The sequence below is a fragment of the Bubalus bubalis genome, chromosome 8 (assembly GCF_019923935.1).
Source record: "Bubalus bubalis isolate 160015118507 breed Murrah chromosome 8, NDDB_SH_1, whole genome shotgun sequence".
Lineage (NCBI taxonomy): Eukaryota > Metazoa > Chordata > Mammalia > Artiodactyla > Bovidae > Bubalus > Bubalus bubalis.
In genome coordinates, this window is record NC_059164.1 from 39968407 (window position 1) to 40112585 (window position 144179).

At 37.3% G+C, this 144179-nt stretch overlaps 1 protein-coding gene across 11 annotated transcripts; it reads right to left on the reverse strand.

Annotated features, from left to right (window-relative positions):
• Positions 1-12353: 12353 nt before the first annotated feature.
• Positions 12354-106340, reverse strand: CD36 (CD36 molecule (thrombospondin receptor)). Of its 11 annotated transcripts, none has more exons than XM_006049682.4 (17): positions 75106-75230; positions 73545-73716; positions 58538-58674; positions 47690-47775; positions 46075-46282; positions 35207-35367; positions 30120-30267; positions 29115-29294; positions 27761-27852; positions 25751-25797; positions 21902-21971; positions 20666-20853; positions 19528-19646; positions 18565-18638; positions 17595-17649; positions 16483-16647; positions 12354-13280 (listed from the first exon to the last, which is right to left on the reverse strand). In XM_006049682.4, exons 5-16 carry the CDS (start codon positions 46192-46194, stop codon positions 16483-16485), a joined length of 1419 nt encoding a protein of 472 aa, XP_006049744.3. In that variant the 5' UTR covers positions 46195-46282; positions 47690-47775; positions 58538-58674; positions 73545-73716; positions 75106-75230; the 3' UTR covers positions 12354-13280.
• Positions 106341-144179: the final 37839 nt, after the last annotated feature.

The window sequence follows — 144179 nt, forward strand, 5'->3', positions numbered from 1 at the left end:
ATGGTTTTTTCCAGTGGTTATGTATGGATGTGAGAGTTGGACTATAAAGAAAGCTGAGCGCCGAAGAATTGATGCTTTTGAACTGTGGTGTTGGAGAAGACTCTTGAGAGTCCCTTGGACTGCCGGGGATCCAACCAATCCATCCTAAAGGAAATCAGTCCTGAATATTCATTGGAAGGACTGATGCTGAAGCTGAAACTCCAATACTTTGGCCACTTGATGCAAAGAACTGACTTATTGGAAAAGATTCTGATGCTGTGAAAGATTGAAAGTGGGAGGAGAAGGGGACGACAGAGGTTGGATGGCATCACCAACTCAATGGACATGAGTTTGAGTAAGCTCCGGGAGTTGGTGATAGACAGGGAAGCCTGGTGTGCTGCGGTCCATGGGGTCGCAAAGAGTCGGACATGACTGAGTGACTGAACTGAACTGAGAGATACTGGTTCTCCATAGCACTGCGGAGGGAGAATGTGCAATTGGCACCCGCTGGCTGGAGTGAGGCAGAGGGGGAGCATAGCATGGTGTCCAAGGTGGGGCAGGGGAGGTGGCTGCTGCTTGCTAGAACAAGGCAGAACAAGAGTGTGAAGATGGTGTTGCAACCCTCTCTCCCCAGCAGGTCTGTGTTTGTGTGAAATGAGATGCCTGCCACACAGTCTGACATTTTAAGGTTAGCACTTGAGCCTCTTACATATGCATTCTGGGCTTGTCTTGTTCTGCTGCTTTTGTACCTGGCCCTGGGGCAGGTGAATCTGCATGTGTGAGCCCTTTAAGAGTCATTTCTCAGTTTGTTATACCTTTGTGGGTCTTGTGGATGCAAGACCCATTGACTTAGAAAGCTGTATGTTCAGGGGGTTCATTGCTCAGCTGTAGATCTTAAAACTTAGGGTGCCCAAATGTAAAATCATATTCTTTGCTCCTTAGGAAGCAGCTGTGAGTTTTACATTTCTTCCTGAATGTTGATAGCTGTGCTAGGTGTTGGGTTTACGGGAAAATTATGTCTCAGCCTGTGCTACCTGCTTATTGTTGGATTTTTCTCATTTGCTCTATGTATCAGTTCAGTTCAGTCGCTCAGTCATTTCTGACTCTTTGTGAACCCATGGACTGCAGCACGCCAGGCTTCCATGCCCATCATCAACTCCCAGGGCTTTCTCAAACTCATGTTCATAGAGTGGATGATACCATCCACCCATCTCATTCTCTGCTGCCCCTTCTCCTCCTGCCTTCAATCTTTCCCAGCATCACAGTCTTTTCCAAGAAATCAGTTCTTCATATTAGGTGGCCAAACTACTGGAGCTTCAGCATCAATCTTTCCAATGAATATTCAGGATGGATTTCTTTAGGATTGACTGGTTTGATATCCTTGCAGTCCAAAGGACTCTCAAGAGGCTTATTCAACACCACAGTTCAAAAGCATCAGTTCTTCGGCACTCAGCTTTCTTTATGGTCCAACTCTCACATTCATATGTAACTCCTGGAAAAACCATAGCTTTGACTAGATGGACCTTTTCTATGCCTTTTAATATGCTGTCTAGGTTGATCATAGCTTTTCTTCCAAGGAGCAAACATCTTTTAAATTTCATGGCTGCAGTCACCATCTGAAGTGACTTTGGAGCCCCCCAAAAATAAAATCTCTCACTATTTCCATTGTTTCCCCATCTATTTGCCATGAAGTAATGGGACCAGATGCCATGATCTTCATGTTTTGAATGTTGAGTTTTAAGCCAGCTTTTTCACTCTCTTCTTTCACTTTCATCAAGAGGCTCTTTATTTCTTCTTGGTTTTCTGTCATAAGGGTGGTGTCATCTGCGTATCTGAGATTATTGATATTTCTCTCAGCAAACTTGATTCCAGCTTGTGCTTCATCCAGCTTGGCATTTCACATGATTTACTCTGCATATAAGTTAAATAAGCAGGGTGACAATATACACCCTTGACGTACTCCTTTCCCATTTTGGAACCAGTCTGTTGTTCCATGTCTAATAATTCTAACTGTTGCTTCTTGACTTGCATACAGATTTCACAGGAGGCAGGTAAGGTGAACTGGTATTCCCATCAATTGAAGAATTTTCCACAGCTTGTTGTGATCCTCACAGTCAAAACTTCAATGTAGTCAACAAATCAGAAGTAGATGTTTTTCTGGTATTCTCTTGCTTTTTCGATGATCCACTGGATGTTGGCAATTTGATCTCTGGTTCCTCTGCCGTTTCTAAATTCAACTTGAACATCTGGAAGTTCACGGTTCATGTACTGTTGAAGCCTGGCTTAGAGAATTTTGAGCATTACTTTACTAGCGTGTGAGATGAGTGCAACTGTACAGTAGTTTGAGCATTCTTTGGCATTGCCTTTCTTTGGGATTGGAATGAAAACTGACCTTTTCCAGGCCTGTGGCCACAACTGAGTTTTCCAAATTTGTGGGCATATTGAGTGCAACACTTTCACAGTGTCATCTTTAGGGTTTGAAATAGCTCACCTGGAAATTCCATCACCTCCACTAACTTTGTTTGTAGTCATGTTTCCTAAGACCCACTTGACTTCACATTCCAGGATGTCTGGGTCTAGTGCATGATCACACCATCGTGGTTATCTGGGTCATTAAGGTCTTTTTTTGTGTAGTTTTTCTGTGTATTCTTGCCACCTCTTCTTTATCTGTTCTACTTCTGTTAGGTCCATACCATTTCTGCTCTTTTTTGAGCCCATCTTTGCATGAAAATTTCCCTTGGTATTTCTAATTTTCTCTAAGGGATCTCTGATCTTTCCCTTTCTATTGTTTTCCTCTGTTTCTTTGCACTAATCCCTTAGGAAGTCTGCCTTATCTCTCTTGCTATTGTTTGGAATTCTGCAATCAAATGGGTATATCTATCTTTTTCTTCTTTGTCTTTAGTTTTTCTTTTCTCAGCTATTTGTAAGGCCTCCTTAGACAACCATTTTGCCTTTTTGCATTTCTTTTTCTTGGGTATGGTTTTGATCCCTGCCCCCTGTACAATGTCACGAACTCCATCCATAGTTCTTCAGCGACTCTATCAGATCCAATCCCTTGAATCTATTTGTCACTTCCACTGTATAATTGTAAGGGAATTGATTTAGGTCATACCTGAATGGTCTAGTGGTTTCCCCTTCTTTCTTGTATAAGTCTGAATTTTGCAATAAGAAATTTATGATCTGATCCATAGTCAGCTCCCCATCTTCTTTTTACTGACTGTATAGAGCTTCTCCATCTTTGGCTGCAAAGAATATAATCAATCTGATTTAAGTACTGGCCATCTGGTGATGTCCATGTGTAAAGTCTTCTCTTGTGTTGTTAGAAGAGTGTGTTTGCTATGACCGGTGCGTTCTCTTGGCATAACTGTTAGCCTTTGCCCCGCTTCATTTTGTACTCCAAGGCCTAACTTGTCTGTTACTCCAGGTATCTCTTGACTTCCTCTGTTTGCATTTCAGTCCCCTATGATGAAAAGGACATCTTTTTTGGGTGTTAGTTCTAGGAGGTCTTGTAGGTCTTCATAGAACTGTTGAACTTCAATTTCTTCAGCATCACTAGTTGGGATATAGACTTGAATTACTGAGATATTGAATAGCTTGCCTTGGTAATGAACAGAGATCATTCTGTCATTTTTGAGACTGCACCCAATTACTGCATATCAGACTGTTTTGTTGACTATGAGGGCTACTCCATTTCTTTAAGGGATTCTTGCCCGCAGTAGTAGGTATAATGGTTATCTGAATTAAATTTGCCTATTCCAGTCCATTTTAATTCTCTGATTCCTAAAATCTTGATGTTCACTCTTGTCATCTCTTGTTTGACCTCTTCCAGTTTGCCTTGATTCATGAACCTAACATTCCAGGTTCCTATGCAATATTGCTCTTTACAGCTTCGGACTTTACCTCCGTCACCAGTCACATCCACAACTGGGACTTGTTTTTGTTTTGTTCTGTCTCTTCATTCTTTCTGAAGTTATTTCTCCACTCTTCTCCAGTAGGATATTGGGCACCTACCAACATGGGAAGTTCATCTTTCCGTGTCCTATCTTTTTGCCTTTTCATACTGTTCATGGAATTCTCAAGGCATGAATACTGAAGTGGTTTGCCATTCCCTTTTCCAGTTGATCACATTTTGTTAGAACTCTCCAACATGACCTGTCTTGGGTGGCCCTGCACGTCATGGCTCATATTTTCATTAGTTAGACAAGGCTGTGGTCCATGTGATCAGTTTGATTAGTTTCCTGTGAAAAAGTCAGTCACTGTTTCCATTGCTCTATGTATAGGAACTCCATAGCTAGTTTTTAGGTGTTTTGTTTTAAGAGGAAATTCCTCTATATGTAGCTGTAGATATGGCATGTTGTGGAGAAAGTGATTTCAGAATGTTCCTATGTTGCCATCTTCACCTGGAACTGGAGATAAATATTATCAACACAGCAAATATAAATAATATAGCAAAATAACACATTTCAGCAAGAAATTATTTGTAGGAGAAATTTCTAAATCATAGTGACTCAGCTGTCTATCAGTTGGTTACTCCACTCATACCCCCTACTTATACTTAAGTAAGCATACTACCTGTATGATGGTTTCAGGGCTGCAGTGGGAAGACGATGAGGGAGGGACTATGCCAAAGCCTTTGACTGTGTGGATCACAATAGACTGTGGAAAATTCTGAAAGAGATGGGAATACCAGACCACCTGACCTGCCACTTGAGAAACCTATATGCAGGTCAGGAAGCAACAGTTAGAACTGGACATGGAACAACAGACTGGTTCCAAATAAGAAAAGGAGTATGTCAAGGCTGTGTATTGTCACCCTGCTTATTTAACTTCTATGCAGAGTACATCATGAGAAACGCTGGGCTGGAAGAAGCACAAGCTGGAATCAAGATTGCTGGGAGAAATATCAATCACCTCAGATATGCAGATGACACCACCCTTATGGCAGAAAGTAAAGAGGAACTCAAAAGCCTCTTGATGAAAATGAAAGAGGAGAGTGAAAAAGTTGGCTTAAAGCTCAACATTCAGAAAACGAAGATCATGGCATCTGGTCCCATCACTTCATGGGAAATAGATGGGAAACAGTGGAAACAGTGTCAGACTTTATTTTTTGGGCTCCAAAATCACGGCAGATGGTGATTGCAGCCATGAAATTAAAGCGCTAACTCTTTGGAAGGAAAGTTATGACCAACCTAGATAGCATATTCAAAAGCAGAGACATTACTTTGCCAACAAAGGTCCGTCTAGTCAAGGCTATGGTTTTTCCAGTGGTCACGTATGAATGTGAGATTTGGACTGTGAAGAAAGCTGAGCGCCGAAGAATGGATGCTTTTGAACTGTGGTATTGGAGAAGACTCTTGAGAGTCCCTTGGACTGCAAGGAGATCCAACCAGTTCATTCTAAAGGAGATCAGTCCTGGGTGTTCGTTGGAAAGACTGATGCTAAAGCTGAAACTCCAATACTTTGGCCACCTCATGTCAAGAGTTAACTCAGTGGAAAAGACTCTGATGCTGGGAGGGATTGGGGGCAGGAGGAGAAGGGGACGACAGAGAATGAGATGGCTGGATGGCATCACTGACTCGATGGACGTGGGTCTGGGTGAACTCCGGGATTTGGTGATGGACAAGGAGGCCTGGCGTGCTGCAATTCATGGGGTCCCAAAGAGTTGGACATGACTGAGCGACTGAGCTGAACTGAACTGAAAGGAAAAGTTGCTACTTAATAGTCAATACATATACCTCTCACATTCTTATCAGACCTTTAATTTTAAATGATTATTCAGATATCTTAATGGAAATATGCAACATTAATGTGTGTTGATACCTCAAACAAGTTCCAGAAAAGAGAAAATTTTTAGAATCTTGCTCTGTAATCTATATCAAAAGCTGCAGATACTTCACACTTTCTCATTAACCATACTTATTTTAAGATGCTTCCTTCAGTTCGTTTCAGTCATACAGTGGTGTCTCACTCTTTACAACCCCATGGAATGTAGCATGCCAGGTTTCCCTGTCAATCACCAACACCCAGAGCTTGCACAAAGTTATATCCATTGAATTGGTGATGCCATTCAACCAACTCCTCCTCTGTCATCCCCTTCTCCTCCTGCCTTCAATCTTTCCCAGTGTCAGGGTCTTTTCCAAGGAGTCAGTTCTTCACATCAGGTGGCCAATCTTATGGGAGCTTCAGCATTAGTCTTTCCAGTGAATATTCAGGACTGATTTCCTTTAGGATTGACTTATTTGATCTCCATGCAATCTAAGAGACTCTCAAGGGTCTTCTCCAACACCACAGTTCAAAAGCATTAATTCTTCAGCTCTCAGCTTTCTTTATGATCCAACTCTCACACCCATACATGACTACTGAAAAAACCATAGCTTTTACTAGATGGAACTTTGTGGGCAAAGTAATGACTCTGCTTTTTAATATGCTATCTAGGTTGGTCATAGCTTTTCAACCAAGGAGCAAGTGTCTTTTAATTTCATGGCTGCAGTCACCATCTGCATTGATTTTGAAACCCAAGGAAATAAAGTCTGTCACTGTCCCCATCTATTTGCAATGAAGTGATGGGACTGGATGCCATGAACTTAGTTTTATGGATGTTGAATTTTAAGCCTACTTTTTTCACTCTCCTCTTTCACTTTCATCAAAAGGCTCTTTAATTTGTCTTCAGTTTCTTCCATAAGGCAGGTGTTATCTGCATATCTGAGATTATTGATATTTCTCCCTGCAATCTAGACTCCAGCTTGTGCTTCATCCAGTCCGGCATTTCAAATGATGTACTCTACATATAAGTTAAATAAGCAGGGTGACAATATATAGCCTTGACATACTTCTTTCTGAATTTGGAATCAGTCGATTATTCATGTCCAGTTCTAACTGTTCCTTGTTGACTTGGATACACATTTCTCAGGAGGCTGGTAAGATGGTCTGGTATTCCCATCTGTTTATTATTCACAGCTTGTTGTGATCCATAGAGTCAAAGGCTTTGGTGTAGTCAATAAAGCAGAAGCAGATGTTTTTCTGGAATTGGCTTGCTTTTTCTGTGATCCAAAGGATGGTGGCAATTTGATCTCTGGTGCCTCTGCCTTTTATAAATCTAGCTTGAACATCTGCAAGTTCTCAGTTCACATGGTGTTGATGTCTAGTTTGAAGAATTTGAGCATTACCTTGCTAGAGTGTGAGATGAGTGCAATTGTGTGATAATTTGAACACTCTTTTGCATTGTCCTTCTTCGGGATTGGAATGAAAACTGACCTTTTCCAGTCCTGTGGCCACTGCTGAGTTTTCCAAATTTGTGGGCATATTGAGTGCAGCACTTTCACAGCATCATCTTTTAGGATTTGAAATGCCTCAGCTGGAAATCCATCTCTTCAACTAGCTTTGTTCATAGTGATGGTTCCTAAGGCCCACTTGACTTCACATTCCATGATATCTGACTCTAGATGAGTTATCACAGCATCATGGTTATCTGGGTCCTGAAAATCTTTTTTATATAGTTCTTCTGTATATTCTTTCCACCTCTTCTTAATATCTGATGCTTCTGTTAGGTCCATACAGTTTCTGTCCTTTATTGAACCCATCTTTGCATGAAATGTTCCCTTGGTCTCTCTGATTTTCTTGAAGAGATCTCTAGTCTTTCATACTCTGTTGTTTTCCTCTATTTCTTTGCATTGATCACTGAGGAAGGCTTTCTTATCTCTCATTGCTATTCTTTGGAGCTCTGCATTCAGATGGCTGTATCATTCCTTTTCTTCTTTGCCTTTCACTTCTTTTCTTTTCTCAGTTATTTGTAAGGCCTCCTCAGACAACCATTTTTGCCTTTTGCATTTCTTTTTTGGTGAATGATTTTGGTTACCACCTCCTGTACAATGTCATGAACCTCCATCCATAGTTCTTCAGGCGCTCTGTCTGTCAGGTCTAATCCTTTGAATCTGTTTGTCACTTCTACTGTATAATCATAAGGAATTTGATTTAGGTCATACCTGAATGTTCTAGTGGTTTCCCCTAGTTTCTTCAATTTAAGACTGAATTTTGTAATAAAGAGTTTATGATCGGAGCCACAGTCAGCTCCCAGTCTTGTCTTGCTCAATCTGATTATGGTATTGACCATCTGGTGATGTCCATATGTGGAGTCATGTCTTGTGTTGTTGGAAGAGTGTGTTTGCTATGACTAGTGCATATTCTTGGCAAAACCATCTGAAGATGTTTCCTTAGATGTCTCCAATAACTAAATTATCTTCTTTAATGCTTAGAAAGTGGGGTTTGTAAAACTATCTTCCACTAATTACCTATCCTGTCATATATAGTACCATCTTTCCATAACGACCATACTCCTCACCTGTGTAGACTGAATGTAGTGTTAGGCAGAACAGTAGCTGTAGCCTTGACTTCTGGACCCTAGGTCAGTCCAAGTTCACTTCTCTCCTCCACAATGGCCTTATTTATGCTTCTATTACTGTTTAGACACTCATTCTTTTCCAGAAATAAGCCCTTGTCTTTGTGTTCTCCTCCCTTGCTCCTGCTTATCCCTCTCAAGACATCCTCCAGGAGAGAAATCTTTACATGCAGTAAATATGAATATTTGTCATGAATACTGTCAAACAGATCAAAGAAATCCTTCCATAAGATTTAGAGAGTCAAGTTACTATTGCTTCACCCTCTACCCTGCCAAGCTGATTAGCTCTATGACCATCTGAAAATAGCATTTTCAGATTTCACAGAGCAAACAACAAAGCTAAGTGAAATGCTGCTGCTGCTGCTAAGTTGCTTCAGTCATGTCTGACTCTGTGTGAACCCATAGATGGCAGCCCACCAGGCTCCTTTGTCCCTGGGATTCTCCAGGCAAGAATACTGGAGTGGGTTGCCATGTCCTTCTCCAATGCATGCATGCATACTAAGTTGCTTTAGTCGTGTCCAACTCTGTGTGAGGCTACAGACAGCAGCCCACCAGGCTTCTCTGTCCACAGGATTCTCTAGGCAAGAATACTGGAGCGGGTTGTCATTTCCTTCTGCTAAGTGAAATATTTATAGTAGCAGATTGTCAAGCACGATGTCAAACTTTCCTCTCATAGCAGTATGCTTTTATAGCTTCACTCTCTTAAGTCATTCTGTAATAAATCTACCTAATACCAAGAACAAGACAAATAAAACTGTTACACAGGTAGTCTAATTTCACTGTGATTTAATGTGGGCATGTTTACTTCCTTGTGACTAGAAAACACTTTGGTATCCTACCAAACTACAGATTCTGATTCAGTAGGTCTAGGATAGAACCTGAGATTCTGCATTTTTAAGAAGTTCACAGGTGATGCTGAGGCACCTGACTCAGATTTCACACAATGAAATAAACAAGAGTTTAAACCGTTTGTCCTTAGCTATGTCACTCATGAAGCGCTAGTTCCTTCATGAGTGTATAGCCTGGAGCATTTCAGAAATATGTGCACATAAGCTTACTAGCATCTGAGAACAGTTGGGAAAAGAGAATAGGAGTTACTATGTAAAAGTGTCAGATAGGGTCAACAATAGCTAATATATAGTTATAGTAGTAGTAATATCAAATATCATTCAAATCATACACATTCAAAACTAAATAAATGAAAAGCAAATCATTTTTCTACTAAAGGAAGTTTTTATTTTCGCAAATATTTAATAATGCCACTACCTTTGAGCCAAGAAAGGAAAAAGCAGAGTATGCCTGTATTTTTTGATGCCAGTATTTGGCACTAATTCATCTTTAGTTCATCAACTCAACTAGCTGTAAATAACTCAGAAAAACAAATATAGGCAATTCTGTTAGTATATGCAGAAAATCATAATGAATAGTGATTAATTAAGTGGAGTGGTTATTTATCATTGTAGGTGACCATGAAGAGGCAGATAGAGAGAAAGCAGCCACAGTATCTCTAATACATTGAACTTCAACCAGAACACTGAACTGACAGAACACACCTGCAGCAAACTCCAGCTAGAAAGATCCTCTGTAATTCAGACCAGACATTGATAATAGGTTAATAAGATCAACAGCTTATCACACATGTAAAAATTTAACATACAGCTATGTTTCCCCTAAGATGACACCCCCTTTAACCTCTTTTTCTGAGTACTGAAAGATCTACATTTTCTTTTCTTCATGTGCTCGTCAGCAACAGTAAGCCTCAACCCACTTTAGGATGCTACAGATTCTCCAGTTTATGTTAACCCCTTTGCAGATGATACAGATTTTCAAACTTTAAGTTTTAAACACCTGGGTTTTTGGGGTGATTTAACAATGTTAAATAAAAATATGCCTCTTTAAAATATGGGGCAATTTTTCAATGAAAAAAAGCAGACTAATCCATCCATGTGTACAATTATACTTGCTCTGGGGCAATTAAGTCAACATGAAACATACTCCCCAAAGTGCCGAACTCCCGCCTCAGCACATGCATGTGGAAGCACACGTACACACATCCAAACTCATTGTCATGTAAAAATAACTGTCTCCCGGTTTTAAAACAAGGTATTATACTTTCTACTAGGTATTTTTAATGTATTTCGTTTGTCTTTATGTATGGATTGTTTTTCCTTTTGTATATTTAAAGAATTTAAAGAAAATATGGTAAGTAATGATAAAAATTAGAATATAGAGAGTACTATGAGCTCATAAGTCAAAACCTTTCTCTCCGCCTACCAATACAGAAGACATAAGAGGGGCAAGTTCCATCCCTGGGTCAGGAAGACCCTCTGGAGAAGGTTACCACTTGCATGGTAACCCACTGCAAGTATTCTTGCCTGGAGAATCCCATGGACAGAGGAGCCTGGCGAGCTACATACAGTCCATAGGGTTGCAGAGTCAGAAATGACTGAAATGACGTAGCACACAAATAATATGAGGTGCATTTCTTATTTTTTTTAATTTTTAAAAATTTCATATTTTTAAATATGAAGATTTAAAATCTGTGTCATTGATTGGTTATACAGTTCTATCTACCCTTAGGTGGGTATGTAATTTTTTTATTCAATTCTTCTGAACTATTTCTGCTTTACATCATTCAACCCTATTTAGTTTAAGACTTTAAGAAGTATCCTTTATATTCTTCCTAAATCAACATGTCCACAGATATCCTAATGTAGTGAAAGTAGACTCTGTATCGGAAGACAGATGGCTAGGATCTCACATGTTAACAGTTTTGCCAAAAGTTTTACTTTCCTTTAGGTTTGATGAATTCGTTAACAAAAGAAACCACTCCTTACTCACAAATAAACAATTTCTATTTTTATGGATAATTATTTGAGTTAATTTCAATATACAGTCATTTAAAAAAAGAAATATAAGCAATGAAGAAGTCACAGCTTATACATCACCAGATTGGGCCTATCTATATCCAGACTTGAGCAGCACTGAGAAGTCCCTCCTTAATCTGGAGCCCCAACAGGAAAAGGGTCCTGGAAAGTACATCCACCCCATGGGTGAGACTTCAGATTGAAGTTTTGGGGTCTCCCATTTATAATCCCAGGCCGGCCGCACGCAAACTGATAGCAAAATTGCAGTTTTGGTTTCTGACTTTTACAGTGCTGTTTGTTTCATCTCGTGACTCATCAACATTTCTTAGAAACCCTAGGGGGCTCGTAAGCCCTTCAGGGGTTTAGTAGATTCCAAGGTCCACTCTCTTTCCCATATAAAATATTGTCTGACTGGCGGGGCTCACAGGCAGGCACGGAATTCAGGCAGTGTCCAGGCAGGTCAGAAACCTGCTCTCCTGCTCCTGAAGCCTGAACTACACTTTGTTCATTTTAATTTCTCTAACACATCCCCATATTTTAGGAGGATACTTTTTCTATTCCCAGGAAATGAAAGGATATTACATCAGTATGTTTTGAATCTCTTCAAGATTTTTCCAAAGATCCTTCCAAACTGATGTTATCTCGGTTTGCAGTTATTGTTATTTATTTACCCTGGCAACTGACATGACAAGATTATTTCTGATTTTAGTATCTAAACAAACCAGTTACCAATAATTTATCCTATAAAACACAAGGCAGAATGTGGTCCATCGTCCCCTTCTGTGGGGAGCCGAGGACTCGTGGTCTCTGCCGTAAGTGAACTTCTGCTTAAGAAAGCAGGACTACCTAGCAATACATCTTCTGGTAAAAAGGAAAGGTCTTTCATAATCTAGAATTTAAGTTCTGTACCTTTAAAGTATGACCAACTATCTTTTTATTTCCTTATCCCCCAACTGGCTCAAAAATTAGTTAAGGAAAAAGTTGTAAAGATTGAATTTAGAAATAATATTTCAAAAGGAAATATTAGGTTCATACAGAAACAAAAATTCAGATAGAACAATTAGAAAACTAGAGTAAATGTTTTGTGACACAACAGGAACTAGACAAAGTACAAGATTTTAAGGAACATCTTTTAATGTTCAAAACCAGTCTTTCTGAGGTGACAATGAAAGCAAGAAATTTTACAACAAATCACTATGAATACACATTCTACAGCTAGTGATCTTCCACATAATAATTTCTGTATTATCATTTACATCTCTTAGTACTAGCACAGCATTCTGAAGGTGCCAAGCATAAGTTGTATGCAACTGAGTAGAAAGATGAAAATTTGCTCAGATTTCCAGAATAGCTGTAGAAGATGGAAGATAGCAAAGTTCTCAAACATGTCCAAATGCATAACCATTGACAAAAATATAAGCACATATTGTTATAAATACCATGGTTATAATGCCTTGCTGATGCTGTACAAAGGGTTCCGTAGAGGAAAAAAACCTTGAGAAATGTATAATAAATGGTTCATAGGCTAGTCATTTAGTTTACATTTTCAAATATCTTTCAAAATATTTGCTCTTCAGAGGCAATGTACTGACAGTACTGGGTCTGTGTTTTGCGGGGACACTGATGAGGGTAGTGATGTTTTCCTTTTGATGAGGAAGGCTAGTGTTCAGGGTCCAGGATTTGTGTAGAAATGACCATCTCTCTGCTGAATTTAGCATTGGGAATAAATCAGTGAATCAGTACCAAGTAAAAATAAGTGGGCCACATCTGTAGAAACTGAAGTCCATTCCATTGTGAACATGTTGAATTTTTAAAAGTGCTGGTTTTTTGTTCAAAGTGTGGAATTTAATGATGTCTTAATAATCCTTTTGAAATGTGCTGCTGCTTATGGGGGCAGGTGAGAGGGAGTGCCACCAGTTCTTGAACTGTAAGATAAGGTGTGTTTTGCAAAAATAAAGCATGAAAATCTTGACTTTTGTAAGGTGATATTAAGAAAGGTCCTGACATAGCTGGTGCATAAATGTAGAGACTCTTACTCCCTGGAAAGAAGAAAGATAAGGTACATATCAGAAATTCATGGGAAAATAGTTAAGACTCAAATTCTATATATTAAAGATGTTGTATTTTCTAGAAATCAGCCCAATTTCTCCAGCTGTAGAGAAAATTTCTCTGATGTGCTTCACGGATAAGGCAGTTATTTTCCCATTCCAGGGTTCATGGAAGGCTCCTTCCCAGCTCTCAAGAGCTGCACGCAGTCAGATAAGGAGGGTCACTCATTAAATCTGCTCTGCATGAGCATTTCCACTCCTTGCTGTCCCTTCAGACCATCCTCTGTTTAGTGGTGTATGTACTGCTTCTTTTGAAAAGACTATTGGCTTATTCTCTTCGTGATCCATTGAATAAATCCACACCTTCACTCTCCCATCTTTACTTTATTCCCTCTGCACAGCGTCTCCTTATTTTTCAGTTGTTTATAAATCTTCCCAAAGGCATAATTAATTACAATATTCAACATGAGGCCTGTTTAAGGAAATCTATATCTGTGATTCTTCTAAATCTAGTAAATCAAGTAATCAACCTAGAAATTTTTTCTTCTCTATTTGTAAAGATAAAAAGACATACTGTTGTATAAAGAGCAGTTACTTTCCTTGTAACAGTCAGAAGTTTAAGCCAAATCAATACACTTGTTGATAAAGACACTCTGGAAAGTTTTCAGTCTTTTACTTTCAGCTGCATAGCTCTGCTGAATTGCTCAGTTGTGTCCAACTCATTGTGACCACATAGACTCTAGCCCTCCAGGTTCCTCTATCCATGGGGATTCTCCAGGCAAGAATACTGAAGTGGATTGCCATGTCCTCCTCCAGGGGATCTTCCCGACGCAGGAATCAAACCAGGGTCTCCTGCATTGCAGGTGGATTCTTTACCTGCTGAGCTACCAGGGAAGCCCAAGCTACATAGAGACCCAAGATGTTGGACATTCAGGGCTCATTAAGCACTGATGAAATAGGTTATGTAATTTCAATAGAGAATAATACCAAAAAATTTACAACTACTATAGTTCATTTTGAAAAGCTTATCTTCCCACTAGAACAAGTTTTGTTTTAACTTGGCTTTTCAATGGATGATATTTTGGTCTATTATATAAATGGTCATATGCATTACTGTGTTTAAACATAACTTGTTACTGGATTGATGACATGTTTTAAAGGTGATGCCATATTTCCTTTATTATAACATGAATGTATTAGCATTTTGAATACATTCTGTCCAAATAGACCATAGGCAGAATTGTTCAGTGTCCTCTTAAGGAAATATATATAGGCAGAAAGCATCAGAATAAAAGATCGAGTTGCCTTCCTCAGTCTAAGCTTTCAATCTCACGAACACACACAAAAAAATTGGTCCAAAAAGTCCAGTTTGTTTTTTAAATCTTCAATTTAACTGATTCACGCTTTGAAAATAGTTTTATACTGTTAAAATGTACTTTTCTGTAATGTCTCCAAAAAACAGAAGGGATGCTGATAGATCCATGGCTACTGGAAAATCATAAATTTTTATTAGGGATTAGCTGTGAAATTCATGTAAAATAGCATGATTTGAGCACATTAAGGTCAATAATTGTCAGTGGCAGCTCCAGAATTTCTATACAGGGCAGCTTTCTGTCAGCAATCTGAAAGTGGAATAAGAAGACTTGTTTTAAAATTGTGATTGATTTTCTTCAGAGCAATTTGCTGCTGTTGTTGTTCACTTGATAAATTATGTCCAACTCTTTGCAACCCCATGAACTGGAGCATGCCAGGCTACCCTGTGCTTCACTATCTACCTGAGTTTGCTCAAACTCATGTCCATTGAATCAGTGATGCCATCTAGCTATCTCATCCTCTGTCACCCTCTTTTCTTCATTCCCTCAATCTTTTCCAGTGAGTTGGCTCTTTGTATCAGGTCGCCAAAATACTGGAGCTTCAGCATCAGTCCTTGCTTTAATTTAGATTCCATATATATATATATATATATATATATATATTTTTTTTTTTTTTTTTTCCTTGTTCTTCTTCTGGGCTTCCCTGGTAGCTTAGACGGTAAAGAATCTGCCTGCAATGCAGGAGACCTGGGTTCAATCCCTGGGTCAGGAAGGTCCTTTGGAGAAGGGAATGGCAACCCATTCCAGAATTCTGGCCTGGAGAATTCCATAGACACAGAAGCCTGGCGAGCTACAGTTCATGAGGTGGAAAGCCGTAGGATACTACCAAGTGACTTTCACTTCACTTCATTTTTTTTCTTTGATATCCCAGGGAAGGAATGGTGGATAGAACCTATGGGTCAGTGGCCTCCCCTCAGGCCGTACCAATGCCATGTATGATTATTAAAGAAAGGCTTCCATTTAGAGAAAATAGGGTCTGGTATACACTCCTCTGTGTACAAGGGGACACGGGTACTAATATTTAAAATACAGAGGCCTGAACCCCCTCTTCAGTTTTGCTAAAACTCATCCATCCATATTTATCTGATTTTTCCTTTAAACTCTAATTATTTGGTTTTAGTGAGTTCAACTTTATTCTATTTTCTTGTACTCATTTAATTTTAGTTCCTGAATTATAATCATTCATCAGGGCTTCCACATGGAACATCTAGGGTGCATGTCATGATTTTGGACAGCATGTCTATATGCAGCAGCTCTGTTTTTATATTAATATGCTATTTGCATTTAAAAATAGCATATTTTTATCTGATTTTATCTCTACCATTTAGTGACTCTTTAATTCTCATTATTTTATAGCTTATCTAATTTTACTTTTTATTTTCTTTTCCCTTATAAATTTCAGTCTCCCCAAATAGCTGCCATTTTCAGTTTCACATAACGTTTCCTAGTCAGATATATTAAATTATTTGTGATTTTTAAAATAACTATCTAGAAATAATTAAATAAAAATTGAGTACATGTATAGCTTTTGTGCAGCATTCTAACTTTTCAAAGGTAACACCTTCACAGTTTAGCCCATTTCCTCCCAAAATAAAGATGAAATATAGTGATCTGTTTAATATTGATAAGCCTAAATACTCATTCAGTCTTCATTTTAACTTGCATTAAGTGTCTCAAAGTTTCAAGGATATATTAAAAATGATAGTTGACTAGACATGTTCATTAATGTTTGCAGCCTAGTTTATAACTGTTTTGATAAAATGAAAACAAGTAATATTTAATGTTACTGAAGTCATATATGGTTTCTGTTATATACTTACTTAATTTACTCCCTTTGATCTGCATGCACAATATGAAACCATGAAAGCAATAAACATCACCACACCAACACTGAGCAAGACGATTTCTACCAGGCCAAGGAGGTTTATTTTCCCAGTCACTTGATTTCTGAACATTTCCGCCTTCTCATCACCAATGGTACCAGTCTGTAATCAAGTTAATAAATAGTGTTATTTGAGTAGATTTGAGAGCAGAATACTCAAACTCTCCACTTATGTGTATCACTTTTATCGAAACAACACATGAATGTCAGTCATCTTTATCTGCAAGACAAACCTGTTGGAATTCTCTTTGCATGTCAAAGAACACAGTAAATGCCCAGGTAGAATATTTAGAGAGAGAGAGAGAGATTATTCCTTCCTTCCTTTATTTATTTATTTATTTTTGATCTTTGTCAACAGTACTTTATTTTTTTAAAGCAGGTGATGATTCCTCTGTGTTCCGCATCTTGATTCACTTCCTGCTATTCCTTCCTTTAAACATGTTATTTAGTGTTATTGAATATACTGATTTCATTGATCAGTATAGCAGTCTTACTGAAATATTCTCCAGTTTCCCAGAGGTTGCTTCTTAGTGACAGAGGAAATGGCAAAGCTCAACTGTATCTATCTCTAAAGGCTTATGCAATGCCTTTCCTAATTCTGTGGTTTATCGGTTCCATGATTTATATTAAAAATATCTTGTCAGGCACTAGATAGACTGCCTACATCTACTCTTAATTTGCCCATTATAAGCTTGGGTGGTTTTGTTAGCACTACAAGGCTCATATTGAGTTATTTGGAGTTTAATATTTTCATGACTCTTTCGTAACACGTGTACTATGACAAGAAAAATTATCTAATAAATGCATTATGAAGTATTTTTATTTTCATAAAAGTTAGACTTAAGTCTAACATAATCCTGATACTTCTATATGACTTGTTTTAAAAAATAATTAATTATATAATTAATAATATATAAACTCACCCATAGATACAATGGAAAGACAAGTTCAAATACTGTGTGTGTGTGTGTATTTAATTTTCAAACATCAAAACCTTTTTCTGTATATTAAGCTTACTGTTCTTAGTGACTAATAGATAAAAATACTAACCTCATTAAGCCAAAGAATAGGGACAATATAGTTTTGCGTCAGATTCTTTAGTGCTCTGTAATAAACATTGAAAATAAGTATGAAAATATATACTAATATGCTATACACATATGACAGATATTAGTAATTACTAGTGAAAATAAATGTTCAGAAATTAGTTGCTTTTACAACCTGGTTAAGTTACGTGCTTTGTTTCCCCTGTAATGAAGCATTTAAATTTTAATATTGCTGTTTCTCAGACATCTTTCCTACATACACATCTTTTTAATACATTGATTGTATATTTATTTATTTGTGGCTGCACTGGGTCTTCGTTGCCATACGTGGGCCTTTTCTAGTTGCGGCCAGCAGGGGCTACTCTATAGTTGCTGTGCATGGGCTTCTCATTGGAGTGGTTTCTTTTGTTGTGGAGCATAGGCTCCAGGAGCGCAGGCTTCAGTAGCTGCTGCATATAGGCTCAGTAGTTACGACTCAAGAGCTCCAGAGCACAGGCTCTGTTGTGGTGCATGGGGTTAGTTTCCCAGAGGCCTGTGGGATCGTCCTGTATCAGGTATCAAACCAGTGTCCCTTGCAGTGCAAGGTGGACTCTTAAGCACTGAACCATAGGAAAGCCATCTAACACAGGTTTTTTAATTAGAATGACCTTTTCTAAGTATGTATTTTTCCTTTAAACAAATTATACCCAGGAAACTAAAATATGAATGCTGAAACTATTGTCATAAAAATATTTGGACAGTTAGCAAAGAGAGAAATACCAGAAATACTCATTCCAAAATATGGCTAAGTACCATTTCACTACACATTAGGTGTCATTCTAAATTACAAATGACAGTTATAAGCATTTGATAATTATTTAATGACATTAAGCCAAACAGAAGTTGAAACTTTATTTCCATCTCCTTTGATAGATATATCCACATCTTACAAGAAAATTTGAAAAATCAAAATAAAACTTGTTTAAGAAACTCACTCAATTTTTTTTGCTGGCTTGACCAGCATGTTGATCTGCAGCCGTTTTGCAAACCGTAAAGTAAATCCAGTTATCTAAAAAGAGAACAAACTAATTACCAACTTATTTTAAAAACATTCTTTTATAATATCCAGACCTTATTTTTGTTATGTAGAGCCTAAGGTGAAAGTGTACTACTTGAACCTGTGAAATTTGTTATTTATTAATAGGACTTAATCAGACATATTGACTATTACTATGAGTATATGCATATGTGTATACACATATATCCTTGCCCAACCTAATGTCAAGGTTTAGTTAGATTTGTGATGTTTACTTGAATTGCTTTTGGGGAATTAGTAATGACATCAACAGTAGTGAAATCTAAAACTCATTTGACAAATATATCCTGGAATTTAAATACATACTCAGTCAGAATCCATGTATCATCAGTATAATTATAATGTTACTTCTGTCATCATTTAAACTAAAATATGACTACTAAAGTCCTGACATTTCATTTAGCTGTTGAAAAGGGGAATATTAATATAAATGAAAAATTGAAACTGTTAAACTATAGGGACTTAATAGATTTTTCTTGACAGTAAGAAATATATTTGATCTTGCCTCAAGTGCATGTACACCCATAAAAAATTTTAATCCTTCATGATCTACAGGGTCCCTTCATATAAGCAATATTTGCAGTTAAGTATAAAGTACATTTGAAAGAGTAACATAAAATCATTTTAATCCAAATAGAATGATTTTCATTATTCCTGACCTTTACTGAAAAACTAAAATTATCTTGACATTTCATAAGCAACAACAGGAAGAAATCACTGTAATTTTCCTTGAAGTAAAAATAAGTAATTTATTAAGAATGTAGTACAATAACTGTGACTAAATGTGATTGATAGAAAGGAGATAATTTAATTTTTTCTTCATTTTTATAAAATAAATCCGATCAATAAAGTATTTGCTTACAGGTTCAACATCTAAGTACGTGCTGTGTTCTTCTTCATTTGGACTTAAGCCTTCAATAGGTTCTGCAAGATCAGGACTTCCATGTAGAAAATGAGGAAGTGAAATGTACACAGGTTTTCCTGAAAGCAAGTTTTAAGAGACAGTTGGGATAAATCATTTTCCTCATTTCATATACCACCTAGGAAAGATTTCCTTGAAAACAAAGCTTTATAATTTAAAAAAAGAAATGCAGATTTGGCTTTGAAATCTAATCAGGGGATGAGAGTGAGGGAAAATTATAGTCTCTGATCACTTTTGAACAAAAATAAAATGTAAACTTCTACATCATCCTACTGACTATTAATGTCTGTTGTTCATCCCTTAGGTGTTTATTTTCACCTTAGGTGTTTTCAATATGTAAAGCTTAGCTACTGAACACAAAGTTACAACCATATACCCTCATGTTTCAGGCTGTAAAATGTCTTTGGACTGAGAATTTATTTAAAGAGGCTTTTCTTTCTTTCTTCTCACCCACTCTAACATGAAGAAGGTAAGCAAAATAAGATAGACTCCAGATGCCATGTTTGAATCAATTTTTGTTTCAGAGACATCCTAAAACATACTTATTTTATTTACAGATTCTAGGTTAGAATAAGAAAAATGTCAGATGGACCAGTTGGGATGCTCAAAGTATTCTGCAAACTGTTTTCATTTTACGCTACATCTAAAAGGAGCACAGCCATTCTGCGCAGCAAAAGAAATGGTCAGAAATGAAATGGGTGGGAGAAAATACTCCCAAAACACGTATCCCGTAAGTGATTAACATCCAAAATATACAAGAATTACGCAACTCAAAAAAATAAATAAACCAATTTAAAAATGAGCAAAAGACCTCAAGAGACATTTTCCAAGTAGCACGGGAAGTATCGATAAGCATGATTATACCTAATAAAAACTAAGTTTTGGAACACGAAAATAACTGAGACCCTGAAAGCAATACAAACATCAAAACAAAAATATCCTACCATCACTCTTACTTTCTGCCCTTATTGCTTTCTCACTTTATATTTCTGGAGGAAAGGAATCCTGGGTGAAGTTTACATTTTAAAGGATAATGCAAATTATGCCATGGATTGTGACACTGAGAACTTGTACTCACCTTCTTTGCATTTGCTAATGTCTAGCACACCATATAAGGTACAATTTTTTGAGATGATTTTTTCTGTGCAGAAACAGTGGTTGTCTGGATTTTGAAGTGGAGATGCAAAAGCATAGGATGGAAGAATAAATCTATACACAGGGATTCCTTTCAGATTCATTTCAGCTCCAAACACAGCATAGATAGACCTGAATACAGATAAGAAAGAGCTTCATTCTGGGAATCTAAACTTCGTTGTGCAGATTTGTTTTTTCTTATATTTAAATTAATACTATTGCTGCCTTAAATTAGAAAAATTAGATATAATCTTATTAGAATCCTTACCTTTTAGGAAAAAAAAAAACTTGCAAAATTTTAAGACACACTGGAACTTAATACTTGAGTATGAGCTATTCTTATCGTTGTTTTCAAACGCTTCTGAGAATAATTTTTGCTTATGAATTACCATGGAGTATTTACAATTAAGGCATTCCTCACAGTTAGTTTCCTTTATAGATTAAATATTTTCTAATCCCCAGATGACTGTTTGAAGAAATGCTGTTCTCTTCAATTTTACAGATAAGGAAAAAGATTTAGAGATATTATGCTTGCTTTACCAAACAGTGTTAAGAAACCAGGTGAGCATCAAGGATAGACGCCAATGCTTGTGTGATAGCTACTGGGCCCCCATCAATTTGAAAAGATGCTGTATTGTCAGTGGGGTGCATGAACATAGTTTTGTGTTTGTGGTATCCTCTTCTTTACAAAGACTGGGCATGCCTTTCTAGACTTGACTGTTATCACTCTTATTGCTAATTTAGAAAAAGAATGAAAAAAGTAGTCCTTACTTAAAAATAACAAAAAGAAACTGATTTGCATTATACACAACATCCTTCTACATAAAATTTTAAAGACTCATAAATACATTGTGTGTGTGTGTGTGTATGTATGTATGTATTGGTGGCTCAATTGTGTCCAACTCTTTGCAACCCCCTGGGCTGTAGCCCACCATGGTCCTCTGTCCATAGGATTCTCTGGGCAAGAATACTGGAGTGGTTTGCCATTACGTTCTGCAGGGCATAAATACATCATGAATTTCACATTGTATGTATTCTTAATAGATCAGGAGAAACATCCCTAAAAGTATTTTATTTTTCTCAAATAACATGATTAATAAGCATGAGTTTCTTGGTCTGTGTTTTATCACTTAGAGAAAGAATTCTGACTTGGAAAAATACATCATTGTCTCTCTCTTACCTGCAAATATCAGAGGAGAAAAATTGCAATACCCTTGTCCTCTCAACAAAAGGTGGAAATGAGGCTGCATCTGTTTAAAAACCAAACCAGTGGCAAGGGATTAGATGGAAAGAGTGTGTCTTAGACAAATCTAGAAATTTTGATTCCAAGCATGGTTTAGAGAAATATAATGCAAACTGTATATATAAAATTAAAATTCTCCAGTAACTGCATTTTAAAGATGAAAAAAAAAATGTATCAAGTATATGTTGTTTAACCCCATATATCAAAAATACCATCATTTTAACATATAAAAATTAACAAATTTCTGAAAATCCAGTGTTTATACTTACCGTATTTCAGTTTGTACTAGCTGTGTTTCAAGTGCTGCTGAATTGTGACCTGTAGCTGCTGCTGCTGCTGCTGCTGCCGCCAAGTTGCTTCAGTCGTGTCCGACTCTGCGCAACCCCATAGATGGCAGCCCACCAGGCACCCCCGTCCCTGGGATTCTCCAGGCAAGAACACTGGAGTGGGTTGCCATTTCCTTCTCCAATGCATGAAAGTGAAAAGTGAAAGTGAAGTCGCTCAGTTGTTTCCGACTCTTAGCGACCCCATGGACTGCAGCCAGCAGGCTCCTCCATCCATGGGATTTTCCAGGCAAGAGTACTGGAGTGGGGTGCCATTGCCTTCTCCAATGTAGCTAGCAGCTACTATATCTAATAAGACTGTATACTATACGTAGTCATTGGTATTCTGTTTCCTATTAAATTTTCCCATTCCATAAATACAGATGAAAGTTTTTAAAAATGTCAAAATTACGTTGTTAAAACTGCAATTTTATGTTTTTAAATCTTCCATCTATCAGTAGAATAGCAATTTTTGAATCTTGAGATTCCTTTAAAACTCATTTTTGTAAATGTTGTTTGTACTTTTAATAGCGATCCATTCACTTACCCTTATGGCTGATCAATATTTTTTAAATCACTAAACAATTTCACACAAATGGTTGGAAAATGTACACATCAAACTAAAAAGGGCATTTTTTGAGCTTAGTAAATCTTTACTATGGTTGTGCTCCATAGTACACACTGGATGTAAGAAAAAATAGCTAGATAATTCCTCCATTTGCTCCACAAATGAATATCACCAAACATGAGCCACAACTGAATGTGTCTGTTCAAAACAGTAAGACCTATCCTTCAGTTATGAATACCATACTCTTTTTCTGGTAACGGCTCTGACCTTGTGATTTTATTACATTTCTTACATTTTTGTGATAGGTGAAATATAACAGAGGATCTCAGTGAACCTGATAGAGACACTGAGAGAATGGAATACTGAAGGTTAAATTCCCCAAATAGGTCCCTGAATGGGCCTTGCCTACAACTGCTGTCCCAACACCTTAGCCATTAATGGAAAAGAGTACATTGAAAATCTTCAAAAACCATTGGAAATATCATCGAAGATTATGTTGTAATGACACCAGTAACTACCAAGAGCCATGACCATAACATAGCTGATACTAGCAGGGCTCTCTTTTTTTAAAATACATTCAAATATAAATAAATATTTTCATTTTATGTCTTTAAACTTAATGAAGAAGATAGAGGAAGTACTTCTAAATCATGATTTAAAAATCAACTTGGATCCATTTACATTTCATTAGTCTTTTTCTCAGAGAAGGCAATGGCACCCCACTCCAGTACTCTTGCCTGGAAAAAATCCCATGGACGGAGAAACCTGGTGGGCTGCAGTCCATGGGGTCGCTAAGAGCCGGACACGCCTGAGCAACTTCACTTTCACTTTTCACTTTCATGCATTGGAGAAGGAAATGGCAACCCACTCCAGTGTTCTTGCCTGAAGAATCCCAGGGACGGGGGTGCCTGGTGGGCTGCCATCTATGGGGTCGCACAGAGTCAGACACGACTGAAGCGACTTAGCAGCAGCAGCAGCAGCAGTCTCTTTTTCTAGTACTGTGACCAAGAATCTCCCATCAGAGTCCCTGGTCTACCTGGTCAATCTTTGCTCCTAGTTTGTTTTACTGTTATTTTCTTCTTAGATACTTTTAATTTCATGCTTGATTCTATGTATATGTTACTGTCATTAATGGATCCTCTTAATACTGTTTTAAAACTGCTCTATTTTTTGTTTTAGACTAAGATTTAAATATATTTTAAGCCCATAAGCAATAGTTTACTATTTAGGAGAAGCACACTACATTTCTCTCTTAAGGACTGAAGTGTATGCTTATGAAATTAAAGTTAGTGGTATTGGGACAGTTGACTATTTGCAGAAATGAGCTACTTGGAAAGGATTTCTTCACCCATCACCATGACTCTAAAGTGTTGCGAAGCAAATTCAGCGGTGGTTTTACTGGTGGGTTTTTTTTTTGTTTTTTGTTTGTTTGTTTGTTTTTTAGCAGAGTGTAAACAAAATTAAATAAACCTGTGAAACTCAGCAATACCTTTGTGAAAATGAACATTCTCTATGTTTCCTTCTTATTTTCTATCTTTTATGTACTTTATGTATAATATTTTTTCTTCATTGTGTTACATTCTTCTAAAGTGTTACCTTATCAACTTTACACGCACAATATTCTGCTTCCGCTTCTTAGTAGCTGGAAGATCACCTTTGATTTTAAATACCTAATAGTATTTTATTCCCATTACTTTTTAAAATTTTAATACTTAAACTAATAGGCATATGTGTACTTTGCTTTTCCTTAAGGAGAATAATAAACTGGATCTATCACACTCTGAATCTAAAGTCCTAGTACCTTCTTTCTTCCCAGCTCCAATTCACAATGTTATTTTTGCATACATTTCTCATGGTTAGTACAGATGCAACTGTGTTTTATTGTTGTTGTTTTCTTTCTCATTTTAATCATCTCATTCAAAATCTGTGTTCAGCCTTGAACATCTCTGATTCTGCCTCATATCGAAACCTGCACTTGGACACAAGTTTTACTTTTGTATTTATCTTGATTTTTTAATTCTTTAAGTTTTAAACTATTCAGTTCAGTTTTGTCCGACTCTTGGTGATCCCATGGGCTGCAGCATGCCAGACTTCCCTGTCTATCACCAACTCCCAGAGCTTGCTCAAACTTGTGTCCATTAAGTTGGTGATACCATCCAACCATCTCATCCTCAGCCGTCCGCTTCTCCTCCTGCCTTCAAACTTTCTCATCATCAGAATCTTTTCTAAGGAGTCAGTTCTTTGCATCAGGTGGTCAAAGTATTGGAGTTTCATCTTCAGCATCAGTCCTTCCAATGAATATTCAGGACTGATTTCCTTTAGGATTGACTGGTTTGATCTCCTTGCAGTCCTTGGGACTCTCAAAAAGAGTCTACTCCGACACCACAGTTCAAAAGTATCAGTTCTGCACTCAGCTTTCTTTATGGTCCAACTCTCACACTCATACATGACTAATGGAAAAACCATAGGTTTGACTAGATGGACCTTTGTCGGCAAAGTAATGTCTCTGCTTTTGAATATGCTGTCTTGGTTTGTCATAGCTTATATAGTATTTCCAAAACATGCAAACAGTAACTACTACTCTAAAATATATTACCCCCTTACTTCTGTGGCCAGGAAGGAAGTTCACTTAAGTAAAGCTTTTACGAAGCAAACATTTCCCAAGGAATGCAGTAAAGGCTTATCTTCAATGGTTAATATTCAGAAATCCCATCACATTAGACTGATGTTTAATAAGCCTATATATAAGTATAGAGACTCTGAATTATGTTGTAGGGATACAAAGATAAGTAAATGCATATCCTCAACCCCCAGAACATTGTATATATGATGGAGGGTTTGTGGGAGAAAGAAGGTGGTTTCATTGTGATATTACCACAAAACAGATGTCTTTACCTGTACCATTAATCAGGTCACAATAACTTGACCAATAGGAGAGATTCCTTAAGAATTAAAAAAAGAAAAAGAAAATGATTAGTCTCATTTCAGGAGCACCTTCTCATATTACATTGTCTATTATGAGTCAGTATTTCTGCAGAAATAATAACAATTAATTAGACTAGATGTGACAGGTGCTAAGTTTAAGAAATGTTCTAAGTCATTTGGTCTATGTATTGTTTGAAGCCGGCATCTTGTTGAGATAAAGGAAGTGCTTGATAACACTAAGTAGCTAGATTATAAAATAAAAGCTGCCAAAATTTGGTAGTTAGGAACAACTTGGAAAAGATAAAGTTCTGCAAAAAGAAAATTTAAAAACACATATCAGACATTTAGATGTCTCCTTCAAGAAAGTTTTTTATTGTTGCCTCGGTGGGAGAAATGGAGTATTTCATATTATGTTGAAGTGTCCAGCTGAGTAGGAGGAAGATACTAAATGGTTAACTGATATAAACTCATTATGAGAGAAGAGAGTAGAATGTGGAAGAGGAAAGAGATGTTTGATTAATAGAGATTTAGAAACATGTAGAAAATCAATATATACTTTTCCTCTCAACTCTTGCATGAGCTGGCATTAAAGCAGGATGAAGTTTATTAATTTATATTCTGGTATCTACATAAAATATTCATGTGTGTGTATATTTATATATGGAAATAATAAAAACAACAGTAGTTATAGTTTCTCTGTATGCTCAGCTACTTTTTGGTGATGGAAGAATGGTTTTGTGACTCTAACATACCATCCAGTAAGATGTCAAGGCAAGCTATTGCTTCTTTTTTAAACAGAATAAGCTGTCAGTCATGTTCAGTCGGTTAAGTTAACCTTATCATAATCTTAAATGAAATTCTTACTCCAATTTGGAGCATTTAGTAACTCTCCTTAAAAACTGGTAATATTGAAATGCAAGAAATTCTCACTTTCCTCAATATACAGAGATGTAATTTCCCTAAAATGAACATTTAGAAGTGTTTGTTTTCCTCCATTAGAATTTTCAAAATGATAAAAGACTGTGAACTCTGTAGATGAAAAGTCTACATGAGTGAGTATTTAACTGTTTTAGGCAATTTTTAGGGACACACTCAGTGTGAAGTAATGGTTACTTAATCATAAAAATATTTCACCTCTTTTGATTTTGATCACTTTATTCTTTGTCAGGAATTACTAATCTTAAAACTCTAATTTCAACTTTGAGAAGAAAAGCTTTTCCCCATTGATATTTATTGGGCTTCTTTGTATTTTAGCTATATGACAGATTAGGTGTACTGCACATAAACAAGCAGGAACTTGGGAGAAGTAGGAAATCATGGGTATGTGAACATATCTCATTCTACTACTTCATAGGAAGTGTACACTTTATTTTCAGGTTTAATATGTCAGTTTTGGAACAGGAAATAATAATTCCATTTTTTGCATTGACAATGGTTTAAAAAGCTGAATTATCAATATAGAAAATTATTTCAGGAAAATTTTTAAGGGACAAGTCATGAAAATGTTCACATGGATTCATTGATCGTTCATCTTTATGGGTACATTTAATCATCTCCCTGGAATGAATGATGTTTTTTGACATTTTCAGTTAAAAAAGAAACAGTAAGATGTCTGTATTCTGACTTGCTAGATGATGAGTTGATATATTGATTTTCCTCATTTTCATTTATGTCATTGTTGCATGTATGATAATACCGGTTATGCAGCAGAGATGAAAGTAGTCCCTTTAGATTTCTTTATGTAAGAGAACTTGTTCATAAAGGTGAACCCTCCAGTGGGGCTGATAATCAGCAAAAATGCACTAGTGTGACCAGTCATCACAACTAAAGGATTAATGCCTGGTAGACCTAGGGAGTTTCTAGGGCCGAGATACAAACAGCTCTGTCCCACAGGTTGTGCCTGTGCTTTACCAGCTGGTAAATAAATTTCTTGCCTGCCTTAGAGTATCCTAGTGACACACACTTTGCCTGGATACTTACTTTCTGCCTTTGTATGTGTCAATTATAGCAACTTTGCTTATGTCGTCCTTTCCATTGAAAACTTTGTAAATTCCATCTGCAGTATTATTGTACTGAAGAGATACAAGAAAAAATTACTTCTACAACAAACCATACTTTCCAAGTCATTAAATATGTAATTAACTCACATTTCTCAGTGGTTGTTCATAATTATTTTATACGATTTTAAATATACATGCAATAGTTTCAAAATTATTGGTCTTTAATATTTTAAAAAGACAGAATACAAAAGGTGACTAAAAATAAGTGCTAGATGCCGAGACAAAGTAAGATAACAAATGCCAAAGCTGTCATCATCAAATTCTAGCACTCTTTGATTTATTTAATCCAGAAAGGCCATTTTGATCACTACTCCTGATATATTGAGGTGAGGGGAGAGTGAACAAAACCTATGAGAAAAATGACCAATTTCTAGACATTGTCCAATGTTATGATCTCTAAGTAGTTACTAAGACAAAGTGCACAAAAGTAAAAACAGAATTAGCCAAGGAAAGAAATAAGAATATGTGAGTGAAATAATAGTAACTGAATTTATCTCCCTTAAGGCTTTCTGTATTCATATTTGATTGATATATGAACTTGCAACCCTAAAAACCATCTAAAGTAAAATAACAATGAACTGCAAAATATAATTAATATCTCGTATAGTGCCAAATGGAATCACAGTAAAATTTTCCATGCAATAGTCACCTTGTCCTATTTGTAATTCAGAACATTCTGCCATAACTAAGTACATCACCAAATTCACTTTTTATCTCCAAAGTGCCATTTCATGAGTTTGTAGATAGAAGTTCTTATCAGCTCTGAGCACTGCACTCAGTCACAGAAGTTCTTACCAACTAAATCCGAGAGAATACAACATGCTGATGTATCAATCTTGTGTACAATTTAAGGTGACTTTTAAATTTACACTGAAACAATTTTTAAAGAATGATATGATGAATACAATTAACAAAAATAAAATACAGCTTAAACTTGTTTTTTTTTTAGACAGGAAACCAAAACCAAAAACAGTATTCAAACTCTTAGCACCTTATAACCTAATTTTAGACAATTGCATATTTATATAGGAGTGGAAACTTGATTAAATGGCCACTTCTTAATCTTATCTGAATTTAACAATTAAGTTTAAGTAAATTTTCCCAACTAGGAAAGCTAAATCCATGTGAGGTAGAGATTTTTAAAAACTTATGGTATGTATTCTGAGATCTGAAATAGGGTTTAACACACTGAATGATAAACTTATGAATTGCCAATGTGATTATATTTATCCAGTTAAAGTCTAACAGTATCAACATTTATAATTGTTACTCACAGGATAAAACACACCAATTGTAGTATTAACAGGATATGGAACCAAATTCAAGAATGGATCCGTATAGCCCCACAATAGTTCTTTCAAAGTTCTGTTTTGAAACATAGAAGATTTGGACTTTTTGATAAGTGAATTGAGTATTCCTTGCATAAATGTATTTGGATACAGCTGTGGTGCAGCCTGCAAAAAAAAAAAAAAAATCATGGTTTAAGACACCAACTGCAGTATCACTTTCTTAACAAATAAATATAAATATAAGAATTAAACTGAATATAACAATTTCCAGCTATCTTTAAAATGACTGCCAAATCTAGCCAGGACTAAAGTATATTATTTCTTCATCTCTTAATGATTACATTTCTCTGTGGTTGTGTGGGCCACAGGAAGAGGAGTTTCAAAGTTAAGTCCTACTTTTTGACAAATTTTACTTATTTCATTAGTGATTTATTTTGGCTGTGCTGAGTCTTCATTGCTGTGCACGCTTCTCTCTAGTTGCCTTGAGCAGGGCCAGTCTCTAGATGTGGTGCACGGGCTTCTCATTGTGGTGGCTTCTCCTGGTGCAGAGCATGGGCTCTCAGGTGTGCAGACTTCAGTAGCTGAGGCATGTGGGCTCAGTGGTTGCGGCTCCCCAGCTCTAGAACATGTGCTCAATGGTTGCGGTGCGCAGGCTTAGCTGCTCTGAGGCATGTGGGATCTTCCTGGACCAGGGATTGAACTCATGTCTCCTGCATTATCAGGCGGATTCTTTATCACTGAGCCACCAGGGAAGCCCCATAAATCCTTTTTAAAATGATACACTCTAAGTGGTCTTCTAATCAGTCTTCAGTTGTTTATTCTATCATCTTGTCATCTTTCCAAATGATCGTAATTCAAAATAATAACATAAGAAAGCATTTTTATAAAAATAAAAAAAAAAGATAACTAATTGTAGTTTTAATCATGAGATTATTTACAGTTGGGTTCTAGAGGATTTCAAAATCAGTAATTTTGCTGTTGTCTACTCACTGCTACAGCCAGGTTGAGAATGGTGAACGTGTCATCCTCAGTTCCAACTGATAGTGAGGGTTCAAAGATGGCGCCATTGGGCTGCAGGAAAGAGACCGTGTGGGTCTCAGGGTCCTGGGTTACATTTTCCTTGGCTAGATAACGAACTCTGAAAAACAGGAGGAACTAAAACTCAAAAGCGTTGTTTCAAATGAATGTCATTCATTCTTGCAACAAATAATTTTAAGTACATAGACTAGACTGTGTCAGAAATTATGCTAAACAAGTAGACCAAAAGGATAAGCAAGCTGATGGTGAGACTCTAGCAAATTAGAGAAGGAAGGTCTTAAATGTACATACCAGGGGAGAAGGAATACATGTTATTATAGGAGGTTACACAGATTCTGTGAGAAGACAGAATAGGTACAAACCCAGGCTTGGGATGGTTATGGTGGGATAATGGACAGGATACAATTCCATATAAGTGGTTTGAGTGAAAGATAGAACTTTAACTTGGTAAAATATGGTAGAACATATAGGATAAGTAAGAACATGGTGTACTTTTAGAAATAACAAGTTTCAACATGGTTGGTTTACAGCGTCTGAGGAAGGGGAGTGGTAGAAAACAAAGCCACTGAAATGAGCAATATTTCAAAGACTAAAGGGTTGCATTCTACATTCAGATGTTCACCTTTTATCTTGAGGGTGAGGGGAAAATACAGAAGTTGAAGCAGGGGAATATTATGAGCCCATTTTCTTATATTAGAAGGACTGTTCAAAGTAAATAGCCTTTCTATCACTGGCTTGGCTATAATTTTCATTATTTTAATGAAAGTTAAAGATGGCAATGGCACCCCACTCCAGCACTCTTGCCTGGAAAATCCCACGGACGGAGGATCCTGGTGGGCCGCAGTCCATGGGGTCACTTAGAGTCGGACAAGACTCAGCGACTTCGCTTTCACTTTTCACTTTCATGCATTGGAGAAGGAAATGGCAACCCACTCCAGTGTTCTTGCCTGGAGAATCCCAGGGACGGGGGAGCTTGGTGGGCTGCCGTCTATGGGGTCGCAAAGAGTCGGACACGACTGAAGCGACTTAGCAGTAGCAGCAGCAAAGATGACTAACAATATATTTCCACATCACAGATCAATTCCTCTCCAACCCTACCCCATGTATGGAATAGTTACTAGTTCTGAGCTCCTGGCTCTAATCTCTAGGCAGAGTACCAACTACTTTTTAGGAATGTGGTGAAGGGTGATATCATGGGAAAAAAATATTTTGTACATACAAGATATTTACTGTGATGAAATAAGGTGTACATTATTCACTGCTCTATCATATATCCAAATGTCTCTATCATGTGATCTAATAGTTATCTGTTGTTATCTAAGATAAAAATTGAAAAAACATGGGACTGAAATGGAAAAAACAAAACCAACCAGAAAAACCTGACCTGATTTCAATCAAGTATAATAAAAATGTAGGTTCCTATGCCATAGGTATTATGAGTATTTTGTATCCCCAAGCAGTGTCTGGTACATGGATAAGTTCTTGGTAAATAGTTTTGAATGAAGAAATTATTTTTTACATTCTTTAAAAAGAGAATTCACAAAAATATGGAAATATATATTATTTCTAATACAATTTCATCAAGCTTTTTATTGTTTATTCTCCTTGGAGTAGTGTAGACATACAAAGAATATAAATATCTGAGACATCATCCTGGAGAATCTATTACTAATCAGTTACTCTTTTATATTAGATAGTTATATGTTAAAATTATATTACATATTCATATTTAAAATTAAAATACTTTAATTTTCAGCAATATTTATATTTATATAATTGAAATAATAGCAATATAAGTAAGTGTAAGTAACTGAAAGTCACTCATTGGTGTCTGACTCTTTGCGACCCCATGGACTATACAGTCCATGGAATTCTCCAGGCCAGAATACTGGAGTGGGTAGCCTTTCCCTTCTCCAGGGTATCTTCCCAGCCCAGGGATTGAACCCAGGTCTCCCGCATTGCAGGTGGCTTCTTTACCAGCTGAGCCATAATTGTGACCCAAATTGTAGTTTACTTAGTTGTACTTACATTACACCAGCAGATGGCACTCACTAACAGAAAAAAATCCTTCAAACTGAGGTCTGTGTTTACAATGTGCTTTAAAAAGAGATTATAAGTACTCGTTTTTGTTTAAAAATTAGAATGTATACAGGTTTTACAGAGGGTTGGTTAATAAGGTCAAAGGGAGGAAATTGCTTCATATTTTGTTTTCCATGTACTCCTGGCAAAGCAAAGTAATTAAGAAATTTATGTTCGATCTGAGAATATTCTGAAGGAGTTACCAGGTCTTCATAGAGATGGTATACATAACTAACATCTCAATCCAGGAAGTTTCATGCTTTGACTCATGTCACACCCTGTCAAAGTTTCATCAAGCTCACTTCAGCAGCTAAAAGGCAAATAAGCCTGTGTGGTTCTGTTGAGGAGGGACATCCTCTTCCACTTCCAATTTCAACTGAATTCAGGGTGTAATTGATAGGAAGTAAATTCACCTCAACACATGGAAGACTCTCAAACTATTAACTTTTTCTGAAAGGTAACCATTGTTTTTCCCATTATTTAGGGCATCTAGGTAGACAGTAAGGATTCCTTTGTCAACATCATAAGACATCATGAGATTCCTTTAGAATTGTTATATAAATTTGAGTTTGTTTACATACTTTAGCTGATAATCCGACTTCTCCAACCCTCACCTCATTGCTTCTCCAAGTAAATGAATTATATCTAATCCACTCTATTTTTATCATGAAGGTTTTAGCCTCCAAGAATAAGATATGTATCTTATTACCTATCCAGAGCAGGACTGGGACAGGATTCTATATTATGTTTGTTTTTTACATTCCACAATGAATACCCTTAAAAGTAAAAACATACCCCCCCTCCCAAACAAGCAAAAAAATTAAGCAAAACCTGTGATGATACAGATCTCAAATACCACCTATTTTCTCTTATCACATGTATTCAGTTCTCTCAGGGTATGATTTTTAATCAGTTATGGTTTGGTGGCTTAGTCGCTAAGTCATGTCTGGCTCTTGAGACCTCATGGACTCTAGCCTGCCAGGCTCCTCTGTCCATGGGGTTTCCCAGGCAAGAATACTAGAGTGGGTTGCTATTTCCTTCTCCAGGGGATCTTTCCAACTCAGGAATCGAACTCAAGTCTCCTGCACTGCAGGCGGATTCTTTAACAACTGAGCTATGACGAAAGTTTAGTCAGTTATACTTAGATTGTATTAGGTCATACGTGAGTTCTAGATTTTCAGAGTACACATTTTTTTGGAATAAGATAGTCAGATATCTTATTATATCAGCTTTTGATAGTGATATAAGAAGTATAAGACTCTGAAAAAAATTTTTTTTAATATTTCTGAAAGTAAGATTATTTTCTGTAACAATGAAAATCAAGACTTCTTTGACCGAGTTGTGAACAGTCATAGACATATGTCTGAAGACAGGAGATGCAGGAGATGGGGATAATTATTAGGATGGAATAGTACCATGGCACCCTACAGCTTATATATTATGTTACAGCAGCAGGCATCACCCTCCCAACTGTTGTTACTTCATTATATTTGAGCATGAGTTGCTGATATAGAAATAAATTAATGCATGGAGAGGAAAGAAATTATATAATTATAGACTACCTAAAACAAGTAAGAAAGTAAAACTATGAATTAGAAATCTTTACAAATATGAAGTTTTGTGATAATACTTGATTACTGTCTATGCTGCTGCTGCTGCTAAGTCGCGTCAGTCGTGTCTGACTCTGTGCGGCCCCATAGACGGCAGCCTAACAGGCTCCTCTGTCCCTGGGATTCTCCAGGCAAGAACACTGGAGTGGGTTGCCATTTCCTTCTCCAGTGCATGAAAGTGAAAAGTCAAAGTGAAGTCGCTCAGTCGTGTCCGACTCTTCGCAACCCCATGGACTGTAGCCTACCAGACTCCTCCGTCCATGGGATTCTCCAGGCAAGAGTACTGGAGTGGGGTGCCATTGCCTTCTCCGATTATTGTCTATAAGTAGTTGTAATTATCCTTGAAAAATCATATTTATATAACAAATGATAGAACCGGACTTAATTCTGTTCCCATATGGGGTCTATAAATGTCCTAATACATGGCTAAGGTTAGTGTTTTTAGCACTTCAATCTATAATTTTGATAGGGGGAAAATGTACGCAAATATCTAGGAGTTACCAGTTTCCAGGATTTTGTCATCAAGGACAAACCATTTCACTTACCTGGCGTCAGTCTGATTTTTAAATTTACAAAATGAAAAGTTCTAGCTAATTATTTCCCCCTACATCTGACGGATCTTAGATTCTATTCAAAATGTGTTAAACTGTTAAGGCATGTAGATAAAGGTATTTTTTATTCAGTCTTTGTACTGGAGAAAATATAAGAATGAAACTACTACATAAACACACTCTTAAGACCTGGAAAACAGTTTGAATAGAAATCCTAAGCAGGTATTTTACTTACATAGAAGTTTAATGCTGTGGTTAGCAAAACTAACTATGTACTGCAATCACCCAGAGTATTTGTAAAACTCATTACCAGGCTCAAACCAAGGGTCTCTGATTCACTTGGTCTAAGGTGGGGCCTGAGAATTTGCATTTCTGCCTAGTTCCCAGGTGATGCTGATATTGCTGGTCCAAGAGCCATACTTTGACAACTACTCGTGTACCTACACTTTTCAATTTTAAGATTTTAAAATACTCATTTTTAAAATTTTTGATAGATTTTTTCTATTTAGATGCATATTTCAGAGTTTTTGAAACATATATGCCAGAAGTGTAAAACACGTGTGACTTGTTACATGTAGGGTAGTTAACTGGTGCTGGTAAATTCATAATAAAACCTGTTTTTTAATTACCATTAAATCCTTAGATTAGGATTTTATGTAGGCAGAAACAAAATATTTCCATATATATTAATGGTAAGAAAATAATAAGTACATTTCAATACAATGACATTTGTCAAGTGGAAGCTTTTTCAGAAATACCTGTGTTCAAGGAAAGAGTGCCACGTATTTTGGGGACTCACCTATATGTGTAAGGACCTCTTTGCTTAACTTTAATTTTGCTGCTATTAACTGTCACTTCATCTGGATTCTGCACATCAAATATCCAAAACTGTCTGTAAACATCTGTGCCTGTTTTAACCCAATTTTTAAAAGCAATTGTGCCTTCTTCAAGGACAACTTCCTATGAAAAAGAAAATGTTTGGGTTATTTTTTTGTAGCCAATATGGGTACCTGTTGGGAGTTTAAATTTTTTCGTTAGTCAGTGAAAGACCAAGCTCAAGTATCCTGCTCATGAAAACCTTTGCAACCTGCCACATGCTTGCAACAGAAATGTTTTCAACACATTATGGTAGCAATCTCTTTCAGTCAGCCTTTCACAAGGAAAATCAGTGTGTAATATTGCAAACATGTCTGGTGATTGTAAGGCCAAGCATTGGCAAGCTTTAGAGTGACCCTATTTCAATATTGCAACAATTTGAAACAATTTATTAAGCAAGATTAATTAAAGCATTTCAAAAAAGTTCTTATCAGGTTGAATATAAATTTCTAATGTACCCTCAATGATTCAGACTGAAGAGGCAAAACGGAAAAACAGAAAAATCTAGTGGAATTAGAAGTTTTCTCATTTTCTTCAGAATTTGGATACTTCAGGGGGAAATCAGTTAACATTTGTTAAGAAAAACACAGCTTTGATTTCTCCCATTCAAAACCCTGATCAATGAGGCTTTCCTCAGTACATTTGCAGAAACCTATTAGTACATGTTTCCAAGATTACAGTAGTCTAATTCATTATTATTAGGTTAATACTTTAAAAGATGAAATACAGAAGTTTTCTTTTCTTTTTTTGTGAAATCAGAAAATCCAACATTAGAAGTATCTACTAGTTTAGGTATCTATTAGTATGGATACATAAGTATCTATTAATAGTTTAGGAGCTGAGACAGAATAGAGAGTCACCAAACCCTTTAAGGTCAATTTTATTATCTGTAAAGTGAGGGAGTTACCATAGGTGCTCTCCCAGGTTCCTTCCTAGGCTTTTACTCTCTGAGCAAGAAGCCTATGGTGCTCTAGTAGCTAATGGAGACAAAGGTGACTTTGTGGCAGGCAGTGTTTCCAATTAACTACCTTGGAAGGAACACATATTCAGGTGTAAAGCTCCAGCTTACCCTTTTACTGCTAGAGGAAGAGGAAGGAAAGCATTTCACAGAAAATAAGCCTTAAAAAACCCATAAGAACAATCTCACCTGTTTGTTTAGTTCACCAGGAAGCATCAATTCATAGAATGATGGATCAGAAAAGGACAGTGAACATTAGCACATTTCTAGGAGAGCATGCCAACACTCTGAGAAACCAGGTATCTGGCCCAAGGGCCACTGAGGCAAATGCCTAGTGGCAGAATCACCATGAAGATCCTAATCTTGACCCTTAGGCTAGTCCTCTTTTACACCGAGTTACTATTTTTTGTTCCTGTCACCTCTGCACTTAGTTGGTAGAAGTCAAAGTGAATTAGCAATCTTCAGGATACTTGACTTATTGCTTAATGGAGAGAAAGAGAGAATTCCTTAGAGAAGAACAGGGCATCGACTAAAATGTCAGTACAAACTCCTGTGCTGTCATAATCCGTTTACACTGGGTACATTGCGACTGTTAAAGCAGTGTAGACCTTAGTACTTTTAACAAGCAATTGTCCTTGAAGATTGTTTTATTACTCCTAAAAAGTCTTAATTCCATAGCAAACCCAAATCAAGACAAAATTATGTATAGATAAGTATTATGGCTATTCTCAATGTAAAGGTGTGTACTGTAAATGAGCAGGCTTTTGAAGCTAAAATCTACACGGAAGCTGCAAGCTATTTTCATTTACCCGTTTCAAGAGACATTATGAGAGGAGAACACACATGAACATATACACATGCACATTATTGCTTTCGCACTGTAGAATCTTAAAAACTAGTATAATATCAATTGTTTATCATTACTTCTCAAGACACATATTTTATTTCAATAATGTACTTGCTGCTGCTGCTGCAAAGTCACACAGAGTCATATCCGACTCTGTGCGACCCCAGACATGGCAGCCCACCAGGCTCCCCCGTCCCTGGGATTCTCCAGGCAAGAACACTGGAGTGGGTTGCCATTTCCTTCTCCAATGCTTGAAAGTGAAATGTGAAAGGGAAGTCGCTCAGTCGTGCCCGACTCTTAGCGACCCCATGGACTGCAGCCCAACAGAGCGGCTCCTCCATCCATGGGATTTTCCAGGCAAGAGTACTGGAGTGGGATGCCAATGCCTTTTCCAAATAATGTACTTGGTGGGACAGAAATCTCCCTAATGCTTGTTCATTTTATATAAAGAAACATTGTAACTGTATCATGTCTTTCTTCTAAGGGCCATGAGTTACTTTGTCTTATTTGTCAATCTGGAGATAACTTTTTTAAATGGGGAAGTTGAAACACAAAGAGTTTAAATGAGTGTGTTGAATTTCTAGCTTTAGAGTTAGGGTCATCAGTGTCAGACTTTATTTTTCTGGGCTCCAAAATCACTACAAATGGTGACTGCAGCCATGAAATTAAAAGACGCTTACTCCTTGGAAGGAAAGTAATGACCAACCTAGATAGAATATTCAAAAGCAGAGACATTACTTTGCCAACAAAGGTTCGTCTAGTCAAGGCTATGGTTTTTCCTGTGGTCATGTATGGATGTGAGAGTTGGACTGTGAAGAAGGCTGAGCACTGAAGAATTGATGTTTTTGAAATGTGGTGTTGGAGAAGACTCTTGAGAGTCCCTTGGACTGCAAGGAGATCCAACCAGTCCATTCTGAAGGAGATCAGCCCTGGGATTTCTTTGGAAGGAATGATGCTAAAGCTGAAACTCCAGTCCTTTGGCCACCTCATGCGAAGAGTTGACTCATTGGAAAAGACTCTGATGCTGGGAGGGATTGGGGGCAAGAGGAGAAGGGGACGACAGAGGATGAGATGGCTGGATGGCATCACTGACTCGATGGACGTGAGTCTGAGTGAACTCCGGGAGTTGGTGATGGACAGGGAGGCCTGGCGTGCTGTGATTCATGGGGTCGCAAAGAGTCAGACATGACTGAGCGACTGATCTGATCTGATCTGAACACCATCCATTTTTTTTTTAGTAGTGGAAGTGGGTCCTAGAAAAACAGATGTCTGATTCAATAATTTGGTAGTAAATAATGGTGAATCTGGCATTTCACGCCAATCTTGTTTGGTTTTTATAAACCACAATTTGTACAGAGAAAAATATTAAATCAGTCAGAATAGGAATGAATTTCTTCTGATCCTAAGACTACATAGGTACTAGAAATTTGTATAGACCTCTTTGACTATCAAGACTAAATATATCATAAGGTCCTCTTAAAAAGGAGCTTAAGTTCTTTGTGACTTTAAAAGGCCTTGATTTTAAATTGACTGGACTGTCTGGCCTATTTTGTGGATCTTTCAGTAAATTTGAAATACAAACGTGAAATTATATGTACAAAAAAAAGTAATATAATTGAAGATCCTCTCCCTTGGCTGATACATACATCAGTATCTATCCCTGACTTTAAGTGTTCAGACTATTTAGCCCTGGATTTAAGCTTGATGACTCTAGTGTGGCATGGTCTTCAGCTGAGTTGAAAGCCATTTACTTTGAAAGTTCTGTTTTGCTACATTAATTTGAAGGCAGATGTCTGGGACTGTAATACCCTCTACCTAGTCCTGTGGTCACTTGGGAAAGCAGTACTCATCCACATGATGGGCAACTTTAGTCTAACTATGTTCCTGTGAATGAACTATATAGAATACATATGCAGAAAATAATATTGTCCCATTATTCAAGGTTCTTATAGAGTACTGAAAGATGGAATCATATAAAGCAGATTTTAATCTATGAATAGATTTCCTTACCCTACTACCAACCTGACTAAGTATATTGGCTTCTTTACTCAAAGCCTAGAGTGAAAAGTGAAAGTGTTAATTGCTCAGTCGTGTCCGACTCTTTGTGACTGGATGGATTGTGGCCCATCAGTATCTTTTGTCCATGGAATTCTCCAGGGAAGAATGTAAGAGTGGGTTGCTGTTCCCTTCTCCAGGGGATTTTCCTGATCCAGGGGTCGAACCTGGGTCTCACGCATTGCAGGCAGATTCTTTACTGTTTGAGCCTCCTGGGAAGCCCAGAGTGAAGTGGTTAACAATGAAATAGATGCTATGAGTTTGATTCCCAGTTTGATCATATGCTAACCATTTAAACTTAGGCAGGTTATTTGATTTCTTGTACCTCAGCTTCCTTATGTATATAATAGGGATAATAATAATATTGGAAATAATATGAGGTTGAACTATATGAAATTAATATTTCTGAAAGTCAATATAGGTGGAATATGGTATAATTGTATTATTTATTTCATTCATAGCATTCCTGTCTGAACCAGTCATGTGGCAATAACTCATGTAAAATCCTGTGACACTTCTGCCATTTAATCATTTGTATATTTATTCTCCATCCAGTGAAATCAAAACGTCCCTAAAGCAGAAACATACTGAAAAGAGTCTTTATCATCTTCACTCACTAACACAATTTGTTCTGTTTAGAACCAGTTACAAGCAGTCTTCCTATGATCAAAACATTTTCTCCTATGTGTATACATGCTGAGAGAAAGAGAAAGCGAGGATTAGAATATTAGAGCCAGTTGTGCTAACAGTCAAAAAGTGGTTTTGGTCTCAGGTTATTATCAAGTCACCACTTAAGCCTCCGACTAACAACTGGTGGAATTGATTAGATATAATATGTTTCTGAAACTCAGGAAATCAGCCCCCAAGTGTTTATGTAAGAACCTAAAATGGGAGAGTTTTTATGTGGCATGAAAAGTATACTATGTTGATATTAAATTGGGCTGGAGGAAGAAAATTACACATGCTGACTTGCTGTTTCTTAAAACATTTTTAAGTGATTTTATTACTGGAGTTAATATGCAAATACATGTTAATCCATGTTTTACAATTTAAATTTAGAATTTATTTTATATTATTTCATGTTCTCATATATTAATATTAAATTTAGAGCAAATTCTACTATCTTTAGCAACCTATATATGTCTGGCACTTTTTTGAGCTTTTAGATACTGTAATAAGGTAAAAATTATTTTATCATATCTAGAAATAGTCTAAGCATACATCATGAAATTAATATATATGTGTATAAAGTTTACTATAAAATATTGACTATTGCTTTGAAATTATAGTCATTTTAATAAGTCAAAATTATAATCATTTATGTTTATTTTATCTGGAAGCATGTTTTGGCTATGAGAAGATCATTTGTTTCAAGAATAGGGAAAGGAAATGGTGTAATTAAATGATGGTATGATTGAACATTAGTCTTTTAATTGAAAAAGATATCTTGATTTTCTATCTTGATGTTCCACAGTTAATATAATAGGTGAATTCAAACTATTTAAAATTGCCTGTTATATAATATTCAGCAATATTAATCAAGTGATATTTTATGGTGTCAGGTGATAAATTATCCTTTGTGAGTGATGCCAGAACTTTGACCTTTTTCTGAAGTCCTTTGAGAATTTCTGCTTTCCACATTTGTGGCAGCTCATGCCATTGATGTTTAGTCTATCTAGCAAGATTGCATAAATCTGCTGGTCCCACTCAATTCTACTAGGAATCATGATCTGAAACACTGGTATAAAAGCATTCAGCTATAATGCATAAAACCCTACATAATGCATAATTATCTATGATGCATAAAAACCCTACAAAATTTCCTTTGGAAATAGTGAATAAAGAAATATTATGGTAAAATGTATCGACTATTTTATGCCATTTCAGATATTGGTATCAGGTGTCATCTTTGAGAACCAGAAAGTATCAGAGTCCCAACTCTAGAGAACAAGATGAGATGGTTTTCTTATCTTTTTAAATTAAGCACTTTAATTTTTTTATGGTGCTTATATATAGGTAATAACTTTGCCAATTTGCTGTTAGTCCATTAAATAATCCAAGTTACATGCAATGAGTTTTAATTGTAGAGAAAAACTGACTGGTAATATAACATATATATATATGTATATATGCATGCTGCCGCTACTGCTGCTGCTGCTAACTTGCCTCAATCGTGTCCGACTCTGTGCGACCCCATAGATGGCAGCCCACCAGGCTCCCCCATCCCTGGGATTCTCCAGGCAAGAACACTGGAGTGGGTTGCCATTTCCTTCTCCAATGCGTGAAAGTGAAAAGTGAAAGTGAAGTCACTCAGTTGTGTCCAACTCTTAGCGACCCCATGGACTGCAGTCTACCAGGCTCCTTCATCCATGGGATTTTCCAGGCAAGAGTACTGGAGTGGGGTTCCATTGCCTTCTAGATATATATATGTGTATTTGTAAAATAGCAGCATTAACCTAAGTGCTCTTGAGGCAGGGCAAGACACTTGGCTCTTTGTGCTTACACATAATTCAAAGATCTGACCTCTACACGTATGCCAAACAGATACATATGCTAATCTCATATTTAAAATAATTTTGTAAACTAAATTTTAAAGAAACAGTTGTATTTAAATGAAGAAAAAGTCCCAACATCTTTACATAATTAAAATAAGCAAGGTCAACACTGCTATATGATAATCTGAGAGCAAAAGCAGGCTGTCTTAACTATACTACACAGCTCCTGACCATTGAAGGGCTTCTGATGATGTCTTGAAAAGTGAAAGTGAAGTCATTTAGTCGTGTCCAACTCTTTGCGACCCATGGACTGTAACCTATCAAGTTCCTCTGACCATGGGATTTTCCAGGCAAGAGTACTGGAGTGGGTTGCCATTTCCTTCTCCAGGGGATCTTCCTGACCCAGGGATTGAACCCAGCTCTCCTGCATTGCAGGCAGATGCTTTACCATCTGAGCCACTTAATCTTAACCAAAAGGCCAAGAGGTGATGTCTTCGAGATGATGTCTTAGTCTGTGAATATTGAGCTGGGTTACAGTGTGACCCAAAGATTGCAGGTAAGCCTCATTTCAAAAATAAGAAGGGAAAGCACTCTATTTCTTTATTTTATCCCACTTTATTACTCGGCACTACTGAAAATATAATTTTAAAGTTATTAGTGACTGTGTTCTAACTACTGTTTCCTTAATTTTCATCTGCCTGAAATAATTTTACTTTTTCCTTAAAAATTGGCTTCAAAATAACTTCTAAAAAAATTAGTCTATTATTTTGATTGCTTCATATAAAATAATTTTTCTGTTTTCTGTTGTCTTCCTACTTACCTCTGAATGCACAAATACAGTAATAATTTCTCTGCTCTTTTGTCTCTATATTCAAACTCTCTTTAAACATATCTATTGTTTAGTTTTATCTGTATTCTCTATAATAATGCACAAATCTCTGAACCTTCCCTTTGAAATATACACTGATGTTCTTTTCAAATCACTTATAAAACCTCTGTGCTTTATTCTTCTAAGGTATGCATGGGTCTATCAAGAACACAACTGGACATCTTGTAGTTTGAAATTTTTACTCCTCTCTTCCCTATTTATTTAGTTCCTCTATCCATTGCATTCCATCACACATCAGTTCTACATACTCCATCACACTAGACTAGAGAGCCTTTTGTTATGTGCAAACTGTGCAAAGATCTGTTTAAAAGTGAATGTTAAATTCTCCTTGAAAGTGGTCATGTCCTACATAACATTTCCTGTTTTTGGTCTCACTTTCCAACACTTTCTGTTGTAGAATTAGAGAGTGCAAAACGTATAAATCATCTCATCTCTGCCTTCAGATTGCCTAGGTTTAGAAACTAACTCATATTCCTTTTGGCTGGGTGAGTTGTCAGGTTGATTTAAGGTCTTGTGATGGGAGTACCTTCTCATTGATATTTGTGAAGATTAAATGAATTAGTATATATGAAGCTCTTAGTAGGATTAAAAAATGCTTTATTTAGTATATAGTATAATATATTAGTATGTGTCACATATAACTTACTAGTATATAGTATTGCCGTTTCCTTTTTCAGTATATTTGATACCCGTCTCTAAGTGCAGATTTTGTTATATCTAACAACTACAGGTAAATATACACTACTATTGCCTGTCATGGTATTAATGAGTCTTCTGCCTGATGCTCAAAAGTTTCCTAAATTTTACCCCATGTTAGTATCTTTCCAATCATCTTTGCTGTTATTTCTTTGTTTTGACACATTTTTAAAAATATTTTTCCTTCTATCGTCACAATATTTAGTTGCATTTCCACAACTTTTTTCCATGGCATTAAGCAGTCCCTTGACACTTTTATTGGAACTCTCTTTGGACTTTCAAAATTTTATACTTCAAAATCCAATTCAAGTCTCACCTTCTTCCTGAAGTTACTGAATACTCTGTGAAAGTTCTCTTTCTAAATAGTGTATGCTTTAGAATTCAAGTACAGAGTTTCACAAGTCTCTGTAGTTTTTTTTACAATATGCTTTTTCCCAGTTAAAATGTATATTTCTTTTTTTTTTTTTTAATTTTATTTTATTTTTAAACTTTACATAACTGTATTAGTTTTGCCAAATATCAAAATGAATCCGCCACAGGCATACATGTGTTCCCCATCCTGAACCCTCCTCCCTCCTCCCTCCCCATTCCATCCCTCTGGGCCGTCCCAGTGCACCAGCCCCGAGCATCCAGCATCATGCGTCGAACCTGGACTGGCAACTCATTTCATACATGATATTTTACATGTTTCAATGCCATTCTCCCAAATCTTCCCACCCTCTCCCTCTCCCACAGAGTCCATAAGACTGTTCTATACATCAGTGTCTCTTTTGCTGTCTCGTACACAGGGTTTCTTGAGATAAATATGTATTCTCTCTTAGCCTCTATACAAATTTTTGATGTCTCAAAATTCTTATTTCCTCAAGATTAGGCATATGAACTTAGAGATAAATTTTAAACAATTAAAATAGATGTTAGTGCCTCTCATGACATCTAACAGAGACTCTGTATGTATAATATTGTTGAATAATAAGAAGAAACAATAGATGATCAGTGTTCACTACTGATTATCAAGTATGAATAGAAAAAAATCTTAGTCTAAGATGCTATAACCGGAAGATTATTATGGCTATTCTCTTCTGAAGATTAAATAAAAAATTATAGTCTGTGTGTCAAAATTTATCCTGTTCTCACTCCACAGATACAGAAGGGAAATGAGTTTATAGAGTAGAAAGGATATAGGACAGTAGCAGTTCTCTCTAACACGTTAGACACTCCATACCTCACCATCTCCTGTCTGTCTATTGAGCTATATTAATATCAAGAAAACTGGGAATTCCAAGGAAGGAGATGGTATTTAATGTATAATATTTCCAGTTAAATCCATGAGGTTACAATTTTTGCTGTTAGTTAGCAAGAGAAAAGATAGAAATGCCTGTGTGGTTATTAAGCAAATATAGCATACAAGTATAGAAACTGTACCAAAAATGTCCTATTTCTTAATCTGTTGTACTAAGACAATAGCTATAATAGTACAGTCAGAAAATTTTTTAAATTTATAGACTAAGCATTTAGCTGAACAAAAACAAACCAAAAAAGCTTTGGAAAATAATAACTTCTTGTCCTGGATAACTAGATTTGAAATTAAATCTTCATATTGAGTCAGGCAGTGCTTTAGTGAAAAATAATTGTAATTATTTAAACTACTAGTAAGAGTAGGATGTCAAACATGGGTGAATGGATGAGACAGATAAAGGTCTTGACAGGAACAGAAACTCCAGTATGAGTTGGTAGTCTAGCCCATTTTATGATTCAGGTCTTGTTGATCTCCTCTGTACATTGTGCTTACTGACATCTAGACCACTGGCATCTGAACCAGGATGACAGCTGAGGCTAGCACTCAGATAAGTTTATTTGACCAGCATTATATTTTAAAAATAAACATACATGCCTCTGAGCAGGGCACACACTTTTAACTTCACAGTGGTCATTGTCTTGTTTTTATATTGTCCTTGGTAGCTTTTTTAAAGGCTTGTCTCCAAACCCTCAAGTTATTTGAATTTGCTATCCCTGGTTTAGGACTTCAGCAGATGTACATCTCCTTATTCTAGTCTTCCTTTACTTTATCAATTAAAGTTGGTGAGTATAAAGCTGGATTAGAAGGAACTAGGATGAGAGACAGATTCTAGTTTGTTGTACAAAGCCTATGTATTGTCACTTTATTTTTAGTTAAATCTATAGTGAACTTGTTTGTATACATATATATATATATATATATGCACACACACACATATATATACACACATATACATACATATATATACTGGATATGTTCTGCATAACATTCCTGAAAATATTTTCTAAAAGTCCCTTATCAACCTTCATCAGTAGAAAATGTTTATAAGAATCATATTAATATTATACACATACAGAACAGTTTACCAAACAAAAATAAAATTTACCAGTTTTACCAAATATGCCTAAGTCAATTTTAAACACAGTTTTAAGTTATGTACAATTTTACTTTAATCAACTGTAACCAAAGGGCAACTACTTTTATAAATGTACCCTCACAAAATAACACTCATTTCTCATTCAAAAGCATATGAAAAGCATATCAGCATACTCTTTGGACATAATTTAATGGAATTACTTCTACTTATCTGCATACCTATAATAGGTTTTATCAGAAATTAAATATTTAGACTTAAGATGACAGTGCATTCATATACAGTATACATCATACTTTGATTACTTCTCTATCATGTAGAGTTTCAGTTGTTGAAAATCACCTTTGTGTTAGACACAAAATTGCTGGTTATAATGAAATATAAAACAGGAACCCTAAGCCAAACACAAATCAAGGTAGACTGAATCAGGATGAAAAGAAATATTCTGATACCACTTGTACCTTTTTAATCGTCTTCTCAATAAGCATGTCTCCAACTGGCATTAGAATCCCTCCAAACACAGCCAGGACTGCACCAATGGCAGCACCAGCAATGAGCCCACAGCTTCGACTGCACCCCATTTCTCTTGTTCAAGGAAAAACTGAGGTTTAGCACCTGCTTCTTTCCAACTCCCGGGTCTGATGAAAGTGGTTGCCAAGAGGTCTGGTTCTGTCATTAAAAGGAGATCATAAAACAGAAGCATAAATATCAGTACAAAAAGATCAAAGTACAAGGAAAACGCAACTGAAACAAATCATTTTGCCAGGTATAAACAGATTTTTTTTTTTTAGAAAAATTTCTAGATCTTTTTTTTTTTTTAACTAAACCTACCTACCAGTGGTAGAAACAATAGATATCATCACATAGAGCATTTCTTCAAAATTCTCCTCTTTAATTTTTTTCTGTGGATGATTAACGTACTGAAATCTTATCTATGGAGAATATGCTTATGTACTCTTGCCCTATGCCTACCTTCTGTCAGCCTGGGGCACTCATGGATATTTTTGCCCTCTATCTGGCTTTTCCACCTAAACACAGCCATTTGCACAGCACTACATAGGGAACAACAGACTGGTTCCAAATAGGAAAAGGAGTTCGTCAAGGCTGTCTATCATCACCCTGCTTATTTAACTTACATGCAGAGTACATCATGAGAAATGCTGGGCTGGAGGAAGCACAAGCTGGAATCAAGATTGCCAGAAGAAATATCAATAACCTCAGATATGCAGATGACACCAGCTTTATGGCAGAAAGTGAAGAAGAACTAAAAAGCCTCTTGATGAAAGTGAAAGAGGAGAGTGAAAAAGTTGGCTTAAAGCTCAACATTCAGAAAATGAAGATCATGGCATCTGGTCCCATCACTTCATGGGAAATAGATGTGGAAACAGTGACTGACTTTATTTTTTGGGGCTCCAACATCACTGCAGATGGTGATTGCAGCCATGAAATTAAAAGACACTTACTCCTTGGAAAGAAAGTTATGACCAAACTAGACAGCATATTAAAAAGCAGAGACATTACTTTGCCAACAAAGGTCTGTCTAGTCAAGGCTATGGTTTTTCCAGTGGTTATGTATGGATGTGAGAGTTGGATTATAAAGAAAGCTGAGTGCCAAAGAATTGATGCTTTTGAACTGTGGTGTTGGAGAAGACTCTTGAGAGTCCCTTGGACTGCAAGGAGATCCAACCAGTCCATCCTAACGGAGATCAGTCCTGGGTGTTCAGTGGAAGGACTGATTCTGAAGCTGAAACTCCAATACTTTGGCCAATTGATGTGAAGAGCTGACTCATTTGAAAAGATTCTGATGCTGGGAAAGATTGAGGGCAGGAGGAGGAGAGGATGACAGAGGATGAGATGGTTGGATGGCATCACTGATTCAATGGACATGAGTTTGGGTAGACTCCAGGAGTTTGTGATGGATAGGGAGACCTGTCTTGCTGTGGTCCATGGGGTCACAAAAAGTTGGATGAAACTGAACTGAACTGAACCTGGTATTCTCCTGCAAATTGAACGTGGGTCGACTGGAGTCTATTCCATCTAAATGCTAAACAAGAACGGTAAAAATTTTCTCTTTACCTTTTTCACAATTAGAAAGATACAGTTTTTACAGGAAATGATCTGATGAGTCTTAGAAGGAGTCAGTTCTTCTAATCAGTGGTAACCTATCAGTTAAAACAAAAAAACACGAGTAAATTAGGGAAATACATTGTCAGAAAATTAATACTACACTACTTTCTAATATCACCAAAATTATAATCACTGTTAAAAGAAAATTCCATTCTCATGGATATTGATTTCATGCTTGAATTCTTTCTTATCAATTGTGTTGAAAATGTTGAAATATTTTACATAATATTTTTCACTTCTTTTTAATAACTGATTTTTATATCTTCTAAAGGTGAACAGAACTTGAAGAAAATATGTAAAGTAGAGTATATCTAGATTCTGTAATAGGTATTGCTTTCTTACTAGCCTGAAATACATATATTTTAACATATTCAAGAGCAATAGTGTTCCTTTTGTTGTAGAGAGCTGATTCATAGGGCTTCCCTGGTGACTCAGTGGTAAAGAATCTGGCTGCCAATGCAGGAGATGTGGGTTGAGTCCCTGGGTTGGGACAATCCCCTGGAGAAGCAAGTGGCAATCCACTCCAGTATTTTTGCCTGGAAATTCCATGGACAGAGGAGCCTGGTGGGCTACAGTTAATGAGGGTGCCAAAGAATCAGACATGCTTAGAGACTAAACAACAACAATAAACTAATTCATAACAATTCTGTTAAAATCAACTAGATGTGTCAGTATGTATTTCACTTAGTCTTATCTTTGGAAAAAAATTCTTAGCGTAATAAGTAGATCCTATGGTAACAAGACTTTATTATTCAAATACCTAAAACATACTACTTGAGCAGTTTGATTGCAGTAGGAAACCTATACTAGGGTTGACCTGACATTGATAAACAGAATGTGCTTTGTAGCTTGTAAACAAATACTCCTTACTTCAGAATGCCCTTGCCCAAGGAAGACAAAAATTGCAACAGATTGGAGGGACACACAATATTTTTGTCAGTCTTGTAAGGATAATAGTAAAAATCATACTTTGTTATGGTTTCAGATTTTTCCCTCCATGGCTTGGTTGTGGTTACAGTACCATTCTGATGGTTTTATTAGTATTTCTTTCCACTTGAGTAAGCATTTAATTTTTTAAAAGTATTAATTGCATAGCTAAGAAAATGTTAAGAATAATGTTAAGAAAATAAAGGAGTAAGACTTTCCCTCAAAATGGAAAAAGGTGAATCTTACAAACTTTTTTCATTCTTCAGGATTTCCACTCACTTATACCAAATACCTAGGATGATCCACTGTAAATCAGGATGAACAAACCGATTCACACTGAGGTCCTGGTGGCTAAGAAGTTTGAATAGTCATTAATGTCACATGTTTTTTCCCAATGTAAACAAAACACACAAGTGATTTACTTTTCCTGTGGAATTTTATGTCTCTGAGCAAGTTGAGTTGTTGTTGTTTAGTTGCTAAGTCATTAGCAACTCTTAGCAACTCATGGGCTGCAGCACGCCAGGCTCCACTGTCCTCCACTATCTCCTGGAGTTTGCTCAAATTCATATCCATTGAGTCCATGATGCTATCCAACTATCTCATCCTCTGCTACCCCTTTCTCCTATTGCCTTCAGTCTTTCCCAGCATCAGAGTCTTTTCTAATTAGTCAGCTCTTCACATCAGGTGGCCAAAGTATTGGAACTTCAACCCATCCTTCCAATGAATATTCAGGGTTGATTTCCTTTGGGATTGACTGGTTTGATCTCCTTGTAGTCCAAGGGACTCTCAAGAGTCTTCTCCAGCCCCCTAGTTTGGAAGCATCAATGTGTTGGCATTTGGCCTTCTTTATGGTTCGACTGTCTCATCTGTACATGACGACTGTAAAAACCATAGCTTTGGCTATATGGACCTTTGTAGGAAAAGCGATATCTTTGCTTTTCAGTACACTAAGTTTGGCATAGCTTTCCTTCCTTTATTAATTGCTTGGGGGTAGAACCCGCCTGCCAGTGCAGGAGATGTAAGAGACACAGGTTAGTTCCCTGGGTCAGGAAGATCCCCTAGAAAAGGGAATGGCCACCCACTCCAGTATTCTAGACTAGAGAATTCCATGGACAGAGGAGCCTGGCGGGCTACAGTCCATAGGGTCACATTGGTCATGACTGAAATGATTTAACACAGAGAATGAAGAATAACATGCTCCCTCCTATGGCTTTGGCTAGGATTGTCATAATACAGTGGAATAAATTATTTAAACTTGATAATAATGACTAGATATTCTCAAGTAGAATCTCTTTTCTCCTTGTGAATATCATTCAAGTGTGCTGTACTGTATGTAAGTGACCATATTCAGGGGAGCTTATCAAGCACTATTTTACTGAATGCCCATCTTATAGACCATTCCCCAGTTCTCATCTGTAAGTTATATTTGAGGTAGACATCAAAATACAGGGTTCCAAACTGCTGTAATTAAGGGTGGGAGACTCAAGATGAAACCAAAGTGTGATTGTCCATTTTCTTGCCAGATGACCATGGGCAAGCTATTTAATTGCTCTGTTCCTCAATTTCTTCATGTGTAAAGTAAGATTATAAGATGAGACTCCCATTTTTTCATTTAAGCAGCTGAACTGGTTCTTCACTCAAATCCTTACATGGAAAACCAAGCCAAGTGACTTAGATTACAGCATATGTGGGACCACCAAGACCCTGATTCCTAACTAGGTCTCCTGCATCCCACCTAGCACTATCTTGTCCCACGTTTAGGATGCTTGAGGAGCATCTCTGTAGAAACCTGTGGATTGCAATTCATTAAAAAATTGGACAGGAAATCCTGAGGGTCAAATTCTAGTTTTGTTTATATAACATCAGGAATACAACTCAAATCATCTCTTTTGGAAAGATATTTTCTACATAAATACCACAAAATTATTCAATATTAATGTCCTTTGCAGTTCTGTCAGATGGAATATAAAATGATTTTAAAATTACAAATCTTTTATTTCTGAAATGGATATAGGTGTGTGTTATTTGTCCGTTCCCAGATTCTGTGCCATCACCTAGTTGAGACTCTATCTGACCTTTCCCAGAATCATTATCCTTTCTTTAAGCAGTCCCATGGACTATAGGGAAGAGTCCCAAGGGGCAAAAAGTCCCCCCAAATCTGCTGGATGACCCAATGTGTTCTTTAGCGCCTTCCTCTCTAACTACTAAGTCACTTCAGTCATGTCCGACTCTGTGTGACCCCACGGACGGCAGCCCACCAGGCTCCCCCGTCCCTGGGATTCTCCAGGCAAGAATACTGGAGTGGGTTACCATTTCCTTCTCCAATACATGAAAGTGAAAGTGAAGTCGCTCATGAAAGCTCATTATTATGCCATCCAAGGACCCTGCGCCCAGAGATGTCAAGTTATCGGCAGACCTGGGTACTGCCTAGACTCTGCTTTGAACTTAAAACTGAAGTGAGACAGTGCACACAGCCCAGTGCTGTTGAGTCAAGTTCATCAGTAAACAGAAGCGTCAATGATTTATTCTGCTAAATTGCACGCTTAGACAGTTACTAGTCTAACACTGGGCTGGATGATATCTAAGCAAAGATAGTAATGTGACTCACATTCCTGCATACATATACTGATATTTTTGACAGAAAGAGATTGACTTTATAAACTTTTTGGCCAGCTTATTTCGTTATCTTGATGCAAGTGTTTGTTTGTTTTTTTTCCCTCTAAAAATAGGCAAGATATTTTATATAAATGTAATCCTTCTTTATCAATGGCTTTGCTTTCCATGGTTTCACTTATCCACAGTCAAAAGCGGTCAACTGAAGCTAACTGAATCCGAGAAAGTAAAATCTTGGATTTTACTACTTAGGGTTTGGTGCTATCTCTAGGTTCAGGCACCCACTGAGGGTCTTGGGTTTATCACACTTCAGTGCCTTGTCACCATGAGTAAGTATTGTTATTATAATCATACTTCAAGCTTATGCTTCATACTGCTGCTGCTGCTAAGTCGCTTCAGTCGTGTCCGACTCTGTGTGACCCCATAGACGGCAGCCCACCAGGCTCCGCCGCCCCTGGGATTCTCCAGGCAAGAACACTGGAGTGGGTTGCCATTTCCTTCTCCAATGCATGAAAGTGAAAAGTGAAAGGGAAGTCGCTCAGTCGTGTCCGACTCTTAGCGACCCCATGGACTGCAGCCTACCAGGCTCCCCCGTCCCTGGGATTTTCCAGGCAAGAGTACTGGAGTGGGGTGCCATTGCCTTCTCACTACAAAATTACAAATACAAGTTGACCCTTGAACAACGCAGAGGGGTTATGGACAATGCAGGCAGTGGAAAATCCACATATAACTATACTATCAGCTTACCTGTGGTATCCAACCAACTGCATATATTGGATCGGGTTGTACTGTAGTATTTATTGAAAAGATAGTCCATAAAAGTGGACTGACAAAGTTCAAACCTGTTGTGTCCAAGGGTCAGCTGTAATTTGTGCTTCCCCAGGAGGCTCAGTAGTAGAGAATCTGCCTGCCAATGCAGAAGGTGTGGATTTAATCCCAGGGTCATGAAAATCCCATGGAGAAGGAAATGGCAACCTACTCCAATATTCTTGCCTGAAAAATCCCATTGGACAGAGGAGCCTAGCGGGCTACAGTACATGGGGTTGTTGCAAAGAGTCAGACAGGACTTAGTGACTGAGCATACATGCTACTATAGTTTTATTCACCTGAAGCAAAGGGGACATGCACTGAATACATGAGAAAAGTTCAGGTTACTCAGCATGCTGCACTCAATAACAGCTTTATAGAGTGTAGTTTGTCTCCACTATTCTCTCAGATGTAGCTATTTAGAGCAGATAAAATTTGCATTTTGCACACTTGGTTTTCTTAGTCATACAGATTCTTTCATAATAAAATTTATTTTACTTGCTAATTTTAGGTTAAATTTTATTCTTTACCCTTATTTCTTCATTAGAAATAATAATTTACTGCTTGCTTCAGTCCAGTTCAGTTCAGTCGCTCAGTCATGTCTGACTCTTTGCGACCCCATGAATCGCAGCACACCAGGCCGCCCTGTCCATCACCAACTCCCAGAGTTCACCCAAACCCATGTCCATCGAGTCGGTGATGCCATCCAGCCATCTCATCCTCTGTCGTCCCCTTTTCCTCCTGTCCCCAATCCCTCCCAGCATCAGAGTCTTTTCCAATGAGTCAACTCTTTGCATGAGGTGGCCAAACTATTGGAGTTTCAGCTTTAGTATCAGTCCTTCCAATGAACACCCAGGACTGATCTCCTTTAGAATGGACTGGTTGGATCTCCTTGCAGTCCAAGGGACTCTTAAGAGTCTTCTCCAACACCACAGTTCAAAAGCATCAATTCTTCGGTGCTCAGCTTTCTTCACAGTCCAACTCTCGCATCCATACATGATCACTGGAAAAACCATAGCCTTGACTAGACGGACCCATGTTGGCAAAGTAATGTCTCTGCTTTTGAATATGCTATCTAGGTTGGTCATAACTTTCCTTCCAAGGAGTAAGCTGCTTGCTTAAAGCACTTCAGTTTAGAAAACAAAAAATTCACATATACAGGAAAGAAAACTTATTTTTGAGACTTACAAGAAGAAAGATGAGAAAATAAGGACATTGTAAGATCCCACTAATCCCATACCTTTCTTGTCCGTGTCCTGTCAGTTCACAGACCATACATCCTACTCTTTTTGTAGAGTTTGTGAACATAACTGCATGTGGGCTGTTTATTTTCTTGCTGTCAAGTCAGCAGTGTGTTTCTAGATGAACTTACGAGTGTTATGCCTTTCCATTATGTTGGAAACCTGGTGGTCGGAACTGAGACTGAGCTTTAAGTGTCCCCGCAAGTAGGTCAGAATAATAGAGAAACTTCCCAGAGAATTTGTGATTATTTTCATCTGTGTATAGAGCTGTGTTTCCTTGGAAACTCCACCCAGAAAATGGCATGGCCAAGAGGTATGGCTTCCTGGGAGTGAACTATGAAACTTTAAAACGGTTTCATATTACATACTTGTGCTATGAATGAATGCCAGGACCTGGATGACATTTTCTAACTCATGAGTGAAATTCTCAAATTTCCTATTCTATCCATAAGCCTTCCTTCTGCTTTTCATCAGAATAGGAAACCAGATCACATCTTTGTTTTCTACTGGACACACAAGTAATTCTTTTAATACACAGCCTTTTCCTCACCGAATACAGTATTTGCCCACAAAACCCAGGTTTGGAGTTTGGGGGCGATTAATTCAATGACGGAATGAGGTTCGTGACATTGTACAGGAGACAGGGATCAAGACCATTCCCATAGAAAAGAATGCAAAAGAGCAAAATGGCTGTCTGGGGAGGCCTTACAAATAGCTGTGAAAAGAAGAGAAGTGAAAAGCAAAGGAGAAAAGGAAAGATATAAACATCTGAATGCAGAGTTCCAAAGAATAGCAAGAAGAGATAAGAAAGCCTTCTTCAGCGATCAATGCAAAGAAATAGAGAAAAACAACAGAATGGGAAAGACTAGGGATCTCTTCAAGAAAATCAGAGATACCAAAGGAACATTTCATGCAAAGATGAGCTCGATAAAGGACAGAAATGGTATGGACCTAACAGAAGCAGAAGATATTAAGAAGAGATGGCAAGAATACACAGAAGAACTGTACAAAAAAGATCTTCACGACCCAGATAATCACAATGGTGTGATCACTGACCTAGAGCCAGACATCCTGGAATGTGAAGTCAAGTGGACCTTAGAAAGCATCACTACAAACAAAGCTAGTGGAGGTGATGGAATTCCAGTTGAACTATTCCAAATCCTGAAAGATGATGCTGTGAAAGTGCTGCACTCAATATGCCAGCAAATTTGGAAAACTCAGCAGTGGCCACAGGACTGGAAAAGGTCAGTTTTCATTCCAATCCCAAAGAAAGGCAATGCCAAAGAATGCTCAAACTACTGCACAATTGCACTCATCTCACACACTAGTAAAGTAATGCTCAAAATTCTCCAAGCCAGGCTTCAGCAATATGTGAACCGTGAACTTCCTGATGTTCAAGCTGGTTTTCGAAAAGGCAGAGGAACCAGAGATCAAATTGCCAACATCCACTGGATCATAGAAAAAGCAAGAGAGTTCCAGAAAAACATCTATTTCTGCTTTCTTGACTATGCCAAAGCCTTTGACTGTGTGGATCACAAGAAACTGTGGAAAATTCTGAAAGAGATGGGAATACCAGACCACCTGACCTGCCTCTTGAGAAATTTGTATGCAGGTCAGGAAGCAACAGTTAGAACTGGACATGGAACAACAGACTGGTTCCAAATAGGAAAAGGAGTTCGTCAAGGCTGTATATTGTCACCCTGTTTATTTAGCTTCTATGCAGAGTAAATCATGAGAAACGCTGGACTGGAAGAAACACAAGCTGGAATCAAGATTGCCGGGAGAAATATCAATAACCTCAGATATGCAGATGACACCACCCTTATGGCAGAAAGTGAAGAGGAACTCAAAAGCCTCTTGATGAAAGTGAAAGTGGAGACTGAAAAAGTTGGCTTAAAGCTCAACATTCAGAAAACGAAGATCATGGCATCCGGTCCCACCACTTCATGGGACATAGATGGGGAAACAGTGGAAACAGTGTCAGACTTTATTTTTCTGGGCTCCAAAATCACTACAGATGGTGACCGCAGCCATGAAATTAAAAGACGCTTACTCCTTGGAAGGAAGGTTATGACCAACCTAGATAGCATATTGAAAAGCAGAGACATTACTTTGCCAACAAAGGTTCGTCTAGTCAAGGCCATGGTTTTTCCTGCGGTAAGGTATGGATGTGAGAGTTGGACTGTGTACAAGGCTGAGCACCGAAGAATTGACGCTTTTGAACTGTGGTGTTGGAGAAGACTCTTGAGAGTCCCTTGGACTGCAAGGAGATCCAACCAGTCCATTCTGAAGGAGATCAGCCCTGGGATTTCTTGGGAGGGAATGATACTAAAGCTGAAACTCCAGTAGTTTGGCCACCTCATGCAAAGAGTTGACTCATTGGAAAAGAAGTCTCTGATGCTGGGAGCGATTGGGGGCAGGAGGAGAAGGGGACGACAGAGGATGAGATGGCTGGATGGCATCACTGACTCAATGGATGTGAGTCTGGGTGAACTTTGGGAGTTGGTGATGGACAGGGAGGCCTGGCGTACTGCAATTCATGGGGTCACAAAGAGTCAGACAGGACTGAGCTACTGATCTGATCTGAATTCAACGACAGGTTGAATATGAAAATTAGCTTTCCAAATTAAGTTCCTTTTCACACTCTTACTTTACACGATGTCTAGGTGTGTTTTCAAAGCCATGATTCCCTAGACATGAGTAAGATGCAGAGTCATATCAAGCTGGTTAAATCAGTTATTTAGATCTGGTTGTGTTTCATCAAGTGAATACAGAAGGTCACTAGATTAGTACTTATTTTACATGCAATCCCAGCATATGAAGGTAGTTAAAAGAATAACTATTCTGATCAAAGTGGGCAGGAACTGTGGCCCTTTCCCTTTCTAGTCACATCTCAGTTGGGCTCTGAGTCATCCCCACAGAACCCTAGGGCTCTGTGGAAAATGTTTAAATAACTACATTCGGAAATCTTCATCATCTTCTCTTATTGAAGTTACCATAATCTTTTTAATGTATATGGGTATTTCCATCCTATCAGAATATATGGAGGTAAATATATATAATAGAAAATATATAGGTATCATAATATAATACACTTCACTAAATTTTACCTTTCAAATATAACAACTTTTATTTTTGTGGTAACCTTAAAATAATTAAAACAGTAATTACATTGACTTCATTATCACATTAAATGTTCTTCTAGAAACACACCAGTCTTTTGGAGTAAGTTTTAGAGTACTTTATTATAGAGATTACTGTAGATTTGAAATGATTCTCTTAGAGTCTTATCAGTTTAAATAGAATTATCTAGAACCATTCTTGATTTTTGAATCCTGATAGAAACGCTATTGTTTCTTTTTCCCCAACCCAACTCTTACTATGAACAGGAAGATAGTATAAGATTTTCAATAGTTATTATTCTGGGCTTTAAATTCAAGTAATTTAGGTTTGCTTCTCAGGCTAACATTATAGTTTCTCTGTGGCTCAGTTTTCTCTAAAATGGGTATATATACATCATATATGGTTATAAATGTCAAGTAAAATTCAGTGAGAATGAATAAAATGTCCTATCATAGCACCTGTTATATTATTTGAAATATATGAAATATATTGAACTATAACATAACAGTAAAATATTATTGTGAATTGGCCAAGTATTTTTAAAAATTCTACTAAATGTGTCTTTTTCATAAATAATAAATGATCATTTCCAAAACTCTTAGAATACAATAAAATCTGCTGAGATGGCTTATTCTTAAGTATACAGGGGTTTAGAATATTATGCTAATGAAAAATCAACTCCTAGGTTAGAATAATTCCTCAAAACTTTCAGCCATGACTTGGGCCACTGAATTAAAAAATACCTTGTGATTATAATCAGAAAATAGTTATAGAATCAATTTTTTCAGGAAGAAAGAATCCACAAGATTTTTTGCCTATAGTGTAGCAACTATAACTCCCAAGATAAATTCCAAAATTTTCAGTGCATTCTGTCAAGTACCTCTCTAATTATATTTTATTCCTCTCAGTTTAACTTCTATCTGATGTTTGTGTATTTAATTTATTATTCTGGTCTTGTAATGATTCTGGTAAATGAAACAAATTAATGTGTATTTTTTTCTCTCATGAAATCCAGTGGACCACTGGACTCTCTATATAACAAAATTTTTGAAAAATATTATTTTGGTTATTTTTTGATTGAATATTAAGAGCACTGTTTTTTTTTTAACTAATTTAAAACTACACACTAAAGAACTGAAAAGTGCATGCAAAGATTTTATAAACATTTTTCAATATGTTACTTGACAATTCTAGAAACTGTTTGAAATTTACTTTAGAGAATTTATGCCATTTACAGTTATATATGAGTTCACTTACTATAATTAATTTATAACATTTCTCCAGAATGATTTGTAATTTATTATTATCATTCGAGAAAATAATTTGCTGGTATTTGTAATACGTTTCCTAAAAACACAAAAACTTCAATTAAAAAAATTCTATTACCAAATTTTATATAATTTATACAGTTATATAAATAAAAATCATTTGGAATTAATATAATTTACCATTCCCAGCAGCAAGTAAAATTCAGTGAGAATGAATTTTTTAAAAATGCTGAAGAGGAATATACCCAAAATATACACTGCTGTTAACCATGTAGACAAAGTCAGGTTCACCAAAAAATTGTGACATTAAAAAATAGAAGATTGAATAAACCAAAGGCTCTCTAAAATAATAAGTACTGAAGAAATGCATATTAGAAAGCATGTTGGCATAAGAGTGTCAAGTGACTTTTAAGAACTAATCTTACTAAACTTGATTTTTATTTATCTTGCTTTTCATTCATAATTTAAATTAAAAACCATGCATAAATACCCTGAGTAGACAATAAAAGTTCTGAAGTAACAAAATTGGATAGTACATCATTTTAACAAAAGCTGTTTATGCATAAACATAAGGTTTTAAACATCAAGAAGCAACATGACACTGATCATTGGACAAAGTTTTAATATTTCTTAAACATAAAAGGTAAGGTTGATAACTTTGGAAACAGCACAAACCTAGCTTTTACGAAAAGCCTAATGATGTCAAAAAACAGTTCCTGCTTACTGCTGCTGTTCTAGAACTTTAAGGGTTGTATATAGTAGTGTCATCTCCTGTCATTTAGGAGACAGAAATTTAAAAAAAAATCAGTATGACTTACCTTTAAAAGACTAAGAAGTATTTTCCAATCAAATGTTCCAACATTTGAACAGTCAGTTCTTAGTAGGACCAAATGGTATCCTGCAGAAAACCCTACACCGAAATCCTCATTATAAAAAGTGTGTGAGTTTAAATATGCTTTAAGAAAAAAAAAGAGAGAAAGGCAACGTCAGTGAGATCCCAGTGAGTGGTTTGTTCCAAAAGGAGTTTAAAAAAAAAAAAAAAAAGGAAACAGCACACTTCCCACTTAGAGTGTGTGCGAGGGGTGTGACAGGTCTTAAGGGTCTGTTTTTATATTGTAGTGTGGACCTAGTACCTATATCTGAGATCCTCTGCTGTCTTTTTTTTTTTTTTTCTTTTGGCCATTTTCCCATCCAAGTAAGTCAGAGGCCAGAGAGACAAAAGGAGCTAACTTGCTGAGCAGCCTTTCTTATACTCTTTTATTATATTAATACAGTCATTATTCCAGATGATAAACCGGGCTCGGGGGTGGAAAATGTAAATTGGGAAGAATTACTGGACTCACTTTCCTGCTTGAAACACCTATTTCATGAAGTTTGAATAAAATACACTTTCTATGCATCATTTATCCAAAGTGTGTCAAGCCTAATGATTTTGAAAACAGTTGAACTTTGTCAATCAACAGGGACGACAAACAGACTTTAAAAAAGGAAATAGCCTACTGTTCTAACTGGAGGGTCTTCACTATTTATTATTTTCTGTTAGTCTTACAGAAATTTCATGAGCAGAGCAAAATCCTTCTATGAAAACCAAGAAGTTGTATTTCTCTTAGATCTCTTTAGATAAAAAGATAATTTTAAATAATATTTAAATAAAATTTCATATTAAAAGCCATCCTAAATAGTAAAAGTATATAATGAAGTTACTTTTAAAAGAAAGGCATTATTTTAAAATTTCATCAAAAAAGAAGGCCTTAAACTTTTGGGGAGAAAAGACCCGCATGTTAAAATCCCATTCTTAGAAAGAAATTCTCAGAATCCTACAGGGAAAATAAAAATCTTCAGGTTAAACTGTTATCTGTCAGACAGACCAGATGAATAAATGCCTCTAACTCAGCCTTGAAAGACAGCAGCATAACAATAACAGGCAGAAATGCATTTACTGCATTAGATCATGTTTAAGCCAGTGCCCACTGGGCTGTTTGTGCTGTTGCGTCTAGGCGTGTGTTGTATTCTCTCATTTGCTAGCGGTACAATACAACTGGAAAGGAACCCAAAGCAATGTTTTACCTTGAGCATTGCTTTCTTTTTCCGGGATATTTTTATAGACAAATTTATTTAAAAATTAATAAGTTATAGAAGTCTTTCATTATATTGGGATTTTGTTTTTCCAAGTATCACTTAATTAGGATAAAGTAGAAATGGCCTTGTATAATCTCATTATGATTTATGCTTTTCATTTAAAAAGAATAAAGATTTTAGATAATTTAAAAAGATGATTCCCTTTTCACTGTGACATTTTATCTTTGTTATACTACGAAAAAGGTAATATAAAGGCTAGTTTAATAATTATTTTGATTATGAATATCTATTTTATTGTATTTAAGCTGCTTTGATAACATTTCCTTCTCAGCCTTAATTCTCACAAATATACACAAGTACACATGTACACAAATACCCTCCAATGTGACAATTCAGAAATAGCCCACCAACACAGAAGCTCAGATGCTATTTTAAACAGCCTATCTTAAATGCACTGAAAGGATAATTAAATTATATAAAAAATGAACATTGTTAGAGTAAGATATTTCAGAAAAAATTGTACCTGTAAAATTGATACCTAAGCTGACACTGAATTTACTTGGATTACTATTTAATCAGTAGTCTAATGACATCTAAATTCTTTGTCTTTGGAGAGGAAAATGTCACACTTTCCCATGAGCAGCCCAAAGGATCAAATTTGCATTCCCAGAGGCAGCTGTCAACTGTTTTAATACTGTGCACAACAGTTCCTGATACAGGAAAACACAGGAAAGCCAGAGCCAAGTAAAATCTGCAATCATATGTCTGTATTTTGAGCAAAATATTCACCTTGAACAACAAGGCAGAAAACTGCTACACCCATTTCTCAGTCATGTATGGTGGGGTTTTCATTTTTAAAAGATTATGTATATGCAATATTTTAAGGGGTATTTTTATATGAGTGTATACCTTACCTTCTGTAAGTCCACTAGAACACTAGACAGATGTAGCAGAATGAAAGCTCCAACTGTCAGTATGTTGTCAGCTTAGGCACAGTGCTTTGCAAACTTTTTACCTGGAAGATCACTTAGAATTTGGAATCAGACAGACTCCAGTGACTTGCAATGTACTACCACTAGCTATATTGACTGGGGATTAGGAGTTAACTAACAATTTATTCTTACTTTCTTAATCAAAAAATGGAGAAAACTAAGAGATCATAATCAGGACTAACTGAGGTGGATTGTGTGCAGCACTTGACAGTGGCCTGACTGTGAGGCAACGAAGTGCTTCCCTTCCCCTCAAGTCATTGTCCCTTTCTCCCTTCTGCTCTGATTACTGGAGATCACACAGCACCATCAGACAAGCATTTGACTTTTTTTTTTTGGTCCTTTCTCTGCATTTGCTAGAATGTTGATTCCATGGAATAAGAGACCCTCGTCTGTTTATTGCACTGCTGAAGCCCCAGGAGCACAGAGCAGGCTCATAGCTGGTAATCAGTTGAATGACTAGATGCACATGATTGTCATAACCACAATAATATTTTTGAAAGAAATGAGAATGGCCAGAAATAAGAGGTTATTATATGTTTGTTCATACCACAGATATACAATGCTTTGAGATGAAGGGCATGTGCTATGGAAGTAAATGGACCTAAGTCAGAATTTGGAATTGATCCCTTCCTACAGTGTGTGACTTGTTGCTACTACTTTACCTAAGTCATAGTGGAAATATCTCCCTCTCAGAATTGTTGCAAAGGTGAGAGTAGTAATGTGACGAACTCAGTGCAGTTCTTAACGTATATAGTAGTTGTTTAATAAATAATTGGTATGGTGATCATTTTCTATTAAGCAAATTTTTATTTTAGGGAATTCATTAAGGTAATATGGACAAGTAAAAAATATTGAATATTATAAAAAGGTATAAAATGAGAAGTCTCATTCAAACATCAATTATATTCCTCAGAAGTGACCAATGTTAGGTATGTCACTACCACCTAGGAATTTTATAAATTTTAAACTTATATATATATATATATATATATACACACACACACACACACTTATATGTATACACTTCTGTATGTTATAAACTTATAAGTATAAACACACAGCATACAGTCATCATTTTACTGATTTCCTAAGTATAAACTTAAAAGTTTATAACACACACACACACATATGGACTAAACCATATACTGAATGACACTTTCTACAATTTGTCTCTTTAATATCAAGGGACTTGGAGATCTTTTCATATCATTGATAGTGTAAACTCTCTTTTTTCTTTCTCAATTATTGAAAAAATAGTCCTAAAAATGTACCATTGTCTTTTAAATGACCAATATCATATGTAATAGAACTTTTGATTTTTCTTTTTCCATTCTGTTACACCTTTCTTCCCTGGTGGCTCAGAGTAAAGAATCTGCCTGCCAATGTAGGAGACATAGGAGACATGGATTCAATCCCTGTGTCAGGAAGGTCCCCTGGAGGAAGAAATAGCAACCCAATCCAGTGTTCTTGCATGGAGAATCCCATGGACAGAAGCGCCTGGCAGGCTACAGTCCATGGGGTCGCAAAGAGTTGGACATGACTGAACTTACACACATGATGGAAAAACCTGAACAAACTTTTTGGCTAACCAAATTGTTCTTTGATCTTACAAAAGCAATGCTAAAAATTTATGTACATATATAATTTTTTTTACTGTGCTAGGACACTAGTAAATGGCAGAAAGTGAAATTTCTGGGTGAGAAGTATGTACTTGTTTTGACAAGGGGAGTTTTACCAAATTTCTGTTCATACATGTATACAACAATATGTGAAAAGGCCCATCTTCATACATCGGTCACACTGCTGCTACTGCTAAGTCACTTCAGTCGTGTCCGACTCTGTGCGACCCCATAGACGGCAGCCCACCAGGCTCCCCCGTCCCTGGGATTCTCCAGGCAAGAACACTGAAATGGGTTGCCATTTCCTTCTCCAATGCATGAAAGTAAAAAGTGAAAGTGAAGTCGCTCAGTCATGTCCGACTCTTAGCAACCCCATAGACTGTGGCCTACCAGGCTCCTCCGTCTATGGGATTTTCCAGGCAAGAGTACTGGAGTGGGGTGCCATTGCCTTCTCCGTTGGTCACACTGGCTCATAGTAAACTTTCTTTATAATAAGTACTTATTTTATTGCTAAATATTTGAGTGAAGTTTCACCAATTGTCTAAAGCATATTAGCATTTATATTTTTAAACATTTGTGATAGCTTTTCCTTATTAGCTAGTAAGGAAATAACCAGTCTTCTGACATTTGACAATTTTTTAAAAAAGTTTTTTGACTAAACTTTATTGAATTTTTAAATTACTGAAAATTTCCATTTTTATGCCATTAACTTTCACAGTAATTCCCTTTTAAGTATTATGTCATGCTTTGAAATGCTTTCTCCAAAAGTAGGAAAAATAATGAACTTTATTCTATCATTTCTATGGTTTAAAAAATCCTTTAGAACATATTTCTAGATTAGCTGATTCATGGCATGTAACACTTGTGAAGTAAAAGAGGAAGAGTGAAGTACACTGAGTAACTATAAATATTGCAACATATCTGAGAAGCATACAATGGATGCATAGTAGAAGAGGAATTGCATGGCGTGGCCCAAGTTCTGACCACAGCCCTGTTAATAATAACAATAATAGGTTTTGTGAATGAGCAGCCCACAGTCATATTTCTCATTTCCTTTCTTGTCAAAGAGAGTAACTACAGAACCTATCTACAGCCTCAAGCAGACAAGTCATATGGCAGATTTGTAAAGCTTTATATAGATTCTATGTAGTAGATAATAACTTTTAATTGACCCTCTTTTTTTTTTTTTAACAGTTCAGCAAATGAAAAGAATTTTAGTATCATGTGCATTACAATTCTAGATTGTATGGTTAAGCAAAGACCTATAAATTATGATGATATGCAATAACAGAGTTAACATGTATTGAGGGCTTATCTGCCAGTTGTTGAAATAAGTGTCTCATATAGGTTATCTTATTGACCTATCATACAACCTTTCTATTTTTTTAGACAACTAGTTGAGGTCACACAGCTACTATATGCCATAATAATTAAAACCCATATAGACTGACTAAAGAGCCTATAGTCTTTTCTGAAAGAAAAATGTGTGTGTGTGTGTATGTGTGTGTGTGTGTGTGTGTATATATATATATATATGAGTTCTTGATCAATACCTAATTTGCATATTCTTTTCAGCACATTTGTTCAAGCTGAATAACAATTTTAAATAGCCTAATATAAGAAAATGATATCTAAGTACAGTAAATAAGGAGTGAACAGTGAAAGTATTCTGTAATTAACAGTTAACAGAATTATTTTGAAATTAACTCAAAAAATAAAATTCATTCTGAAGACCTGGAACACATAATACTGCACAGATACACTGTAAAGTATCTTAAAACTTTAGTTACCAGTGTAAAACCATAAGGCAAAATTTGATTTATCACTTTAATCCTTGGGATAACTAACCATGGAGATTTACACACACATATTTATGTACATGTATAGCACACATGATTATGTGTACTACATAAATAGATATCTATTTTGCCAATTGCTGCCCTGGTCATTATGGAAGTATTAAACCAATGACAGGTTCTATCTGTTTTATATGATGAGGTGGGGCTTCACATACAGGAATGAAATACATATGTACATAATTTAAAGAGACTATTACATGCATAAGACATAGACATGATAATGCCAGTGAAAGCTTCAGAGATTAAAATGGAAGTTTTTAATATCACTTTTAAAGGAAAATTTCAAAGCACAACATTAAGGATAATGCGGAATATCTGGGTCATTAAAGTTTAGACTTAAGCTACATCATCTAATGAATCAAAGCACAGGATCAAAGTATTGACAAACCTACTGCATTCATGATGTAAACTTTCCCCTATGTTTCCTAGAAGCCATGGTAGGAGCCATGTATAAAGAAAACACCTCTCTATATCTGGATAGTTCTCATATGGGCAGAGCCATATAAATATGTAAATTCCACAGACCTAAAAATGTTGGCAGATCTAATCTTTATTTGAACTGTTTGCAAAGCTGACTTAACTCTCTGAGGAGGTGGAGAAATGTCAACATTTAAACAATACTAAGAAACTTAAGAAAGTGTTAAGATTTGCATAGTTGTCAGTACAATTTGTGTTCATACAGTGGAAGGGAAATAATTAGGAGGGAACAACAGAAATCTTCAAGTAAGAGGATAGCTTGGCCTCAAAGCTTGGTGTTATGAAATAGTAGGGGGGAAAATCAATAATCAATAACAAAATATAGGATTTAGTTAAACAGTGTCAAAAAAGATTGAAAAAATTATATGAGCAATTAATTTTTAATTTCAAGTGGCAGAAATACTAAATTCTTTGAATTAAGGGTACAACAAAGTTTTCTTTTGAGAAATGTCTTCTACGTTATAAAATAGTCCCTGTAGGATCTTAAAAAGGAAATACAATAATTTTAAGAAGAGTTAGAGAATCAATTTCACATTGGCTGATAGCTTGATCAAAATGATATGCTTTAAAATGCTAAAGGGTTTTTTTCACTCTTTTTAACTACCAGCAGAAAAAAAAAGTTGAGCCATGATGAATGTTTAAAACCAGGAAAGAAATTAGATGGATAATGAGAACAGTAATTTTGTTCCATTTATTAAAAACGAGACAACCATACTCTAGTCCGTCTTTGATGTCTGTGCCAACTGATAATCTGTTAAATTTGGAGATATACAACACTTGGGTGTCAGATTCCTGAAAGAGTTAAACTCATATACATGCATACACACGTGCACACACATGCACACACACATTTTCCAGGGACAGGGAAGCATAATCAAATTCCTTTTTAAAGCTGAGAAAATACTTTCTAAGAAGCATGTCATATAATAATAATTTTAGAAATCACCACATAGAAAATAGTACATTCCTAATGCCTTTGTTTTTCTGTTTGCTTGAAATGGAAAAGTTTGACCCTTCTGCCCTGACATTTCTAAAAAACATTTGGTAGAAACCTTGCATTCAAGTGGCACAGCAGTATTAAACAGTCTATCAAACCCTAAAGTGAAAGTGTTAGTTACTCAGTCATGTCTAACTCTTTGTGACCCCTAGACTGTAGCCTGCCAGACTCCTCCACCATGGGATACTCCAGGCAAGAATACTGAAGTGGGTGGCCATTCCCTTCTCCAGGAGATTTTCCCAACCCAGGTCTCCAGAATTGCAGGCAGATTCTTTACCATTTGAGCCATCAGGGAAGCCCATCATAGTCAAATCAAATCATCATTTTCCCAGATTTGTTCTCAGAGACTTAAGGAGAAGATCTGCTTGTGGTAAAGCCTGAGTTTTCTGTCTTTCAAGAGACCAAAGAGTGTGGATTAGAGTGCTATTTTTCAAATAAACTTCTTCGGAGAACTTGAAATGTATTAAGATTTCGAAGAATCCATAAGTATTCAAAGTTGGAACATCTTACTCTAATTGTATTTTTCATTTTGAACAAAGTTTTGTATAATAGTTTGTAAAAACAAACCAATTCTTGTAACATACATGCACACCCAAATATAGAGTGTATATCTATCTAATATATGTAATAAAACTTCTGGAAGCAAATATTTTCCTGGAAATGTTATAAATCATTTAAAATTATTTCTATATATTTTCTTTTCATGACTGTATTCTGTAAATCATAAACATGAAAACCTAAACATAATAAAAATGGAAGACTAGTACTGTTTAATGCATAAGGTAGATTTCATAAAAATCCAGAATTCTAAATTAGCAGAACCCTGCAATTGTCCTGCATGTTTCTCTGTGACACATTTGATTAGCTGCTTAAATGAAGCAAATGACAACTAGTCAGGGATAAGTAACACTTTCCCCTTAGTATCTGCACAAAATTTAATAAATTTTAAGTAAAAGAGAAGTTCAACTTACCTATTAAACTTCATTTTAGCACTCATGTGTTAGTAACCACATTAAAGTTTGCTTCACATTAGGGGGCATTGACAATGGCTTGGATAAAGGAATTTACCTTAGGTTAAGTAGAAACTAATCTTCCAGTTCTTAAGTAGGTTTAAGTAACGTCAGCCTTGTCTTTATGAAAGTGTCTGTCATCCTCAGTGTTCAAAAGGCAACCAAGGACTCAAATCGTGCATCCTCTTAACAGATTCCCGAACGTCACTTTGTTAGGAGGTTGTGATTTAAGTAAACAGCAAGTTACGGAATCTGATTTGCTGTGGAATGTCACCCTCAGATGACTCTACTGGCCCTGCTAGTTCTGCACTGCCTGGTACATGTAGCCTCAGAGATTGTTTTAACAACTCTTTTCCTGACTTTCAGGGCATTCAGTCGTGGTATTTAGTAAGCAAACTCTGCTACTCCACAATGCCTCCTGTTCATGGATTAAAGATAAAAATGTGAATTGAGATCCTATCCCAGTGTGTTTCATTGTATTCTGTAATATTCCTTTTGTTAATGGCACACACAAAAATTCCTGTTCAGAGTGAATACACTGGGATTATCATTGTTTTCCAATCTGTGTATACAAGTTTGGAGCACCATCCTTCAAGTAGTCTAAGGACTAAAAACATTTTCTGGACAGGTTCCAAGACTGCTGCAGGCCTGTTTTTCCTCTCATTTTCTGCAACCCCTCAGGGAAAACTGGATAATCACAGTAGGTTGTAGAAAAGAGGACTACATTAAAAGTAATATTTGGAGGTGAAATAAGCCCATGGAAACCATACCATTTCATGCAACTCAAAATTAAAAACCACTAAATATTTCCCATGTTATAAAGAAGCCTGTCCCCAAATACTATTTTTAGAAGTTTCAGGATAGACTTCTCTCCTCTGCAAGCTTCCCAGTTTTCATTGTTTTCCTTTTTTTCTTCCTTGGTTACCTATCCTAGTTGATTTTTATTTGACATCTCATTTTTTATCTAATAGTTTTTCAAAATTCAGTGGGGTTTTAGGTATATAAATTTGGAATTGCATGCAAATTAACTTACTACAATTATAAAATCACAGCTATTCCTAAATTACCAGAAACCATAAATTCATTTGGCCCTTCACACCTTTTATTAATATGTTCACATTGCCCACTTAACTGGTAGTTTTGTTGTGAAAAACATCCTCCCTCCAGTGGTAGTTCAGTGTGTATACACAATCACAGATTTCCATATATTACCAAAAACATTTTGGTTATAACTGAACCATATTCTGCCATTTATTTTTTAAATCTCATATTACCATCCTGTTGGAGTAGGAAATGGCCACCCACTCCAGTTTTCCTGCCTGGGAAATTCCATGGACAGAGAAGCCTGGTGGGCTACAGTCCATGGTGTCGCAAAGACACAATTGTGCACACACGCCTTACCATCCTGTATAGTAGAAAACATTTAAATTCTTTAAGCTAGGAAACTAAAACAAAATAAAGATTGAACTAAATTTGTGCTATTTACTGAAATTTCTCTGGCTCATTTACCATGTCACGTAGGTTAGGGAAAAAAAATACTGTAGTGATTTTCTTTTTAAGTCTTTTGGTGCAAACGAATTACAGGGAAGCCTTTTCTTTTTGTGATAAACTATTCCACCATTGAAAATGTCATCCTTTCAGACAATCTTCATCTAATATTAGGTGACTAAAATTAAAATTGAAAATAGACAACACAGTTTTTTTAAAATTCCAATGCATATGTGTTGAGATATGTTTCAGGGAACTGGCTTCAGTTTTTAAAGATGAAACATAATGAATAAATATAACTAAGTTCAGCCTTTTTGATTAAATCATAACCTTTAAGGGACATTTCCACATGTTTAAGAATTTCCCAGAGGAAAGGAAGATCATAATACTTCTTCAAGAACTTAGCCTAGCCTAACAGATCATTAGTATATCCTATGTAGTTAGAAGTAACTTGTGTTGCAGAAACCATGAGCAACTGACTGCGCTTTCAGAGATGACTCACAACACTGAGTACAGAAGAAAAGATTCAAAAGTTTATATCATGGTACTAACATGATATTTCCATGGAGTCGCTAAGAGTTGGACATGACTGAGTGACTGAACTGAACATGATATTGCCTCTAAAAATGTCAATGTTCTATTTAGTATTTTTTTATTAAATCCCTATTTAATTGTTGTAAGTTAAAGTGTTATAAGAACTTCAGTGTTATAAAAACATACATCTCCTCAGGACTCACAAAAGCTTTGTCCTTTTGTTCAGTATGGGTGGGAATGATCTTTTCACTATTATCTCTCCCCATCTTCATATTTATTTGTAATAAGGAAACATGTACGAATGCTGCCAGGAACCATCTTAGAACTTCAAGGAAAGTAGGGTGAAAGCCAACACCCAAATAAGAGGCAAGAGCAGATAAGTTCAGAAGAACAAACAGTTTGATCTAACTGTGCCTACAGAGTGCTAACTCTGAGGTTTTTCAGCTTAACTGAACCCCAGATCCCTGAATTGATACAATGGTTTGAGTTGAAAACACTCAAACTCATATCCTGAGATTCTATGTAAAATGTGAACTGTAGATCACACACATTTTAAATAACTAAACATCTAACCAAATTTCTCACTCATTAACTATCATCAAGAAATGTGATTTAATCAATAGGTCCCTAAAAAAAAGGGAAATAAACAGTCCCTACAACATGGTTTTGTATACCATGTGCAACACGCAGAGGTCTTAATATTAAGCACATACAAAAAGCCACGTGACTCTATTTATTCATCTTTATATCTCCAGAATGCTTTAGTGTCCTACTCATACAAAGTATAACAAAAAAGCTCAGTTCATGATATACTCATTTATGACTTCCAAGGGAGAAGGTCACAGTGGAACTCTCCATAATATATTCACTGAGAACTGTGTCGGGAACATTTACTTTCATATGCCAGATTTTAAAATAGTTCCTGACACATAATAGGCATTCAGATATTCATCAAATAAATGCCGAAAAACCTATACTACATCACAACATACATTAAAGAGACATGGGTATGTTAAATACTTTGGCAGAAGAATGTATTTACTTTTCCAAGCTATCCAACATAGAATTTAAAAGGACTGGTTATCTGAATTATTAAACAGTCTGGTTCCTCCACACTGAGAAATATTTATTCTCAAGGAGGGCTTACTTCTATTGTTCCACAGATATGTACTGAGTAGCTGCGGTACAAGGACAAATGACTTACCACTACACGATAAGCTTTTCCCAAATATTATAAATGGTCAGCCGTACCAATTATGTTTATATCTTCATTTGCAGGAATAGACATATTGATTAAAGATTTCAAAACTTTATGAAAATAATTCAATCATAGGCCAAAAATAATGATTAAATATAGATCATTCCTTGTATTGGGTTTTTTGCCCATCAAAAATTCTAAGTCTCCTGAATATTATACTCTACCATCTAATTTTACATGCCAATCTACTATCTCTTTATAAGCTAACGTGTGATCCCTTGCTAATAGTTTGATCCCTTTGGGTTATTTAGTGCATTTGTACTGGACTGCTCACTTATTTTGTTAAAAAATAGACCTTTATCCAATTGCACAAATGTACCTCTGTTGAAGGTGCCATGGTAGCCCAGTCATTGGACCCTTAAACAAGGACCCCTGAGAATTGGCTTTTCTGTTCTGATGGCAATTAATTTAATGAAAATAGCCCACTTTTTGTCTTCCTGCTTGTTTCCATCTGTGAGATGAGATATATCATCATTAACATGGGCACTACCCAGTTAAACTGACATACTAGAGGGGTCAAAAATTTTATCAGTTGCACAATTCTGTAGAAATGAAGTGTAAAGAAAAATTGAAAGTAGCAGCCAATGCATCCTTATCCCATAAAAACCTAAGTCACACTGACTGTTTCATTCTCAAGAGAATTTTTAATATGACAAACTCTTATTAAATATCAAAACAAAATGCATAAATGCCAAAACCCAGGAGAAAAGGACAGTAACTAAAACCTTAAAGAACTCTAGTCTCAGGAAAGGCTGCTGGGTCCACCTGTGCTATTGGCTGTGATAAATATGAGAGTCGAAATCAATAAGGAGATAAGATAAATACAGTTCCTACATATGAAGAGGTACAGAGAAGATTGCTGTTGTTGAACAACAATGTAAAAAACTGATAAACTGAAAGATACTATTAAAATCTCAAAACATGCCTTAAATCAAAGGGGGAAAATAGTTGAAAATATACTACAAAGAGCAAATACTTAGACTGACGATGAGATTACATTCCCCAGTCTTTTCCATTATTGGAAAAATGTGCTTTTCAAATAAATTAATTTTCTAATAGATTTGGGTATACAAATTACAAATATAAGATTTTAAAGAGAAATAATGTGGTAAATAATTTTAAAGAAATATATTTATATGTGAAAAGGGGGGTTATAATGTAAAATAAGATATCATTGAAATACACTACATATACATGTATGGATAAATTTATGGATTTATAAATATTAATAGAAGTCATTTATAGAGCCTTTTTATTATCACATAGATGATACACTGTACTAGCCCAACTTCCCATGCTTCTAATTTAGTGCAAATCTTAACGTATGTATAATCAAATTTAGGCAATGGGATAATAACCAGGTGACATAACAAATTTCAAGTACCTAAAATTACATAGTGAGCTTAAGCTTAATTTTCTTGTATTTGCTAACTATTATAAGTTATTCTTTTCAAAATTTGGTAAACTGTAGTATTATTTAGCTTGATTGTGTGAATAATAAACAGTCATGTGATGGAAGAGCTCATCGGAATATTCATACTGGAAAAATATGGAGATTTGGAAAAATGCCAGGTAAGTTAGTTTTGCATTCACTGATAAGTTGGGTTGCTATAGCAAGCCCATAGTCACCAGGTTGCTAAGCAACCTAAGACTCCACAGACGAGATACTTAGGAGTCCACTGATCTTTCATCATCCTTAAGGGAAAAATCTGAGAAACTGTGGTACCAATCTCAGTGGAAGTTTCCCCAGTTATCCAGTAGAGCAGTGACCCTTATACAACATCCCCTGTATTGATAGATTGAATTTATTAAATAATGATGTTCATACTAGAGAATTAATTGATTACCCAAAGTGTTAAGTGGATGAAATTAGGAATGGGAAATGATCAATACCTAGTTTGTTGTGGGAAAACAAATGTGTGTTGAATGAATAAACAAGATTCAACACATAATCCAACTCTCCAAAGTGATTTACATAATGCTGGCATTCATAAAGTCCTTAACTTTATATATATATATAAATATATCTGTTTAGTAGCATTACTATAAGGCATGCCTCTCAGTTTTTTTGTTTTGTTATCATTTACATTTAGGTAACATACATAATTGTAAGTCTGCAATTATTTGTGAGTTTAATTCAAAATATTTATGGATTGTCTGGAATACTTATGTAACAATATTAACTACCAAAATGTCAATTAGAATTGTATCTAAGATGCAAGCAAAGTTGTGAATTGTCCCTTGAATAAGCTTTTATTAACATTTCCTGTACTTTTCTATGTTAAACACTTTCTTTAGTCTGCTGTCTTGACATAGTACTCCCTGAGGCAAACCACTGCATCTAATTTTAATTTACAGTTTCCAGCTATTTAAGATAATCAAAATGAAATAAAATTAAGGTAAGCCTTACAAAACACTGTATAATAATATAGGCTGAAATAAATGTCATTAATAGAAATGATTATATGTGACCAATAAAATGATTAAGTGTGGAATCTGTAAAATTTTACATAATTCTTATACCTGGTTTTCTCTGCCTCCCATTGTTATTTTATGTAGCTTGTTCTTGCCATGAAAAACCTCGTGACAATGATTTGCAAAGAGAAAACTGGCTTTAATTTAATGGCAAATTTTATAATGTTACTGCTTGTATCCTGCTAGCTATTGCATTAAAGATTCAGTAGCCCAAGTCAGGTGTACAGCGTGATGACTGAGTTTCCCTAACTTGAGGATAAAATAAAGTTCCAAAGTCACCTGTCTAGCAAGTCACAGTAACCCCTAATGGACTAGATCCATTCCAGGAATGTCCCAGTACAAAGTGCCTGTGACCTCTACTGGTTGGTGCTGTTCAGTGGCCAAGTCGTGTCCGACTCTTTGCTAAATGGACTGCAGCACACCAGACTTCCCTGTCCATGGAGGAGGATAGATTCTTCTTGCTCCAAGACTGGAAAGAACAACTGCTCTGCCTTACAATCTTAATATGAGAGTCCCAAACATATACAATAACACTCATTATAATTGCTTCTTCAGGTAAAAGTGGCTGTCTGTAATTTAAGTCTTCCTGAGCATGTATTTTCTTTAGAATAAAAGATAGTTTTTGATCTTTTAATATATTGCTCTACTAAGATATTCCTCCATTGTAGCATGTATACAAGCACAGGTGTGTTGGAAGGTTTAGACAATTTCAAATATTTTTGAATGTCCTCTTATCATCTAATATTTAGTTATTACTGACAACATCATAGCAAAATTACAAAACCTGACCAACTTCTTCTGTTTCCTTTTAGACACAATTTCTTATCTAAAAGCTTGGGACAGGCTTTCTTAATGTCTATACTATCTCATATACTCTATTCATTAGGAGAAGAGAAAAAATGCACATACAACTTAAACTGGACAAGAACAATGCAAAAATCAGATCAAAGTAAGAGACTTTAGTATTACAGGCACTGGTTTTGAGTCCTACTTTGTTAGGTTAGATAACTTCACAGTGATAATATAGGTGTAATTACCAGTTGGAAGTCCGATGAAAAAGTGCAAGGCCACAAGTGTCAACGCACTTTCAGAATGCTGGTTGGAGGACAACGAAATTAACACTGATGACTCTTGTTGTGTCTGCCTCAAGTGCTGGGTCAAATCACCGCTGTACATCAGTCAGCCCCACCTCCGAGTATCCAAGAATGGCTGTGGAATTTTGATTGACACTCCAGTGAGGCAGTGGGATTCCTAAACCAAAGTAAACCCTGCAGCTTGTGTTTGCCAAGCTCTCTAGCTTGAAAAGGAGCTTCTCCTCTCCTGGTTCTTTCCTTAAAAAAGAAACAATTACTCTGTGATGCTTAAAGGAACACAGAAGCAACTCCCTCTCCAGAGATATCCCTACTTATTTTCTTATAGCAATTCCCTTGACTGTTTTCATCCTTTGTCTTTGTGTAGGACTTTATAGTCTTCCTAGGAACCACAGAACATTGCACACTGGCCTTCAGGATAAGAAACAAGGCATCAGTGAATATTCTAGTTTGCGGAAAGCTGGAGATGATAGCAGCATTGGGCAGGGCTTTGCAAAATGGACAAGCTCAAGTTTACGCTAGTTATGACATTCTTTTGCCATGTAAGATTAGCAATGTTTGGTGACTATGCTATTATATATGCAACTCATAAGAAGAAACTAAGATAAATATATTCTAAAAGCAAATCAAGCCATTACAGTATATGCTAAATTAGACAAAAATATATGATTTTCCTGATAGTACTTAAGGCATTAATTCTCTAAGGATTAATGTTGATGACATGTAGCCTCATACACACACCCACACACATACTTAATGAAAATCTGTTATGTGTCCACTGTGTTCTTAGAATCCTGTCATCAAGAAGAAGAAAGCCTGATCCTTCCAGTGAGATTTTCTGGAATGTACTTCAAAACCTTGAAAATAAAATGCAGTGATGGAGTATTGAACACTTTTAATCTAAGTGGACAGCTAACCTAGTTGAGATTATTCATTCTAGAACTGTTTACTTAGCATGTAATCAAAATATGTATTTTAGTTGCCTTTTCTCCTAAACTCTGGAAATTTTCACAATAAATATAACAGAGAGGTTTTCACTGGTGAAATTAATGGTTTCAAAGATTTATGAACTGACCAGAAAAATTACTGGCTAACTCTCTATCCTTATATCACAGACTATATTAAGAACCCACCAAGTTTATTGTCTAGCTCTTGATTTCAGGGCATTCCTGGCTGCCTGAGTGGGATTGGATAGTTAGCTGAATTCTATAGTTAGCATGTTGTGTGTGCCCCTGATGAAACTTCCAGGCAAGAACTATTGGGACACTTAGAAGGACAGAGAGTGGGTACTTCACAATCCCATGGAGCAGGCTGGGGAACCTCGCTATTTAACTGCTACTTTACTGCTTCTGTTAGAAGCCAGTACTGAGAGGGCTTTCTTTGTACCTGTTTTGAGAAAGATCTGTAGCTCTCCCCACTGTTATTTATTGAAAGCTACAAACATTTACCAAGATAACCCAGTAACAATGTGTGCCCAAATTGGCTTGGATAGTTTAGCAACACTTACCTTAAGGAGCTCATCTTCTAGAGATGTAGCTTAGACACAGAGGACAGTTACACATAAAGATTCTAGAGTAGACAACCACAAGGCTCTGGGCTCACGGGATATCCACATTTACTCAGTTATAAATAGCTGTGACTCTTAGTTCAAAGACCTTTCACCCACTTCCATGTATGACACATTTTTTCTCTCTTGCTCGTGACTTTTTATTACAAAATGTGAAGAAATTTTAAGAATCATCTAATCTTGATCATTTAACAGATAAAGTTTCAGGGATCTGAGGAAATGCTCATCTTACATTGCCCTAAGAGCAGTTAAAAAAACAAAGCCCCTCAGCTAAAATATTGCTCTCTTTTTCTCCTAATGTTTCTTTTTGTTTATTTTTATTTTGTGTATTTCACCTCTTTTCACATATCTTCTCCCAGGATCTGGCCTGATATTTGCTAGTGTATTACTTTAATATTTTTTGCATGTCATTATACTTTCAGAAGTGCTAGTCAATTTAATATTAATTTCCTGGGTAACTGGAATAGTTTACACCTCTTTGATTCCCATATACTGTACCCTGTTACTAGAGTGAGGTTAGTTTTTTCTAAATTATTCTGGTTCCAGTGCTTTTGCCTTTTTAAATTTTATTTTATTTTAAATATGCTTTTAAAATTATCTAAATTAAATTATTAAATATAAAAACAGAATACTATCTATTCCCCCTTATAAGGACAACTTGAAAAGTTCTATGAAAGAATAAGGGGGAGGACAAGTATTTGTTGACATATTATTATGGATCAGTTGTCAGGCTAAATACTTCCATGTTATTATTTAAATCTATAGAAAATTCTGTAATTAGGTATGGTTAGTCTACATTCCTATAGAGGAGACAACTGACAGAGAAAATTAAAAAAATTAGATAAATGCTAAGATTTCCAGCATTTGCATGAAATGCATCACCTTAGGTTTATGCATCCAGGTGGCAAGTAATAGCAAAGATTAGTCAGAAGACATAAGGATGCATGATCATGAAAGGCAGTTTTTGCCCTTATCTAAATCCTTACCTTGTGTCAGTATAAATCTCTCAGCAGGTGCATTGTGCTATGCTACTTTGATGTTTCAAAATTATTTATTATTTTCATATACAAATTATAGTTAAAAACTCATTGGTTCACAGAATTACTTAATTTAAGAAACTATTCCTCCTTGGCACCAGATATTCCTGGGTCCAGAAATTATAAAACTCTAGCTTCATGGAATGGCAGACACATAGAAAAATTATTATGAAATCATACAATAGATGGTCTAATGGAAGGTTTATGGTACTGTGGGAAACCTACAGAGAGGGTAGCTTTCAGAAGGGAAGCTTCATAGAGAACCTAACATCATAGCTTCTTCCTCAAGCATGAGTCAGAGACCAGTTACCAAGTACTGACTAACACAAAGAACACGTTGTCTAACATAAAGGCAGAGAATATTTCTCCATCCTTCGTAAGATATGGCAGTTTCTGCCAGAAGATAGTGACTTCAAGGAAGAAAATATGAAAAGCTTCTGTGGCAACAAACATATAAGATTAAAGAAATTAATTTCAAATTAATTGAGTGTCCACTTTTTCTAGGCATTGTTAGGGAACAATATGTATATTCACCTTAGAATTTAAAATAAATTTTTATTTAAACTGCCAAAAGTTACAACTTCTATTGCACAAGAACTAAAAATTCTGCTTCAAAGCACAAAAATTTTTACTTAATATTGAGAAAAGAAAACCATACTGGATGCCTTTTACCAGTATTTTGTTATGTTACTATTTGGTGCCTGTATAGCTTTTAGAAAGCTCATTTAAATTTATTTAAGTTTATAAGTTTATATATATATATATATTTGGAAGGATTTCAATGATTTTTTAAACGAATATTAGACTAAGTATCAAGGGGCAAGTATTTAAGATACAGATTTCTTGCTGCATAAGGAATATAAATTTTAAAAAATATATTGGTATATTTCTGTGTCTCTTACCAGATCCAAGGGAACATTTCATGAACAGATGGGCACAATAAGGGATAGAAACAGCAAGGACCTAACAGAAGCAGAAGAGATTAAAAAGAGGTGGCAAGAATACACAGAAGAACTGTACAAAAACGTTTCTAATGACCTGAATAATCACAATGGTGTGGTCACTCACCTAGAGCCAGACATCCTAGAGTGCGAAGTTGAGTGGGCCTTAAAAAGAATCACTACAAACAAAGCTAGAGAAGGTGATAGCATTCCAGCTGAACTATTTCAAATCCTAAGGGATGATGGTATTAAAGTGCTGCACTCAATATACCAGCAAATCTGCAGAACTCAGCAGTGGCCACAGGACTGGAAAAGTTGTTTTTATTCCAGTTCCAAAGAAAGGCAATGCCAAAGAATGTTCAAATTACCGTATAATTGCATTATGCTCAAAATCCTTCAAGCTAGGCTTCAGCAGTACATCAATCAAGAACTTCCAGATGTACGAGCTGGGTTTAGAAGAGGCAGAGGAACCAGAGATCAAATTGCCAACATCTGCTGAATCACAGAAAAAGTAAGGGAATTCCAAAAAAAACCATCTGCTTCATTGTGACTAAAGTCTTTGGGTGGACAACAACAAAGTGTGGAAAATTCTTAAAGGGATGGGAATACCTGACCGCCTTACCTGCCTCCTGAGAAATCTATATGCAGGACAAGAAACAGCAGTTAGTACTGGACATGGAACAATGAACTGGTTCAAAATTGGGAAAGGAGTACATCAAGGCTGTATATTGTCATCCTGCTTAGTTAACACATATGCACAGTACATCATGAGAAATGCTGGGCTGGATAAATCACAAGCTGGAATCAAGACTGCCAGGAGAATATCAACAACCTCAGATATGCAGATGATACCACTCTAATGGCAGAAAGTGAATAGGAACTAAAGAGCCTCTTGATGAAGGTGAAAAAGGTGAGTGAAAAAGCTGGCTTAAAACTCAACTTTTTAAAAACTAAGATCATGGCATTTGGTCACATCACATCAAATCAATGAAGAAAAAGTGGAAACAGTGATAGATTTTATTTTCTTGGACTCCAAAATCACTCCAGATGGTGACTGCAGCCATGAAATTAAAAGATGCTTGCTCCTTGGATTAAAAACCTGTGACAAACCTAGACAGTGTATTAAAACACAGGAATATCGCTTTACCAACATGGGTCTGTGTAGTCAAAGCTATGGTTTTTTCAATAGTTAGGTATGGAGGTGAGAGTTGGACCATAAAGAAGGCTGAGTGCCAACAAATTGATGCTTTCAAACTGTGGTGTTAGAGAAGACTCTTGAGAGTCCCTTGGACTGCAAAGAGATCAACCCGCTGCTGCTGCTAAGTCGCTTCAGTTGTGTCCGACTCTGTGAGACCCCATAGATGGCAGCCCACCAGGCTTCCCTATCCCTGGGATTCTCCAGGCAAGAACACTGGAGTGGGTTGCCATTTCCTTCTCCAATGCATGAAAGTGAAAAGTGAAAGGGAAGTCGCTCAGTCGTGTCCGACTCTTAGCAACCCCATGGACTACAGCCTACCAGGCTCCTGCGGAGATCAACCTAGTCAATCCTAAAGGGTATCAACCCTGAATATTAATTGGAAGGACTGATGCTAAAGCTGAAGCTCCAGTACTTTGGCCACCTGAAACGAAGAGCCAATTCACTGGAAAAACCCCTGATTCTGGGAAGGATTAAGGGCAGGAGGAGAAGGGGATGACAGAGGATAAGACGGTTGGATGGCATCACTGATTCAATGGACATGAGTTTGGGCAAACTCAGGTAGATCGTGAAGGACAGGAAAGCCCAGCATGCTGCAGTTCATGGGGTCGCAGAGTCAGACACAACTTAGCAACTGAACAACAACAAATATCTCTTACTACAGGTAAAGCATATCATCTTACTGGGAATGTTAGGGGTTAGAGAAAGCAAACATTTATATTCAAGGCTAAGGAAATAAGAAACCTGAGGTTGTATAAATGCTAACTCATAATAAGACAGAAACAATAATGCAATTGTATTTTTAAAAAGTAATAAACATGGGGAGAATTTATTTCCATTTGAAAGCACAGAGGAAAAATATTTTGAATTAAAACTTTGTCGGTTCAATAATTTTTACCATAAAACATTCTTACAATATGAATAGTCTATATTGTAGTACTATGTCATAGAAGTTGACTTTTTAGAAATATGGATTTTCCTCTAATCTCTTTTGTTCCTCTCACTTTAAAAGTTTTTTCATACTCCAATACAAACAAAACAAAACTGAGCCTAGTATATAAGAGGACCCAGAATATTTAAATTAAAAGTCATATTCAACAGTTTCCTTACTTCATGATTTCTCAGTCTTACTATTCTCATAACACAGCTCCAAGAGAAGGTCCTGGTATGCCTTATTTCCCAAACTTATTTGACCATGTGTCCCCCTAGGATATCTTTATTAACATCTACTGGAACAGTGTTTCATAAAGACAGTTGGGGAAGTGCTGAATTAAATTAGAAGGACAATTAAAATTTTCTAAGAAAAGGCAAAAGGGAGTATATAGGTGGTATATCTGACTTGAAAGGTTAAGTCTACAAATTATCTTACAATATTTGGTAGGGCTTCCCAAGTGGCACTGGGGGTAAAGAACCTGCCTGCCAATGCAGGAGACGTAAGAGACAGGGGTTCAATTCCTGGGTCGGAAAGATTCCCTGAGTAGGAAATGGCAACCCACTCCAGTATTCTTGCCTGGAGAACCCCACGGACAGAGGAGCCTGGCGGGCTACAGTTCATGGGGCCGCACAGAGTCAGACACTAGTGAAGCGACTTAGCACACACACATAACCTTTTGTGACCTGTATTTTTTATCTTTGTAAACAGGAAGAATGAAGAAGAGAGGACAGGAAAGACAGAGAGACAGAGAGACTTGAGATGGGGAAAGGGGCAGTCCTTTGGGCTGCAGGAAAAAAGGGAATTCAGACTGCTCTGGGTCTGGCAAGCAAATAAGTTGGTAACTATCAACTTCTTGTGAAGCCCAAATATAGCAATTGTCCACAAAGGGAGTTTATCTTGTAAAAGCTTGCTTGGCTTGATGTCTATTGATCAATTGCCTCTGGTCACACAGGACAGGATTCTTGATGGTTGGTTGGGTCTTTTCTTTTTTCATGTGCTCTGGGACACACATTGATAGCCTGGGTTCTACAGAGGAACTTTGGGACAGAGAGTGAGTGGGTAAGATTGCAGATTGTGGAGACAAGTTGTTGGGTTGATAGTGAGTATCCCAAATGGTCTTGGACCTGTTGCTTGACGTCTCTGTGTTTAAGTTTCCTCCTCTAAAAGATGAGGATGATAACAATATTTATCTCATAATACCATGGAGATCAAGTAAGATGAAATATATGCATTTATTAAAACAACTAGTTGCAATTACTGGTATCATTGATAATGGTAATAAAGATGCTATCTCTGTGAAAAAAGTTTTTCTTCTTCACAATCTCAGGTCATTCATTTTAAGATCTACTGGTGCCAGCCAGTTATAATGCTTTCTGATCATATTCAATTCTAAGCTGTACTAACCTTACCAAACCCAGAGGCAGTATGAGGGCAGCATGTTCCTTCTGTGTGTAACCCTCCCTCTGGCCTCTGGCCGGCAGTGTGTCCTGGACTCCTTCCCTCTTCTCTGTTGCTCAACTGAATTTAGGTAATAAGAAGCAGAGTCTTCACAGACTTAGAAAATGAGCTCGTGGTTGCTGGGGGGAAGGGATAGCTAAGGACTTTGGGAAAGTCATGTACACACTGCTGTATTTAAAATGGATAACCAACAAAAACCTATTGCATACACATGAAACTCGTGCTCAATGTTATGTGCTAGCCTGGATGGGAGTGGGGTTTGGGGGAGAATGGATGTGCTCAGTCACTCGGTCATGTCTAACTCTTTGTGACCCCCATGGACTGTAGCCTGCCAGGCTCCTCTATCCATGGGATTCTCCAGGCAAAAACACTGGAGTGGGTTGCCATTTCCTTCTCCAGGGAGAATGGATACATGTATATATATGGCCGAGTCCCTTCACTGCTCACCTGAAATTTCACAACATTGTTAATTGGCTATACCCCATTACAAAATGTTTTTGGTGTTGAAAAAATAAAATTAAAAAAAAAAAAAAAGCAGAGTCTTGCTCTCCTCTATCCAATAGGTAACTCTCAAAGTCCTTGGAGACAGGGACTGGACTCTTCTTGCCCTGAAATTCACAGAGCTTCCATGTTTAAAACCACAAATAAACATTCAGGTATATGGGAAACCTTGTAGGATGAGATTACAGGCCAAATAATTATTTAGGTCTAATTGAAAATACCACCTAAATGGTGTCTAATGTCCTGTCCTCCTTTAGACTATATATAACCAAAGCTATTTCTGATAAGTACTTTTATATTTTTTAAATATTGAGCTTATTTGAGCAAAAATCATTTTGAATCTGGCAGCATCCAATCCAGCAGATAGAAAGGAGTTCCAAATATTATGTATAGAATAGTAAGTAATGAGACCCTGGGTGTTCATTGGAAGGACTGATGCTGAAGCTGAAACTCCAGTACTTTGGCCACCTCATGTGAAGAAGTGACTCATTGGAAAAGACTTTAATTCTTGGAGGGATTGGGGGCAGGAGGAGAAGGGGACGACAGAAGATGAGATGCCTGGATGGCATCACTGACTCGATGGACGTGAGTCTGAGTGAACTCCGGGAGTTGGTGATGGACAGGGAGGCCTGGCGTGCTGCAATTCATGGGGTCGCAAAGAGTCGGACACGACTGAGCGACTGAACTGAACTATGCAGCACAGGGAACTCTATACTCAGTTTTGTGTGGTGACCTAAATGGGAAGGGTATCAAAAAAAAGAGGGGATATATGTATACATATGGAGAGTGCTTTTAAAAGTCACTGAACTTCTCTCTAGAATCTTATTGGAGGGCAGCAGACAAATTCTTGTTGTGTGTTGACTGACTTCTAAAATAATCACATCACCATTTTTTATTCCTTGGAAAACCACTTGGTGTTTAATGTGTGAAATGATAAAACTTATCAGAAGCACAATTTTTAAAAGCCCAAAGTGTGTCATGTAATACAAATGGCTGACATCGAGGGCACTTACTGCAGGCAAACACCTTTCTAAGGACTCTATATGGATTATCTAAATTAATCTTCATAACCATAATTTGAAGAAAGAATTGTTGGTTTCCTTAATTTACTAATAGTAGAAGTACCATGCAGTCCATGGGGTCTCAAAGAGTCGGACACGACTGAGTGACTGAACTGAACTGCAAAGTACCAAAGTACTGAGAGGCAAAAGGACTGAGAGGTCAAGTAAACCGCTCAAGGTCAAAGAATGCCAAGCTATGGTTGTATCACTTAGGACACTTGTCTGCAAATAAGAGAATGCTCCAACAAAAGTAGATCAGAATATGGGGGGAACTTTACTTGTCAAATAATAAATATTAGGAAATAACTATCAGCTTCCAAAATTCTAACTCTTCTCTAAAGCAGCCATTTTTAAATATTGGGCTGTCATACCATCTTGATAATACAATTATTTGCTTAAATTGCATATGCTATGCTAAGTCGCTTCAGTCGTGTCCGACTCTGTGCAACCCCACAGACGGCAGCCCACCAGGCTCCGTCGTCCCTGGGATTCTCCAGGCAAGAATACTGGAGTGGGTTGCCATTTCCTTCTCCAGTGCATGAAAAGAGAAGTGAAACTGAAGTCGCTCAAATCAAAATCAAGACCATCTCCTGTCTCCTGCTGCTGCTGCTAAGTCACTTCAGTCGTGTCCGGCTCTGTGCGACCCCATAGACGGCAGCCCACCAGGCTCCCCCGTCCCTGGGATTCTCCAGGCAAGAATACTGGAGTGGGTTAAGGAGAAAATATTACATGTTAAGTTTTCAAAAATCAAAGTTCAAAATAAAAATTAATTCCAAGTTTCTATCACTATGGGAAACAAAACTGTTTAACCTGACAAAGGGAATGTGAAATATAAAATTAATCTAAAACAAAGAAAAATAATCATGGTTACCTGGAAAAGGTTTTCTTTTTTGTTTGTTTTTTTGTGAGAAAGAAACTTTGGGAATGGCTGCATACTGTATATTACTGAAATGGAAATGAGTTTTACAATTACAGACTCAATGTGCAAAACCAAAATTTTGTTGCACTAAATTTCATTTTATCTCAAACCTCCATTCTGTCTGATACAGCATATGTAGTCACTTTTAAGAAATTTCGTTTTTGCTGTTCGTTAGTCATTTCAAGTTTAAAACTCTTGTTACATTTTTCTCAGTACAGGCTATTTTCAGAGAAGGAGATGAGAACACAGAGCATGCCCTCTAAAAATTTGCGGCTATGACTTTCCCTGGTTCTGGCCTTGAGCACTTTGCAGGTGGTGCCTTTCTTTTTCTCAGCTAACTTGCATAACCTTCAGGGGCCTTGAGCTCAGTGTTAGGGTCCAAGGGACTCCATGAATCTGCTTCTAAACAGCGACCTACATACCACACACAGCCCCGGATACTTCACTGCCGTAGTCTCTGAGGCAGTGTTTTCTGAGGTTTGTTCTCTCTGATAACACTTGTGTTCTGAGGTCCTGCCACTTGAGAGTTGAAAGGGAGAAGAAAACTTGCCTTTAGGAGTGAGTTGGCTGAGAACGGATCACAACAGCTCTTTGGGATTCATTCATGTCTAAAGTCTGTGTTTCCACTTTTATCCATGCTTCAGTTCTGTTCAGTTCAGTTGCTCAGTCGTGTCCGACTCTTTGTGACCCCATGAATCGCAGCACGCCAGGCCTCCCTGTCCATCACCAACTCCCAGAGTTCACTCAAACTCATGTCCACAGCCATCTCATCCTCTGTCGTCCCCTTCTCCTCCTGCCCCCAACACCTCCCAGCATCAGAGTTTTTTCCAATGAGTCAACTCTTCGCATCAGGTAGCCAAAGTATTGGAGTTTCAGCTTCAGCATCATTCCTTCAAATGAACACCCAGGACTGATCTCCTTTAGGATGGACTGGTTGGATCTCCTTGCAGTCCAAGGGACTCTCAAGAGTCTTCTCCAACACCACAGTTCAAAAGCATCAATTCTTTGGCACTCAGCTTTCTTCACAGTCTAACTCTCACATCCATACATGACCACTGGAAAAACCATAGCCTTGACTAGACGGACCTTTGTTGGCAAAGTAATGTCTCTGCTTTTTAATATACTATCTAGGTTGGTCATAACTTTCCTTCTAAGAATTAAGCGTCTTTTAATTTCATGGCTGCAGTCACCATCTGCAGTGATTTTGGAGCCCAAAAAAATAAAGTCTGACACTGTTTCCACTGTTTCCCCATCTATTTGCCACGAAGTGATGGGACCAGATGCCATAATCTTCATTTTCTGAATGTTGAGCTTTAAGCCAACTTTCTCACTCTCCTCTTTCACTTTCATTGATCAAGAGACTTTTTAGTTTCTCTTCACTTTCTGCCATAAGGGTGGTGTCATCTGCGTATCTGAGGTTATTGCTATTTCTCCCAGCAATCTTGATTCCAGCTTGCACTTCTTCCAGCCCAGCCTTTCTCATGATGTACTCTGCATATAAGTTAAATAAGCAGGGTGACAATATACAGCCTTGATGTACTCCTTTTCCTATTTGGAAGGTGGTCTGGTATGCCCATCTCTTTCAGAATTCTCCACAGTTTATTGTGATCCACACAGTCAAAGGCTTTGGCATAGTCAAGAAAGCAGAAATAGATGTTTTTCTGGAACTCTCTTGCTTTTTCCATGATCCAGCAGATGTTGGCAATTTGATCTCTGGTTCTTCTGCCTTTTCTAAAACCAGCTTGAACATCTGGAAGTTCATGGTTCATGTACTGCTGAAGCCTGGCTTGGAGAATTTTGAGCAGTACTTTACTAACATGTGAGATGAATTCATGCTTAGGGCACAACTATTTTCCTAGTCTTTAATAAGACTGAATAGTAACCAAATGTCAGTTCCTTAGGTCCACTAAAAGTTCTCCCTCAATATGCAGCTTCATATCTTGCAGTTAGAAAAGAGAATGAAGTGGGCAGAATAAAACCATGTGGATTAATACCTCACAGTATAATTTATCATAGTATAAAAAACTATAAATTGTGGGAAACACACACATGATAGAAGTTTAGCTAAGAAAGAGATCAATGGGGACTGAATTCCTAAGAATATGTTCATAGAACTCTTACATCCTTAATCTTCCCTAGAAGATGAGTTAAATGTAAAAAAGTAGAAGAAAGTGGGATTTGTGGGAAATAAAATTAGATAAATCACGTAAATCATTTAGAAATGTAATTGGTATGGTTGGAAAAAGGCATGTGCACAAGCTAAGCCTGGCTTGCCATAAGGTTCCTATCTACAGAGAGATGGACATATTAGAGGAGTTTATAGGAGACTCAAGTACCTGAACATAATCTGACAGAATAGATAGAAGGGAATAACAAGATATTAAGATTTAAAATTATGACCTCTGGTTAAATGTGGCAGCTGGAATACATTTTCACTTGCATCTGAAATCTCATTAAAATGAAAGTTGTAGGTAGAATTTATAAAAATAGGAACACACATGTTCAGCTCAAAGATTTAGATTAGTGAAGACAAGAAATCAGTCAACATACAGAAAGCATAATGGACTAATGGTAATTGCTCAAACATCCTACATGTAAGATTCTAAACATGTAGAATCTACTCTATAAGCAAAAAGAATCTACTCTATAAGTCCACATAGGACCATGGGGTGCACGGAAAGCAGAGTCTTAACTTGATTGAATATCTCAGAAAGTCCTAAACCTAAATCTTCTCTCCATATACTTTACACAGCCTGCTCTCTCCTTCCTCCTCATCTGTCAGAAGATGGGGTGTTTCCTCTTTTGAAACATGGAGTAAGAGATTTCTGGACCTAAGACAAGGAAGCCCAGCTAGGGATATGAGGGAGATCCATGTCGAAATAAGTTTAAGCCCTCACACTGATTTCTCTTCCACTGCCAATTCCAGAACTCTATCAAGCAAAACATTACAGGATTCCTTTCTAAGGAAACTGGCACAAGATAAAACACTTGACACTATTTATTAGCTGAAGTGGAGAGGAGGTCAGGGAGCACAGTGAAATGGTCAGGACCTTCTGCTCAATCCAGAGTAGTACTGTCTGGGGCAAGTATGATACAAGCCTCATGCTAAATATCCCTTTAAAATATCCAGTAGCCACATTGAAAATGTAAGTAACTAGGTAATATTACTTTTAATATTATATATTGCTTACTACAACATCATAAATACTATCATTTAAATAAACATAAATTATTAATGAGATTTTTTTGCAGGGGCACAAAGTGTTAAAAGTCTGGTTTTTACTTTACTCTTAGAACACATTTCAATCTGGGTTAACTATGTTTCAAGTTCTCAATAGTCACTTGGGGCTGCTGCTGCTACTGCTAAGTTGCTTCAGTCATGTCCGACTCTGTGCGACCCCAGAGACGGCAGCCCACCAGGCTCCCCCATCCCTGGGATTCTCCAGGCAAGAACACTGGAGTGGGTTGCCATTTCCTTCTCCAATGCATGAAAGTGAAAAGTGAAAGTGAAGTCGCTCAGTCGTGTCTGACCCTCAGTGACCCCATGGACTGCAGCCTTCCAGGGATTCCAGCCATCTGTCCATGGGATTTTCCAGGTAAGAGTACCGGTGTGGGGTGCCATGGCTACCATATTGGACAGTGCAACTCTAGAATGAAATCTGTATTCATTTTGCCACAATCTTAAATATAAATGGACAACCACCAGACATTTGAGGAATACTTCTGACTTGCATGAAAAAAGTCAAATACAAATAAACAATAAGGTTGAATACAAGAAAAGGGAATAAAAAACAAAATATTTTTGTGATTACTATCATCAGACAACTAAGAGATAATTTTGTATCATGAAACTAGTAAAAAACCATGGGGCTTTCCTGGTGGCTCAGTGGTAAAGAATCCACCAGCCAACGCAGTCCCTGGTCCAGGAAGATAATTACATGCCGTGGAGCAACTAAGCCTGTGCATCACAACTACCGAACTTGTGCTCTAGAGCCTGGGAGCCCTAACCACTGAACCCCATGCACCTACAGCCTATGTACCGCAACAAAAGAAGACACCACAAAGAGATAGTAGTCCCCACTCACCACAACTAGAGAAAAGCCTGCGCAGAAATGAAGACCCAGCACAGCCAAAAATTTAAAAATTAATATAAAAATTCTAATCATAATTTTAAAAAATAAATAGGAAAGAATCACTTTAAAAAGAAAACCATGAAGTCCTAAAATCCACATAAATAAAAGACAGCAATCTGGAAAAAGAAAACCATGATAGTAGAACTAACACAGTGGAGCAAGCATTTGGAATATCTGAGTACATAGAAGCCACGGAGCAGCATTAGAGTAGCTAGCTATAGAATAGACCCAACATCCACAGATGGGGTTTCCAGAGGAAACAAAACCAAAGTGGAAATAGGATAGAATGCATGAATGTTTTCCAGAATCAAAGGACATTAAATCCCCAGAGTGCAGAAAGTCGCCCATCTACAGCAGAGTGGATATAAAGGACCACAGGCTATGACCTAGCTGCATGTTTTCACATCACAGGTACCAAGAATAAAGAGAAATTCTTAAAAACCTCTGGTGGGCTTGAGAGTAATGTCACATACAAATCGAAGAGAAAACAGACAGCAGCACTGGGGATTTACAAGTCAAGTAGCAATCTCTTCAAAAATGTCCAAAAATTATCTCCAGCTGTTATTCTCTGTGCAAACATATTTTCCAGAAAGAGGATATAGACATTTTAATATACACACGGTCCTAAATTTTACTTCTCTTTTATTGTTTTATAAGGAGCCCAAGAAATCTCAGAATATAAATTTTACTGAAACAAGGAAGTAAAAGTAGACGGGGAATTAAGGAAATAACTAATACAACAAATGAGAGGCATAGGGAATTTCCAGGAACAGCAGAAGGGAAGTTTCACAGTAAGAATTATGTCACAGGTCAAGGGGAAAAAAACAAACCAATTAATATTGGACCAAGAGGACAGAGGATTTAAGGATGCAATTAACACCAGGAAAACATAAATTGCACCAGAAAGAAAGCATTCATTGTTTATTTCTTGGCTCTGCTGCTCAGAAAATTTATAATGATTTACACAGTCAATACTATTACTACACTATTAGATGGAAGATGAGAAGTATGTATATAGATGTGATGTATGGAGTGGTATTATATTTAATACATAAAAGTTAGATCCTTCTCTTCTACAGGAGGAAATTGTATTTAAAAAAAAACACAGTTTTGTTTTTTTTTTTAAACATCAAGAACACTTTAAGTATGTCATCTAAAAATAGTTCAGTATTCTAAAATTTAACATGGGGAGTGGGACAGGGTGGGGCAAATAAGACAATTGTCTATTTTTCTTTAAGTTTAAAAATACCATTTGTCCTTTTAAAAAACTAACAAACATTCATTTGATATCTATATACATTTTAGAAACAAGATTGTAAGTGAATTGAGCTGTGCTAAGCAGTCCTTTACTTTTTTCCTATCTTGTGACTCTTGCCTTCACTCTCTTGGTTTTGCTGTGGCATCTTCATTTTCCTAAGTATTTCCCTGGAAACCTATCTTCTCAGGATAAAGTTTTATTTCCTGCTTTAAAAAGTTTGAGGCCATCCATTATGTATCTCTTAAAATCTCTTCAAAATACAGTACCTCCTTGACCCAGATACTATCATCCCTTACTTGGAATCCTGAGTTTCTGTGAAGGTATTTTTGGGCATGGATAGTTAAGTTCATGTTTCTGATAAGAGATTTGTGTAGAAATTTCAGTAACCATTCTACCTGCGTCATTTCTGTTTAGCCGGAAAATTTTATTGAAATCTTTACAAACATTTGCTATATAATTCTACAATCAGAAAATCAACACAAAAAGCGTAATTCTTTGTTTAGGATTTGACCAATTACTCTATGAGTCTGAGTGAACTCCGGTGATGGACAGGGAGGCCTGACATGCTGCAATTCATGGGGTTGCAAAGGGTCGGACATGACTGAGCGACTGAACTGATGTGGAATCTAGAAAAATGGTACAGATAAACCTATCTTCAGGGCAAGAACAGACATAGAGAATGGGCATGTGGACACAGGAGAGGAAGAGGAGAGTGGGAAGAATTGAGAGAGTAGTACTGACATGAGTACGACCATGTGTAAAGTGGATGACTGGTGGAAAGCTGGTGTATAGCACAAATTCAAGATAGGAGTGAGTGATATATTTGTAAAATAACAAAAATTGATTTTTAAAGGAAGAGAAAAAGTGAGAAGAAGGGGTGAAGGCCAGATGGTGAAGCTCCTTGTATAATACTTCAAGGAGATTGAACGTTATTCTGGAAGCAGAATAGAACTGTTAAGTAATTGTAGATAGGGAAAGGGATGGGATAAGTGTTTTCATTTTTAAAGGGCCAAGTTAAAAGCAGTAAGTTGGGATGAGAATCTACATATAAAAGTAAGCAAATACTGGGAAGATAGATAGCTCTGCACTAGGACTTGTGTTCAGTCTAATGAGGAGAAGGTGGACTCATTCCTGACAGAGTTTGGATTAGTGGGAAGATGGTGCAGTTCATGGCAGCAGCTGTGGCAAAGAGGGCTGTAAAACGAAAGCTGCCTTACAGCCATCATCATAAGTGGGAGAGAGATTCTGGTTAAGCCTTTATTTTATTTTATTTTTCTGATGGTGCTCTGGAGCATCACAGCAAGGGTAGAAAGAAAATTAATGGAAACTGGGTAAGAACTAAAGTAACAGTCCTGGTAAAAGCAGAGACAATACACTAAAGGTCAAAGGAACTGAGGGGCTTGACAGTTCTTTTATATTGGCTCAGGCTGAAGTGACATAGTATTTGCTCTACAAATAGCAGAGCAGATAACAAGAGCCTGCACAGACTTCAGTTGATATTAACATTAGGAAGTATTTAATCCCCTAATTTCTCACTTTCCCAATTCACATTCCAGGCTGAGGTTGGTGGACTTAGGGCCATGCTCAGCCTCATGGGAGTTGGAGAAGAGATGTGGGGATGGGGGTGAGGAACAAAGATCAAGAGATGGAGAGGTCCGCTGCAAACAGCCATGGAAGAGTAAGCAGGAGACGTCGACCCTTTGATTTACTTAGTCTAGAGTCAATAACTGGACCTTGTTGGAAAGAAACAATGGAAAAAATGATTATATGAGCCTGCTTTTTGTTGAACATGTAATCTTTCTTGTTTGGCCAGTAGATGTGTAAAATGTAGATGCATTATGACAGTTCAAAAAGGATAGGATGGACGAGAGGAGAATCTAAGCCTAATGACAGTGGGGGAAAAGGAGACTCTGGAAGAAATCATCTGGATAGTTTTTGCAGTTGAAAACCATTGCCACTGTTTGCCTCCAAGCCTGATATGCTCCGAGAAGAAAGGAATATATGTAAACAAGAATAAGAAAGCTACCTTTTTATTCTGGCATCAGTCACAACAACGGTTTTGAGGATACCTGTGATGTGTTAAAGAGTTTTCAGAAGCACACCATGTGCAGGAATATTTCAGGTAGGAAAACGGATTGGCTTGAATCCTTTTCATTTCAGATTGTACCTGCTGCTTAAATGGGTACTCAAAATACTTCTTTTGACAAAAAGCAGTAATGTAAGTCCATCTGTAGTAAACTTCTAGACAATAATATTAAAGAAGACACATATCCAAAAGCACATTATACTAATTTGACCCCACATAAAACAGACTCCAAGAATAGACTATGTTCCCAAGTAGCCAATGGATATTTATTGTATTATTTCCCTTTTATTACTGTTAACAAAGAATTATATGTTATCAGGAGTCTTCTGTAATTTAATTATTGAACCATTCAGATTTAAGGATCCAAAGTGCTGCCTTCGATTGTACTAAAGAGTGAATAAACCCACCTCTAGGCCCATGACAAGTATCTATAGTCTTTAAAATGATTTAAGCCTTATTGTCTAATTAAAAGTTAAATATTTAACTTGAATTTTAACTTTTTAACTTCCATTTCCTGTTGTAAATTATTATTTCTGGTTCACATAAAAAAAAGCTACACATTTTACTTGAAAACAGGAAAGATGAAATAGAATCATACAGAAGAGTAAACTGTAAAGAGACAATGAAAAATGAGCATCTTTCTTGGTTTAGATCATATCTTCAAGGATAACTAAAGGCAAAATTTCATGAAGCTCAATCAAAACATCCTATCCTCACTAATAAGATAATATGATAAATAAAGCAGAGTTGGAAAGTAAGTAACTATTTCTTCTTTATTGTTTTATTCTATTCTAAAACCAATCAAGAAAGTCAAAGATGAAGAAACTTAATCTTACATATGAAACTGGTAATCTTGAGCCTATTAAATAGCTCATGTTTAAAGATCATATATGTAAAGTCAAAAAAAGTGTTATATTTAGCAATATTACAAATACATTAAATATTACATTGTGGAAGATATTTTTTCATGTGTGACTTACAGAATAGGCCTGATTTATATAAACTTATTTCCTTCTCTCTTCAGAGCCTTCCACCCACAACACTTTCTCTACATATCTGTAACAAGTTACAAAGCAGATTATTAGCATGGGACATTTGTCAGTTTCTACTCATTTCAAATCCATACATTGCTTAAAGATTATCCAAATTCAATATTGAATTGAATAAATTCAATCATGAACTTAAATCACTTAGATGTTCTTTTCTTTAAGCAAAACTGATGATAATGACAGTCCATTATGTAAAAGAAAAAGATTATCTCACTTTTTTTAGTAGGCATCTAGAATGTCTAAGTAGTAAGTTTTTAAACCACATTTATATGTTTAGCCTAGATATATATTTCAAGAGCTATTTTGATTCATCATAATTCCCAACTCCAAAATTCCAGTCTCTGATTATTAAATTCTTTTCCATATAGTAAGTGGAAAGACCCTTTAAAATTGTCACAAGTAACTTTCACTAAATAAAATTAAAATTTTATTCCATTTATTTCCTATATGCCAATGGTTTATATTTACATAAAAAATTAGTGTTTATGGTATAAGTACAAAAAATAATCAGTTCCCTAACAATCTGTGCCCTTTGTAGTTATTATACATAGATCAATCTACTTTTGTGGTCCTTATTGATCATCATCATATTGCTAAGCTTAAGAGGAATCAAATTTTGTATTAAAATACGCAATGGGTTGAGCATACCATAGGGCTTAGGGAGGAAATTACAAAGAACTGTTAGAATCTTATCACCAAAGTAGAGGAAAGTGGATTTCATGGAAGTAAGTTTAATTACTGAAGTAGCAAAGAATTTTATCATGAGAGAGAAAACAGCCCCTGACATCCAGGACCTGGCCCGGTGCTATCACTTAGGTCTTGTTTCTGGACACTGCCCTGGCTCTCACACCTGGCTGTGGTATCCTCATGTTGAACAGAACCAATTTCACAGAACATCAACTTTAGGCAAGGACACTCTATGACCATGAAGAATCAAGACAAAAACAAAACGCTCTGTAATTATGTCTGAATACAGACCTCTTATGAACACTGTCTAAGCCACAGGCATCATGTGTCCCCCTTTCCCAGCTAATCTGGGTCACTGCTGCTGCATTACCAAGATAGGCTTATCTTCCCTCTTCCTAAATAAGACTTTTTAAGGCACCAAATTGTAAAATTACCCTGCTTCCTGACAACGTTCAATTCAGAGTAATGCTCTACTTCCTTAAACCCTCTCCCCAGATCACTCAACTGAAGTTCAGCTTTTATCAGAGGTTCTTTTCAATGGCTTCTGACCCCATGGTACACTTTTTCCTCTTGGCAATAAGTAATGAACTCAACTTTTTCAACTACAGGTGTCTTCTTGGTAGTTTCTGGCTTAAGGCAAGGGCAGTAATAAGGCAGCTAAAAAGTTTGACTCCTCATGCCTGTGTTATCAGGTGGTTCTGATGCATTTGGTTATATAATTTCCCAGAATTTTGGAGAAGAGTAAATAGAACATTAGGCTTCCCTGGTGGCTCAGCAGTAAAGAATCCACCTGCCAATGCAGAAGATGTGGGTTCAGTCTCTGAGCAGGGAAGATCCCCTGGAAAAGGAAATGGCAACCCACTCCAGTACTCTTGCCTGGGAAATACAATAGACAGAGGAACCTGGCAGGCATACAGTCCATGGGATCGCAAAGAGTTGGACACAACTTAGCAACTAAAACAACAACAACAAATAGAACTTCACAGAAGGAACATTAGTAGATGACACAGTGATGAGGAACAGGAGAGATTATTACGGGGTATGCAAAATGACACTAGACAAAGATTCTGAGGCTAAAGCTACTGTTTCAAGTATGGAGTGAAATATCCCACTGAGATGAAGAACATGATTCAGGGCACAAGGAGAGGCAGATCATGAGCCAAAGAACCATGAAACACCAAAGAGGCTTATAACCCTGTTTCACAACTAGAAACAGGGTTATAAGAAGAAAATTTTAAGTCTGAATACCAAGTCTTAGCCACTATGTTGAAAATATTATACTATTCTTATATGTATATTATATTGTATCTATAAGAAGCATGGCTTCCCTGGTAACTCAGCTGTAAAGAATCTGCCTGCCAAGCAGGAGATGTGAGTTTGATCCCTGGGCTGGGAAGAGCCCCTGGAGAAGGAAATGGTGACCCTACTCCAATATTCTTGCCTGGGAAATCCCATGGAAAGAGGAGCACAAAAGAAAAGCTAAATATCACTAGGAAACTAATAACCCTCCCAGTAAAGGGTTATCAAGATAAGTGTAGGTTAATTTTAATAATTTAGAAGAGATTAAGACAAAGTGTGTATTTAGAAGGGATTAAAATGTTAGATAATCAGCAAGATGGGAAGATCAGGGTACAAATGTAAAAAATAAGAGTAATGTTGACAATGATGATGATGACAGTATAAGATTATAACAACAATATGACACATAACATGAGTTGCTTAGAAGCAGGCATTACGACTGCACTTGGGCTGCACGCTCTGTGCTTGCCCAGACATAAGACTGAATAAAGAGCTCAAAGTCAGTGGCAGACACATCAGTGGTGTAATGAATGGGGGATCTTACATGTCAGAAGCAAGTTCCTGAATTGATACTCTACCATGTGTGGCAGACAATGAGCAAGATATGGCAGCAGTCTGCTGGCAGGGGGCCAGAGGATGTGGAGAGGGAAGTTAGCAGTTGATATCAGGTTAAGTCATCAATTACCAGAGAAACCAATAGAGGGGTGCATCCCTCATTCCCCTTTGATAAGCTAATTGGTGATGTTCTGATCAGAAGATTAGGACAGCAGTGCCCACTAGCTATTTTACTCAGCTCCTGGACTGTGATGACCTAGATGGGTGGGTTGGGGCTGGGGCAGAGGACAGTCCAAGAGGGAGGGGATATATGTATACATATAACTGATTCAGTTCCTTGTACAGCAGAAACTAACACAATGTGGTAAAGCCAAAAAAAAAAAAAGGGAAGCAAAGGAAAGGAAGAGAAAGATTGGAAGAATCACTAGCTGGGGCCAGGGACAAGTTTGTAGGCATTTATTGATTAGATTCAGTGATTAACAAGGAAGGTCAGTAGGATGTGAGTAGGGTGTAGGTGGGCAGGGAGTGGTTGAGCAAGGGATGTACAGAGAGCAAGAGAATAGCCTAAGCATGGCCTAAACATACAAGCATTCTTAGTTACTCTCATGCATGCCAATATTTTGAGATCTAATGTGTTAAATCTAGTCTGATTTAAACAACTATTAAAATTGAGCCTAGTGCTATGAGATAATACTTCATACTCTGTAGTTTCCAGCACTCACCTAGTAGTCCTTATTTTCCAAAAGAAGGAAGAATTTAAAACTATGTAAGACTCTGAACCGGAGAAGGCCATGGCACCCCACTCCAGTACTCTTGCCTGGAAAATCCCATGGACAGAGGAGCCTGGTAGGCTGCAGTCCATGGGGTCGCAAACAGTCCAACACAACTGAGCGACTTCACTTTCTCTTTTCACTTTCATGCACTGGAGAAGGAAATGGCAACCCACTCCAGTGATCTTGCCTGGAGAATCCCAGGGACGGGGGAGCCTGGTGGGCTGCCGTCTATGGGGTCGCACAGAGTCGGAGACGACTGAAGCGACTTAGCAGCAGCAGCAAGACTCTGAACTTGGCTTACCCATGATGGTACATGTCCTCACCTAATCTTATCTTGCCCTCAACCTCTTGCCTACATGGCAAGCACTTGCCAGGCAGTCACGCCTGCAACCTGAATCAACTTCTGATCTTGTCCTTCACCACTGGATCACAACCCAGAAGATACACAAATTCTGGCTCCATTCTTTTTGCAATGATTTTTACTGGTTCTCATATTGGATCATTTCCCCTATCAAGCTTTTTGCATTTTTTTAAACTCTTAGATTACTTTTGAAGCTACTTTCCTATAATAGTTTGAATCATTCACTTTGTTTCTCATTTATTTATGCTTTTATTCTTCCATTGACACTGGTAAATGTTTCATTGACCTGTAGCCACTGAAACAGTAAAATAAAATAAATTCCTTAAGCATTCTTAGCCTGGGCTTCTAATTGGGATGAAATGAGGGAATCAACAGAACAAAAACCTGGTATTTTCATGCAAGTAGCTCACAGCATCCCTAGGAAGACAGCTTTGTAAACAGACAATTATAATATTGATTTACTGTGACATCTACGCCCAGGTGGGAATAAAAATGGTGGGTCATGTAAGAAAGTGAAAGGACTGCTGGTGGAAGAAGTGATAGCTTATTGCATATAGTATACAGGGTCCAGGTAAGGTAGGGGGGGACAGCAAAGGGATTAGGGGCATGCCCCTAAAATACAGATGCATAAGAAATTGTACAACTGGGGAAATACAGTTTGGTAAGGCTTTGGTACATTGTACGAGTTTTAGAAAAGAAAGGACACTGGAGAGGTGGGCACAAATGACATCATGAAGCCCTAATGTAATGCATAATATACCAGGCTGAGGGTTTGGCCTGAATACCTAGGAATTCATTCTCTCAGAAATTTCTCTTGAATGCAATACAGAGTCACTTGGGGATTTTAGAAGGTAGCATGAACAGGCAAGATTGGTTAGTAATGAGCTAGGTAGAGGGCTTAAAAAACAAAATGAATTCTAGGTTTTAGGCTCAGAGCAACAAGATAAAAAGAAAGAATGGAGAGGAAATAAGAGATCTGGGGTGGGACAGGATAGCTCTATCTAGCATTCTCACTAACTGCAGGACCCGAGGCCAGTATCTTAATCTCTATGAGCATGTTTACTCACACTGCCTATTTAAAACTATTGTGAGAATTAAATAATGATGGCTAACCCTTCTTCAGAACTTATGTGCAAGGCACTTACATATTTTACATAGTCACTTGCTTATTTTGAGCAACTGGTCCATAAAGGCAGTACTTTGATTAATCTTATTTAACAGACAAGGAAGCAGAGATACAAAGAGGTTTAATATGTTCCCCAAGGTAACAGAGCTGGAAAGTGGCAGATTCCAGGTTTCAAACCTTTTCAATCCAGCTACAGAGAGTATCTCAACCAGTGATTCCCAGTGCCTCTCATTGGATACTAAGCATTTTTCATAATTATTATGAGTGCCCTGAACATACCATACTATAACAGTAGGTTATAATTAGCTATTATAATTTAATCCAGCCTGTTAGTTTAAAAGTATTTGCAGAGTACATATATATGCATGTTTTACTGAACCTTAGAAGATACTCAGCAGAGTAGGAAACAAAACTCTATTGGGTTTGTTTACAATTAGCATAAATGCACCTCATGAATCAAAGCACAGTAACAAGATAATGTGTTGAAAGAGGTTAGACACTTTCAACCTACGAGTAATACATCCATGTCTAGAACTTGAGCAGCAGGCACATAAATGGATGAGTCTAATGATCAGGGAAGAGATTGGGGTGGTGAAAAGATTTGGGTCTCTTCAACAGCTAGGTTATAGTTGAAACCATAAGAAAATAGATGTTGGTGTTGATGGGAAGGGGGAGCCTAGAAAAACTGCAGAAAGGGCAATCCAAAGGCTAGGCCCAGACAGGAAAGCTCACTTCACTTCTTTGGGCCTCAGAGTCCTCACTTGTTAAAAAAAAAAAAAAAAAAATTAGTGAATCATGGTTTAAGAGTGTGCCAAGAACTATTCTCACTTCCAATGTTTGCAGCTTTTGTTGTAAACAAATGTGAACATTGGAAGACCTGCTGAAAGGTGACTTCTAGCCTTAAACTGGAGGGAAAAAGCTAAGCTTCATAGCTGCTGCTCTGCCATGGTAAATTATTATTAAACAAGTTTTCTTGTCACAAAAGCCCATTCAAATGGTTTCAATTGCTTTTATTTATTCTACAGGATTTCAGCTCCACAAATGCTCCTGCTGTTACTATGTACAGAGTTCTGCATGGGAGATGTGAGGAAGAAAACAAAATGGCATCTTTCATGCGCAGGAGGAATATTAATGAGGTAGAGAAGAGGGAAGGGATCATTATGGTAAGCTTCCTTTCTGTTTGCCCCCTAATATTAGAATTTACTTTTTCCTTGCCTAATCCTGGTTTTCCTGACTTCATCCGGTAAAACATAGAATTTTGCTGAACTGCTATAACTGAACTACATAGTATGAGAAACAAAGTTTGGATAACAGGAGACAAACTCTTAATGAGGTCAGGACGCAACTCTGACCAATGAATTGAGAAAGAAAATAGAGAATGATGTCTGTATCTCTCCACTTGCTGTGGCCATTACGTCCACCTCAAGGGAGGATTTTGGAGGTATGTGTGGTTAGGCTAACAAAGAACATCTACTATGCTGTGGTTTCCCATGAAGTAGGAAGTGGAGAAATCAAAACCTGTACTTTCCCTGTTCAGTTCAGTTCGGCCACTCAGTCGTGTCCGACTCTTTGTGACCCCATGAATTGCAGCACGCCAGGCTTCCCTGTCCATCACTAACTCCCAGAGTTTACCCAAACTCTTGTCCATCGAGTCGGTGATGCCATCCAGCCATCTCTTAGCAAATCTTAAAAATGACCATTGGACCCAGAAGTGGAACTGGCTTTATCTAAAAACTTGGTAAATGTACTGTAGACACCTAAGAGACTGAACACAGAAGCAAACATATCTAAGCTCTGCACGTAGAATGGGAAATAGGATAAGATTTTCATGGCATTGGGTGAGATGAATGAGCTTCATGGATTTGGTTCATTGAGAAATTATCAGTGTCTGTGAATTTGCATACTTAGCATAGCATGAAACATAGAATATTTCTGTTAAATTTTATAATTTTAATAGATGATCTACCCTACACACAGAGAGAGAGTTAAAAACAAAACAAAAGAGACATGCTGAGAAAGGTGAGGGTGGTACTGGTGATGGTAATATTCCATGAAACTGCTTACCTGAGAATTTCTCACTCACAAAACTGCACACATCTATGTATTACTTTATGGTAGAGATTTATGTCAGGTTGGATATTTTTTAAAAGTGCTAAGCATAAGAAATGGAGATAAAAGATTTTAAATTGTTTTACATGACTAAAAATTCTTAAGATCTAGTTTAGACCTCATTGGAAGGTGAACCTTTTGGGTTATAAAAGATTTATACCTATTTTTGAATAAATATGTACTATCTGCTTATTAAGTGCTTACTATGTATCCAGCACTGGATATTGCTGATACTAAGTCACAAATGAAACCCAGCCTTCATGGAGTTCACAGCCCAGCAAGAAGTGCAGACTCCACATAATAGCAAAGGTCTGTAAACAGAAGCCTTATATCAAAGAACAGAGCTGGTATCTCTGAGCACTGGCCTTATCACAGCTCAAGGCAATGCATTGGAATTCCCTGTCTACGTGTCTGCTTGGATGTAACTTTTGACCAAGCAGCTCTTAAAGACTGGGCTCATAAAAACTAGATATTTCCATGCAAACTAGAGTCTTTCTGCCAAGAGACCCAATTACAATTTAGATTATATTTGTCCCCCACTGCAGACAAAAATACTTCAATCAGAAATAAATTTAGGAAGCTAAGCTAAAATGGATGGGAATGGGCAAATTTAATTCAGGTGACCATTATATCTACTACTGTGGGCAAGAATTCCTTAGAAGAAATGGAGTAGACCTCAGAGTCAACAAAAGAGTCTGAAATGCAGTAATTAGGTGCAGACTCAAAAGTGACAGAATGATCCTGGTTTGTTTCCAAGGCAAACCATTCAACATCACAGTAATCCAATTCTATGTCCCAACCACTGATGCCAAAGAAGCTGAAGTTGAACAATTATACGAAGACCTACAAGGCCTTCTAGAACTAACACTAACAAAAGATGTCCTTTTCATCATGGGGGACTGGAATAAAAAAGTAGAAAATCAAGAGATACCTGGAGTAACAGGCAAGTTTGGCCTTGGAGTACAAAGAAGAAGCAGGACAAAGGCTAACAGAGTTCTGCCAAGACAATGCACTGATCATAGCAAAGACCTCTTCCAGCAACACAAGAGATGAATCTACATGTGGACATCACCAGATGGTCAATACCAAAATCAGATTGATTATATCATTTGTAGCTGAAGATGGAAAAGTTCTATATAGTTAGTGAAAACAAGACCTGGAGCTGACTGTGACTCAAAACATCAGTTTCTCATCACAAAATTCAGGCTTAAATTGAATAAAGTAACAAAAAACACTAGCCATTTGGGTATGACTTAAATCAAATCCCTTATGATTTTGCAGTGGAGATGACAGATAGATTCAAGGGATTAGATCTGATAGATGGAGTGCCTAAAGAACTATGGACATGGAGAAGGAAATGGCAACCCACTCCAGTATTCTTGCCTGGAGAATCCCACAGACAGAGGAGCCTGGCCAGCTACAGTCCACGGGGTTGCAAAGACTCGGACACGACTGAGCGAGTTCACTTCATACTTAAGTGGTAAAAAAGCATTACTAGTAGGAACCAAAAAAGGTTTGGCTACAAATTGTATTCTTGGTAATGTTTCTAAATGCATTCTGTTAATGTTAAAATTTCTAACATATACATTTAATTTCTTATGTGTAATTTTTTTAAGAAAAATGTCTTATTCAAGTATTACATGCTTGCTGCCTTTCATATAATTCCATATTACTTTTCAAAAATAAAGTTATTTCTAGGGAAACTAAAAAAAAAAAAAAAAAAAAAAAAGAACTATGGACAGAGGTTCATAACACTATACAGAGGTGTTGACCAAAACTATCCCCCCAGAAAAATAAATGCAAGAAGGCAAAAGGTTGTCTGAGATAAGACAGCTAAGATATGGACATGGAGAAAAGAAGAGGAGTGAGAGGTAAAGCGAAAGGCAAAAATATACTCAGTTGATGGAGAATTCCAAAGGATAGCTTTGGAATTCCAAATATTTCAAAGATTATCTCTCCAAAGGGAACATAAGAAAGCCTTCTTAAGTGAACAATGAAAAGAAATAGAGAAAAACAATAGACTAGAAAAGACTAGGGATCTCTAGATAAGATATGTCAAGGGAACATTTCATGCAAAGATGGGCATAATAAAGGACAGAAACAGGAAGGGCCCACAGAAGCAAAAGGGATTAAGAAGAAGTGGCAAGAATACACAAAAGAACTATACAAAAAAAGGTCTTAATGACCCAGATAACCATGATGGTGTGGCCACTCACCTAGAGCCAGACATCCTGTAGTGTGAAGTCAAGTGGGCCTTAGGAAGCATTACTATGAACAAAACTAGTAGAGGTGATGGAATTCCAGTTGAACTATTTAAAATCCTAAAAGATGATACTGTTAAAGTGCTGCACTCAATATGCCAGCAAATTTGGAAAACTGAGCAGTGGCCACAGAACTGGAAAATGTCACTTTTCATTCCAGTACCAAAGAAAGGCAATGCCAAAGAATGTTCAAACTACCACATAATTGCACTCATTTCACATGCTAGCGAGGTAATACTCAAAATCCTTCAAGCTAGACTTCAACAGTATGTGAACTGAGAACTTCCAAAAGTACAAGTTGTATTTAGACAATGCAGAGGAACTAGAGATCAAATTGCCAACATCTGTTGAATCATAGAAAAAGCAAAAGAATTCCAGAAAATCATTTACTTTTGCTTCATTGATTACGCTAAATCCTTTGACTATGTGGATCACAACAAACTGTGGAAAATTCTGAAAGAGATGGGACTACTAGACCACCTTACTTGCCTCCTGAGAAACCCTTATGCCAGTCAAGAAGCAACAGTTAGAACCAGACATGGAACAATGGACTGGTTCCAAATTGGGAAATGAGTACATTAAGACTGTATATCATCACCCTACTTATTTAACTTATATGCAGAGTACATCATGAGGAATGTTGGGCTGGATGAAGCACAAGCTGGATCAAGATTGTCAGGAGAAATATCAATAATCTCAGATATGCAGAGGACACCACCCTAATGGCAGGAAGTGAGGAGAAATTAAAGTGCCTCTTGATGAAGGCAAAATAGGAGAGAGAAAAAGCTGGCTTAAAACTCAACATTCAAAAATCTAAGATCATAGCATCAAGTCCATCACTTCATGGCAAATAGATGGGGAAAAATGGAAACAGTGACAGACTTTATTTTCTTGGGCTCCAAAAACACTGCGGACTGCAACCATGAAATTAAAAGGTGCTTGCTTCTTGGAAGAAAAGCTATGACAAATCTAGCCAGTGTACTAAAAAGCAGAGACATCATTTTTCTGACAAAGGTCTATCTAGTTAAAACTACGGTTTTTCCAGTAGTCATGTATGGATGTGAGAGTTGGACCATAAAGAAGGCAGAGCACCAAAGTATTGATGCTTTTCAACTGTAGTGCTGGAGAAGATTCTTGAGAGTTCCTTGGATAGCAAGGAGATCAAACCAGTCAATCTTAAAGGTTATCAACCCTGAATACTCACTGGAAGGACTGATGCTGAAGCTCCAATACTTGGGCCACCTGATACAAAGAGCCGACTCATTGCAAAATACCCTGATGCTTGGAAAGATTGAGGACGGGAGGATAAGGGGGCAACAAAGGATGACATGGTTGAATGGTATCATCCTCTCAGTGGATATGAGTTTGAGCAAATTCAGGGAGATAGTGAAGGACAGGGAAGCCTGGCATGCTACGGTTCGTGGGGTCACAAAGAGTCAGACACAACTGAGCAACTGAGCAATAACAACAAGCCTTAGAGCACACATTACAGTTATTATATTTTGGAGGTATTTCCATGTGTTATATATGTTAGTTACTAGAATTTTAAGAGTCAATTATGCATTTATAATGGCAACAGCAAGATGCTCACTCTGGTATCTTCCTTCTATTCCTCCTGTAACTATAGTATTATTTTTAAGTCACTTGTTTGGCCTATTTTCTCTTGATAGGTCCTTAAGGGGTCTGTTTGGCAAGGGTCAGTGGTGGCAAAAGTACCCACAGAATTCAACTTGTGTCTTCATCATTTACTAACTTAAGTTTTTCTTTTTTCACTTTCATCAATAGGTTTCATTCCATAGAAACAAAATTTAGAACCACCACCTGAAAATAAAAAGATCCTGGATCCTTGCCAGTGTTCAGCACAATAAGGTGTCTAATAAGGTTTTCTGTAGCTTACAACAATGTCTGACACACAGTAAGTGCTCAAATATTTTTCAACAAATGCATCGAGAAATAAGTTTATCTGAAAGAAGATGACTCTATTATGTATTCAACCAAAACAGGTTTCTGCCCATCAAAGTAAGAATTGGAGAAGGCGATGGCACCCCACTCCAGTACTCTTGCCTGGAAAATCCCAGGGACGGAGGAGCCTGGTGGGCTGCAGTCCATGGGGTCACTAAGAGTCAGACACGACTGAGCGTCTTCCCTTTCATTTTTCACTTTCATGCATTGGAGAAGGAAAAGGCAACCCACTCCAATGTTCTTGCCTGGAGAATCCCAGGGACGGGGGAGCCTGGTGGGCTGCCATCTATGGGGTCCCACAGTGTTGGACACGACTGAAGTGACTTAGCAGCAAAGTAAGAATACTTGTAGGAAAGATGCCACTTACTAAAGTGTATGCCTACTCTGAGAAGACACTGTATTTAGGGTCCATGAGATGGGACCACTGTACTGAATAACCTTTTATTTCTTTATTTCCAAAGCTTCCTAGAGTGAGATACAAAAAAGACCCCTTATAACAGCACCTGTTACATTTCAAATAGAGTAATAGTGAAGTTCTACATAGAACGAAGTGAGCCTCCAAATGAATTTCAATTAGACTGTGTTCTCATGAGTATTAATATCCCTCCCTTTTGATTTAGGCTAAATGAAATGGAAGAAATTTGGGGAAATTAAGATGGGAGGAATGTAAGATTGAAGTTTGGAAGATTTAATAAGAGAAACAACACTGAGATCAAACTCATCACTTTTAAAACTGTCCTCACTCGACTTTTAAAGTTCACAAGCACTGAAGGATGCACAATGCTCTTCTATTTGCGCTCACTGTGGAGTCGTTGGTGAACGCAGCCAAGCTGTCTGCTATGTCGCCTCTAGAACGTTTGCCAATTTTCTCTCATTTCCTCCTTGAGATGACAGTGTGTGACAAAGGTCTCTGGGTATATTTCAAAACATCTTAAACTATTTAACAATGTAATATCAAGCCCTAATTTTAAAGTGTTATTTATTCTCCAGAAGACTAAATTTGTCAGAAGACACAAAGCTCAATTCACCTTGCCCTGATCCTTAAAGAAATGACTAGAAAGTGCATTGTGGAACCAATGGCATACTTATTACTTGCCAGACGTAATGGAGAGAAAGTTTCCAGTGGCTTAGTCAATATGTATACTTCAACATGCAACACACGAAACACTAAAACTCTTTACTAAACTATATTTCTTTTTATATCCCCAGCACACTTATCCTAGTTTAGACTGTTTCCTTTTCCTGACAAACAATTCATTGTTTGTGATTGAGAGAATCATTTTGGATTAGGCATGATTTCAGATTCCAGGAACCTGGTGTGGAAACAGCATCACTCTTCCACCAGCACCTCCCTCCTCACCACTCCAGATCTCTGCTTTTAGGTTGTAGCAAAGTGGAGAAGGAAATGGCAACCCACTCCAGTGTTCTTGCCTGGAGAACCCCAGGGACCAGGGAGCCTGGTGGGCTTCCGTCTATGGGGTCGCACAGAGTCGGACACGACTGAAGCGACTTAGCAGTAGTAGCAGTAAAGTGATGGCACGCTTTTCAATTTTCATCCAAAGAGCAATCAACAATGTATAAACAACTGACCAATTAAAAATACTTCTCATCTAAAAGCATTTCTTTTTCATTTTAAAATTTTGTGAATTTTTCCTTAAAAAATTCAACTGTGAAGTTTAGTTTGTAAATACTAAGAATATTAAATTCCTTAGCTAGTGATCTCAACCAACAATCTATGCTAAAAGCAAAATTAGCCCTAATCACTTCAAGGGCAGTACATTATTATGTATTTCTTCATTCCAAGAAAAAAAACATATTCTTTCATTTGATTGGTCCACTCTGCAGTCTTATATGGTCTTTGCCACTGATTTGTTAGCATTTTAAAGCCATTTTTTTCCTTTTTTGTTTTTCCTCTTTTGCCTAACAATGATTCTTCTGAGTTTGGGAGCCTACCATTTTTCCCCAGGTGAAAATCTTTTTATTATTCTCAGGTGTTTGCTTTCTTTCTGTAACTCTCAGAATAATTCATTGCAAAGTCGTCATTGTCCTTTACAAAAGGATCAAATTCCAAATAATTACAGTTTGTATTGTACATCCTTTGAAAATATTTCTCCTTTCCCCTTGCCAGGATTGCAGGAGTCTCATATATTGTCCCACAAACCCTACTTCTTTTACTTAGTCAGGTATACCTGAGAACAGGACAGGTTGCTTGTTTCTTTTCATCTGATCCAGATCCTACCTGAGTTCTTGCATAGGAAGTGAACAGAAGTTAATACTTTTAAAAGTATCAGTCCAGAGTGCTTTCCCCTGTATTCAGCAGGGCTCCAAGAGACCATTCTCCAAAGAATTATGGAAGGTGACTCTTTTAAAATGTAAAGAAGCCTGTTCATTTCATTCTCAGACTTTGTAACAAAGCATAGAGTCAGATGGAACTGCTTTTTTGGTATCAGCAGTTGTCTCTAAAGAAGTATATCATTATATACTTACTTGTCTCTAAGCATATCCTTAAGTTTCCTGTCTGAATAAGTCTTATATAGCCATAGTATGAAATACACCATATAACAAAAATTCTGCCATGAAACAAAATTCCCTCCCCTCAAATATCTGGTGCCAACAGTCAGTACAATTTCTATGATCACTAGTGACCAGTAATTTTATTTATGGAAATATTTTTTTCTTCTAAGAGTTTGTTAAGAGAATTGAGTCTTTTAGATTATTTCTTAAATATACTTGTCAGTCTTGACAAAACACCAAAAAACATTTTTAGGTTCCATGAACAAAGGTCATTCAACTTCTAATCTCATTAAAACGTGTTTTTTCAACTTGTAAGCAGAAAATTGAACTGGTTGGAATTTGAGAGCATCCTTTTCAAAAGAGTAACATTTTTAAAACAAAGCACAAAAAAGTTTAAATAAAATAAGAAATCAGTTTAGAACAGGACATGACAGATCAACTTAAGAATCTTAAGGAAGAAAAAATTCCACCAAAGTTGTGCTTTTAAAAATACTTAGTTTAAGTTTTCTGATACTTTGAAAATAAAAGATATGAGAATGTATAAATGGAAATTTCATAGGATCAGTTGAGAGACTAGTGGAAAATGAAAACTTTGTCCTAAAAGTCTATCCATTTAGTTAAAAGCTTATAACTCTGTTGAAACAATATCATAAACTAAATTATTACACCAGTTAGTATTTAGATTCTTAAGGAGTTTGAAATAACAAGTATTAATGTTTACTTGATGATAGTCCATCAACTACAAAGATATTTATGGCCACACCCCTACACAAAAATAATTGTGCTCACCAACTTTTAGAGAAGCTTGCTTGCCCAGATGTAGGATCTTAAAACTGGCTTCAGAGTGACTGTTGGAGGAGGAGATGCAGAAAATAAACACATGATTTCCACAGCTGAGAACTCAGAAATGAGGCTCAGGGTCTTGACCATTCGTCTGTCGTTAAGGTTATCCTGACATGTGAAGCCATTGACATCCGGAGACTTCCAGCACTTCAGATGCCTAAACCGAGATAAATATAGATCCCTGACACCTGAGCCAGATGAAGTGAACTGTTAACTTGAAAAATCTTGCTCATTTCGGCCCTCCATTGAGGAAAATAAAACCCTTAATCCTTTTCCTGTTAAAACCTGTTACGCCTTAACAGATAATTCCTTTGCTTATGAAGCACAGGAATTCAGATCAATCATACACAATCAATTTGCTTCTATTTGTTGTCATAGTATAGATACAGGCTTGAATTTCTCTTGCTTGATTAAGTTGAAAGAAAACAGTAATGAATATTAAATATTTATTTACAAACTTTTGTCAGGAAGTTTTCCAAGTGAGTCATTGAAATGTAAATATGTATTTGGTAAACTTTCTAGTATGTTTTTCTCGTACCTGGTTTAAGTAGTAATGTGGTCCTTTTTGGTTTGCCTCATTTAACGATGTGGAAAGTGTCACGCACTGCCAAGGTACTCTGGCTTAAGTTAATCTTTTGGTATAGTTGTATCACGTGATAGATTTAAATCGAATTGTGCTTAGTACTGTTGTAAAGCATAAGAATAAGGATCTACCCTCAGTCTGATGAAAGATGTTACTCGAAGCTATAATTGCAAGATTTCTAACAGTAAGTCCCTTCCTGGGATTCATATTATTTATTAAGAATCTATAATACTATATCAAAACAAAGTGGATAAAGAAATTAGAAAAGTCATGCTGCTTCCCTGAGATTTTGAGGTATTAATTATTTTCAGTTAATACAGTCTTTACAGAATGGTACTCGAGAAAAACGATGGCTTTTGGAGTTACCACTTTCTAAATGAAGCTGAACTATAACCAGTATTACCTATCATTCCAGACAGGAGAGTGACTTTTTTCAAATGGCCAAAACTAGTATTTTAATATCTAGTATTTTATTTAGTAGATGCTGTGCACTGAGCACTGTCTACATGCTTGGCACTTTGCTAAGTACATATCGTATACTCTCATTCTCTTTTCTTAACCCTGAAACATCCTTTCAAATCAAGTTAATATTTTTAGGTCCAAATATTTACAGGAAAGAAAGCAGACTCAAGAGGATAAATACTGACAATGGACATGTGACTAATAAGTGGTTCATATGAGAGTCTAACACCCAATTTTGACTGAAAGCGTGTTTCTTTCCCACCCTAAAATATAGTTAGAGGTTAAAAATGTTTCATCCACACATTATCTGTGTCAAAGTAATCAACCTATAAGTAATTCCAAAACTGTTTTAATTTATTGCAAACAATGTTAGGGAAAGTACAGAAGTGGTCCCTGTGGAGTATTTGCCATGACACTAAAAAGTCTCCCCAGAAGCATTGTCCGTAACACAAGGAAGAGACAGACGATCTGTAAGTACAGCACAATCCTAGCCAGAGATAGCTCTCATCTCTTGCATTTACTTTTTTTTGAATTGTCCTTGTCAGTTTGTGTAAGCAAAGTTTGACCTACCAGAGCCTGGAGGGCCAGTCCAGTGGCCGCTTCTCAGCCATTAATATCATGTTTGGCAGTCTGAGGTGGATGCCTAACACAAAGAAGTGACATCCAGGTGACACAGAGTCACCTGGCAAGGTCAGGTGGTCAATACCAGAGAGATTTGGCAGGAGAAGGTCAGATTCTCATCTATCGTAGAAGGTGACACATTTCTTTATAGAAAAAAGGGTTCTATGTGTATAAAATGCTTTTCTTTTACTTGAACTAGGAATCTGTTAAACAGAATGTTTTATCAAAGAAGTCAGAAGACAAACTACACATTCAGTGAACTCAGGATCACATATATCTTCTATGAATCACAATAAGTATCAGAGAATGCCCACACCCTAAGCACCCGTTATCTTTGAATATGGATTCAGTTCAGTTCAGTCGCTCAGTCGTGTCCGACTCTTTGCAACCCCATGAATCGCAGCACACCAGGCCTCCCTGTCCATCACCAACTCCTGGAGTTCACTCAGACTCACGTCTATCAAGTCAGTGATGCCATCCAGCCATCTCATCCTCTGTCGTCCCCTTCTCCTCCTGCCCCCAATCCCTCCCAGCATCAGAGTCTTTTCCAATGAGTCAACCCTTCGCATGAGGTGGCCAAAGTACTGGAGTTTCAGCTTTAGCATCATTCCTTCCAAAGAAATCCCAGGGCTGATCTCCTAGGCCTTATAAATAAGAATAGGGAATGTGGAATATCCTTTCTATGAATTATTTATTCATTATCACTGAATTTTTCACTCCCTGATGACACTGACTTCTGAAGGGTGAATGTTGAGGGAGAGGGAAGACAGTGATGGACTGAGGTACAAGTTGTTAGACTCTGGGATAACTCAGACAAGACCTCTGACCCTCTTCAACCAGAGAATTTTCATTCTTAAGCAGTTATCTTCAGAATTAAATATTTCATCACAGGATATTACTTAAACCTAGGACTTTTTCACCCCAAACTGTTGCCTTTTAAGTATTAAAGTAGGCAAAATCAAAACCTGTCCTGGATTTTGTTGCACAAGTGCCATAAACTGTAAGAAATTAAAGTTGAACCAACAACCCAGCCACTAACAGCAGCTGTTGCCAGCTGTTAATAGCATGTTCTTGACAAGACATTATTATGAAATGTCCAATTTCTATGTGAAAATGTTTTTCTCAGAACAGCAGTCAAATTAATTTGTCCATAAGCATTAGCGTCATGAATAGAGTGGCAGCAGTACTCACACTCATATTTCCGTGCTTCTCAGTTTCTATCCCCCCTCAAATCCTGTTTTCCCGATGCCCTCAGAGGCTCATCTTTCCAGATCCCTCTTCTCTATCTGACCAGCACCATCTAAGGTGCTTCATCAAGTATTATCAGCAGCACTGACTAGAAGTCACCCTTCTTAGTACTTCACCCTCAAGTACTATGTCTGGCTGAATAGGTTTAGGCCTTTTCAATTAATAATATGATGCGTTTTTAAAAATCCCCTTCAGAAAAATTCGAATTTTTAAATCAAAGATTCACCCCTTTGTTTATATTCCTATTCACTGTATAAGTGTTAACAGTAATCTGTTCTTGAATCCTTGACTCTGTAACATAACAGGGAAGGAACAGTTTGTGGCCTTATCAGGAAATGTTGGCTTAAACCCCTGTACACACTTGAAAACAATGAGAATATTCACCAGGATACTTAAACATGTGAACCTTACTAAATTTTGGGGGAAAGCACATTTGAAAAACATCCTTGAATTATTATCAGCTTGCTTAACGTGTATATTCAGTATTTGAAAGACATTTTGGGGACTAATTTGTCATCGATTCCAGTAACACACCCTTCTTTCCAGGCTTTTTTGTCTGTTTTCCCGTGTTAGTGTGGAATAAATAATTTCACTCAGACATTCTTCATAAGGAGCATTTTCCTACAGGAAAGCTGGGGACAAGTCAATAATAATCTTCTCTGCTTAACTTGCTCTCCTCAAATCTATACATGTGTGAAATGTCTTTATTCCAAACATCAGCTTGAGGTAAAGATTTTACCACCGTTTCCTCACAAAGTTGACTTCAGAGGTGAGTGCTGGCTGTGTTTGTTATTCAAAAGTAATGAGGATTGATGGAAATCTCTACTACTAAAAATGATCTAATGGAGCAGTGCTCTTAAGTCTTGGAAGCCTAAAATTATTGCTCGACTGTGTATTTATTTTGCTTTCTGCCTTCCAGAGTCATCCTCATTAGTTGTAAAAGCCTTATCGATAATTTGCAACCAAATATTATAGCTCCAAAGCAATATTCTTTCCTTTTAAGGTTGATGGGTTTTCGTTTAATCACTTATCCATCCAATAGCAAGACACACTGAAATGTGTTTTGGTATTGTGTATGGTATTCTGCTACTCCTGTGGGGAAAATGGTGAATAAAAGGCCAAAGCTGTGCTCTCAATGTCTTCTTATTTTGTGAAGGGAGACAAGCACTATTTAATAAATCCTATTATAATGAAGTAGGATAAATAATGAAGGAAAGTTTTATTGTGATAAGCTAGTCTGAAAGGTCAGAGACGTTTCCCTAATATACATATGCATTTACATCTATAGATAGTGTGCATATATATATGTACACACACACACACATTGTATGTATTTATATTAACATATTTATGTATATATATAAATGCATATGGTATACATCTATATAATTGCCGGGGTCCAGCCCCGGCTGATCCAGGGTATTCGAAGGAGAGACGGCTAGGCGACCTATTCAAATGTTAATTAGAGATAATAAAGAGGAATAGAATGAGGATAGCTCAGTAGGAAAATTCAGTGGAGAAAAGAAGCTGAGTGGCTTGGTTTACGCGGAAAATCAATATAACCCGTGACACCAGGTTAGCTCTGACCACGGAGGCCGCAGGCGCCCTCTCGAATAGCGGAAGGTGCCCCACCTTAGACACCTTCTCGAGTGGGTCTTAGAAGCCCAGGCAAATAAATGGTCGCAGAGGATATCCACGCTCCAGATGGACACTCAGCTGGAAGTTAAAGGGAAGAATGACATGGGGAGACCAAGCGTTGGTGAGCAAGGCCCATAGCTTTATTTTCAACAGGGGCTTTTATACCCTAAGTTACACATAGAGGACAATAGGGGATGCAAAATCAGCAGTCTTTGATGCTTATCAAAAACCAGGGTTTCTTTCCTGCAGATTTATCGTATACAAATGGTTTAGGTGATTTACATCATCTTCTGGCCAGAGGCCTATTAACATTTTATGACTCTTGACAAGCACTTATCAACAAAGACTTATTTTCTCTAAGAGTAATTATTTTAAGGTTTGGCGCCATCTTCTGAAGATAAGATTACGTTCCTATAGGGTGGATGTGTAATGGGTTTACAAAGGAAAGAATTTACTACCTTAAGGGTCTAAAGTTACTAACACAGGCCACTACTTATTTTTTCTACATACCAACTATATTAATTAATGCACATTCAAGGATACAATTCAGGGGATGTGAAAACTTGGCAACAAACATTGGCTCATCAATGAAATCTTTTACTAGTTTTATTCTGACAGTTTCTAATTCTCTGAGAGGCTCTAAGCTATTTGAATATCTTAAGCTTCCCGTGCCTCTGGAGGCTGGGAGACTGTAAACAATCGTATGCATAGCTGTAGGTGTCCGGGTAAACTTGTCAGGCGAGTTAGAGAGCCATCTGAGGGGTTTGGATTTAAACACTCCTAATTGCCCAGGAACTTTATTAATTGGAGCTGTAAGTTAACTCTTTGACAGAGAGAGTGAGATGGTGGTGGGGGACAGCCCCCAGTAAAGTCAGAGGTGAGAGCACAAAGCAATAAAGTAGGCAGACTCTGGTTTTTTGGGGGGTAGATGCTCGAGAATATCCGGGGGCACTCCCGAGGCTCGATCCCGCCTTTGCGTATGCCGAGCCCCCTTCCTCATGACCTTTGTCATGAGTGGAATGTCTCTCGCCGGCTCCCGGCATATAATGTATGCATTTGTTTATATGTATATGTAGGTATAAATGGATATATGCAGATGTTGTTTATGTATATAAGTGTTGGTCGCTCAGTCATATCTGACTCTTAGCAACCCCAAGGGCTGAGCCCTCTGTCCATGGAATTCAGTCCATGCAAGGCCCGTCTGTCCTTGAAATTCTCCAGGCAAGAATACTGGAGTGGGTACCCACTGCCTTTTCCTAGGGATCTGTCCAACCCAGGAACTGAAACTGGGTCTCCTGCACTGCAGGCAGATTCTTTACCATCTGAGCCAACATGAAAGCTCCATTTATGTACTGTCATAAACTGATCAATGAGGATAAATTTTGACGGAATTTACACTGTGATAAGGTAAGAGGTCCCATCACCTCATGGGAAATAGATGGGGAAACAGTGGGAACAGTGTCAGACTTTATTTTTGGGGGCTCCAAAATCACTGCAGATGGTGACTGCAGCCATGAAATTAAAAGATGTTTAATTCTTAGAAGGAAAGTTATGACCAACCTAGATAGCATATTGAAAAGCAGAGACATTACTTTGCCAACAAAGGTCCGTCTAGTCAAGGCTATGGTTTTCCCAGTGGTCATGTATGGATGTGAAAGTTGGACTGTGAAGAAAGCTGAGCGCCAAAGATTGATGCTTTTGAACTGTGGTGTTGGAGAAGACTCTTGAGTCCCTTGGACTGCAAGGAGATCCAACCAGTCCATTCTAAAGGACATTAGTCCTGGGTGTTCTTTGGAAGGACTGATGCTAAAGCTGAAACTCCAATACTTTGGCCACCTCATGCAAAGAGTTGATTCATTGGAAAAGACTGATGCTGGGAGGGATTGGGGGCAGGAGGAGAAGGGGACAACAGAGGATGAGATGGCTGGGTCCATCACCGATTCGATGGACATGAGTTTGGGTGAACTCTGGGAGTTGGTGATGGACAGGGAGGCCTGGCGTGCTGCGATTCATGGGGCCGCAAAGAGTCAGACACAACTGAGTGACTGAACTGAACTGAAGGTGAGAGGTCAGCGAGTTTTCCCTAAAATTTTTGTATGTACTCTTCCCTATATAATATGTATATTATCAAGATGTCTTAAATAGTACCTATCTGCCTTCGCTAAACAATGATTCTTGAGAGTGCTTTATTTACCATTTAGTTCTACTACACCTAAATATATATGTACATATATGTATATGTATATATACATATAATATAGAGCACACACACAAATATCTAAAAATGAATTGCTTTTAAATGGCAAAGAATTAAGAAAGCATACAAAGGTAAGGATCCACCACTATAAGGAAGTGGCAGGGACAGGAAGGAGCACAGTGGAAGACCACTGTGACTGGATGAGAGAGGTTAAGGAAGAGTAATATGAGAAGACAGAAGGGTTGGGGGAGACTGGAGTGTTACAGGGATTTGTAGCGATTTATCCTAAGAACAATGGGAAGCCTTTGAAAAATTTTAATCAAGAGAGACACATAGGTGAATCTGAATTACATTTAAGAACAAGCTCTCTGATAGTTTCATTATTAATGGATTAAAGAGAGATAAGGATAGATGTGGGGAAACCAGCAAGGCAATTATTACTGACTTTAATGATAAGATCCTAAAATGGATGGTAAATGGAGGAAAAAACATGGATTTGTAAAATGCGTAGGTAAAATCAACAGATTTTGGTGGTGGTGGTATATGAGGAAAAGGGAAGAAGAATAATTGAGAAACTATTTAAACTGAAGCTATCTAGGAATTATTCTACCCCCTAACATGAACATTTATTCTTCAGATAACATATGAGAACACATCTAGCTCAATGATTGGCATATTTCAGCTGGTGCTGGAAAATTTCTTGAATAAAAGATTATATAAATGGATGAGTGACAGTGAAGTTGGGTAGAATGTTAATAGGAGTGAATGCTTATTGCAATGTATCTTCTTTTGTTTGGGTCATCATATAGAGTTTCCACAAGGCTGTGGCAAGGAGAGTCACAACACACTAAGTGATACCTTAAGAGACTAGAAATACAGGGAAATGATGAATTCTCATGCAGACAGGTCCAAAGGAAAATGAATGAACCTAGTATTAAAAGGAAAAATTTTTCAGTGGCTTAGAAATTGTTCAAGTGTCTCACACACATCTGGCTCTGTGTATAGAAGCTTGTAATCTAATGGAAACTTGAGTCCCCCTGGACCAAGAGCAAATAATATCCACAGGACATAAAGTCCTTCTAGCACAACAAAACAACAGGCTAGTAGCCAATTATGGTAGCAGCCAAGCAGATGTCTCACTGGTTTTTAAATAAGACACAGCTTTGTTATAATTATTACTTAACATGTTGTAGCATTATCTGTTTATGAAATTTTGTTTTGATGTTATCACATGATAATTAGCTAATAATCAGACAATTCTTATGTACTTTCTTGATGAGTGATTGTACAAAACAGTATTTAGTGTCTTGTAGCTGTTTTCTTTAGGATAGGGGAAGATTAAGCAGGATGATACTGAGGCTAATCAAAATGTTCTAACAAAGCTCTAGAACCAAAATGTCCAGACTTTAGATCATACTTCAAATAGGATTCCTCTGTGCATACATTTTTCATGTAAAGATCAAATATCCATCTTCTTGATTGTACTTTCCCCGTCCATCTTTGTGTTTCCCTTGCTCTATCCGCATTCTAAATATAGGAGTCTTCTATATTCCTGTCCTATCCATTCTTTTTTCTTCCTATGTCTTCTCTTTCTTGGCAATATATGCTACTGTCTGGGCTCAATTTATCACTTTCACACAGTTAATCCCCAAATCTATTTTTTACCCCTAAATTCTACCCTAATAATAAATTTACTTAGCATTTTTGAGAATTCTCTATACACTAGTAACATATATTAACTCATTTAATTTTTTTTAACTCTGGATATAAAACTAACATTTACCATTTTACAAGTTTAAATGAATGTTTAGTAAAATTAGGTAACTTAATTCACAGTGACAATGCTCTGAATAGCCAGATTTGGAGTCAGATGACTCCAGATTTGAGCTCAGATGATTTGGGTCCAGATGGCTTAAGGCCCTTAAACACTGTGCTGTGACTGACTCACTGTGATATAACTGTTGATCAACCTTCCGTGGACATCTCTACCCTGCTGCCTTAACACACCTCCCCTTCCCTATCTTTACATCTCTACCTCCTGCCACCCAGCCTGAAACTGGTCCCCTTACACTGAATCATCTTCCAATTCCTAACAACTCTAACTTCATCATGGATTTTCCATTTGTTTCCCATGTTTTGTTTTCACTGCCTCTACTTAAGTCAGATTTCCATCACCACCTACCTTTAACCATTGCCATGGTCCCCTAATTGGTTTTCCTGCATGCAGAATTACTCCCCTCTCATTTATGCTTCCCACTAATTTTAGGGTAATCTTTCTAAAACACAAATTTGATTTTATGGTTTATTTATTTAAAATAAACCATTAATAGTACCCATTTCCATTAACAGTACAGAATGGACTTTAAACTCCTTAGACCAGCACTGAAGATTTTTAACTATTATTTCTGTTCCTGCATGAAGTCTATTCTTCAATGAAATGGTCTCTGCATTTTTATCTTGCATTTTACACTGCTTTAAATATTTCCTCTATCTATAATTTTCAATTGTCTATATAAATGCCACTCTCCAAATTCAATGATCCTTAGCATGGTGTGTACACTGAAAACTCTAAAAAATATATTCGTCTTCATCCTAGACTATTTAATTGAAATTAATACTTTCATGTTTAAAAATTAGTTAGTGCTACTATTGGTCTATGTGGTTAATTTGTACAAATGAAAGGAACTGCTTGTTCAAAATACTTTGATGTACTTTACCAGAAAATTGTCATTATATATCTATGTATATTTTATATTACATTATATATAATATTATCAAATATACAATGTGAATGACAACATTTATTGTCATTGTTTATTGTACAAGTACTACCATATTGTTTATTGTACAAGTATTACCATATTCAGCAGTGGTCTTCCTTTAAGATTCAATGAACAAATCTCATTTCTTCTCTCTGTGGTTTATTCAATTCTCCTTTAGCCAACAAAACCTCTTCCTAAACTGACCTCCCATATTATTATATATGATTTACTTCCCTGTAAATTTAAATCTTGTTTTATCAAACTTAGTATATATATTTGGAGAAGGCAATGGCACCCCACTCCAGTACTCTTGCCTGAAAAATCCCATGGATGGAGGAGCCTGGAAGGCTGCGGTCCATGGGGTCGCAGAGGGTCGGACATGACTGAACGACTTCACTTTCATTTTTCACTTTCATGCATTGGAGAAGGAAATGGCAACCCACTCCAGTGTTCTTGCCTGGAGAATCCCAGGGACGGGGGAGCCTGGTGGGCTGCCATCTATGGGGTCGCACAGAGTCAGACATGACTGAAGCAACTTAGCAGCAGCAGCAGTAGCAGTATATATATTTAATCTCTGATTGAATTCAGGGCTTATTCATTTAATCTAGTCCGCTGTTTCTATATACTAACCAATCATTTAATAAATGGATTTCATATGAATCATAGTTTTAGAAAGAAATATCTCTGATATACAGATTTGGTAGTTTTATTGATTTATTTCATTATATCTATTTCTAGAAGGTACTTAAAGCAACAATACACAACAGAAAATGAGTGAAGTTGTGAAACAAACAAAGAGAAAAAATAAAGGAGGGGAGATGAATTTGGCCTAAAACCTTAGCTGAAGAACATTGGTTCACTCAAGCCAAGCCCAAGCTTGGTGTCTCCTGGCAGCCACAACCACAAGGGAACTGTGATGTGTTTTAAAACACCCATCATAAATGAAAACTTAGCAGTCCTTCAGCAGGCATCAGATTTCTTCATGAACCAAATCTTAAGATAACTTTATTTCTGGATCTTTAAAAGAGATAGACATTAAAATGGACAGTGTCTTCAAAGAGTTCTAACAACTGGTTCAGAAGTAGAAAATAGTCTTTAAATATTGGGAATCTAAAAAACCTCATCTGGTTAGCAGTTAATCTCTCCTCTATCTTTAACTCTTACTATGTTGTAGTTCATTCACTCTGTTCATACCATACTGGCCCTCCTGGAACACGCCAAACTACATCCTACCTCTGGACTTTCCCTTGACCTAAAACCCTCTTCTCCCAGGTATTTTTGTGCAGGTTCTGCTCCCCTCATTATTCAGCTTCTCTGCTCAAATATTCTCTCTCTAGGGCCCAATGTATTTAAGAAACAATCTCTCTTCATATTCTATCTTCTAACTCCACACTACTGAATTTATTATGCTACCTTATTTTATCATATATTTGTTTGGTATTTTTAAAATCTTTAACATACACCATATGAAGATGTAAAGTCCTTGGGGCCAGGGAATTTTCACTCTCCTGTTCACTTCTATATTCCACATTGCTTAGAAGAGTACCCAACACACAGAAAGCATGCCAGAAATATTTGTGGGCTAGCTGAATACACTATTTTTATATATTTATTTATGGCATTAACCTGCAACTAAAATGTTTAAGGGAGCTTTCCTGGTGGCTCAGTGGTAGAGAATCCACCTGCCAAGCAGGAGACTCAGGTTTGATCCTTGGTCAGGAAGAGCCCCTGGAGAAAGAAATGGCAACTTGTTCCAGTATTCTTGCCTGGAAAATCCTATGGACAGAGGAGCCCGGCTGGCTACAGTCCATAGATGGGGGTTGCAAGAGTTGGACACGACTTAGTGACTGAAACAACAACAAAATGTTTAAGATTTAACATTCAACCCTTAATTCCATGAAAGAATTTCTGTGGGGAATGAAAAGTCTTAGTCTAAGAAATAGCTTTCTGGTTATTTGTTTTGATATAGGAAACAATATGAATTAATGGAACAAAAAAATATACCAAAAGAATCCAAAAACCCTACCATATTGACATCCCATTTCACAAACTCAGTGTGAAAGATGCAACTGGATTTGGATATATGAGGATTACACAGAGGAAAGCTGGGAAGAAATACTAACTTCTAAGATTTGTATCTTTCTCCTGAACATTTCAACACAGGTTGAAACCACATGTATACTACATGCAGGCTGAAACTACACTCAAAGTAGAGCAAGTAGAGAATGGTATGAAAACTTTGCATAAGGACTACTGCATCGGTAGGTATGTTAGTGACACTGTCATACCTATTATTTTTATAATTAACTTGTGCTCAAAGACTTTTGGTGGAATGTCTTTCTTAAGGGCCTATACCTAATAAGTGGCAGTTTTAAAAAATTCAAACCAGGTCTGTCTGGTTTTACAATTAGTTTCTTCTCTAACAAATTTTGCTCTCCCCTCCTCCTTTCAATTCATGTATTTATTCATCTACTGATTTATTTATTCAACAAATTTCTGAGTGAATGTAAATATTAATTTATTGTATTCAGTTTAAAATTGTTTTTCATCAACTAACATTTCCAAACCTTTTGAAACCTGTGACCCATTTTAATAATTATATACCTACAGCCTGTCATGTTAAAATTGTATTCATTTTTAATTATATGAGGTAGAGTCAGATTTCTTACTATATTAGGAAATTATTAAGGATTGTGTATTCTTTAATATAGTCATATAGAAAAATAAATTTGATTTTTTTCTACTAACAAGGAAATTTTACTTCCAGATAATTAATAAGAAGCTTAATTTGTTCATGAATAAATTAAAATTTTAATGTGTTGTGTTTCACTACCAAATACATAGTGAATAGTGTTTTGAAAGTTAACAATTTCTCTATCAGCAAACATGGACAAAAAAATCCTTTCCTTCACTGTTATTTGAATTTTGCATTTCACAGTTTTAAACTATGTATTTTTTTATATTTATAATGTTTAATTTCTTAATTATAGAAGAAGAAAGAAGGTTAGAGCCCACTTTTTAAAAACACTTCTCCATTGATAACACTATTTGCATGTGACTTGCTTTTGTACCTAACAAACAAAAGATTAAATTTAATATATGTGACACTATATATTCTTTTTGGATACTGACCTTGATTTTCCAGATACAACTCTTTCTGCTTTATTGAAATGTGAAATACCTGAATGTAATTTTCAAATCTGATAAAGATGGTGTTGGTGCAAATTTATACATATACGAGTTTCTTTACTTCTACTTTCACCTATGATTTTTAATACCCTTAATTCTCTCAATATCTTTAGTCAATGCTTTATAAAATAGTTTTAAAAATAAGAATAATGGTAGTATATAATTGAATAAAGCTTTTCCTATAACTGGCAGTGTTCATCTTTGATAAATTGAATGCATATCATTTGACAGCCTTTAAGACTTCAAATTTTTTTTTCTCTTTTAAGCAGTTTTATTTCAAACTGATTTTTAAAGTTGAAATTGAAACACATATTTACTATTTTTATTGTTGTTAATCCTTGAATATTTTAAATCAGTGGTTAGAAAAACTGCTTTATAGAAATAATGGCTAGTTATAAAATAATAAAATATGCATAAACAATTTGCTTTGAGATCTCAGAGAGAGATGAGGAAATGCAGAGGTAGCAGGTTATTAAGCTTTGAAAAATGAGTAGGATTTGAAAAAGTGGAAAAAGAGAAAAAAGGGCTTCTAGATAGAGCACACATAATAAAAATTCTGAGGCCCTTAAAGGTGTGGAATATGTACAGAAATAGAAAGGCAATCAATGTGCCTGAAGTTCTGCCAACTCAGCAAATAGGAAATAATTTTTAAATGGGGAAGAAAGAAAAGAAAGCCTGTATGTTTGCTGATCACAGAAACATCAATAGTTGAATGCTTGATTAAAATATGCATTCAGTAAGGACTGTGGTGATATGGAAGATTTATGAAATAGGCCAGCAGAATTTAATCTCTGCATTGTCTTGTCTCATACTTTCCCTTTGCTTTGCTATTTTTTGTTTGTTTTGCTTTCCTATTTTTAACTCTCCTTACTTGCTTTGAAAATTTCAAGTATCTCAGGATAGTAATAACATAGAATGATATGCAAGACATCTGTACTACATGCCCTGATATTACTATTATTATCATCCTATATTTTGCATACCATTACTCCATGAACTTCTATTTTCTTATTCATATATTGACCTTCAATTGCCAAATTTCTGTTTTGTTGTTGGTGGTGGTGGTGTTTTTTTACCTTAGAACTTGTCAACTACAAATTAGCACTTGCCCATCAACTACAAATGGACACTTGCCAATAGCATTTGCCAGCAACTGAACAACAAGGGCATTTGCTATCTACCTGTGCTGCTGCAGCTGCTTTGACACTCCCAGAAGGGAATTCAGGGTGGAGAGTGAGGCCCTCTGTGCTCCAGGGAAACTGGTGGAATAGGTCTTTAGATAGTTTGATGTTTTCAAGAACTGATTTCATGATCCCAATCCTTCCATCTCCTCTTATCTAGAAAAGCACTAAATCCCTTCATGGTGACATCAGCTCCTTGTGACTAGCAGAACACCTTTTGTAAAATGAGTACCTGATTGCATTGAACTCCCCTTCACCAAAGTCTTATATATTGACTTTTCCCCACTGCTTCTTTGGAGGAGTGTCTCAGCGCTCTCTGAGGTGCTGTCTTCTGGGCTGCAGTCTTCATTTTGCCCCAAATAAAACTTAACTTGCAACTTTCATGTTGTCCATCTTTTTAGCAGACAAACTGTAAGCATATCAATTGATTATTCTTTGCCACCTCATTTTCTGGTATCACCTAGGTACATGTAAACAGCATTTTTATTTTAGTAAGTAGCTTATAACAATTTACTACTAGAGGAAGATAAGAGATAGCCATATCAAGTCCATGCACCTTGTTACTGAATTCAGATTATATCACTGATCCTGTCCATGATTCAGCTGGCTCAGCATGTAGCCAGAAATCAGTCATAATTGTAAGTGTATAAGAAGGAGAAACAGTTTTGTCATAAAGCCTAAAGATTTAATAACAATATTATATAAAAGGATGTTTTTATATTTTTGTGTGAGGTAAAGTTTAAATTCAGTTCAGTTCAGTTACTCAGTCGTGTCCGACTCTTTTTCAAATTAACTGTTTAGTAATTGCATAACATATCACAATAGTCTCTTTTATTAAAACAATAATGAAAACCTGTTTGCTTTCATTTATTATCTCATACATTATAAAAGTATATTTGCTGATTGTAATTAATATCAAATTTTGGTGCTTTAGTAATAAATTCCTGAAAGATGTGAGCTAACTTCAGTTTTAACTTTTGCCTTTTCATTTGTATGTAAGTTACCTATCTAGGTAACTTATCATCTGACACCGATAACAGCTTTCTGTTCTTTATTTCATGTATCTCTGATGATGTTTTTATTTTACTTTTTTCCTAGAAGTTATGTGCTTAGTTTTGCTTTTTCAAGCACAATGGGTAGATTGACTAAATTACACACAGTACTCAAAGCAGACCACTCTCCACACTTGTTTATGCTGTTAAAACGGCATAATGCAGCAGTAATCATTCTGCCTGAATGGAGGCCAGGTCAAATTATATTTGAAAGTACACAGATACAAATGGGAAATTTTAAGGAACAGCCATAGATTTACTACATGGCTGTTAGTTCAAAGAGATAAAATATAAAAGCCAAGGCATAGAAGACTAACTGGGTCATTGTTTGAGCAATGGAAACTAAATGGAGCCACCCACAGGTGCCATGGGACTGGGGATGCTTTTTGTTTTGTAATCCAACCAGTTTTGTTAATGTATCCTTTCCACAATAGCTCATTCAGCTGTGCATCTGATGTAAATCAGTAGTATGTTTTTTAACCCCAGATCCCCTGCAACCTATCCTTGGGTGGCTTTTTTGTTCTGAGACTCATCATGACTATGGACCTTGAGAATAGTTTTTCTTTAATGTTCTCCTCAGTATTTCAACAGCTAGCACAGAGAGTGGTGGCACACCCAGTGGGGACCTATCCTGCATTTCTCAGTGACTGAAGACACCAGAAATTAAAAACTTTATGTGGTCTGCCAAGTCTAAGTGTCACAAACCTGCCAGCAAGCAGCTGCTGAGAAAATGCTCAACGTGCAATAATGTAATTTATTTCCTTTTAAGTACCTTGCTCAGTCATGTCTGACTCTTTGTGACCTGTGGACTGTAGTCTGCCAGGCTCCTCTGTCCATGGGATTTCCCAGGCAAGAATACTGGATTGGGTTGCCATTTCCTACTCCAGGGGATCTTCCTGACCCAGGGATCAAATCCATGTCTCTTGCATCTCCTGCACTGACAGTTTAAAATAATCTGATTTGTATGTGGGTAGAGGTGGAGGGTTGTTAGAGGGTCTGAGGCCTTCATTGAGGACATAGGTTATTATTCCCAATGGAATTAAAAAAAAAAAGTCCAGTAGAAAGCAAAAAGAATTTTGCTAAGTCACTGTATCTAATTACTAGAATAGATTTACATTTAGAATATGTGAGAAATTAGCCTACATTGCTGGCATCTGAACTCTGCTGCTCAGCTAAGACAGTCTGTGAAACTCAGTCCTATTTGCTCATTTCCAATCTTGTTCATGACATTCTCTCATCCCACTCTGAAAACGTCTTTGACTTTAGCCTTAAACTTCATCACCTGATGCAGTGTACATATAGGTGTTCTGCCTGGAATATTGAGCTCATCTTTTTCGTAGGATTTTTGCTTAGGCTCATGCCATCGGCAAATAGGGCTTTCTAGATTTTTGAGTGGGAAACTTCCAGTGAGCTCTTTAAGTGAAAGTCGCTCAGTCGTGTATGATTCTTTGCGACCCCATGGACTATACAGCCCAAGGAATTCTCTATGCCAGAATTCTAGAGTGGGTAGGCTTTCCCTTCTTTCAGTCTTCTCCCTTAACAGTCAGATGGTACTTCAAATGATCAGCCTGTGTACAGTTTGGTTTTAAAAAATACAGTCTAGATAGATCCCTAAATTCATTTATCACCTATTAAAATGCATTTCAAAAGAGATACAAGTTTTTAAAAACATTTTAAGAATTTGTTTACAACTTGTGTGTATGTCTATAAAGTTACTTGATGGCAAAACAAATCAAATCAGTTTCCTCTGACTTGTGAATTGGCATTTATGCATAACAAGCAACATTTAACGACTGTTTCCCTAGTGACATGATTCCTTAATAGTTTCAGTTAGACTTCAAAGAAGTTAGCCTTCATCCCTAAAATACAGCATCTACTTAAAAATTAAAAAAAGATATTATCTTGTCATTTTTTTTCTTTTGGAAATGTTCTAAGTCTAGAGAGTTCTTAATAAATAATGTAGTTTTTTAGACAAAAACATTGTGTAACCACTTGCAATGAGATTTAGATAAAATATAAGACTCAAGCATTCAACACATTTGAAAATTATATGACAACTCTATTGAGATTTATTGACATCTTCTGTAGGAGACTTTTGAAAAGGTAGGCAGGGGGAGGGGCGGGGGGAACAGAATATATACTAGTAAATGTTATTTTATTGTCAAAAGAACCAAAAGTGCTTTCCATGTAATGGGAGCCCTTGACAATGAAACAGTTCTGAATCAGGAGGTTTGAGCATGTTTATAATGGAAATGTGACTCTCCCACTTGAAGATGTCTGAGCATAGGCCACTTACCCTCTCTAATGGCTAATTTTATCAATTGTAAAACACAGCAGAAAGATGATAACTTATAGGACCTGAGGAATTTGGCTTTTATAGCAGCTAATATAATCCCGACTGCATTTTGATGGTGCATATATTTGATCACATCTATCAAAATTTACATCCAAGAAGCATAGTGAATGACACTGTCCATAGTTTTTTTCCCATTAAATGATATATTTAATATATATCATATATTTAATATATCTCATTTAAATATAAAGGATATATTTAAAATATTCATTAAATATTAAGCTGTGAAAATAGTCATATCCAAAAAAAAAGTATTAAAAGTTATTAAAAGTTGTATTCACCTAATACAAACTGGAATATTTCCCTATTTTTTTTTCCTTCTACATTAAGATTATAGTTAAACAAGTTGTAAGACTGTTGTCTATTTTTTTCTTAGCCTCATCTGTTAGAGCCATACACTCTGCTTGTTTCTTCTTTTTTTTTTTTTCCTTTCCTTTCCTTTCCTTTCCCACCACACTTTTCTCTTAGAGCTTCCCTTGTCCCTGAGACACTATTTTGAGCTTCCAGCTCAAGGACTCTATACTGCAATGTCTCTAAAACAACCTCATGGAAGGTGTATATTATAACAGAAACAGTTCAGTTCAGTCACTCAGTCGTGCCTGACTCTTTGCGACCCCATGGACTGCAGCATGCCAGGCCTCCCTGTCCATCACCAACAAAAATAACTAATACCAAATAACAGAAACAAGGGAAGCAAATAAGCCCTACCCAGATCTAGAGGAAACACCTGGCATCTAATGTTAGAGATATGTTAAAAAAGAAACCCAGACCTGTGGGATTTTAAATTTAACAATAATGATCACAGCCTAGGAATTGGTGAATTTAGCAGTAAGATTTCAAGGTCTGTTAATCAAGATTTATATGGTATCACCCCCTCAAGGAAACTTAGAAATCACTAGAGATTGATAGTCTTCCATATAAAAACTTAATTGCACACAAACTTCTTAAAGCAGAGAAGCCTTGTGTTGTTTTTTCCTTCTGATGGCCTGTGAGTCTTTCTCTAAACTTCTCTCTTCCTGTAAAATTAAACAATTTCATACCCATCTGATTCCCATGCACAATATAGGAAAGTGGCTTTGTCTTTTGACCTTCTTTTGAACTTTTCAGAAGTGGAAATAAAGATATAATGACCCTGTATGACCATCCCCCAGCTTCAGTAGTTATCAGATTTTGCTACTTGAACAGCAATGACTTTTAGATCTTCATTCCAAAAGGCCTTCATGAAAAGAAAGAGAAACGTGGAGGAAACATACAAAATGAACAGATATGTAAATATTGGGAACTGGAAGCTAGGTCAGAGATTAGATTAAAGTCACAAGGATCAAGGTCTGGAGTCACCAGGAAAAAACAGTTATGAATTGTATGTTGGTTTTGTACTCATGCCAGTCCACGAGTCAGAAGAAATTGATCAGACTTATTTCATGACATTATGGTAGTTACAGTGTTAATAAATCTGCAGAATCAAAGAGATAATATAACCTTGATATCAAATAGGGGTTTGTCATATTTTAATATAAATTCCCTTGGAGGTTTGGCTCAGTTTTTTTGCCAGCATTAATGAATTTACCCTCATTTAGCACAGAGACTTTCACTCTTGAAAGCTTTCTATGAAAATTTACTGGACAAATTAGTTCAATGAGCCATGTAAGAAAACATGTTCCTGGGTACCAAAATAGGCAATTGAGAGATTAATGTGCTATCAAGGTGACAAGAGCCATTAAAGGGAGGGCTGGTCATACTCCGAGGACAAAAGTCACCCAATAACATTTTTGAGCCATGGCTCTATGAGTGAACTAGCTGAGCTTACCAGATGGCATTAGAAATCCTCCCAAACACCAATGAGCACCAAACAAACCTTAGGAACAAAAAGTGCAGGTGACCAGTGACTCTCCACCTTCTTTCACTCCTACCTAAACCCATCTTCCCTTCCCCATCTTTGAAAATCTTTCCAGGCCATACAACTAAATCAGGTTTCCAGATCCCCTTCCTCCTTTTCCCATGCTGAGTATTTCATTCCTAAATTCATAGGAAAAAGCTAGAGAAAATAAATAACTTGTTCAGAAGCCTAATCTGTAAGGAGCTTGAAAATATCCTGAGGAAAGTCTCAACACTAGTGTCATTTTTCTTGAATTACTAAGCAATACTTAGATATTCTTTAGAATTGCTAAGCAGCATTATTTAGATAGGGTACATAAAAATTAGAAAAGATATTTACATCTCTACATTATGTGAGGTAGCTCAGTGTATGCCTTTGAATAATTTCATGGAGCTAATGAAAATTGTCATGATCATCTAACTTCCCATTGATCATTCTAGAATTCACAAACTTTCTTTTGCAGTTCTTTCATAACTGCTTTACAAACAGCATGACACATGGGTTTTTCTATTATGGTTTCCCTTAGGAAGAACAGTTAGGTGAACTGTTTTGGTGTCTTAATAAAACCTTTAAAGGTATTTATACAACTGCAATGCAAGAGAATGATCAAGATATATTATCAAAGCAATTACTTTTTTCTATCACCAAAAACCTAAGTCCTAGATAAACTTTCACTTGTTTTAGGTTATCAATAGGATTGCTGCTGTTCTATATTTCTTAGGAGATGTCGGAGTTTCCTTTTCAAGAAAAATTTTCACATTTACACAGAGGAGTAATAGAAACTTCCACCTTCGTGGATTGCAGCCTTGTTGTGGTGAAGGGGCTTGCCTAACTCAGTGAAGCTATGAGCCATGCTGTGCAGGCCCACCCAAGACAGACAGGTCATAGTGAAGAGTTCTGACAAAATGTGGCCCACTGGAGGAGAGAATGGCAACCCACTCCTGTATTGCCTGGAGAAGCCATAGACAGTATGAAAAGGCAGAGAAATATGATGCTGCAAGATGAGTACCCCAGGTTAGAAGGTGTCCAATATGCTACTGTGGAAGAGCAGAGGGCAATTACTAGTAGCTCCAGTAAAGAATGAAGTGGCTGGGCCACAGTGTAACCCACACTCAGTTGTAGATGTGTCTGGTAGTGAAAGGTAAGTCTGATACTGTAGGAACAATATTGCCAAGGAACCTGAAATATTAAGTCCATGAATCAAGATAAATTGGACATGATTAAGCTGGAGACAGCAAGAGTGTATATAAATATCTTAGGAAATCAAAGAACTAAAATGAATGACAATGAGTGAATTTAATTCAGATGACTATTATATCACTACTGTGGGGGAGGGGGGGGGAATCACTTAGAAGAATTGGAATAGCTCTCACAGTCAACTAGAGTCTGAAATGCAGTACTTGAGTGCAACCTCAAAAGTGACCAAATGATCTGTTTGTTTCCAAGGCAAACCATTCAACATCACAGTAATCCAAGTCTATGCCAAAACCACTGATGCCAAAGAAGCTGAAGTAAACTGGTTCTATGAAGACCTACAACACCTTCTAGAACTAACACCAAAAAAGATGTCCTTTTCATCAGTAGGGATTAAAATGAAGTAGTAGGAAGTCCAGAGATACCTGGAGTAACAGGCAAGTTTGGCCTTGGAGTACAAATGAAGCAGGGCAGAGGCTAACAGTTTTGTGAAGAGAACATGCTGGTCATAGCAAACACCCTCTTCCCATAACCCAAGAGACAACTCTATACATGGACAGCACTAAATGCTCAATACTGAAATCAGACTGACTAAGTTCTTTGCAGCTAAAGAGAGAAGTTCTACATAGTCATAAAAAACAAGACCTGGAGCTGACTGTGGCTCAGATCATGACCTCTTTATTACAAAAATCAGACTTAAATTGAATAAAGAAAGGAAAACCCCTAGGCCATTAAAGTATGACCCAAATCAAATCCTTTATGATTATGCAGTGGAAGTGACAAACAGATTCAAGGGATCAGATCTGATAGACAGAGCGCCTGAAGAAATATGGAGGGAGGTTTATAACACTGTACAGGAGTCAGTGACCTAAACCATCCCAAAGAAAAAGAAATGCAAGAAGGTAAAGTATTTTTCTGAGGAGGCTCTCAGACAAAGAGCTGAGGAAAGAAGAGAAGTGAAAGGCAAAGGAGAAAGGGAAAGATACACCCAACTGAATGTAGAGATCCAGAGTACAGCAAGGAGAGATAAGAAGACCTTCTTAAATGAACAATGCAAAGAAATAGAGGAAAACAGTAGAATGGGTAAGACTAGAGATCTCTTCAAGTAACTTGGAGATATCAAAGGAACACATCATGCATGGATGGGAATGATAAAGGACAGAAACAGTAAGGACCTAACAGAAGCAGAAGAGATTAAGAAGAGATGGCAAAAATACACAGAAGAACTGTGTAATAAAGGTCTTCATGACCTGGATAACCATGATGGTGTCGTCACTTACCTAGAGCCAGACATCCTGGAACATGAAGTCAAGTAGGACTTAGAACCATTACTAGAAACAGAGCTAGTGGCAGTGACAGAATTCCAGCTGAGCTATTTAAAGTCCTAAAAGATGCTGCTGATAAATTGCTGCACTGCACATGCTACAAACTTGGAAAACTCAGCAGTGGCCACAGCACTGCAAAAGATCAGTTTTCATTCCTGTCCCAAAGAAGAGCAATGCCAAAGAATGTTCAAACTTTGTACATTTGGTATGAAAAATTGTGCTCATTTCACATTCTACCAAGGTTATGCTTAAAATTTTTCAAGTATGGTTTCAGCAGTACATGAACCGGGAACTTCCAGATATACAAGCTGGATTTAGAAAAAAGGCAGAGGAACCAAAGGTCAAATTGACATTTGTTGGATCATGCAGAAAGTAAGGAGTTCAAGAAAAACATCTACTTCTCTGTTTCTTTGACTAAAGCCTTTAATTGTGTGGATCACAACAAACTGTGGAAAAATCTTGAAGATAGGGGAATACCAGACCACCTTACCTGCCTCCTGAAAAACCTGTATGTGGGTCAAGAAACAACACTTAGAGCCAGACATGGAACCAGACTGATTCAAAATTAGGAAAGGAGTACAACAAGGCTATATATTGTCACCTTGCTTATTTAACTTCTGTGCAGAGTACATCATGCAAAATGCCAGGCTAGATGAATCACAAGCTCAAATCAAGACTCCTGGGAGAAATATCAACAACCTCAGATATGCAGATGATACCACTCTAATGACAGAAAGTGAAGAGGAACTGAAAAGCCTCTTGATGAGGGTGAAAGAGGAGAGTGTTAGGCTGGCTTAAAACTCAACATTCAAAAAACTAAGATCACGGCACCCAGTCCCATCACTTCAGGGCAACTGGAGAAAAATTCCAAGTAGTGACAGATTTTATTTTCTTGATCTCCAAAAATATTTATACATGGTGACTTCAGCCATAAAGTTAAAAGATACTTGCTCCTTGGAAGGAATGCTATGACAAAACTAGATAGTGTATTAAAAAGCAGTGACATCACTTTGCTGACAAAGGTCCATATAGTCAAAGCTATGGTTTTTCCAGTAGTCATGTGTGGATGTGAGAGTCAGACCATAAAGTAAGCAGCCAAAGAAGGCGGAAAGCCAATGCTTTCATATTGTGGTGCTGGAGAAGACTCTTGAGAGTCCCTTGGACTTCAAAGAGATCAATCCAGTCAACCCTAAAGGAAATCAACTCTGAATGTTCATTGAAGAACTGATGTTCAAGCTGCAATACTTTGGCCCTCTGATGCGAAGAGCTGATTCATTGGTAAAGACCCTGATGCTGGGAAAGATTGAAAGCAAAAGGAGAAGGGGGCAGCAGAGGATGAGATGGTTAAATAGCATCATTGACTCAACGGACATGAATTTGAGCAAACTCAGGGAGATAGTAAAGGACAGAGGGGCCTTGCGTGCCACAGTCCATGGGGTCACAAAGAGTGGGGCATGACTTCATGACTGAGCAGCAACAATAGAAACTTCCAGTAATTTTGCATTGTGGCTTAAAAGGTATGTTTTTTAAAGATGTAAATGAAATGTGCTCAGAGAATATTACTAATGTCTTCATTTGTCTGTTGCTGCTCCCAGCCATGTTACAGATCAAAAATAACCAGTTGCTAATGGTAATAGTAAAGCCAAAAGAAATTCTATATAAACAGCTGCTGCTTCTCCTTGGGGAAGAATTACATTAAGTTGAATGTTCATTTTCCCATGAAGCTGGACAAAATACCACCAGGAAGCAGAGAGAATTTATGAGTCTCTCTATTCAGAGATTGTTTCTTCTGATGAACTCCTGGAGAATTTCCTGTCAAGTGACACTCATTTGAAAACTAGTAAATGCTGTGTTGTGTTATTAATTATAATTTTCCACTAAATTATAAGCCTCTGGAACAATGTGATCGTGGCCTTATACTGATCACTGTTCTACAACATTTGTTGTTTTTTAGTTGCTCAGTCGTGCCCGACTGTTTGCAACCCCATGGACTGCAGCACGCCAGGCTTCCATGTCCTTCACCATCTCCTGGAGTTTGCTCAAACTCATGTCCATTGAGTCAGTGATGCCATCTAACCATCTCATCCTCTGTCATCCCCTTCTCCTCCTGCCTTCACTTTCTCCCAGCATCAGAGTCTTTTCCAACAAGTTGCCTCTTCACATCTAGAACATAGTGGGTGTACAATAATATTTTTGCATGCAGGGATTCATCAATACTTTAAGGGAATAAACAATTATAAATCAATAATTTGATTGTATCCTGATCCTCTGTTCTATCAGAATCATGAACAATGAGTCTCTTTCATATATAAGAATTTCCTATTTCCCAATTAAGCAATCTTAGAGTTTAAAGATCAAACTAAACTCTTTCCCTTGGATCTCAGAATTCTCTCCAATGTCAAGCAATTCTTCAAAAAAAAAAAAACAAACTATTTATTTATTTTCTTTTTCTTTGTGCTGGGTCTTCATTGCTGCCTGTGCTTGTGGTGACCGGGGCTTACTCTTAGTTGTGGTATATGGGCTTCTCATTGTGACTTCTCTTGTGAAGCATAGATTCTCAGTAAATGGGCTTCAGTATTTGCAGCCCGTGGGCTTGGTGGTTGTAGCACACCTGCTTAGCTGCTCTGCAGCCTGTGAAATCTTCCCGGACAGGGACTGAAGCCATGCCCCTGCATTGCCAGGCAGATTCTTATCTACTGTGTCACCAGGGAAGTCCCAAGCAATTCTTTAGTGACTTCCTAAGTTTGCACTTTCCTGAGGAAGGCAGACCTTTAAGAAAAGTTCTTCTGATGACTTTGACCATAAAATCCAGGCTGGCTGATACATATACATAAAGCAATTCATTCATGGTGGATACACATGAATAGTGAAAATTCAATTCTGTGGTGTTGGACTGGAATGGAATTACCTCTATCTGTCAGTCTCTCTCTATTTACCTGTGTAGCTATGGAAATGTCCACCAAGAGGGCCTGAAAACAGCAAGTCTTCATAAGCAGTGAGCACACCCAGTATCCAGATGTTGGTTTCTAAATAACAGTTCTCCACTGAAAAGAACCAAAGCTCTTTGGAGAAGTGTCTGACTCCAGGGTTCGGGCGGGGAATAAGGACAGGATGAGCCTGGAAGATCTTGTGTAAGAGAGGAATAGACTATTCAAGTAATCATATAAAATCAAATGGACACAAAAGTTGACTTGAATGGGCTTCCACTGGTCAAATCTGGGACAGTTTGACTATTATAATAAGTGATAGCAGTAGATTATAATGAATAAAACAGGAAACCATGAGCCCATATGACTTAATAAACAGGTGAGGGAGATTAAGAGGTACAGATGTCCAGCTGCAAAAATAAATGAGTCGTGGGTATGAAAGGTACAGTGTGGAGAAATAGTCAATAATTATATAATGTCTTTGAATGGTAACAGATCATACCAGACTTATTACGGTATTCATTTTGAAATGCACAGTCGTACCTCATTATTATGTTGGGTAAAACAAACTAACATTGTATTATAGGCCAGTTATACTTCAAAAACAAACAAAATTATTGTAAGAAGAGGTCAGATCTGGGGTTACCAGAGGGTGGAGGGAGCATTTTGTGGGGTGACAGTGTGGGGAACTGTTCAAGGTATTCAAAACGGACAAACTTCCAGTTATAAGTACAAGGGATGTAATGTACAACATGATAAATATATAATACTGCTGTGTGTTATATACACAATTTGTTGAGTAAATCCTAAGAGTTCTCATCACAAAGAAAAAATTTTTTTCTATTTCTTTGTGGTGATGGATGTTCACTAAACTCATTGTGATAACAACAAAAAATAGTGCAAACTCAAGTCACACGTATGGTTTAAAATGCCTTCCTCAAGATTCCATAACTAAGTTGAAGCACTGTGGCAACTCAACACTACAGTGAGTTTATGTCTCAAAGTGTAACTTAGGATTGATGTTCCTTCACTGTGCAGTTTATAGCTACTCATTTACCACCCCTGCTCCTGCTGCTACACTCCACCTTGAAGCTTCTTAGCAGTCAGAGAACTAACAAATTAACCATCATATTTAGGTCTCATGAAATGTCCCTTGTAAAGAACACCATAGTGCAGATAACCTACTAGGTGAGAAAACTATCCTATATGTTATCCATATAGGATAAAATTTAAAAATTTAATTATAACATCCTTCCTTCCCTGGTGGCTCAGATGGTAAAGCATCTGCCTGCAATACAGGAGACCCAGGTTTGATCCCTGGGCTGGGAAGATCTTCTGGAGAAGGAAATGGCAACCCACTCCAGTATTCCTGCCTGAAGAATCCCAGGGATGGAGGAGCCTGGTAGGCTACAGTCCATGGGGTCGCAAAGAGTCAGACATGACTGAGCGACTTCACTTCACTTCTTATCCTGGTAGCCACTTCTTGTTTTTATACTTACAGCTACAGTTCTGAATGAGAAATCAATGTTTAACGGATCACCCATGAAACTATATTTTCCAAACACTGTCACCTGGATGATTTTTCCAGCACTCAACTGCCCCAACTAACCTTTTAAAACCAAGGACCTCTTTTTATCAGCTATGAATAAGAGCTTTGAATCCTGGGCCCTTGAAGGTTAGATCGTGCATTACATGAATTCTACATTTGTCCTTGGGCTTATCACTGTATACACTTAAAACTGAGATGTGTAAAGAGCCTAAAATCAGAATCAAGGGGTTTTATTTTTTTGCCTTTTACTATGCTCTATAAATATTTGCTATCATAATATCTAGAAATAGTTGTCAAAATACACCATAATAACTGATATTTAGAATATCAGGAAATATTCCAACCAGATTAAAAAGTAAATCCAATAGAGGCAAAGCCTAAATGAATGAGGACTGAGTTCTCATGATAAATTTAGCAAGTGTAAGTTGATCTTGATGAAGATTCCTTAAGGACTTTTACAGGCAATAGCATGCCTAATTATTGCCTTCTTAGCCTGTGTAGCCTTTTATCTATTTTGTACTTTTTTCTCCAAAATCATTTACATCCTCCATACATACATACAGCCTTAGGGGAAAAAATCAGTTTTAAGTCCAAGAACTTTGATTGAAAGAAGAGGCAGAAGGACTTAAGAACAACCATCTTCACTTGGGAGATCTTGTAAGTAAAAAGGGAAGACATTTCCTCCCAAGAGAAATCAAGCCATAAATAAACAGAATGAGCTCAGATCCTAAATTTTCTGACATTCAGACATTTCTAATATACCTGCTCCAGAATGTTTCTTTTTGTAATGTTAAAGCTATTTAGAAAATCTGGGGTACAGATAAATGGTGAAATTAAGTTTTCTGACAGGAAGGGTTAAACAAGATGATTTGAGAAAATCATCTTTTTTAAAAATATTTTTAATGTTTTAAGGCTCTTTCATAGGGACAAGTAGAGATATTAGTGGCTTCCTCAGGCATCCCTTACCACAATCATTTTCTCATCTTTGCTGTGTACAGAGTGTACTAGGGTTATCTATTTTTTAGCCAAATATGCAAAAGCACTAGAAAACAATCATTTGAGGGTAAGTAGAAAAGGATGGAGGAGCCTGGTAGGCTACAGTCCATGGGGTCGCACAGAGTCGGACACAACTGAAGCGACTTAGCAGCAGCAGCAGCAGCAGCAGCAGCAGAAAATGATAGTGCCTCAAATAGGGAAATGCACTATGAAGTGAATTCCCTTTCCTTTCAAAATTTGAAAACAAATGCCATTTCACAGATTGCCTGAAAATACATTCTAAAACTTTTCCTTTCTCCTATAATCCCTCAGAACAAGATGTGTAACAAATTTCAGAGAAAAATGAAGTACAAACAGTATTAGTGAGCAAACCAGGCCTCGCTACTAGGGAGACCACAAGCTCTCTGGTGCAAAGAAAATGTCTACTTCTTGTCTTTGATCATCAATCAAGTGGCCCAATAACTTTCATACTTAGACTCTGGATTTTATTTAAACTTCTCTTTATCAGTAAACTCTCTGACACCATGGCTGCAGAAGGATTCAACAGGCTCCCCAGCTTCTAGTGCACCGCGGCAGCAGCTCTGTGGTTTTTTCCTTTCCCCTTGACTTTGTCTTACTTCTTTGGCTCCCCTGCTCACTTTGTCCCATGTCACAGTATCTGATTACATGATCCAGCACTTATGCAATGTGCTGGCCCACCTCCTGACACCCTGGCACCTTAGCCAACATATTATGGCAGAGATGATCTTGAGAAACTCTGACTGGGTCTATTGAAAACATGATGAAACATACTCAGTATCAAGGCCAAGGGAGAAGAGGTGCTTAGAAAACAGAGAAAAGGACAGAGAAAGATGGAGAACATGACTGCAAGTGAAGTGAAAGAGAAATGGGTGCATTTATTTTAGACAGATTTATTAAGTGCATTCTATATTCCAGATATGCAAGATGTAATACATGTATTCCAGGCCCTTAAGAAGTTCAAAGTCTGGTTAAGGAAGATAAGAATTGAGATAGGGCAGCATTACTATAAGATGGTATGAAAAGTAGAGAGTTAGACATGTGTACCGGCTGCTCTAAGGATCAGAATAAACTGTTTTAGGAAGCGAGTAGGGCTTCTTTTAGTAAGTAACATTGAGTTGAGTCTAACAGGGTGAATAGGATTATATCTAGGAAACTAAAAAATCTTTTACAGATTAAAGTATTATTGGTAGAGAACAGTAAGTCAGCAAGCGTCTTTGCATTCTTTTTTAAAAATATTTTTAATGTTATTGATTTCAAGTCTCTTCATACAACAAATATTCATTGCTGGTCATTATATTCAATAAACTATAATATGATGAATTAAGTCTTCCAAATTAGAACTGTTAAGACATAAATTACTTTTTTGGAAAACAGAGGGCCTCTGGAATTCAATTCTATAAACTTAGTCATAATTATATACAATACCCAATATAATTATAGAGTAATTGACATTAAAAGAAACATAGAAGAAGCAATAAAGTGCATTCAGAGTAATTTAAATCTACCTTATGGATTTTAAGTTCTTTGTTTAATAAATCCCATCTTAGCCCTTTCTTTCATCATACCATGTTTTTAGCCTTTAAATATATCACATATTTCAAATATGTGATACCGTACATCACGTATTTCACATATCAAATAAAGGACAGAAATGGTATGGACCTAATGGAAGCAGAAGATATTAAGAGGTGGCAAGAATAAACAGAAGAATTGTACAAAAAAGATCTTCATGATCCAGGTAACCATGATGGTGTGATCACTGACCTAGAGCCAGACATCGGGAATGCGAAATCAAGTGGTCCTTAGGAAGCATCACTACAAACAAAACTAGTGGAGGTGATGGAATTCCAGTTGAGCTATTTCAAATCCTAAAAGATAATGCTGTAAAAGTGTTACACTCAATATTCCAGCTAATCTGGAAAACTCAGCAGTGGCCACAGGACTGGAAAATGTCAGATTTCATTCCAATCCCAAATAAGGCAATGACAAAGAATGTTCAAACTACACACAATTGTGCTCATCTCACATGCTAGCAAAGTAATGCTCAAAACTCTCCAAGCCAGGTTTCAACAGTATGTGAATGATGAACTTCCAGATGTACAAGCTGGATTTAGAAGAGGCAGAGGAACCAGAGAATTAAATTGCCAACATCCATTAGATCATTGAAAAAGAGAATTCCAGAAAAACATCTACTTGTGCTTTACTGTTTATACCAAAGTCTTTGACTGTGTAGATCACAAAAAACTGTGGAAAATTCTTAAAGAGATGAGAATACCAGACCAACTTGTCTGCTTCCTGAGAAATCTGTATGCAAGTCAAGGAGCAACAATTAGAACTGAACATGGAACAACAGACTGGTTCCAAATTGGGAAAGGAGTACATCAAGGCTGTGTATTGTCACCCTGGTTATTTAACTTATATGCAGAGTAAATCATGTGAAATGCTGCGCTGGATGAAGCATAAGCTGGAATCAAGATTGCCAGGAGAAATATCAATAACCTAAGATACGCAGACACCACCACCCTTATGGCAGAAAGCGAAGAAGAACTAAAGAGCCCCTGATGAAAGTGAAAGAGGAGAGTGAAAAAGTTGGCTTAAAACCCTACATCCAAAAAACTAAGATCATGGCATCTGGTCCCATCACTTCATGACAAATAGATGGGGAAACAGTGGAAACAGTGACAGACTTTATTTTGGGGGGATCCAAAATCACTGCAGATGGTGAGTGCAGCCATGAAATTAAAAGGTATTTGCTCCTTGGAAGAAAAGTTATGACCAACCTAGATAGCATATTAAAAAGCGGAGACATTACTTTACTGACAAATATACATCTAGTCAAAGCTATGGTTTGTCCAGTAGTCATGTATGGATGTGAGCGTTGGACTATAAAAAAATCTGAGTGCTGAAAATTGATGCTTTTGAACTGTAGTGTTGGAGAAGACTCTTGAGAGTTTCTTGGACAGCAAAGAGATACAATCAGTCAATCCTAAAGGAAATCAGTCCTGAATATTCACTGGAATGACTGATGCTGAAGCTGAAGCTCCAGTACTTTGGCCACCTGATGTGAAGAACTGACTCATTAGAAAAGACCCTGATGCTGGGAAAGATTGAAGGCAGGAGGAGAAGGGTACAACAGAGGGTGAGATAGTTGGATGGCATCACCAACTCAATGGACATGAGTTTGAGCAAGGTCCAGGATTTGGTGATGGACATGGAAGCCTGGTGTGCTGTAGTCCATGGGGTTGCAAAGGGTTGGACACCACTGAGAAACTGAGATGACCTGCTGATATATCACTATATTGACCTCTTCTTGGCTTCAGGATTAGTTCTTTGTGGTTTTTTCCTACATTCTGAAAAAATCTTATATCTCCTATTTGCTAGTTTATATATCCCATTGTCCAAAATTCTCACCATAATTCATATTTTATAGAAGCTATTCTGAATTGTGGATCAATCCTCCCTCTAACACTTCATATTACAAAGAAAGAGCAATAAAAGCAAATCATAACTCTTCATAAAAATTCCCAATGAAAATTACATTCAATAACAGTCATATAAACACCATGAATTTAGGAAAAACAAATTTTATAAAAATCTGACCTGAATGAAATGACACAAAAGAGAACACACTAGATTACAGTGAGCCTGTATTTAAAAATTCCAAATCCTAATTACTACAAAAAGAAAGATATAGGAAGCTTTGCTTGTTAATTCTTTGAATATGTGGGTTGCAGCAAGATAGTTCTGTTTTTAAAGAGTAATGTTATCACCTTCCTATTTCAGTTCAGTTTAGTTCAGTCACTCAGTCGTGTCTGACTGTTTGCAACCCCATGAATCGCAGCACACCAGGCCTCCCTGTCCATCACCAACTCCCAGAGTTCACTCGGACTCACGTCCATCGAGTCAGTGATGCCATCCAGCCATCTCATCCTCTGTCGTCCCCTTCTCCTCCTGCCCCCAATCCCTCCCAGCATCACAGTCTTTTCCCATGAGTCAACTCTTCGCATGAGGTGGCCAAAGTACTGGAGTTTCAGCTTTAGCATCATTCCTTCCAAAGAACACCCAGGGCTGATCTCCTTCAGAATGGACTGGTTGGATCTCCTTTGCAGTCCAAGGGACTCTCAAGAGTCTTCTCCAACACCACAGTTCAAAAGCATCAATTCTTCGGCACTCAGCCTTCTTCACAGTCCAATACTCAAATCCATACGTGACCACTGGAAAAACCATAGCCTTGACTAGATGGACCTTTGTTGGCAAAGTCACGTCTCTGCTTTTCAATATGCTATCTAGGTTGGTCATAACTTTCCTTCCAAGGAGTAAGTGTCTTTTAATTTCATGGCTGCAATCACCATCTGCAGTGATTTTGGAGCCCCCAAAAATAAAATCTGACACTGTTTCCAGTGTTTCCCCATCTACTTCCCATGAAGTGATGAGACCAGATGCCATGATCTTAGCTTTCTGAATGTGGAGCTTTAAGCCAAATTTTTCACTCTCCTATTAGATAGGGATAAAAAACATTTTAAGGAATTGTTATCAGAAGCAGACCTGCCACAGTTTTGTGTGTGTGTGTGTGTGTGTGTGTGTGTTTCTGTTTGGTGTCAAGTAGTTGTTCTGATTAGTAATGAAAATCACAATCCTTTTTTGATTCCTCTGGATCATGGAAAAAGCAAGAGAGTTCCAGAAAAACATCTATTTCTGCTTTATTGACTATGCCAAAGCCTTTGACTGTGTGGATCACAATAAACTGTGGAAAATTCTGAGAGAGACGGGAATACCAGACCACCTGACCTGCCTCTTGAGAAACCTATGTGCAGGTCAGGAAGCAACAGTTAGAACTGGACATGGAACAACAGACTGGTTCCAAATAGGAAAAGGAGTACATCAAGGCTGTATATTGTCACCCTGCATATTTAACTTCTATGCAGAGTACATCATGAGAAACGCTGGGCTAGAAGAAGCACAAGCTGGAATCAAGATTACCGGGAGAAATATCAATAATCTCAGATATGCAGATGACACCACCCTTATAGCAGAAAGTGAAGAGGAACTAAAAAGCCTCTTGATGAAAGTGAAAGAGGAGAGTGAAAAAGTTGGCTTAAAGTTCAACATTCAAAAAACTAAGATTATGGCGTCTGGTCCCATCACTTCATGGGAAATAGATGGGGAAACAATGGGAACAGTGTCTTTATTTTGGGGGGTTCCAAAATCACTGCAAATGGTGACTGCAGCCATGAAACTAAAAGACGCTTACTCCTTGGAAGGAAAGTTATGACCAACCTTGATAGCATATTCAAAAGCAGAGACGTTACTTTGCCAACAAAGGTCCATCTAGTCAAGGCTATGGTTTTTCCAGTGGTCATGTATGGATGTGAGCGTTGGACCATGAAGAAAGCTGAGCGCTGAAGAATTGATGCTTTTGAACTGTGGTGTTGGAGAAGACTCTTGAGAGTCCCTTGGACTGCAAAGAGTTCCAACCAGTCCATCCTAAAGGAGATCAGTCCTGGGTGTTCATTGGAAGGAATGATGCTGAAGCTGAAATCCAATACTTTGGCCACCTGATGCGAAGAGTTGACTCATGGGAAAAGAGCCTGATGCTGGGAGGGATTGTGGGCAGGAGGTAAAGAGGACAACAGAGGATGAGATGGCTGGATGGCATCACTGACTTGATGGACATGAGTTTGGGTAAACTCCGGGAGTTGGTGATGGACAGGGAGGCCTGGCATGCTGAGATTCATGGGGTCACAAAGAGTCGGACATGACTAAGCGACTGAACTGAACTGATGCTTGGTATAAGGCAAATCTATTTTTAAATTGGCATCTTAGCACTTTGAGGTTCCAGTGATGCTCTCTATCCTCTGTGACTATATTAGTTCCCTTGGCTCTCAGACCCCATGTTCCTCCACCACTTGTACTTGGAGCCACTCACCTCACCACTCACCTTGCCCCTTTCAAGTTACAGGACTGGGCTCCTGACTCTCTGACAGAGGAGCTTCCCCAGTTTAGATCACTTAGCACACTGGCTTTCTAGTAGGCCTTGTTGCCCTTATACTGGGGATGGGGAGGGGCAGCTCCCTGCTTCTTTAATAATTGAAGCCACAATTTTGTCTTTTCCAGGGATTAGATTTTTAACCAGAAAAATCACTTTGAATGAACTAAAGTCCCCAGACTTATTGTGTCCTAACTGGGTCTTGGGCAGCTTCTATGGATATCCTCTAATATATTCCTGTACCTAAGATAAGAATATTAATTGTCTATTTGTGCCAGACATGAAAGTGCTTACACAGTGCTTTCCATTTTAGAAAACTTGGTATCATCCACTGAATACCATTCTAAGCCCAAACGAGCACTTCTTGTAGCCTTCAGTGGTGGGGTGGGGTCAGTGTTACACCCACACAGGAGCCAGCAAGCCTGAAAGTGAAAGTGGAGTCACTCAGTTGTGTCTGACTCTTTGCAAACCCATGAACTATAGCCCACCAGGCTCCTCTGTCCTTGGAATCCTCCAGGCAAGTATACTGAAATGGATTGTCATTCCTTTCTCCAGAGGATCTTCCCAACCCAGGGACTAAACCTGGATCTCCCACATTGCAGGCAGATTCTTTACCATCTGAGTCACCAGGGAAGCCCACAAATGAGCCAGGAAGCCTAGAGACTGATATTTACCAGTCAGATCTCCTTTCCTCTTTGACATGGCCCATCTAGGAACTTAGAGTTTCATTACCATCTAAATGGTAATTATCTCATCAGCACTAAGTATATCTGCTGCTGCCGCTGCTAAGTCGCTTCAGTTGTGTCCGACCCTGTGCGACCCCAGAGACAGCAGCCCACCAGGCTCCCCCTTCCCTGGGATTCTCCAGGCAAGAATACTGGAGTGGGGTTGCCATTTCCTTCTCCAATGCAGGAAAGTGAAAAGTGAAAGAGAAGTCGCTCAGTCGTGTATATCTAGAATATTCTTATTCTTGGGCTTCTTTTGTGTGATAAAAATGAAAGAATGAGGATTGGTATCTTCATCAGGATTGTTGTGGTGAATCGGGAAGTTTTTAAGTATCTAGACTTGACCATTAACTGACATCTCTGGAATTATTCTGATCCACCCAGCCACCCTATTCTGTCCATATTCTAACCTCATTTGACTTCTTTCCTCAACTCCAATTTATTTTTTCTTACAAGCCCTAGGTTTAATCTTTAAGAGTCAGACACACCTAATACCTTGGCTTTGTGAAACACCTTGACTGATTTTCTGATATTTGCCCTCTGGCACCAAGCACAGTGGTGTGAAAGATACTCAAAACTCTCTGCACTATCCTTCAGACCTGAGAAGTGGTGTTGCTGCATGATTGAGCTTCCCACTAGTTAGGAAACAAAGCATTTTGTCCTTTCCTGCCCCTCTCAAAGAGGAAATACCCCCAAGGGCAACTGCAAGGAGCTTTTACAAACATAACACAGCTCTTTGTTGGAAAAGAGAACATTTTGGGGTGAACCACACCCACCCAACAAAGCAACACTCAGCAGCTATCGATGGCATAAAGTCATATTGTTTGGAGCAGCTAACATTTTCTGGTAAGCTAGAGTGAGAGTATTCTAGTGCTAAGCAATGATGCTCCCCAAATTCTCATTCTTCTCTCATCCTGGAAAGCCTGGACCTCAAATGGGTGAGATCAAGAGGCCAAGCTTGTTTAATCTAGGAAAACATCAACAGGAGATCATAATACAGGTATGGTGGAAGAAAAGGGACAATTAAGAAGATGACAAGGTATTGCTGGAGAGTAAGATTCAATGCTATAATTGCCAATAATAAACATAAATTTTATATAACTGCGTTTAGGTCAGATATGCTTATGTTTAGAACAAATACTACTGAGAATAAGTGGGGCCCTAGAACCCTTCTGAGACTGAGACTCTGGATGGGATGGAGTTGCTGGTGGGAGAAAAAAGCTCCTGTAAGGGGTCATCAAACATTGTCCTCTAACCCAGGCTCACCTCCCTAGGTCTTGAGATGTCAGCAGGCACTGTTTTGTGTACATGTCATGCTATGTGGGGGTGGCATCTCCATATGGGATGACAGGTAACATAAATGTTTCCGCTTTCTGGAGGCAGTAGAGATGGTGCCCGTGATAATGGTGTGCAGTTACACAGGAATAGCAAACAAGTGTTTTTGAGAGGACATAAGTTTACTACTGGAGGAAAATGACCAGACAAATTATTGAGTTACGTATATGTGACTGACCTCCATTTTTCCTTCCCTTATTTTCAAGCATATTGTGCCACTTGAATGTTCTTACCATAAAGATTTTTGTAAGCTGTAGTTAATAGAAGGCATGTGAAGTTAACTCCATGTTACACCTTTTTTTAAGTGTTCAAACACATGTAAAGAGATTATGCTTGATATCACGGAGAAGTGACTTTGGGAGAGGATGGAAAAAGTCAGGAGCACCTCCTTGTATCTCCAGGACTCCCAGTTTCCATAAAGGTTTTTTTGTGCCCAAAACAAAACAGAAGCAACAGAGTCCCAGAAACCCAGGGTACCCTGAAGACTTAGTCATTGGACATTTTAGTAATAACCAGTGAGAACAAAGGACATGAACTCTCTGGGGCTCTTATGCAGATTAATCCTCTAGGATTTATCCATGACTTAGACAGGAAGAAAGAGAACCTCCATAATAACAACAAAATTCTCTCGACTGATTGGGTTCTCAGACTCTACTTTAAGTATAAGAATAAGAGTATATGACATATTTCCCACTCTTCAGTTTGTGGTTAACAAAGCCATATCCACTATAAAGCATACCTACAAATACTGAAGGTACCTACCCAGAGCCCTATTTCTTATAGCCCTAATTCCTATCAGGTGGTTAGGTGATAAGAATTCAAAAAGTGAACTTGCCAGGGAGTGATGAAACATTCATCAGTCACTCATAACTTAAATACTTCTGCACTCTTACCCACTGAACTCAGCTCCTTTCCTTAGTGAAATAAAGGCTCCCCCTCACATTGGTCCCTGGCCCTACCTCTTGTGACAGGGTCCCGGCTCCTGAACTTCATGTGTCTAAGATCTACTCCTCTACTTCGTCCTTTCCTGAATTTTACTATTTTCTTCCATCTCTACCTTGTTCTGTTCTTTCTAAAATTTCTGACAGCTTAATCCAATCAGCTGCCAGGATTTTTATTCACATATCTTGATTTAGACCTACAAAGGTCACTAATTCTAATCTACAATTTCTCTGGTGTTTTCTACTGTTTTGTTCTTGACTCAGGCTGATTTCCTTAATACTGACCTACAGTGTACACTATCTTCTTTTCTAAACTTTGGAACTACAATTCTTCTTGACATTATGGTACTGCCTATTACTCAGTGTGACATGAGGAAGTTTTCAACTTAATAGGTGACTCTATAAAATCAAAACACTTGAAAGATATAAAAATAATGGTGGCATGGGTTTTGTTTTTGTTGCTTTGCCCCCTGTCTTGTTTTCTGTTTTCTCATTTTGTTTTAAAGCAAACTGCTGCTGCTGCTAAGTCGCTTCAGTCGTGCCTGACTCTGTGCGACCCCATAGACGGCAGCCCACCAGGCTCCACCATCCCTGGGATTCTCCAGGCAAGAACACTGGAGTGGGTTGCCATTTCCTTCTCCAGTGTATGAAAGTGAAAAGTGAAAGCAAAGTGGCTCAGTCGTGTCCGACTCCTAGCGACCCCATGGACTGCAGCCCACCAGGGCCCTCCGTCCATGGGATTTTCCAGGCAAAAGTACTGGAGTGGGTTACCATTGCCTTCTCCTTAAAGCAAACTACATGCCCTTAATTATTATATGCAGCCAATCTCACATCTATTTCTGCCTACTAATAAACTCCTGGTAGAGGTCATATTAATTTACACCACCAATGTTTTGTTATTTCTAAAAAAATTTAGATGGTATTAAAATGCATGTGAGCAGAATATTAATATATTGTCAAGGAACTCCTTTATGGCCTCTACTAACGGTATTCATTGTCCTGTCTTTGCAATTTGGGTCTACATTAAGTAAAATTTGAAGAACAGAAAGTAGTTCAAGAGAAAGACCTAAAAATGACTAGAAGAATAGTAACACAGAAAGAAGTAAGAACAAAAGTTGGAATACAGAACCGATATATTTCCCTGATGGCTTAGCAGGTAAAGAACTGCCTACAATTCAGCAGACACAGGAGACACAAGTTTGATCCCTGGAATGGGAAGAGTCCCTGGAGAAGGAGATGGTAACCCACTCCAGTATTCTTCCCTGAAAAATTGCATGGAGAGATGAGCTTGGTGGGCTACAGTCCAAAGGATCACAAACAGTCAGACATGACTGAACATACATGCATGAATATAGTAAATAAGACGATATAACTGAGTGGAAACCATCACTGAACATATGATTTGTTAATCTAAAAACAGGTTTGTTTACCTTTAAACATTGGTAAGTAATACTGTAAAGCACTGAACATGGTTTTTAGAATTGCTTAGAATATTTTTTTTTTAATTCAAAGAAAACCATCTGCCTTAAGTCATCATAATCTAATAGGCAACTAAACCCAAGGTCAGAAACTTGCCTAATTGAAGAGGCTCAATTTTTATTTTCTATACAACAGCACAACAGAATTAAACCCATCTTGCAGTAATACTAAAGTATGCCTGTATGGTTAATTACTCATCTACTTTTTTATGGAAAGCCAGTATTATTGATATGACATAAAACATAAAACATATGGTGGGACTAGAACAACAGCTTTTTGGAGATCATGTACATCATTCTTTTTGGCTTA

Coding starts and splice junctions, on each gene's coding strand:
- CD36 (XM_044946365.2), bottom strand. CDS start 46,194: ATGGGGTGCAGTCGAAGCTGTGGGCTCATTGCTGGTGCTGCCATTGGT. Junction 35,368..46,074: donor TTGAGAAGACGATTAAAAAG/GTACAAGTGGTA, acceptor TCTTTTTCATAG/GAAGTTGTCCTTGAAGAAGG. Junction 30,268..35,206: donor AGAGGTCCTTACACATATAG/GTGAGTCCCCAA, acceptor CCTGTTTTTCAG/AGTTCGTTATCTAGCCAAGG.